This window comes from Hyperoodon ampullatus (assembly GCF_949752795.1).
Source record: "Hyperoodon ampullatus genome assembly, chromosome: 1".
In the NCBI taxonomy this organism is placed as follows: Eukaryota; Metazoa; Chordata; class Mammalia; order Artiodactyla; family Ziphiidae; genus Hyperoodon; species Hyperoodon ampullatus.
Genome location: NC_136914.1, coordinates 82,865,513 through 82,982,099, shown reverse-complemented (window position 1 = coordinate 82,982,099; position 116,587 = coordinate 82,865,513). Strand labels below are relative to the sequence as shown.

Sequence of the window (116,587 nt, the reverse complement as noted above, 5' to 3'; positions counted from 1 at the left end):
AATGCATGGGGTGCGGGTTCGATCCCTGGTTGTGGAGCTAAGGTCCTACATGCCTTGGTGGCCAAAAAATCAAAACATAAAACAGAAGCAATGTTGTAACAAATTCAATAAAGACTTTAAAAAAATGGTCCACATCAAAAAATATTTTAAAAAAAAAGAAAACAAAAAAACCATACAGAACAGATGTGAATCTTGACACCAGGACACCAGAGCCACCGTAACAAATGGATTAAGATTTCTATCCTTCCAAATGTTCTTAACCTTCATGTTTATCCAACAACCTTTTTTAAAGAGTAGATTTCACCCTGTTTTATCTCACACTGCTGCTTTGACAACATCCTCTTACCTTCCCAGAATTTCACTAACAAATGCCTGTTGAAAGTTGGCGGTGTCAGGCTTAAAACATGATTCTGCTAACCAGAACTAAATAAGAAAATAGAAGGCTTAAAGAAATCTTGAGCTAAATAAAGTAATACTGAAAATTACAGTTTCTCCAGTAAAGGATGAGTGGGGCTTATAATTTTCTCCCTCCACAACATCTAAGGAATTTTTTCATTGTGTCACAATAGTTTGAGAGCTCAGAGTCACATAGATGGACGTAAATTGGCAACAATTAAGTTTGAATAACTTGTGCTCTCTTGTATTAATAGTTTCTGATGCCAATCTCTGAAAGCATCAAAGATATTCAAAGGGTATTTCTGTTGAAGAAAGATACCTGACTTTGATCTTCTTTCTTTTTTTTTTTTAAGAATGAATTTTATTTATTTATTTATCATTGGTTGCGTTGGGTCTTCATTGCTAAGCTCAGGCTTTCTCTAGTTGCGGCGAGCGTGGGCTAAGATACTCTTCATTGCGGTGCGTGGGCTTCTCATTGCGGTGGCTTCTCTTGTTGTGGAGAACGGGCTCTAGAGCACAGGCTCAGTAGTTGTGGCGCAAGGGCTTAGTTGCTCCGCGGCATATGGGATCTTCCCCGACCAGGGATTAAACCCGCGTCCCCTGCATTGGCAGGCGGATTCTTAACCACTGTGCCACCAGGGAAGTCCTACATTGATCTTCTTTATCACATGTTTGCATCCAGTTCTCAAACTTCTATTTTCATTGTAGCCATCTTCTCATGTACAGTAAAAATATTTAGTATTGTTGATAGTGTTTAGACTTGGGGAAAAATGCTAAATAAGCTAGCTTTGTGTGAACCGGGCATGGTAAACAATTTATTCAGACTTTTAGTTTTTCTCACAACTAAAAAAAATATGCCAGAGGCCAAAGTATATAGTGATAGCTTGTAGAGATTCTCAAACTTTCTGGTTTGGGGACCCCAAAGAGGTTTTGTTTATATGGGTTATATCTATCAATACATACTACGTCTAAAATTAAAACTGAGAACACAAAAGTATTAAGTATTTTAAAACAACAATACACCCGATACATGTTAAAAATATTGTCAGTGAAAATAACCATTTTCTACAATGAAAATTTAATGAAAAGAGTGGCACTGTTTTACAATTTTGCAAATCTCTTTAATGGCTGGCTTAATAGAAAAAAGCTGGGTTATCATTTCTACTTCTGCATTCAATCTGTTGCAATAAGTTCCCTTCTTATGAAACTATAAATGTTAGCTTTCAGTAACTAAAAGACTAATGGCATTTTAAGCAGCCTATGCCTTGACTAAGGAATACAAGCTATGTGACCCTTGGTCAGCCTACTTAATTTGGAGCATCACTTTCCGTGTTTATTTATCAGATATAATACTACTTTACACCAAACTGAAGTGAGAAATGAAATGTGTGTAAAAATGCTTTGTAAAGCCTTAAATATTGTTATGTAAGGGCCTTCACCATCCCAACACACGCACATACACACAACTCTTCCTTTTCAAAACCTTTGTATGGAAACTATGGATTTCAGACACTTCCACTGAATTTCCATTGGAAGGAATTCACCCTACTAGGACTAAAAAATGGCACCTTTAGGAATAAGGAATGTGAAAAACAGTAAATATTAAATATAATATCACAGTTTCCAATCAATAGTTTAAAATCCTTGGAACATAAACTGGAAAGCAAATTTTGACTAATAAGTGAACAAATCCATTGCAAGAAATGTTAAAGAGCAAACTATTAGAGCAGTAGTTCTCAACTTTGGCTGCACGCTGCATTCACCTAGAGAGTGTTAAAAACCACTGACGCCTTGACCTCAGAGATTCTAGAATGGGGTTAATTGGTATGAAGTTTGGCCTAAGAATCTACAAGTGATTCCAATGGCAGCTAAGGGTGAGAACCACTGACCATAAAGAATGTTAAACCTTGTGCTTAGTTCTAGAGATGAAATGAAAATTAATCATTTCCTTCATTCTAATTGATTTCTATGTATGGGCAGGGAATTCACTGAAACCCTGAATTCCACTGCAGTAGAATTGTATTTTATAGTGATATTTAACAGTTTTTCCTGATGCCTAAAAATAATGCTTCTGTATTTTGTCAATATTTTTTTCATGAGGGTGAGATGTCATCCTTCACGGATGGCCATAACAGAGGCCTGTTCAGTTAATGTGAAGATTCTGTGTTTTTTGTTTTTAAAAAGCCATGAAACAAAAACACCACTGTCATAAAAAGGAGTAAAAGTAGGATTATTACTTTGTAAGGCGTTGGGTCAAAATTATGTTAATAGGGTAAATAATTCATTCTTCACATAACTAGAATTTGTGATCTTCAGAAAAAATGAATTCTCATAGTGCTAAGATCATTTGTTTTTAGTCCCTGTCATCAAGAAGTTTATACTCTATTTACAGGGGGCAGACAAATACAAAAGCTAACAATATTATTTCAAGGACTGCTAATTGCTAAAAGGAAGTTAAAATACAATCAAGGTAAAAGAGCTTTCTGAAGAGATGATATTTGAGTTGAGAACTGAATGATGCAGCTATGCGAAGATCTGGGCAGTCTTCCAAGAGAAACAACAAGTACAAAGGCCCTGAGACTGAAACAGACGTGACATTTTCAAGGGACCAGAATAAGGCCAAATGACTGGTACAGCATGAGATCAGAAGTAAGGTCTACATCTTGTAGGATCTTGGAATCCAAAACTTCGGGGAATTCCCTGACAGTCCAGTGGTTAGGACTCCATGCTTTCACTACTGGGGGCTGGGTACAGTCCCTGGGTGAGGAACTGGTATTGCACAAGCCGCGTGATGCAGCCAAAACAAACAAACAAACAAACAAAACCTCAAACTGAGGACTTTGGATTTTATTATGAGTATAAAAGCCATTAGGGCAGGGAGTGGGGGATAAATGATCTGATTTATGATTTATAATCTCACTCTGGCTGCTGTGTGGAAGATGAACTGTGCATCAAGAATGAGGCAGGAAGCCACTGGAGTCCAGGTAAGAGATGCTAGTGGCTTTGAGTAAGGTTGTGGCAGTGTGGTTATAAGAAAGGATCAGATTTGGGATATATTTTGGAGGTAGAGCCCATAGGTCACAGTGATGGCCAGCAATGAATGGGAGGGAAGTGAGAAAACAAGAATGGCATCTAGTTTGGGGGCTTGAGCAACTGGGTGATTGATGATAACAGATTGAGATGAGAAAGGTTTATGGTAAGGGAAATGAAGGGTGAGAAGGAACAGATTGGAAGCAAATATTAGTTTGGATACAGGTTAACTTGCTGGAATAAAGAGACTCCAGTGGCTTAAACCAGATAGACTTAAGTTGTCTTTCATGTAACAGCTCAAAGATATAAGCAGTCTAGGGCTAATGTATTTGCTTCAGGTATTCAGAACTCAGACTCTTTCTATCTTGTTGCTCCACTGACCTCTAGAGCAGTGGAGCTTCTCAAACTCCTGGTCTGTAGTCCACCCAATGTTGTCCTTCTCTGCATGGTCGAAGATAGTTCCAAAACAACACCCATTGGGTCAGTGCTCCAGCCAGAGGGAAGAAGGGAAAGGAAATATGGAGGGCCTGCCTATTTAAGGGTTTGTTCTGAATGTTGTACATATCCCTTCCGCTCATATCCCCTTAGCCAGAACTTCATCATATGACCATACCCAAAGCAGGCTAGACAATGTAGTCTTCATTATGGGAAATATCTGCCTAGCTAAAATTTGGGAATTCTATTACTAAATAAGAAAAGTGTGGCTCTTGGGGTCAGCTGGCAGTCACTGCCACAGAGGAAAAACAACACTTCAGTGTTGGCTATGATGATTTTGAGTGCTAGACATTCAAGTGGAGATCTTGAGTAGGTAGTTGGATAGAGATGTGTGGAGCTAAGTTTCCATGATAAAGGGAGATATATTAAAAGCCAACGAAATAGTATTTGAGTCTTTGGGACTGGATAAAATCACCTAAAGAGACAATAAAGACAAGAGATGAGAAAAATGGATCAATGGAACAGGATAGAAAGCCCAGAAGTAAACCCATGCTTATATGGTCAATTAATCTACAGCAAAGGAGGCAAGAATACACAATGGTGAAAAACCTCTTCAAAAAATGGTGTTGGGAAAACTGGATAGCTAAATGCAAAAGAATCAAACTGAATTGCTTTCTCACACCATATACAAAAATTAACTCAAAATGGATTAAAGACTTAAATGTAAGATCTGAAAATATAAAACTCCTAGAAGAAAACATAGGCAGTATGATCTTTGACATTGGTCTAAGCAAAATTTTTTTGGATCTGTTTCCTCAGGCAAGGAAAACAAAAGCAAGAATAAATTGGACTACATCAAAATTTCCAAGCTTTTGGAAAATTAGGAAACTACCAAAAGGGCAGCCTGCTGAATGGGAGAAGACATTTTCAAAATATATATATGATAAGGGATTAATATCCAAATTATACAAAACATTCATACAAGTCAATATCAGAAAAAAAACCCCAAACAACCCGATTAAAAAATGGACAGAGGACCCGAATAGATATTTTTCCAAAGACATACAGATGGCCAACAGGCACATGAAGATGCTCGGTATCACTAGACATCAGGGAAATGCAATTCAAAACCACAATGAGATACCACCTCACACCCCTCAGAATTACTATCATCAAAAGGCAAGAAATAACAACTGTTGGCAAGGATGCGGAGAAAAGGGAACCCTCATGCACTGTTGGTGGGATTGTAGATTGGTGCAGCCACTATGGAAAACAGTATGGAGGTTCCTCAAAAAAATTAGAACTGCCATATGATCCAGCAGTTTCACTTCTAGGTATTTACCTGAAGAAAATAAAACACTAATTTGAAAAGATATACACACACCAATGTTCATTGTAGCGTTATTTGCAGTAGTCAAGATATGCAAGCAACCTAAGTGTCCATTGATAGATGAATGGATAAAGAAGATGTGGTATACATACAATAGAACTTTACTAAGTCATTAAAAGAAACAAAAGGGAATCTTGCCATTTGTGACATGGATGAATCTAGAGGATATTATGCTAAGTGAAATGAATGAGTCAGAGAGACAAATACATATGATCTCATTGATATGTGAAATACAAATAACAAAACAAAACAAAATGAAAATAGAGTTACAGATACACAGAACAAATGGGTGGTTGCCAGAAAGGAGAGAGCGGGGTGGGGGCAGGGAGGGGAAGCAGGGGGAGTAAAATAGGTGAAGGAGATTAAGAGGCACAGCTCTCCAGTTATAAATAAGCCACAGGGATGTAATATACAGGTTAAGGACTATGGTCAATAATATTGTAGTAACTTTGTATGGGAACAGATGGTTACTAGACTTGTGATCATTTCATAATGTATGTAAATGTCAAATCATTATGTAGTACACCTGAAACTAACATAATGTTGTATGTCAACTATATTTCAATTAAAAAAGAAAAAAAGAAAGAGAAGAGAAGAAATACCAGGACTGGGACTTGGAGTACTGCAATATTTAGAGCTCTGGTTGAGAAAGAGGAGCTGGCAAAGTAGACTGAGAAGGAGCACCCAGTGAAAGAAGAAAACCCTGTGAGTGTAATGTCTTGGAAGCCTGAAAAGAAAGTAAATCTCTAGAGGGTGGAGGGCTCAATGGTGTCAAATTCTACTGAGAAAAAGCATGGGATGGAGAATTGAACATTTTGACAGAAAGGATTCATGGTGAACTTGATAAAAGATGTTTTGTTGGAGCGATGATGATGGAAACCCAGCCGGAGTAGTTAAGGAAAGAAATGGGAGTACAGAAGGAGAGACAAAGTATAAGCAACTCTTTGGAGGAGGTTTACAATGAATGGGAACAGAGAAATGAAGTAGTGACTTGAGTGGGATAAGGGTCTAGGGAGAGAGGGAGAGGTTTTTACTGTTGTTTTAAGGTGGAAGATAAGAGTATGAGCAGAGTTGTCAGGGGATACCCACAGAGCCCCCTCCACAGTGATATCCCCCCTTTATTGGCCTGAGCACCAATATCATGTCTGACAGGAAGACCCACTGAGATCTACATGTTTTTGCCAAGGCTCCCTCAAGCCTACCTTCCTACTCTCTCCCTGTACTCATGGCCTGGCTGTGATAATTGGCCTTAGAGACCATCTTGATTAATCCTATCATGTCCTATACCCCTGTTTGTATTGGCATCCATAAGTCCAAGACTCCCAGGCCATCACTCAGCCATTCCCCCTCAGCTGATTCAATCTCATACCCTTCCTCATGCCCCAAAACTCCTAAACTCAAGGGTCATGATCAGCAAAAGCTCCATATCTTCAACCTTTTCTCTGAACATTCCCTTCACCAAAACATGGCATCTCCTAAGGGCATTGACTCTCCTGTTGCCCTCTCAAGTGGGAGCTATTTTCTTTTCCAGACTATGTAACCAAAGAATGTACATGTAGACTGAACTTCTTCCCAGTTCCTTGTTTTGGCTGACAGGTTATCACTCTCTCCTCCCTAAAACTCACCAACTCTTTTGAAGCTCATGTTGTCAAGAGTATTCCACTTGATAACCTATCTTTCATAGTCATTTGTAGACCTCTGGATTACTCCTCATTCCTTGAAGATTTTAGCACTGGACTTTCTGCTTGTCTTTTTGACACTCTTCCTATGGTGATTCCAATATCAATATCCAAGTAAACCACCCTTCCAATACTCAGTCCCATAATGTCTCCTCTAGTAATCTTGTTTTCCACACAACTAGAGCCATCCACTCCCATTGGCAAATCCTAGACCTATAATTTCTAACTTTATTGCTTGTATATTCCTAAGAGAACTTTGAAAAATGTCATACTATCTTAAACTTTTTTTCCTTTTAGAAGTGCAATGCAAAGCAATCTTGATGCTCTCCCTTAACATAGGTTCATATGTGTCCCTCCCACTTCAATAACCATACTGTTGATGGCATTTAATTCTTTTTTCTCTATTTGGCCAAAATACACACAGAGGCAGAAGGGGGTCTAAGCCTTGATTTGTAACTTTTCACCTAAACTTACTTGGTTCCATCTGTGAGCAAACCAAACAGAATCTCTTCTCCAGATTCAAAACTGTCTTCATTTATTTTAATACAATTGTTGGGTAAAGCCACTAGTAACAGCAATATTATAATGCAAAAACTACAAGAGATTTTGTAAGACTTGCAGACAAAAATGGATAGTTTCAAAGGGTTAAGAAAACTACAATTCCAGCTGCTGTCCTTAGTGCCAGAATCAGTGTGATTAAAAAACACCTTCGAAATTATGGAGAATGGCTCTGATTTTGGTCAATGCTTAGCACATTTTAAGTTGACATTTAATATGTTTTTATATATAAGTGGGTATAATTTTGTTAATAAAAATATTAAACATTATATATGATGAAACCTACAAGTGGAAAAAATATTTTAAGATTTGATATAACTAAGTTGAAATACTTTACTGAATAAAATCCTGTCAATTTTATCCATGTCAATTTTATCCAGTATCTCTTGAAAATTTTCGTAGTCCTGCAAAACACTTAAATTGCTTTTAAAATAATCAAGGTTACAAATTTATATGGCACCTTCTGTTTGGAATTCAGAAAATGTCCAAAGTGTCCTGTTTCTAACTCTGAACTTCAGCCTTAAAATAAATATAAAATGAGGAAAAAGACTTTTTGGTTTTTTTTGGTACGCGGGCCTGGCACTGCTGTGGCCTCTCCCATTGCAGAGCACAGGCTCCGGACGCTCAGGCTCAGCGGCCATGGCTCACAGGCCTAGCCGCTCTGCAGCATGTGGGATCGTCCCTGACCGGGGCACAAACCCGTGTCCCCTGCATCGGCAGGCAGACTCTCAACCACTGCGCCACCAGGGAAGCCCAAGAAAAGAGATCTGAAGTGTCTTGATTAATCACAATAAGAGACTTCCCCCAAATCAGAATTCACTTCATCCCTTTGTTTGGCACCCAGAATTTTACCCCGGATAATGAATCATAGTACGTTTTGTTTGAGTAAAAGGTAAGTCTTTCTTTTGTAAAATGGATTGTTCTTGGGCAGATCAATTTTGGGAAAGAATACCTGTGGAAGTTGAGCTAGAAATTCATTCCCTTAAATATATCTGTGCAAGGCAAAAATAACCTTTACTGTCAAGCCAAGATAGTGTCATCCTTGGTGTGAGATGGGAGGGATGGGTGAGGGGTATAACTTTTATTCCCTGATCATCTCTTGAGTCTGTTCTTTGCTCTAAATCTCCATGACTACTACCCTGGACATGCTGCTTCTAATTCTTGATGAGTATAAGTAGCTCTGAATTGCTCTCCCTACATTCATCCTTTTTATTCCTCTAACCACCCTCTTTGTTTCCTCTAGTTAATACCTATGTTTCCTTTAGGAGCTTAATTATCAAAACTTGAAGAAGCATCCCTGACCTACTATGTTAGATACTTCTATTGTGTATTCCCACAAGACTATGTGTCTCTCCTTAATAAAGTTATAATTTTACATGTAGCTGTGTGATTGATGTTCCCCATAGAGAGTAAAATTTACGAAGGCAGGGAATGTATTGTTCTTTTTCTTTTTTTTTAAAGCTTTTCCCTTTTTAAAAAAAATTTATTTATTTATTTATTTATTTATGGCTGTGTTGGGTCTTCGTTGCTGCGCACGGGTTTTCTCTAGTTGTGGCGAGTGGGGGCTACTCTTCATTGCGGTGCGTGGGCTTCTCATTGTGGTGGCCTCTCTTGTTGTGGAGCACAGGCTCTATTCAGTAGTTGTGGCACGTGGGCTCAGTAGTTGTGGCTCACGGGCCCTAGAGGGCAGGCTCAGTAGTTGTGGCTCATAGGCTTAGTTGCTCCACGGCATGTGGCATCTTCCTGGACCAGGGCTGGAACCTGTGTCCCCTGCATTGGCAGGCGGATTCTTAACCACTGTGCCACCAGGGAAGTCCCTGTAATTCTTTTTTAAAAAATTTTTTATTGAAGTATAGTTGATTTACAATGTTGTGTTAGTTTCAGGTGTATAGCAAGGTGATTCAGTTATTCATATATATATATATATAATTTTACAGATTCTTTTCCATTATACGTTATTACAAGATCTTGAGTATAGTTCCGTGTGTTATACAGTAGGTCCTTGTCGGTTATTTACATTATATACAGTTGTGTGTATATGTTAATCCCAAACTCCTAATTTATCCCTCCCTCCCCTTTCCCCTTTGGTAACCATAAGTTTGTTTTCTATGTCTGTGAGTCTACTTCTATTTTGTCAATAAGTTCATTTGTATCATTTTTGTTTTAAACTCCACATATAAGCAATATCATATATTTGTCTGATTTACTTCACTTGGCATGATAATCTGTAGGTCCATCTAGATGATGTAATTCTTAATCCACTGAGAGGAAATAAAAAGTCATGACTGTGCTTTCTTTCTTTAAATTTGACGTTTAAGATGACCTTGGAGTGGGGAAACAGGAACAGAACTACTCTCACTAAAAGTGGGAGACTCCATACGTTAATTTCACTTCCTCTTAGGCGGCATTTACATCTTGCACGCTCTCTGCTATGTATCATGCACAGACATCTCAGATCCCGAATTTGGCAGGAGTATTTGGAAAATGTGGCAGGAGGGCTGTCCCCCTTCTCTACCCAGGGATCAGGACGGGGATCACTAACTGGTCCAGTCATGACGGGACTCAGCATCCTTCTGACGTGAGGCGCCTCCTTCCCAGAAGCGGCGGGTCGTTGGTAATCTGACTAAACCCTGGGCCGCGGGCCCGGAGGGCGCGGCGGACCCATGGGACCGGAAGGCGTGGGAGTGGAGTAAGCCGCTGGCCACGTCTAATCCACAGGGTCTAGGGGGCCGAAAGACGAGGCAGGCCCTCTAGGCTGCTGGGGAGACCGGAAAGGGGGCCCGGACCTTCCGGTCCCCCTCGGCCTCAGCTCCAGGGTATGGCTGACCTGGCGCGCACGCGGCACCACCTCAGCGCTGTGAGGCAGGATGGGGACACAGGGAGGGAAGCGGGGGCCAGACGGCAAGAACGGGTTTTGGACTACCGGGAAACTAGAACCTGACCTAGGCGTAACAGGGAGCCTAGCCCTCGGTCCTTGGCCGACCTGCGGCGCACGCAGCCCTGCCCAGCGCCGCTCGCGGCAGGGGCGGGGCCGCTGAGCTGGCCTGAGCGGATTTGCCCAGGCTCGGCGGGGGGGTTGGGGTCTGCCCCTCCCAGCGACGACTAGTCACGCCCCCGTATCCACCGCCCCTGGGGCCCGCAGGAAATAGGGGCGGGCCCCGGCCTACAGTGGCGGGAGGGGGAGCAGGGATGCAGCGGAGGGAAAAGTCCGGGAGGGCTTGGCTGCGGGGGAATGAAGCCTCCGCCTTCTCGGGTGGAGACCTTTAAATACAGGCTCAGGCCCGGGACTCGGGGTGCGGCGCTTGGCAGCCCAAGAGGGGTGTGCGGTGAGGGGAGATCAGACGGAGCAGGGCGGGAGTGCTGAAGCTGCGGCTGCGCGGCCCAGAGCGAGGAGCTGTCCGAGCGGTCGGGGTTGGAGCAGTTACCGCTTTCTGCCTGGAAGTGGGTAAGCGCCTTTCCCGGGCTGGCTCCGCCACCCCGTGGGGATGCTCCCGGGTCCCGGCGGGATGTGGAAGGAGCCTGGCGGGGTGTGCGCGCTGCTTCCAGTCGCTCCCTGCGCTCGGTCCCAGGCTCCCAGTGTCACGACCCCCCGTCTCCTCTTTTGGGCTCTGGGCGGGAATAGTCTTTTGGATCTGCTGCCCTGGAAGAGGGAGAGCTTGGGCTTTTAATTCAAGACTCGCGAGTCTTCCAACCGCTTCTCTTTCTGCTTTTCCCCACTTTCCGACTTAAATGAGATTTCCCTGGCGCCTCTGAAAGCCGAACGTCCACCAAAGGAAGTGGTCCTCTGGTCAGGAACCCCATTTTGGTCTCAGAATCATAGTCTTTTGTTTGTGTTTAGAATCTGCTCACATGGAGGGCTGCTGATTTCCTCACGTCGCTGGTCGCCCTTCTTAAGAAACTAAAGAGAAAACGAACCAGAGAGCCCCTCTGAAGGCGAAATCCTAAGACATTCATTCTGTCGTGACATCTGTATGGACTGTCCTGGAATCCATTGTTGGCCGCCACACTATATAATGGCTTTATTTCATATTAGGGAAGGCCTTTCTTGGGTGCTTCAGGAGATTGCGTTTGTGTGAGACCTTGAAAAATGATGCCTCTTTATATATAGGAAAATAATTGAGTAAGGTCGAGAATTCTGGTATATAGAAAAGAGGGATTCACTGGTAGGGAACTTTTCAGGGATATACAGAGGAGTAGCTGTTCACTGACTGCCTGCCCTCAAAGACACAGTGAGTCTTTGAGTTTCTTCAAATCCCCTATGAAATGGACAACAGTGGTCTGTTTCTTGGGGGATGCGGGGAGCGGAGGGTGGTTCTGGAAATGAAAGAGGTTACTGTCTGCTCTGATATGTGCTTGTTAGTGCCCAGCATCTAGTTTAAGGTAAGGGATAGACAACCCTGATTGAAAGGATCTCATTTCTTCGCCTATTGCTGTACGACTCCTTTCTCCAACATAAAACCTGTAACCAAGAAGCATACTCCATCTTCTCTCTTGCTGTTTCCACAGTTTGACATGATACTCTTTAGATATGAGGTTAACAGTCTTTCTCACTGATTAAATATTTTTCCCGGGTCAGGCATCTGTTAGTATTTAATTTTTGGAAATGTCTAAGATGATGTGTGAAGTTGATGTATCCAGCTATAACGTCCATTGCCTTAGATACTGGGTAGTTATACAGAGTATACTGAAGAGTGGTGGAGATTGTAATAGTTTAGATTGTAATAGGAGCTTCACTATTTGTTAGCCGCATCTTTTAGGCTGAAATATTGATCTGAATTTGTAAAATTTTAGATGAAAAGTAGTTTTGGAATGGCCTGGTTTGCTGTGACTTTCCCAAAATACGGAGGTAAAAACTCATTTCAAACTGACTCATTCAGTAAGCAAACATTCTCATTTTCCTGACAGCACAGTAGAGGATCAGAAGGTAAATAAAAGTAGAAATAGAAAATGGAATCAGAAGATATCTGTGTCAGGCAAAGTATATCACTAACACTGTATCAAGCTCCGTATTAAAGCTTATTGAAGATTTTGTTGAAACTTCCAAGGGGTAATTTATTTGGACTTGCACAGATTGTACATCTATCTTCTTCAGTAATTTTCCCATTGTCATCTGCGAGCCATACTTCATACTTCATATGAAAGAGCAACGCAGGGATACCCTAAAACACGTGCAGTTCTATAATACAGACCCACTTGCCATCAATAATTTACCCCAGCTGCTGTCTGAAAGGCAAGCTGAATATGGCGTGGCAACCAAGGTAGATAAGAAGTAGCTCTGAGAAGACATGCTGAAGTTCTACCTAAAGAAGAAAGATTGATAGGATTGTGGACAATCTGCAAAAATACTCTGATCGAGCATCTGAGATAAAGATATTCAGATACCAGTCTTCATCTCAAAAAGATAGGCCCTTATTGAATTACTCATGCAATTAATATTTATTGAGAGCCTACTGTTCTAGGTGCTGAGGTGAACAGCAGCAGAGAAGTGTTAGCCTGGGAGTACCTTATAAAACTCTTGAGCCCAAGAGTTCATCATGGGCTCAACCCATGTTCTGGTTCAACCATGTTCTGGTTGAGACTGAGGGCATAGGCTGCCCTTATAACCTCTTGGCTATGGATTAAGTGGTAATACCACAAGAACCTCTGGTCCAAAAATCCTTTGAGATTTTGCTCTTTCGGTATTCCAGATATACTGGTTTTGATTAGAGAGGCCACCTATCCAGTAAGGGGTTACTGTGAGTGGTAGTCCAGGTTCATCACAGTTCAGGACTTGATCTTCAGCCTTGCAGATCTGGAAGGTTGATTTTTTTTTCTTCCTCCCACAAACCTAAGGGTTAATGAGGCTTTAGGTAACTTATGATTACTAAGCTCATAAGAGACTGATGGATACTCTAGAATGGAAACTTGCTATTACAGTAGGGAAACTTTATTCCAGTGTCTGGAATACTTATGTCTCAAATCCAGGCCATCCCTTTCTAGTATTATGATTCCTGGCAATCTGAACTCATAAGGCCTAGTGGAATCAAAACAAAGAATTTGGGGGGAATGTGCCATCCAAGCATTCGGAAAGCTTTTTTCTTGCCCCACCTCTGTGAAACCAGAACACTTCTGACTTCCAGATTCTGTGTCACTCTTTAGAAGCACTGAAATAAACACTGTGTCATTCTTATTCATATTCTTTTTTTAAAAAATTAATTTATTTTTGGCTGCATTGGGTCTTTGTTGCTGTGCGTGGGCTTTCTCTAGTTGCGGTGAGCAGGGGCTACTCTTTCATTGTGGTGCGTGGGCTTCTCATTGCGGTGTCATCTCTTGTTGCGGAGCACGGGCTCTAGGCACGTGGGCTTCAGTAGTTGTGGCACGGGGGCTCAGTAGTTGTGGCTCACGGGCTCTAGAGCGCAGGGTCAGTAGTTGCGGCGCACGGGCTTAGTTGCTCTGTGGCATGTGGGATCTTCCTGGACTAGGGCTCAAACCCGTGTCTCCTGCGTTGGCTGGCAGATTCTTAACCACTGCACCACCAGGGAAGCCCATCATTCTTATTCTTTTTTTTTTTCTAAAGATTTTTTCCATCATTCTTATTCTTAATGCCCCTTTTCCAGGCTCCAAGCTGATCATTCCCTTTGCCCCCTCCCCCCTTTTTTCTTCAGTGGAGTTTATTAGATTTTAGCTAATATATTAATGCCTTGGTTGTTATGGTTACTTTCAGCTGTGTTACCTTAAGTTATTAAATTATAGCCTCATGGATTTTTATGGTCATGCTTTCCTGAAAGGGGCATTCAAGACCCACTTCCAGTTCATTTCCACCCTGAGACAATTTTTACCTCTCACTACTTCTTAACACCCACGTTTTTGTGCAACTAGGCAGATCTCACTTCTTTGGACTCATTTCTTTCTTTTTTTTTTAAATTTATTTATTTTATTTTTGGCTGTGTTGGGTCCTTGTTGCTCTATGTGGGCTTTTCTCTAGTTGCGGCGAGCGGGGGCTACTCTTTGTTCTGGTGTGCAGGCTTCAGTAGTTGCGGCACGTGGGCTCAGTAGTTGTGGCTCACGGGCTCTAGAGCGCAGGCTCAGTAGTTGTGGTGCACGGGCTTAGTTGCTCCGCGGCATGTGGGATCTTCCCGGACCAGGGCTTGAACCCGTGTCCCCTGCATTGGCAGGCGGATTCTTAACCACTGCACCACCAGGGAAGCCCTGGACTCATTTCTGTCTATAAGTCCTTATTTATGTCTTTCAAGTCCTTATTTATTTCCTTCCTGTCATCTGGAATGCCTTCCCCACTTATCTTTCCTTTTAAATCCTACTCATTCTTTAGGTCAAGCTTAGATTTTACATTTGCCTTGATATAGGTACTTTCTTATTTCGATTTTCCCCCCCGCTGGACTTTAACCCTCATTTTGTCATTTAATTGATTATACTGCCTTGTGTAATTTAACCATGTTACCTGGATGCAACTAACTCCATTTTATCTTTTAAGTCAGTTTATTTGTTTGTTTTTTGTTTTTTTTGCGGTACGCCGGCCTCTCACTGTTGTGGCCTCTCCCGTTGTGGAGCACAGGCTCCGGACGCGCAGGCTCAGCGGCCATGGCTCACGGGCCCAGCCGCTCCGCGGCATGTAGGATCTTCCCAGACCGGGGCACGAACCCGTGTTCCCGGCATCGGCAGGCGGACTCTCAACCACTGCGCCACCAGGGAAGCCCCTAAGTCAGTTTAAAAGTCACCTTCTCAGAGAGTCCTTCTTTAACTACCCTAACTAAAATAGTCCTTTCCCCATATACAATCTTTCTCTTTTAGCTACATGTTTATTTCCTTTATGTGGAATTTACCACAACTGCCATAATTTTGTTTGTGTGCTTTCCAACTAGAATATAACTATGTAAAGGTAGGAGCTGTATCTGTCATGTTCACTATTGTATCTATAGTACATAGAACAATAGTGGCTGTTACATAGTGGGGTCTTTAATAAACATTTTTCAATTGAATTATTTGCTGAATAAATTGTTAAGTACTGGAGTGTCAGTTATGTTATGTTATTCTATGGCCAAATTCTCTGCTGTGCCCACACAGTAAATCCTTAAATTGGGAATATTAATTTTTCATGAATGAGAAGAAGGGAATAAGCCTGAAGCCATTTGAAGCAATTTTTCTGAAACCAGATGCCAAGACTTTTCTGCTGTAGAGGTGGGGACAGCAGCAGTGAATGCTGGAGACACATCTTTGGTAAGCCTGCTCCAGGCCAGCTATCCCTCCCACAGGTGGGAGCTTTTCAGAACATCCAGCTCAGTCTTAGCCACTTAGCAATCCCAGTGCAGTCTATCTCCCCATGCATTCTCCTCATGTATAGGGCCCTTGAGGCCTGGAGAGTGTGAAGGGCAGAACTGAAAAGCAGAAGAAGGGTGAAGAAAGATATATGGTTGCTAAACGTAAATTTTTCTAGGCTCAGTGTTTTTGCTAAGGTGAATCTTGGAATGCTAATAAAGAGGTGGCTTGTAGAAGCAAAGTAGAGGGTAGCAAAGTAGATGTGGATGGAGTAGTGTGTGGCTTCTGAGTGTTTACCTTGTTATAGAGATTTAATGAATTTTTTTTTTTTTTTTTTTTTGGCCGCACGGCCTGGCTTGTGGGATCTTAGTTCCTTGACCAGGTATCGAACCCGGGCCCATGGCAGTGAAAGCGCTGAGTCTTAACCACTGGACCGCCAGGGAGTTCCCCAGATTTAATGTTTGAATCATATGAATTATTACCTATTCAAAATAAAAATACATTTAAAATATTTCTTTGTATGTATATTGCTAAGAATATTTCTTTCTTTTGGGGAATCATTAGATTCCAAATTCTGTTCATATTTACTGGTTTACTAAAATTCCATTTCTTTTAGGTTATTAAAAAGTCATTAGAAGGGGGGCTTCCCTGGTGGCGCAGTGGTTGAGAGTCCGCCTGCCGATGCAGGGGACACGGGTTCGTGCCCCAGTCTGGGAAGATCCCACATGCCGCGGAGCGGCTGGGCCCGTGAGCCATGGCCGCTGAGCCTGCGTGTCCGGAGCCTGTGCTCCGCAATGGGAGAGGCCACAACAGTGAGAGTCCCGCGTACTGCAAAAAAAAAAAAAAAAAGTCATTAGAGGGAATTCCCTGGCAGTCCAGTGATTAAGACTCCGCTATTCCACTGCCGGTGAGGTGGGGTGAGGTGGGGTGGGGTGGGGTGGGGTGGGGTGGGGTGGGGTGGGGTGGGGTGGCTATTTTTCGACTCCTGATCTCCATCCCTGGTCATGGACCTAGGATCCCACAAGCCATGCAGCCAAAAAAAAAAAAAGTCATTAGAGATCAGACTCTATGAGTTGATATCTGCTAATCATAACTACTAAAGATCAATTTATAAGCCAGATTACTTGCTTATTAACACAGACCAGGATACTTGTTTGGGTTGTCAGCTCATTCTCTTCCAGTTGGGAAGTCTACCCAGAGAACCAACGAAGATTAGAGCATTGTTTGATTAATACAGATTCAGACCAAAGGGAATTGGATCATCTTAATTATGTGCTTTGTGTATCTTTTTTCATAATAGAGATATACTTGCCAGGCATTGTAATTAGATCAGCCTTCCAGAGTACCTTCTCTGATCCATGCAGGAATATACTAACAAATGCTTAAACTCTCTAGGACAAAAATTCTAAGAATCTTATCAGTTTGACCGTTCTCGTTCTCATTACTGAATAAACTGAAATTCTTACATATAACTCAGTCCCTTGTCATTTTGATTTGAGTGAATCAATTCACTGGTTTTTGAAAAACCCATCAAAATCTGTGTAACAGCTTTGCTAACTACAGAAATTATTTTCTTTTAACCATCTCCTGGTTTCTGATTAAAGTTGAAATAGAGTTTAAGATCATTGTCTAGTACCTAAAAATGAATTGCTGAAACTAAATTGTGCAGGGAATATAATCTCAGAGGCCAATTCTGGATTTAGGAACTAATCTTAATATCTGTCATTTTAGTCTAAACCTGTTGTAAAGCTGACCTTTGTACACCAGCATTTAGTTAAGCAAGAATTGCACTGGTGTGTTCACCCTTGAATTTTCCCTCAGCAATCAAAGTTACCCTAGAGTGTTAGAAGATTAAGTATGGTTTTATTTTGCTTCTTGACTTTCTATATTAGGTCATTATAATCTTTGTGACACTTCTTTAGTAATATCAGTAACTATAATTTTTTCCCTATTTCATGCTGGTACAGCTGAGAACAGGCTAGGTCATCCAATTGGAATGTTATTTTTTTATTATCATTGTTTTCATAATTCTTAATGAGTGTGAATGTAGGAAATCTTTCCAGTATCTGTCACCTTGACAGTTTTTATAAAGGGTGATGAATGTGCAGTGTGACTTCTTTAAATTTTCTGTTCTCAATAGTTGGACGGTCTTACTGTTTCCCTTCTAGTACAATCATGTTTGAAATTAAGAAGATCTGCTGCATCGGTGCAGGCTATGTTGGAGGACCCACATGTAGTGTCATTGCTCATATGTGCCCTGAAATCAGGGTAACGGTGGTTGATGTCAATGAATCAAGAATCAATGCATGGAACTCTCCTACACTTCCTATTTATGAGGTAAACCATATTAAACAATGCTTTGTTCTTATGCTCTTTGTTTTCTTACTCTTTTTGCTAAGTAATTTACTTTTAATATAAAATTCTATGACTTCAACTGATAAGAAATTAAATGAAAAAACATAAATACACAACGTTATGGACATTACAATTATAATTATGTCAAATATGCTCAGGGAAAATGCCTAGAAAAAAGTATATTGAATATTAATAATGGTTATATTAGTGGAGTGAGATTATGGGTAATTTTCTTATCTTCTCTATTTTCTAATTTTGTTTGTTAGTATGGTTACCATATGGTAATAGTACAATTAAAAAGTGACATCTGGGGCTTCCCTGGTGGCGCAGTGGTTGAGAGTCTGCCTGCCGATGCAGGGGACACGGGTTCGTGCCCCGGTCCGGGAAGACCCCACATGCTGCGGAGCGGCTGGGCCCGTGAGCCATGGCCGTTGAGCCTGCGCGTCCGGAGCCTGTGCTCCGCAATGCAAGAGGCCACAGCAGTGAGAGGCCCACGTACCGCAAAAAAAAAAAAAAAAAAAAGTGACATCTGTAAAAATTAAAAAACTGTGGATGTTTATAATATTAATTCATGTTAAGTATTATATTTTTGGGTGATTGTATTTATATCAGGTAAACCTTGGATGAATAAATGGTATCTTTCATATTCAGTGTTTAGTACCACAAATTTGTTTAAATTGGAATTTCAAAATTTCTGTGAATTTAGAGAACTCATAGTTAGGAAAATATGCCTCTATTTTATTAAGCAGGGTTCCATTTTTTAAAATTTTCACTGTAAAATGAGTTCATGATATTATGCTTTTGACATACAGAGAAGCACTTGAAAATTTGAGGGTAGCATTTTCTCTCCAACATTAATATATTCTTTTCTTTTTTTTTTCTGAAAAGTTTTATTATTTATAAGACTCTTATCAACCATAGTCTTTAAGTGATCTTTAGAAGGGGAAGTCTCTGTAAGATAAATCTGCCTGCTATTTATAGGCCTATGAATAGAAATCCATGAAAAAGTACCTATAGAGTAGTAGCCACTTAACATCACAGATTAACAATATCTGAATCAAACTTAGAATTAAAAAAAAAAAACCCTCTGTGTGTGTGGTAGCTTCTGTTTGTACTTTACCCTTTCTTCCTCTACCAGATTAACTTCCCATAATAGTTATTTAAATATCTCAGTGTATAGCATTTCTTTTCCTGTTATATAAACATAACATTACTACTATATTAGGTCGTGGGGAATTTTTAAAAACATTTTAAAAAACATTTTGGAAAGATAACTTGATTAAGAGTTTTATAATTCTGATATCCATAAAAGGGCTGCAAGTCATCTGAAACCTTGTGAGCCATATTTATATCCAGTCATTCAGTAATTAATTATGCCAGCAGTATACTCTACTTTTCAAACACAAAATGTACCAGAATGGCTAAAATTATCACTACCGATAATACCAAGTGCTGACAAGGATTTAGGGCAACTGGAATTTTATACACTGCTGGTCAGAACGTAAACTGGTACAGCCATTTTGCAAAACTGTGCAGCAGTATTTACTAAAGCTGAAAATGTGAATATCTGACCCAGAAATTCCACCTGTAGGTGTATATCCAACAGAAAGGCATACATTTATCCACCAAGAGACAGGTATTAACAGTGTAATTCATAATGACCCCAGATGGGAAACAACCTAGATGTTAATTAGCGATAGAATTGATACATAAATTGTAGTATAATCCTGCAGTAAAATACTATACTGTATTTAAAATCCATGGAACTACTCCTGCATGCAAGCATATGTTTAAATTCTCACAAAAGTAATGTGTTGTCAGACACAAAGTAGTCCATGCTATATAATCCCATTTGTATAAAGTTCAAATATAGGCAAACTAATTTCTGGTGATAGTATTCAGCATGATGGTAGTTTGAGGGGCTGTAGAGACTAGGAGAGGGCATACTGCAGGCTCTGATGTACTGTTTATGTTGTTTTGGGGTTTTTTTGGCCGTGCTGCACAGCTTGTGGGATCTCAGTTCCCCAACCAGGGACTGAATCCAGGCCTTGGCAGTGAAAGCCCAGAATTTTAACCACTAGCCAGCAGGGAACTCCCTGCTAATGTTCTTTTAATTCTTGTATGGATAATGGTTACACAAGTGTGTTCACGTGTGAAAATTGAGCTATACACTTTTCTATACTAAAATATATGCACTTTTCTGTATTTTGGTTTTACTTCAATAAAAATTTTACATAAAAACAAAATAAAAAGGTTATCTTGAGCTAGAAAAAAGTATAAACTATCTATAATATATTGGATTTAGATGTTTTTCTTGGAGAAAACAAAAAAATTAGTTGGCCAGGCACATTCCCTGGCCAGATTCTTATTATTAGTACTATTTCTATTATTTGAAATCTGAAACTCTTTTTCCTAAGACTTCAGTGCTTTAAATTAAAAATAGTGTGTTTGGACTTCCCTGGTGGCACAGTGGTTAAGGATCTGCCTGCCACTGCAGGGGACATGGGTTCGAGCCCTGATATGGGAAGATCCCACATGCTGCGGAGCAACTAAGCCCGTGCGCCACAACTACTGAGCCTGCGCTCTAGAGCCTGCGAGCCACAACTACTGAAGCCCGCATGCCACAGCTACTGAGCCCATGTGCCACAACTACTGAAGCCCATGAGCCTAGAGCCCGTGCTCTGCAACAAGAGAAGCCACCGCAACAAGAGAAGCCACCACAATAAGAAGCCCGCGCACTGCAGCAAAGAGTAGCCCCCGCTCAAGGCAATTAGAGAAAGCCTGCACGCAGCAACAAAGACCCAACACAGCCATAAATAAATAAATAAATGGGAAAAAAAAATAGTGTGTTCTACAGATATAGAAAACAAACCTGTGGCTACTAAAGGGGAGAAGGAAGGGAGGAGGGACAAATTAGGGGTAAGGGGTTAACAGGTACAAACTACTGTATATAAAATAGATAAGCAACAAGGATATACTGTATAGCACAGGGAATTTTACCCATCATCTTGTAATAACCTATAATGGAGTACAGTCTGCAAAAATACTGAGTCACTATGCTATAGACCTGAAACTAACACAATGTTGTAAATCAACTATACTTCAATAAAAATAAATAAATAACAACCAAAAAACCCCAAATAAAAACAACAGTAAGCCACAAAAGAAGTGAGATGATCTGAATTTGCCATGTTATACTCTTGTTACTTTTTTAAAAATTAAAAGTTAAATTCCTCTAAAAAAGAAAATAATGTGTTCTACATTGATATTGAATCCAGGTGGGATATATAGTTAGATTAAAAGTTAAGATCTAAGATGATTTTTTTTCCACATCTTACTTGTTTTTCTCAATAACCTAGCTTTTATAAACAAACAAAAGTATTTCTTGTTGTTTCACAGTTTTATTTCATGAATAAATTTTTTCTTCTTTAAATCTCTTTAAATAGAATATAAAAGATTTCAAAGTCTAGCTAGCACTGTGCTCATTAGAAGCAACTTCTGAGTTCTCAGAACTCTAATGTCCCATAATTGTATTGGCTTTATTTAATGGTTGTAATTATTTGGTCTTTAAAGTCTTATTTTTATCTCATTTTTAATCTGTCTACTCCACAAAATTAGATGATGACAACCGAAGCAGCTATTTTACTTCTGCACTATTTAGTTGTATCCTGCAAAGGAAATGGAATCTTTAAAAAAAAAAAAAAAACCAGCTGACTTTGGAGGTTAAAAACATGGCACTGCTACTTTAAAATTCTAGAAGGAATCTTTTTAACAAGTAGAATGATTTTCCTCTTAGCAAGTAAATGACTTTAGTCTTATAATTTTCATGTGTCTTTCTTACACATCAATTGTTAAAAGACACCTGCTTAAGAAATTTATAAATCAGAAGAAAATAAATGATTTCTGTAGTGTGTATTTAAAAAGACAAAACAAAACAAAACTGTGTGTCCCAATTATCCATTTTCAAAGATATGTTAGGCCTTTGTTCCATTTTTTGTTTATTTTATGTTGTAAAACTGTAACTATTCCTGCACATTTCCTTGGCCGTATAGGAGATGTAAAATGTTATGTGAAATGTCGAACAGGAAGAACTATAAAAGAAGAAAAACAAATGGCAGGTTTAACCAGAATTTATGCTGCTTTCTGAATTCCTTTATTGAGTAGCTTATAGATATTGTTACTACTTGTGATTTTATACTGATCTACCTTGGACAAGGCAAAGAAATATTTTTATTTCCAGAGTAACCTTAGATACCTTTGCAGTCAACCTCCTCCTTAAATTTGTATATTCTATTATGCATTAAAAAACACACAAACAAGGGACTTCCCGGGTGGCGCAGTGGTTAAGAATCCGCCTGCCGATGCAGGGGACACGGGTTCGAGCCCTGGTCTGGGAAGATCCCACATGCCAGGGAGCAACTAAGCCCATGCGCCACAACTACTGAGCCTGTGGAGCACGTGAGCCACAACTACCGAATGCCGCGCGCCACAACTACTAAAGCCCATGCGCCTAGAGCCCGTGCTCCGCAACAAGAGAAGCCACTGCAGTGAGAAGCCCGCGCACCACAACAAAGAGTAGCCGCCGCTCGCCGCAACTAGAGAAAGCCAGCAAGCAGCAATGAAGACCCAACGCAGCCAAATACATACATACATACATAAATAAAATTAAAAAAAAAAACACAACCAAGCAGATATTTGTTTTCAATGATATTATAAAAATCTATGGCATTGATTTTTCATTGTAAATACCAATTTTTAATATCAGAGAGTCTCTTTTGGTGACTAATGTTTAACTCCTGGTCACTGATAAAGAAAAGATAACTAATATGTAATTATAATATTTAATGAACTCTTTTGAGTACACAGCCTCGTTGATAGTTGTTCCACCCTGGCTCCATTCAGTCTGAAACTCACTAGACTAATTGGAGAAATTTTTTTTTTAGCCTTACCCCGTGGCTTCTGGTATATGACCAAGGAATTCCCAAGAGAAATATTTAGAAGGAAAAATGATCAGACTTGATTGTTGATTCAAGAAGGATGAAGTAGAGGAAGGAATCTAGAATGATATTCAAGAATTCAGGGCTGGGGAATTTCCTGGCAGTCCAGTGGTTAGGACTTAGCACCTTCACTGCCATGGCCTGGGTTCAGACCCTGGTCAGGGAACTAAGATCCCACAAGCCGTGCAGCATGGCCAAAAAAAAAGAAATTCAGGGCTGAAGATGTAAACTTAAGATTATGCAGGAAGTTAAAAAAATTAATTATGCAGGCAGTAGTTAAAGTCAGAGTAGTTGAGCTCTCCCAAGAAGAGCCTTTAGAGAGAACAGAGCATGGGGTCAAAATGCTAATGTTTGATGAGGGGTGGAGGAAGAAATGCCTTAGAGAAGCACTGAAGAGTAGTTCAGAGAAGGTGAACCAAAGACCAGAAGAGTTTTAGTAGCACAAGCTCCATAAAGATGTGTATGTTTTGATTATGAGTGATGAACACAGTGACCAGTACTTAGTAAGTGCTGAACAAATATCAATATTTGCTGAATGAATGAGTAAGCTGTCAATTCTGCCAAACACAGGAGAAATAAGAACAGAGACATACTCATGAAATTCGGTATTATGGGGGCCATTGTAACTTTTACAAGAACAATTACAAAAGGTAGGAGATTGAAGAAGTGAGAGAGTGTAGAAAAGGAGTAAGACTCTTCTTTTAAAAGGTTTAACTAGAAGGAAATAAAGGGGGTGGTCACTGGAGAGGGACACAGGGTAAAAGCAGTGATTTTTTTTAAAATTTATTTTTGGTTGCATTGGGTCTTCGTTGCGATGTGCTGGCTTCTCATTGTGGTGGCTTCTCTTGTGGAGCCCAGGCTCTAGGCGCACAGGCTCAGTAGTTGTGGCTCGTGGCTCTAGAGCGCAGGCTCAGTAGTTGTGGCACATGGGCATAGTTGCTCCATGGTATGTGGGATCTTCCCGGACCAGGGCTCGAACCTGTGTCCCCTGCATTGGCAGGCGGATTCTTAACCACTGTGCCACCAGAGAAGCGCAAAAGCAGTGATTTTTTAAAATTATATTTTTTCCTATGGTTGATAAAGAATCAAGCATGTTAATAAACTAAGGTAGACAAATCACATAGAGAAGGAAAGGTCAAAAGTATAAGAAAAAAAGTACAAGAAGAAAGGGGCTAATTGATGGAATAAAGTCTAGAAAAATAACAAAGATGATGGTATCAAAAACACAAGAAGAGGAATTGGCCTTGAAAGCCTCTTTCTCAGACTGGAGGGAAGTAAACAAGGGTGGATGAAGATACTGTTTTGTTGGTGGGAACAGGAAATAAAAGTGACTGAAACGTTGGTCATCTCAATTGAAGGTGGGATGCCAGCTACTCTGAAGATGATGTAGTGGAGGTTGGAGCAGTAATCTCAGAATGAGAGGACAAGTAAAAAGATTACCAGGCTACATTGAAAAAACCCAGCTAAATGTACTTAGGGTCCATGAATTTATGTGTTCATTGTGGTTCTTTCTAGTCTTATAGGCTTATATTTTATGGGTCAAAACTATGTTAATAAAAAAGTAGTCATTTTTACCACCTGAGAAGTAAATAGTAATGACTATCAGATGAAATATGGTAATAAGATATTCAAGTTTTTACTCAGGGAACAGCATAATAGAAACTCTTAATATTTAACAATGAAGGGAATTCCCTGGTGGTCCAGTGGTTAGGACTCCGTACTTTCACTGCCAAGGGCACGGGTTTAATCCCTGGTTGGGGAACTAAGGTCCCACAAGCTGCACAGTGTGGCCAAAAAAACCCAAACAAACAAAAAAAACAATGAAAACATTCTGTTTTGTGTTGCCATATTTATTGAATAGTCATTGCTTTTTTTTTTTTTTTTTTTTTTTTTTTTTTTTGTGGTACGCGGGCCTCTCACCATTGTGGCCTCTCCCGTTGCGGAGCACAGGCTCCGGATGCGCAGGCTCAGCAGCCATGGCTCACAGGCCCAGCCGCTCCGCGGCATATGGGATCCTCCCAGACCGGGGCACGAACCCGTATCCCCTGCATCGGCAGGCGGACTCTCAACCACTGCGCCACCAGGGAGGCCCGTCATTGCTTTTTTGTTAACTTTGTTCATTAAAAAAACAATGTAATAACTACTTCTAAAAAGCCAAAATGGATAATTTGCTTTGCTTTTTCTGAGTAAAATGAAAGCTAATTTTATCCTGTGAAAGGATTTTACTTCCATAAAAAGTGCCATATAAATTCTAAATACTAGTTATGAAAATTACATAATGAATCTAATAAGAGGTAGAACATATATTATCAACTGCTTCTGCATCCATTTTGGTTATCTACAAATATCCCATTGATTTTAACGGAGTAATGTAGTTGTTCATTTTGAGGTCTTATTAAGACTTAGTATAAATTCTGTGTTGCTCTGATTTTAGGTTACTTTAATTTAAATGTTAGGAGATTATATAGGATTGAATTAAATCTTCTCTGTAAAATTCCAACTCCATAACCTTTTACTCTTATTTTCTAGAAACTAGTCAAAATAACTAAGGAACCAGTTGCCATAATTAGTGACACTATATTCATGGTGCAGTGGTTCATATATTTTGCTGGTCCTGTTATACATTTTAGCCAAACTAATAGAAATTTTGAATTTACATTTTACACTTTCTCTGATTGCTTATGTTAAAAGTTCACAGAACCATGAAGAAAAGTGAATTACCTCTGGGTATAATTCTAGACCTATGCCCCTGAATTGACTTTTTACTTTGCTATATAGTTTTCTATACATTCATAATATTTTGGATATTATTTGAACCTTCTCTCCCAGGAGAGAAGGTCTGTTTTGCTTTGGTTTTTAAGAATTCTTAAACATGTCCTTCCCCTCCATGGTTTATTTGAATCAGAATCCAAGTAAGAGCCATATATTGCAACAGATTTGTATCACTTAAGTGTCTTTTAAGATCACTATATACATATATATAATATATATATATAATATATAATATATATATATATATATATTTTTTGGCCTCACTGCACAACATGTGGGATCTTAGTTCCCTGACCATGGATCAAACCTGTGCCCCCTGCAGTGGAAGCACAGAGTCCTAACCACTGGACCGCCAGGGAATTCCCTAAGACCACAATATATATATTTTTAAAATTTATTTATTTGGTCGTGCCGGGTCTTAGTTGCAGCACGTGGGCTCCATAGTTGTGGCTCCAGGGCTCCTTAGTTGTGTCTCGCTGGCGCCTTAGTTGCGGCATGCAAACTTTTAGTTGCGGCATGCATGTGGGATCTAGTTCCCTGACCAGGGATTGAACCCAGGCCCCCTGCATTGAGAGCATGGAGTCTTAGCCACTGTGCCACCAGGGAAGTCCCAAGACCACAATATTTTAATCTCTCTTTTTCTCTCTTTGTTTTTCTCTTCAGTTTGTTTATTGAAGAAACCAGGTTGTTTATCCTGTAGATAAACAGATTTTGCTGATTGGACTGGTCTGATCAGATTTAGACCTGATTTTTTTGGGGGGTGGAGGCAAGAATACTTGTTAGGTGGTGTTGTACAGCTCAAAATTCTTAATTATATCTCCTGTTAAATTGTATGGGAAAAGTAACAAATTTTTTAATAGAAGTGTTTCTTATAATGGGACTTAGAAAAAATATATATTTATGTATGTGTAGAGTAAAGACTATTTCACAGCCACTCTGAATGGCCTGTATTCTATGGCCTGAATTCTTGGGAGTAAAAACCTGTATTCTAGTGACAATGCAAAATCAAATGTTTGCTTGAAACCACAAAGACTTGACTTTTCTGATGATTGTGTTGATACTTGGAGTTAATTGTTAACTCTTATGAAGAAGTCCGGAACATGGTAAAGAATGACATGCATTAAATTAATCTGCTGCTTTAATTGTGGCAAGTTCAGGTTTGCTTTATTTGTTACATAATGTACACCTGATGGCCTTCAGTACCAGTATAATCTTTGATTTTTCTACAGAGGTGTTATTTGAGAGCAAATCTAGACCTTTAAATTACACATGACCTTCCCCTTAATGAATGTAATTCTATACTATTGGGTTATCTCATATGACTGGTAAAATGTATGTACAACTTCTTTTCTTTTTTCTTTTTAGCCAGGACTAAAAGAAGTGGTAGAATCCTGTCGAGGAAAAAATCTATTTTTTTCTACCAATATTGATGATGCCATTAAAGAAGCTGATCTTGTATTTATTTCTGTAAGTATTTTCCTTTGCTGTGTGAGTTTTAATGTATTCTTGTCTATATAGAAGTTTCATTGTATTTTAATAGTAAAGCCATTGGTATTAAGCCACAGCATTACTTAGTATAGACTTGTCCAGTTGAATTTTGATTGTCACTAACTTTATCCAACACTTCACCAAACTCTATAATCATCTGATCATTTCAGATCATTGAACAAATAAGTTCAGAGAAAGTTTCTAATATGAGATCTAGAATTAGGAAGTGCTGGTAACATGTGAGCATGTGTGAGCACATATGGTGATAGTATATGTATTTCATCATTTCTTGTTTCCACTGCACCTAACAAACATATGCCAAGTTCTAAACAATTAATTTAAAATGACTTTTGGAACATAAACTTATCTAAATAGGAGATGCCTGTAAGTTTGCAGCAAACTTTACCTGATTCTTTTTATCTCACTTCCTGCAGCGGTGGAAGTGAGATAAAAAGAATCAGGTAAAGTTTGCTGCAAACTTACAGGCATCTCCTATTTAGATAAGTTTATGTTCCAAAAGTCATTTTAAATTAATTGTTTAGAACTTGGCACATGTTTGTTAGGTTATTAGGCTAGTCCACAGACACCTTCAGCTCATAATAGGGCTTAACTGTTGTACCTTTGTGATGAAACAAGTAGAATGAATGCTTGGGAATACACTCTGATAATTCAATATTTGAACCAAGGTAACTTTTTTCTTGCTGTCCTGGTAACCATCTACTCAAATATTTTGTGTGTAATGGTATAGTTATCACTAATTGGTGGCTGAGCTAAGGTGTTATATGACTCAAGACCTGTACAGCCTTAAGGAATAAAGGGAAAGCCAGTGGTGTGAGCTTTGACTGGGTTCCATGAGATAAACACCATGGGGCCCATAGAGCAGAGATGATCTTGAATTGATTGTGTGTTGAGACAAAAGCAGTATTGTGAAGAAATAGGAACTCCAGAAGAAAGTAGTAATGAAACCCTTGGTAAAACTGTGTTATGAATTCAGTCTCTCTTTTTTAAAATTGCTTCAGAGAAATTGGTGCCACTTCTATGACTCACCTACCCAATCTTCTACTTAAGCTTGCAGGAGGTTAGGGTAGAGGCATAGAAAAGGAGAAATTATTTTGCAGTAGCTAGATGCTTGGAGAAAATCAAGAAGTTACCTTAGTCTGACATTTGGATAACCATAGCCTGGAATAGGAATAGGGGACTTTTCTATATGAAAAAAATTTTTTTAAGTATCTATTCTTAAGGCAATAGAGTTCACCTTAGTGTGGTCTGGCACAGATAGCTGATTTTACGCTTGCTTCTCTGCCGATCTAGCCTGAGCTGCCTTAAATCTTTCCAAGCTATTACTTTGTGTGCCTGTTAGGGTAATTTATTGTAGTATAACCCCTACCTAGTTCCCATTATTCTCTGCATCCGTTTTTTTGTTTTTTTTTTTAATGTGCTTGTTGTATACTTTTCATTGTGGAAAACACCAAACTTATACAAAAAATGAAACCAACAATATAGTGAACCCCATTGTCAACAGTTTTCATGGCTGATCTTGATTTATTTACTACTTCTCTCCCTTTCCTCCCACCCCAGATTACCCAAATTATTTTTAGGCAAATTCCAGGTAGAAATAGTTTTATACTATTGAATCAGTTTTCAACTGTTATCTTCAGAGCTCCTTTCCCAGGGAAGCCATCTGATCATCCCCATCTCTGACATGTTTCACATTACCCCATTAACCATTTTTGCCCTTCTGTGTTCCACTGCACCCTTACTTCCACGTCTAGGTCTTTTCCTAAGTTGTTCCATGCGTATAAACCACTTTTTCCTCCTGCTTTTTACACCTCAACCCAATCTTCACGTTTTGATTTATTTTGGCTTGATTCCTTTATTTAGTCTCCCATTAAGTTATAAGCTTGTCAAGAGAAGACAGTTGGTGCTACTTACTGGTTCAAAAATTATTCCTACATAGAATTTTAGACTTTTCAGAGTACTTTCATTTTTACGAGAGTGTTATAAAACTTGTGTGTTAGATTTTAGAGAGTGTATTATTCTCATTTTCCAATGAGGTCATTGAGACAAAGGCAGCCACACTTCTCCAAGTTTACATGATACAGCTAAGCCAAAACTAAATGCCTGGACTCTGGACTCATGATTTATTTTTCTTTCTATATGATAGTCTTTGTCCACATAGTATTCTGTATCCTGAAGGCGCTAGATAATTTCTAGCTCTAATGAGCCAAGAAAGCATTTGTGAATGATACTGCAGACATTTAAAAAAACCTATTGATATAGGTCTATAAAAAAGGAGAATAAAAAGGAGTTTAAAGTTTAGTTTTAAAGACCAGGATAATATATTACATACCATCAAGAGAGGAAGAAAGAGAAAACTTACATTTCATTTCAGACTGTGAACTCCTTTTGGAGTCTCTTTCATCTTTATACCTGCAGGCTTAGCTTGGAACCTGCCTGCCCTGATTCTGACACATATCTAGTAGCTTCTCAACAGAAATGTACTGAATGAGTTCTCATAAAATATTATTTCCATGGAACTAATAGAGGGTGAAACCAGGGCTCCTAATGATGTTAACTGCCCAGTTGACTAGTCAGTTGATGGTCCAGGGCATATCTTGTAATCAGTGAATATCTCATACTCTCTTCTTAATCCCGTATACTTTCATCAGGTGAACACTCCAACCAAAACCTACGGAATGGGGAAAGGCCGCGCAGCAGATCTGAAGTACATTGAAGCTTGTGCTAGACGCATTGTGCAAAACTCATACGGGTACAAAATTGTGACTGAGAAAAGCACAGTCCCAGTGCGGGCAGCAGAGAGTATTCGTCGAATATTTGATGCAAACACAAAACCCAACTTGAATTTACAGGTATAAAAAAAGGAAGCATTGGAATCTGGCTCTTCTTATGTAAATATCAATGCTTTAAAGTTGTCCGTAATTAATTCTAGCTTAAAACTTTCCTTTGTGTTGGGAGTCTAGGTGCTGTCCAACCCTGAGTTCTTGGCAGAAGGAACAGCCATCAAGGACCTGAAGAACCCAGACAGAGTACTGATTGGAGGGGATGAAACCCCAGAGGGTCAGAGAGCTGTGCAGGCACTGTGTGCTGTGTATGAGCACTGGGTTCCCAGAGAAAAGATCCTCACCACTAATACTTGGTCTTCAGAACTTTCCAAACTGGTTGGTACACAGCACTCAACTCTCTATTAAATTTAAAGCCAAGGACTTATTTCTCTTAACCCTGATAAGCTACACAGGTACTTTCTTAACATTAATAAAAAGATATGCTTTTGAAGATAATATTCTTGTGTATTATGAAATAATATTCACAAGGGGATCAAATATTTGGGTATAAAATATTCTGGAATATGTAAAAGAAAATAGTAATTACATTACTATTAATGTAATTAATTAAAATAGTAATGTAAAAAATCACTCTTTCCCTTCTTTTACCCTTTCTTCATCTTCTTCTCTAATTTAAAACATTTTCCGGGCTTCCCTGGTGGCGCAGTGGTTGAGAGTCCGCCTGCCGATGCAGGGGACATGGGTTCGTGCCCTGGTCCAGGAAGATCCCACATGCCGCGGAGCGGCTGGGCCCGTGAGCCATGGCCGCTGAGCTTGCGCGTCCGGAGCCTGTGCTCCGCGATGGGAGAGGCCACAACAGTGAGAGGCCCGTGTACTGCAAAAAAAAATTTCCCTTACCAACCCACCCATTGCCTACGCAAATTGAGCCCGTCAGTAACTTTTATATCTCCCTCAGTAATTTGGATCAACTCAATGAAATATAATACAGATATATAAAATTTTTATTTTAGCTCATCGTATTCTTCCTTTTTTTTCTTTTAAGGCAGCAAATGCTTTTCTAGCACAGAGAATCAGCAGCATTAACTCTATAAGTGCCCTCTGTGAAGCAACAGGAGCTGATATAGAAGAGGTGGCAACAGCCATTGGAATGGACCAGAGAATTGGAAATAAGTTTCTGAAAGCCAGTGTTGGTAAGCTGAAATTTTTCTGTACATAAAGTACGTTCATTTAGCTAGGTCTCTAACTTTAAGGAAGCCTTTGCTTAATTTAAATGCCCTTAAAACAATGATTCCATTATACATGTAGGCTTCAGCCTATTAGGGACTTTCTAAGTGAGGCAACTGTTACTTATATTGTTTAATAATTACTGACTGATTGGTAGATAAACATAGTTCAATGTTTTAGGAGGAATATGTTAGTATTTTGTTAGAACATTTAGGTAGAATAAGTTTGGGAGACCACATAGGAAATCATGTAACACTTTATTGAAGCAAATAGGAAAAAATTCCTTATCATTTGCTTTTCCTACTAATACAATTATGGAAATGTGACCTTGGTGAACTACAGTCAATCCTTATGATTTGTGGATTCCATATTTGTGAATTAGCCTACTTGATAAAATGTATTTGTAACCCAACATCAATACTCATGTGGTCATTTGCAGACATGAACAGAGCAGCAAAAAATTTGAGTCACCCAACACATATATTCCCAGCTGAAGTTGAATAAGGCAATACTCATTTCTTCTTATTTTAGCTCTCATACTGCAAATTTGTGCTCTTTTTGTGGTCTATTTAGTGCTGCATTTTTGTGCTTTTTTTCCTGTGATTTCACTGTTTAAAATGGCCCCCAAGCATATTGCTGAAGTTTTGTCTAGTGTTCCAAAGCATCAGCAAGCTATGATGTGCCTTACAGAGAAAATACATGTGGTTTGATAAGCTTCATTCATTCAGGCATGAGTTATAGTGCTATTGGCTGTGAGTTCAATGTTAATGAATCAACAATATTTTTAAATAAGGTGTCTTTAAACAGAAATACACATAAAACAAGATTATGTTGATCAGTTGGCAAAAATGTGACCAGAAGCTCACAGGAACCTAATGCTGTATTTCGCCTAGGAGCAGTGCTTCAGTATTTGCTAGTTCAGCATTTGTGGCAAATCTGTAGAACATAATTACTGAGTTTAATAAGAACTGACGATGTTTCTTTTGCATATAAGTTAATAAGATTGATGTAAAGGTAAATAGAGTCTTTTACAGATGGGGCCATAGACAGCCTTTCCAGTATTTCTGGGGCTTTATGCCATTTCTCAGTACTGATTTCCCTGGCCTTTTGTATCTTTTTGATATTTTCTCCTAGTGGCCATTTAATAAAAATAGCTCCTATTTACTGAAGGTGTATTATGCACCAAGTTCTGAACTTTATATATCTTAATTATTGATCCTTATAACCGGGACTTCCCTGGTGGTGCAGTGGTTAAGAATCCACCTGCCTTTGTTATACAGCAGAAACTAACACAACACTGTAAAGCAATTATACTCCAATAAAGATGTTTAAAAAAAAAAAAAAAAAAGAATCCGCCTGCCAGTGCAGGGGACATAAGTTTGATCCCCGGTCCGGGAAGATCCCACATGCCATGAAGCAGCTAAGCCTGTGAGCCACAACTACTGAAGCCTACACACCCTAGTGCCTGCGTGGCAGGACTACTGAGCCTGCGCCCTCCAGGGCCTGCATGCCGCAACTACTGAGCCCGCATGCTGCAACTACTGAAGCCCGCGTGCCTAGAGCCTGTGCTCAGTGACAAGAGAAGCCACCGCAATAAGAAGCCCGCGCACCGCAATGAAGAGTAGCCCCTGCTTGCCGCAACTAGGGAAAGCCCGCGCGCAGCAACGAAGACCCAACACAGCCAAAAAAAAAAAAAAAAAAATCCTTATAACCTTTTAAAAAGGTGTTGGTATTTCTAGAGATGATTAAGGATTGGGGGAATTTTTGTAACTTGCTCAAAGTCATAAAACTAACGAGTGGCTAGATGTTTCTGACTCCAAAGCCCACGCCAGCCCTCATTGTGTACTGCATTGCATTAAAACAGGAGTGGGCAAACTACAGCCCCCAGGCCAAAATGCGGCTCACAGCTTGTTTTTGTAAATAAGTTTTATTAGAAAATAGCTATGCCCATTTGATTACATATTGTCTATGACTGCTTTTGAGCTACAAAGGCAGAGTTGAATATCTGGCCCACAAATGCTAAAATATTTTTTACCTGGCCTGTAAAAGTTTGCCAGCTCTATGTTAGAGTTAGAGATGCAGGGCAGTGATACCAGCTGAATGAGGGGAAAAAAAAGAAAATATAGCCACAATAAAACTTAAGCTAGAAAGTGATTTATAATTATTTGTAATTATTTAAGATTATTTATAATTATTAGGAAATTATTTATAGAGTTGATTAGTTGCTTGCAAATTTCATACAAGTTATAAACCCATTAATTTTCCAACATTCAAATTTTATTATTAAAAATCCAAGCATAGGCCCTCTGATTAGTATGACAAAGAAATTTGTAATATGATTTAGTTGTTTGGTTCCTAAATGAAAATATTATTATTTTTTTTTTCCTTTCTTCAGGTTTTGGTGGCAGTTGCTTTCAAAAGGATGTTCTGAATTTGGTTTATCTCTGTGAGGCTCTAAATTTGCCCGAAGTAGCTCGTTATTGGCAGCAGGTATTAATCTTTATAGTCAACAGGTTATGATTAACTTCTAATTAAAACATGTCACCTTTTTCTGTCAAATGTTTTTGATAGGATTAATTTTTTCCAGGAACTCAAAATTATTATATTCAATATATTCATTTTAGGTTTATTTGTTGGGGTTCTGTGTTTATAATTTGTCTTTTTTGGTAATCATCTATGATGGAAGTTTATGAGAAACCAGTATTCCTTCTAATTTTAATAACTAAATTTGCTCCCTGAGTAAAGCAAGAAATATTACTTTTAATTATAATTCTTCTCTATCTTAAAAGGCGTAAGATAAAAGTAAAGGCAAAAGAACCTCTATTGTCATGCTTCCAAGTGGTTTGCATATGTTGATATTTGTTTTGTCCCTTTGAGATTCACAGAGCTAAAATTAGAGACCCTTCTCAAAGTGGAAATAGAGTTAACATTTATTGCATGCTTACTCTGTGCCAGGCACTCTTTTAAGCACTTTACATGTAGTATCTTAGTCCTCATCGTTAATATTATCCCTCATATATAGATGAGGAAGCTGAGGCTTAGCAATGTTAAGTAGTTTGTTCAAGATAACAGCCAGTGTATGTAACTTTCCCAAATATTTTTTCCCCAAGTTTACAGTTTTTCAGATTTCAGCAGTGAGTAGGAATGGGAGGAAATTAACATTTTTAGGGAAATGTACACTTTTAGGTTCACTTCAGTCAATCCAGTATGATGGCTTTATATTACTGTCCATTGTGGGGGAAATGTAGATAAAGGCTTGATTTTCCAAAACTTTCGGCTCATTTCCCAAGCTCTCAGGCTCTGAGACGGCTTCTAGAAGCTTAGAGCCTTAAAAAAAAGTCTTTCCTTATATCCATCTGGTCACCAATATGATGTCTTGTTTGTAAATTCTTAGGAGAGTAACAGATTAGGTGATCAGAGACTATGTTATGTTTTACTCGTAACATTTAGTTAAAAATTTTGCCAGATGTTTGTGCTGTTATGGTTCATCCAGAGGCAGCTATAACTCTGTACATAGTTTGACTGTTCTCTGTCCACTTTCTACTCACACTCAGTTTTGGTGAGGGGTTGGGAGTAAGCATATGAAGGAATACTTTGGGGTTTAATTGCTTCCACAGGGTTTGGAGAAGTTGGCTAGCTGCCTTTTTTTAGGTGGACTCATGGCTGGACCTCAAATGGGGTTGAAATTTAGCTGTGCTCCCCACCTTAACATCCATCCCAGCCCGATGCATGGAAACTTAAGCCAAATGAAAATGAAAATTTTCAGGCTGGCTATAAGGAGTGGGGGGTGGGTAATTCTTTATTTTTTTCAGTCTGCAGATACTAAAGAGGTTGTTAATCTTCGCCTCCTGTTAATTTATAAGGCTTGTATTCATACAAGAGTACTCACCATAAAGCTGTGAGCAGTGTATGGTACAGGCTGCACCTCTTCTAACTGATCCTTGCATAATTGTCCTTGTCATTTCAGGTCATAGACATGAATGACTACCAGAGAAGGAGGTTTGCTTCCCGGATTATAGACAGTCTGTTTAATACAGTGACTGATAAGAAGATAGCTATTTTGGGGTTTGCATTCAAAAAGGACACCGGTGATACGAGGTACCAGTTCTTTGAAATATTTCAACCTTTTTGAGAATGTTAACTCCTCCTCTTATCCTGATTTTTTTTTTTTTTTTTTTTTTTTTAGGTAAGAAGTGGATTTATTTAGAGAGAAACACACTCCACAGACAGAGTGTGGGTCATCTCAGAAGGCGAGAAAGGCCTTATCCTGATTTTTTGATGGTGGTTGTATATGTGAAATACATGTATGTATATAGTATAAAGAATAAAAATAAAGTGGACATCAATATCTTCACAAGAAATAGAATCTCACCTGTATATTAAACCCCTTAGGTATTAGAATATATGCCATTTATGGGACCTCCCTGGTGGTCCAGTGGTTAAGACTCTGTGCTGCCAGTGCAGGGGCTGTGGGTTCGATCCCTGGTCGGGGAACTAGGATCCCACCTGCATGTGACATGGCCCAAAAAAAAATAATTTAAAAAAAAATTTAGAATATATGCCATTTAAAAGTACAGCAATACTGATTTTTTTTTCCTTCAGAGAGTCGTCTAGTATATATATTAGCAAATATTTGATGGATGAAGGCGCACACCTCCATATATATGATCCAAAAGTACCAAGGGAACAAATAGTTGTGGATCTTTCTCATCCAGGAGTTTCAGAGGATGACCAAGGTAAGTAGGCTTTGAGTCTCATGTATCACTTTGAGTTTGGGCCCCCAGACTTTGTCCTCTAGAAACCTTTGGTTGCTCAGTATTTATCATTTATATCATTAGTAGGCCCGTCTTTTTAACCTTATTTCTCTAAAATTAAACTCTCAGACATTGCTTCATCAACTTTGATTTGAAGTAATCAGCTATGGGTTAGTCTAGTGATTTTTCCGACATATTCTAAAAAGTCCCGGAGATTCCAAGGAGTTGCTTCTGGGGCAAAATTGGGAGTACTCCAGGCCCCCCACCGTTACCCCTACTCACACTTCAACCAGACCATTCCACTTCTGTCAGACCCTCAACTCCTCCAGCAATCTTAGTGTTAAAATGCATAATTTCAAATCACTCCTTTCTTATTCCAATTTTCTGTTGGGTTGTTATAGTGGCCCGGCTCGTGACCATTTCCAAGGACCCCTATGAAGCATGTGATGGTGCCCATGCTGTTGTGATTTGCACTGAATGGGACATGTTTAAGGTGAGGTGACAGTAGTGAGATTAAGGAAAATTTTAGAGGTGTTCTAGTACCATTTGGGGTTGAGTATGTGTTCCCATATATGCTCTACTTGTTTCTTTGGTTCTGTCTTTACAGGAACTGGACTATGAACGCATTCATAAAAAAATGCTGAAGCCAGCCTTTATCTTTGATGGACGACGTGTCCTGGATGGGCTCCACAATGAACTACAAACCATTGGCTTCCAGGTAAGCATGATCCTGGATTGGTTTTGTTTCATTTGTTTGGTCATTTCCTTTTTAAAGGCTTTGAGTTTTAGAATTAAAAAATTTTTTCATTTAGCAATAGCATAACTCTGGGCAACATGTCAGTCAATTCTCTGGGAAGTTCTGTGATATTTGTGAAGTACTCCACTCCCTCCTTAAAACTGTGATCTAAAGGTCATTCAGTGTTGGTCTTTCTTACATAATATCAGTTGCCTATCATATGGGGCCAAGATATGCCTTGCCTTACCTCATATAAACATCAAGTAAGAAAATATACACATAAAAAATTTTTTTTTTTCCTGGAGCCTCCAAAGCTACTCTGCTGCACTGTCTGCATCACACTGACCCGCTCTGAGGCCAGGTCACTTATTCCTATATGAATGTTTTGAAAACTGCAATATGCAATATAGTTGTCACATGTTGGTATAGGATCCTGTGCCTCTGGGTGCTCAGCACTGTGCTGGTGCTGTGAGAGGTCTGAATGAAAAGTATGGGAGCTGCAGTGGTGCTGGCCCTTTTAATTCAGAGTTTGTCAGTTAATTATGGAACGTTTAGAGAGCTGACACAAACCTGCACGGTACATTTTATGTTGCATCCATTTCAATTCTACCAGGGGCCCCAAAAGTATTAATAAGAGGGAGCTACTTTCCATTTCCTCAGAGCAGAAATGGGGTGGGAGGCTTGGGGGGTGGTTGGGAGGATAAAGAAATCTGCCGGGAGATTGCTGTCAGCATAGTCCCGAAGCAGAGCAGAGTGCAGCAGTGTTTAGAGCTGGCTGTGTGCGTCTGCTCGGCACCAGCTGTCTTGGAGAGGTACTGATAAGGCTTCATCCACTGTTGAAAATATCTGATCTGGTTCTCTTATCCTGTCACTGACTTGTTGAAGATCCTTCTTATTTAGAATTCAGTGCCCATGTCTCATTCATGAGAGATTAACTTGCAAGAAAAATCAGATGACATCCTTGTCTGTTCACACTCCATCAAAGACCCTGGGGACCTTTTTTTTTTTTTTTAAAAATAATTAATTAATTAATTTATGGCTGCATTGGGTCTTCGTTGCTGCATGTGGGCTTTCTCTAGTTGCGGCGAGCGGGGGCTACTCTTTGTTGCGGTGTGCAGGCTTCTCATTGCGGTGGCTTCTCTTGTTGCGGAGCACGGGCTCTAGGCATGTGGGCTTCAGTAGCTATGGCACACGGGCTCAGTAGATGTGGCACACAGGCTTAGTTGCTCCACAGCATGTGGGATCTTCCTGGACCAGGGATCGAACCCGTGTCCCCTACATCGGCAGGCGGATTCTTAACCACTCTGCCACCAGGGAAGTCCCCCTGGGGACCCTTTTATCCTACCCCTCCTTAGTGAGTAATGTGACTGTTTTTCACAGTCATGACTGAAACTCAGCAATGTTATTTTTTAAAGATTATTTGCAGGCACACACACATTTTCTCTCATTCCTGTGTTACTCATCTAAAGGAGAAGATATGTAGAGGTATATATATTTGAAATGAGTTTGAGTTCTTATAAAATTAACTTTTCCAAGTAAGGATTAAAAAAAATTAGACTGGAATTACTAAATAAAGGGAATTTATAAGCCACTAAATAAGACAATTGATGAATATAAAGCAGAAGCCCTTTGTGGTACGAGTCAGCATTAAATATTAATTTTTAATTAAAAAGACATTTATGAAGATTGTTTAGTATATTTATCTGTGCTATGTGGAGAGATGACTATTAAAGAAGCAGTGTCTTTAAAGATAAGATTGATTATTTTGGATAGAGGGGGAAAATTTTTAATGTAATATGAAAATTGACTACCGTTGATTTATTGAAGGTTGGCTCGCTTGCCAGATACTGTGCTGAGCACTTTATCTAATTGAATCCTTACCACAGCTCTTTGAGGTAGATGGGTAACACCATTTACGATGAGAAAGAAAGACCTTCGAGGGTTTAGGTAACAGCACTTATCAGTCAGGATTCCAGCTGGATCCTTTCAGACTCTGGAGCCTGAACTTCTAAAAAGCTATGCTGTTATAGCTTATGCAAGCTTTTTAGAATGAGGGAAACAGACATTAGAATAGAGTTTGAAAGAATGTGAATTAACTGGAATCTGTTCTATTTATTGCTTTCACATGTGCTACTGAAACAATCGTGGCAGGTGGTTCCCTATTCTGTTTGAGGGGGTCTGGTGTCGAGAATGACAGGAGTCAGTGTGCCCTCTTATGAATATGAAAAGGGGAGTGCAGACTGACTCTAGAAACATAAACAGTGTGGAAGGAACCAAAGATCTTTCATAGCAGCCCAGACGACTTGAGAAACTTCTTCTGCCTTTAAAAAGAAAAAAAGCATCTAGGTTTTAGTCCTTATTATACTACATTACAGAGTTTTTACATTTAAGTATTGTAATTGTTAATAATTTTCTTTCTAAAATATTTTTTTCCCCTCTAGATTGAAACAATTGGCAAAAAGGTGTCTTCAAAGAGAATTCCATATGCTCCTTCTGGTGAAATTCCAAAGTTTAGTCTTCAGGATCTACCCAACAAGAAACCCAGAGTATAGACATTGCCATTTTTATTTGTAATTTTTTTGGTACTTCAGGATAGCAAATATCTATCTGATATTAAATGGTAAATGAATCAAGTGCTTTTAAGGAAACAAAACTATTTTTTTAATAATCAAATTTATATTAGCTGTATGGGAATTAGCATATCTGGTAATTATGAAACTAGAATATTTTTTACATATTTTTATAATATTGTTACCTCAGTGATTGGATGCATAGCAAATAATTGTGTTGGTTTTAATGGTGTCAATTTTTGTAAAATTAAACTTCAAACACTTTTTACTTTATAAAATGTCTTTAGGCAGCACTTTAATATCACATTGTAATGGGAATGGCACGCTTCAGTTTTTCTGATCATTGGTTTATCTACTTGTCCTTAAGTATGTATTTTAAACCATGAAATGGCTATGCTAAATATTGGGCTAAACCTGTTAACCTTTCCAAAAGTGTCATGGAAGTTTAGAGGTTTCTGGATTAATTGGGTAGGATGTTTTCCATGCCATTTCTTGTCTCTCTGAACTGAGGAGGGTGCAATGGACAGAATGTGGCCTTTGAGCTTTTTTTTTCCCTATGCTTCCATGTTAGAAGTAACCCTACAAGTATGGTTTGGTTATTGTTCTTTTGTTTTAATGAGCTGTGTTGTTGGTTTTCTAGTCCAAAAAGATCATCACTGCCCATTTCCAATCAATCCAAATAAGACTAAAAGGCAATATTTTTTTTAACATGAAGAGAAAATCAGTGTAGTGAAATGAAAATCTATTTCACTCCACTTCTTGTTTTTCCTCACTGATCACTATGTTTTTTTAGTCCAATATTTGTTACTTTTACTTTGCATTTTCTTCCTGTAACTCATTGCAATTTCTCCCTTTTTCTTTAAGTAATAAAACCAATATAATCTCATATATAAACTTAAAGTAGTAGATTTTACAGGTTATGTATAGCATAATCCTAAAATAAGAAATTTTGTGTCTTCAACTACTTTTTTTCTTATGTCTCTTTGACTTATATTTGACTTTCTCTTGTGTTTATCATTATTGAAATATGTCAGATGTCCATTTGATGCTTGTGCTCTGCTGAGAGTATACAAATGGAGTTAAAACAGATACAAGTCTCATCCTTTAGGAATTTTGCGGTTCAATAAGGATACAGAGACAAAGATGAGGACAGAAACACCTATACAGATATCAAATACATAAATAAAATATTCTGCATAAGCCACTGTGTGGGTTATTTTTTGTCTAGTGCAAGTAACTAATAAGTCATGACAGTATGACATTAGACAGGAAAACAACACTCCTTACTTTTTTGAGAAAGGGGAATTATATTGTTCTTTCAAATGATGCAAGAAAGAGAGGGAATTTAGCAAATAGACCAGGTATCGGCAAACTAAATCCCATTGGCCAAATCTGGCCAGCCACCTGTGAGCTAAGAATGTCTTTTACATTTTTACATGATTACATTTTAAATGGTTACATAAATTGCTTTCTGGTCCTTTAAGAAAAAGTTTGCAGACCAGAGTGAAAGAAACAAAACACCAAAAAGAGATAAATGCCAGAGTATTTGAACATAGATCCCTTGCTCATAAGACTTTGAAGTGAGGATGAGCTTATTAATTAGAATTTGCTTTACATTTTTGCTTGAAAATATTTTTGTATTGTGCTTAATAATCTTATATTCTAGGAAAGGGATTATAACCCAAAGATGTCTTGCTAAAACAGATAGAATTTGGCACTGGTTTCAAGTTGCAGGATGCTTCAATGCCTAGGATTGATAAGTAAATTGATAAGTAAACATGTAAAATATAGTCACTGATTAGAAGGTAGGAGAACTGGTAAGTGGAAGAAAATACAAAAGACAGTTCATAGAGCCATGTAAACTGGCTCTTTGTAATGGGGAAAAATCCCCCAGTGACTGGGCAGGTAACTTACAGCTATTTGAGGCCTTTGTGTGAAAAGTTGGAAGAAGATGGTTAGCCTTGTTCTCCCCTATTAAGAAAATTAAAGACCATGTGTATTTTAAAAACTGATACAAGCTTTCTATTTTTAGGCGAATTCTCTGGTGGCCTAGTGGTTAGGATTCCAGGATTTCGCTGCCGTGGCCTGGGTTCAATCCCTGGTTGGGGAACTGAGAACCCACAAACTGTACAGGTGTGGTAAAAAAAGAAAAAAAAGATTTCTATTTTTATTAGCTAGTACTTTATGTGAGATTATTAACTAGTAATTAAAATTGAAAATAATACATGGACATGATTTTTAAAAATTCAAATAGAAAAGAATATATGAAAAAGTAAAATCTGTCTCCCACAATATGTTCTCCAGAAATCATGTGTTATTCCATTTAAGACTTCCAGCTTCAAATCCTGACTGCATTATTTTCCTCATCCGTAAAGTAGAGATAATTCATCTCTAACTCAGAGCTGTTATGCGGATTACATGAGATCAATGTCTACACAGAGATCTTACTGGCAGTGGCCGGCAGGTGATGGGCGCTCCTGTTAGGCCCACTGACCCAGAGCCACGTGTAGGCTCTGGAGTCACTAAGAGTACAGTAATTGACACAGCCTTACAGGGCAGGCACTACACTGAGCGCTTTAGGTGCATTTTCTCATCTATTCCTCATGTAAGGCCTTTGAGGTAAGTTCCGTCCCATTTCAGATGGAGGGCAGAAGGCTAGAAAGATTAAGTAACTTGCTCACAGTCACAACCATTTGAATAGGAGCTTTTCTTACTTGAAGTTGAAAGCATCCTAATTTCAGAGGTATTATTATTAAGAGTGGGCACTTGTGACCTTAAGCAGACTGATGGGATAGCATCCCAAGGGAAGAAACAGATGATGGGTAGGGCAAAACAGCATGAGCGGCAGCAGAGAAGGATGTAAATACTTGCCTTTCCCCCTCCCAGGGACTCCCAACTACTAGAAAAGGGTCTGAGGTTCTGCGGCGGGTAGGGATGGGGAAGAGCAGCGAGGTTCAGTAAGACAAACTACTGAAGTTAAGGACTCATTTTCTATGTAAGTTCATTTGTACTCACATTTGAGTAACCCTATTTAAACTATTTCAAATTGGGTGTCTGTGTACCCACTGTAAGGCAGATGCTGTGAGGTGCTAAGAAATGGAGGGCACAGATGAATGACAGCAATTCTGTGGAGAAACTAAGACACATGCAGAAATAACTGACCAAATATGAAAATAGCCATAAATGATAAAAACGAAATGCTATCTGGGCACTTGAAGTGGGCCTTAACAGACAAACATGATCTTGATACGGAAAGTGGGTCAAATGACCACGTCAGTGGCAAAAGCAATGGGAGCAAAAAGACGCCTGCAGGAAAATTCAGACTGGTTCTAGGGAAAGCAAGTTGCTTTTTGTTTGGGGTTGAAGGGAGCATGAAGAGGAACAGCTGGAGAAGACTGGAAGTTTAGACTAAGGACAGATTGTAGAAAGCCTTGAACTTCAGGCTGAGTTTGGGCTTCACTTAATAGTCAAAATGGAGACACCAGTGGTTACACAACATTGTGAATGTACTTAATGCCACTGAAGTGTAAACTTTAGAATTGTTAAAATGATAAATGGAGGACTTCCCTGGTGGTCCAGTGGTTAAGAATCCGCCTTCCTAATGCAGGGGACGTGGGTTCGATCCCATGTCAGGGGACTAAGATCCCACATGCCGTGGGGCAACTAAGTCTGCGCCGCAGCTACTGAGCCTGCGCCACAACTAGAGATCCCGTATGCCGCAACTACTGAGCCCGTGCGCTCTAGAGCCGGTGCGCCACAACTAGAGAGAAGCCTGCACGCCACAACGAAGATCCTATGTGCCGCAACTAAGACCCAACGCAGCCAAATAAATAAATAAATAAATTTAAAAAATGATAAATGGAATCACCGAAGGTTTTTTTTTTAATGCAGTCATTTTCTTAAAAAAAAAAAAAAGATGTTTGTTAGTCACACTAAAGGACAGACTCAAACTTGCTTTCCAGAGTTGCAGCCCCAAACTAGATGTTACCATCTAATTTATTCATACATTGACACTGTATTAAAGTTTTAGACCAAAACCCAGGCATGAATATATCATTAGTGCCAGACTTGCAAAATAATACTTACAAGGGACCTTTAAACTTCAGAGGATAAGTTGGATACAGTGACCTCTTGCTGTCTTCCTCCCTTCCTTTTCCTGAATATAGTCCAAAAGATCACTCATTGTAGATCTGCATTTTACAATATACCACTAGTAACAAGGCAGATTATTTTAGGTGAACATACATTTTTCTTAATAGGCATTTATTTTAAAGGCATTAGAATAAACATGACTTACAAATTATATTAGTTAGTACATAAACTTGACTGCTTTAACAGAGACCAAAAATGATAGTCTTTTAAACAGAAGGGAAACTTATTTCTCTCAGACATGGAAGTCCACGTCAGTGGTCCACGGCTGGCAGAGCACTTCCATAGTCATCAGAGGCTCAGACTTCTTTACCTGGGCTCTGCCACCCTTTACACAAGTCTCCTATCTCATGGATCAAGATGGCTTTTCCAGCTACAACATCATGTTCTCATTCCAGCCAGCAGGGAAGGGGAAAGAGAAGGGAAAAGTAGGACCCACCCTTTAACAGCACATTCAGAAGTAGCACAAATCATTTATGCTCACATACCATCGGTCCCAACTTAGTCACATATCCACAACTGGCTGCAAAGGACTCTGGGAAATATAATTTTTAGCAGGATAATCAACCATGCGCCAGCTAAATATTCTACATGAAGTTTCATTTTAAAGGAATTTAAGTTTAGAAATTTAGTCAATTGTAAAAAATATATATATATATGTACATAATACTATAGTTCCCATCCAGATAGGGCAAAAATTTGTGACGGTTTTACATGAATGACTGGAGTTTAGGAAACAGTGGTAGGTGATGTATTTTAATTAGTAACACTAAACATAGTGTTTGTTAGTTTTTCTAACACTAATGAGCAAGCATACATAATGGAAAACATATAGATGTAAAGTGAATATTAAATGTTACTTGTTCTCTACCAATGATTTTCAAACCATGACTGACCCAAGCATCTCTATAGAGATGCTTCAGGGATTCAGCAAATGATTGATTTAAATATAAACATAAATACATATATACACAAATAGATAATTATATATGTAAAATTATCTACAAAGCTACTATTAAAAAGACAGCAAGCAGAGTTCTTGGTCAAGATGGCAAACTGAGCACACATTTATATCCTCTCCCTTCTAAGGACACCATTAAAATTACAGTGAGAGGGGGAAAAGGCATAATCCAATAAAGCAAAGAGAATAGGAGGGGGCCATCAGTGGCCAAGAAATTTAATAATTTCTGAAAAGCCTTGAGTGGATAGATGTATACGGACTAAAGAGAAGAGTTGCTTCCTGGAATATTGATGTGAGGGCCAGAGGAGGAGGCCCTGCCCAGCAGAACAGCAGAGGCTCTACCCAAAAGGAGGTGGGAGAGAGAGGGGCACCCACCAGGGCCTTAACTGTAGGTCTTTAACTTGAACAGTCAACCTTCTCATCTCATCCACCTCTAGAGGCACAATGACAGGCAGCTTGGCATTTACACCCATGTGATTACATCTTCCAGCCCCCAGGGTCAAGGGGAAAGAAAAAAAAAGGTAGGTGGAGGCAGGGTGAAGTTTCTTCTCTAAAGAAATTGATTCGACTGCCTGGGGAGAACTATAACAATGAGTACTGTTCTCCACCAGAACAAACACTAAGTCCAATACCAGCTGTCTGCAAGTTTGCCCTAAAGCAAAGCCAGCAAGTCAAAGCACTGTCTGGACTTTTGGGTTACGTGCGTTGAATTAACCACATGCACTATGATCATTCTCTCCTGAAATCTCACTAAAACGGCAGTAAAGAAATAAGAAAGCTGTAAATAGATAAGGACAAAGAATGAGAAAGGAGGCACCAGTAGATGAGAGATGTCAAACAATTTTTAGAAGGTGGACCACGGGAGGCTAAGTAACTTACTATAAAGAGCAAGCAGAAACTTCAATGCCCACATAAGGGACTGCCTTCTAGATGTAGGTAACTGGTCCCTTAGAAGATCACAAGAATTAGAGGCACCACATTACCACAACAGGTGGGGTTTAGGTGTGGGGCTAAAAACAGGGGACTTTGATGGAAGGCTGTATAAGGAAGAGTTGACTGCACCCAAGTCTCTACCCTACCCACACCAAGAAACTCCCTTTCCCACCCCTTACTCTTATGGGATATTAGAGGTTTATTTTCAGGAGGAATAGAATTAGAAAGTTTCAGCCTTGGGGAGGGTGTTAGTAAGTTGCCAGACTGGAAACGAGGAAACTAAATAAAAGCCTGCCTATGGAACAGAGACCCACGCTCCCCTAACCAGCTTGCTTTTACTTATCTGGCTCTAAGTAAGCAGGCAGCCAAGTTTATAACCCTCAAGGCAGAAGACTTGAGGATTATAATTATTATTTTCAATCCTGACATTTGGGAGTCACTCATTGAGAAATCTAGCTCATGCCCCAAACACGCTCCAGTGGAGCTCTATCAATTAGATAGCTTCCCCACCCCAGCTTCCAAATAGCTTTAGAGTGGCTCATCACTTAGTATGTCTGTACAGCCAAGGAGATGAAGGAGAGCCTTTAACACAAAAGGCAGAGACCAAAACAAACAAAAGGCAGAGACCAAACAAAAAAAGGAAACAGAGACAATGCTCAATGCAGAGAATGACACTATCCTCAGAGAGAAAAATGGAAGAACTTGTAGCTAGGAAACAAGAACAGAATGCTATTTAAACGGGGAAAAAAAAAATCAGAGAACTGCTCTTGAAAATTAAAATGTGGTGGCCAAAATTTTAGCAAGAGAATCATCATCAAATTAAAATTTCATGGAAATCCAATACAAAATAGATTAAATGGTATTTTATTAGCACAAATGTATGTTAAAATGTATGTGTGGCTTCTGAGTAGCTGGGAGTCCCCACAAGGAGGAAGGGCATGTACGCAAATCTCTCTCAGCAGCTGCTCCTGCTGTTTTGCTCTACTCATACTCTGAATCTTTCTTTGGGGTGTTATTCCCATTTTTCTGCCTAAGTACACTGGAGCTCATGCTTCTTAATGCAGTAATACAAATAATATCTCTAAAGTGAAGATGTTTTCAGGGAATTCCCTGGCGGTCCAGTGGTTAGGACTCGGCACTTTCACTGCTGGGGCCTGGGTTCTATCCCTGGTCAGGGAACAAAGATCCCCCAAGCTGCATGGTACGGTCAAAAATAATAATAATAATAATAAAGATATCTCACTAAACAGGAATTGGGTTTCGGGGTTGGCTGATTCAGTGGCTGGAAAGGGGACAGTGACCCCTGTACTAATTGATTTCTTAAAAACCATGTGCATTTGTCACTTTCATTTTCTTAAAAATACTATTGGTGCTACAGAAAGAAAAAGATCAGACATACTGAAATGGGCACATATCAGATTTTAACACATTGGAGACCACTGATGCATTAACTTGTGCTGTGCGATCAAGAAATTTTGTATAGGCCACCTGCCATGTCTGTGCATTTAAATACACTTCTTTTTAATGCATCATTGTTTAGGAAGGTCAAAGCTCTGCCTTGGCCTTTTAAAATTCAAGCCTGTCCATTCTTGTATATTTATGCAAGGGACTACACCTCTACAGCACCCACTCTCTACACTCAAATGTCCAGCAAGATCCAGGCATTTGGTCACATATTCTAATGAGTGAATGAATAACAAATTCAGAAGATACTATTTTTGATTCCACTTTGAAACAAACATTTCCTGCTAATTATCTTTCAGGTTTTTGGATTAAATTTAACTGGAGAGTATGCTGAGATTGCAAGATGTTTTAAATTTTTAAAATAATTTATCATTATTTAGCTGTATCAGTCAGGATTTTTCTCAATACTATATAACCAAAATAAAACAAAGGAGTAAGTAGACTGTTGAGGTCTGACAAAGACTGCAAACGTCATCCATGACTCCCAATTTCACATATGTATCAAAACAGCTTCATCTTATCATTCACTATTTTTTTTTTTTTTTTTTTTTATGGTACACGGGCCTCCCACTGCCGTGGCCCCTCCCGTTGTGGAGCACAGGCTCCGGACGCGCAGGCCCAGCAGCCACGGCTCACGGGCCCAGCCGCTCCACGGCACGCGGGATCCTCCCAGACCGGGGCACGAACCCGCATCCCCTGCATCGGCAGGCGGACTCTCAACCACTGCGCCACCAGGGAAGCCCTCATTCACTATTTTTATGTGTAGTTCTTACAAATCTAAAACCTTAACATACATTTGTGCTAATAAAATGCCATTTAAATTATTTTACGTTGGGATACCAAACATTTCATTTGACAAAATGACTCTTCTGCTAAAATGTTTCATTACCAACTGCCTACACTGTGCAAAATTAGGAAACATCAGATTATGTTACAAAATCAGAGTCTGAAAAGTAATCAATTTTTCCGGTGAAATAATAGATTTTGAAGGAGGGTAGTTGCCAGAGATGTTAAAATGGAAAGTTGATGGGGTTAATTTTAAACAGCAAAATTTGTTAGGATCTATAAGGAAAGTGATTCAAAGTATATATGGCTCCCTGAGTTAAATTAAAATGTAACTAATTTTCAAAGTTATGCATTTTATAAAAAAAAATATTAGTTCACACATTTAAAACTTCAAAACAGAATCGGCTATCCAAATTACATATTTTACAATATTGCCATCTAAGTACTTCCTTTGTGAGATGTAGTAGAAAAACAGGATTCAGAGTCAAAAGATGAATTTGAGTTCTAGTACTTAGGAAAGAAATTCCTCATTCAGGTCATTACTATGATAGAACACAGCCACCTCACCAGAGTGGTGTGAGGAATGAAAGGAACAAATGGATAGTGCATGTGATGTAGCAAACTATTATAAAATGAGAGTTAATATTTTATTTTTAGGTTACATTTCCCCATCTTGGACAACATCATGGTCTTGGTTTAATAGAGGTCCTAAGTAAGCAATCAGCATAAAACTCTTCTGTAGGTCTAAAGTAGTCATATCAATGTGAAGAGTCAACACTGAAACTCTTAAGCCTTTCTACATTATTCCAACGATGTTATGCTATTATGCAAAGGACATATGCTACTTACAAGTAAATAGATACAATCTCAATCTATTTTGACTGTTTCATCACAGTATGTCATTTTTCAGAAATGAAACGTGACAATGATGTATAGAGGCTTAAAAGATTTTCTAGAAGTTTTTAATGTATTGTTTAAACTACACTATTAACAGTAAACTCTTACAAAGATGTTTCATGATTACATCATAACAAGCAATTGTTTACTGGGACAAAGAAGATATGCTAAAAGACAAATGAATTATTATAATTAAATATGCACAGCTTACTGATATTTTTCGTAAAACAAAAAGACTGGGATATATCCACTGAAGTCTAGGCATTCTGCCATCACTTCTGTTACCAACTGGAGTCAAAGTTTTAAAATTCCTGTGATCTTGAATGTCTTGTTAAGTGTTAGAGGGCTTTTGTTTTTCTTTTAGCCACTAGATTTTTCAGGAAAAATTCACCTATTTAGGAAAAATAAAAATACATTAATAGCAATTAAAGTAAATTTCAGAATAATTATACTTCAGTGCTTCCCTTTAAAGAAGACTTTTGTATTTATTGGTGTTTTTCTCTTCTCAAATCTCAATGGCAATAATTTTCTAACTTCACATATCCCCCATATCTTTGGTCCTTTCCTCAACCATAATGCTTAGTCATTAGTCTTTTTCTTTTAAAAGAGCTTTTTTTCCCATAAATTTATTTATTATTCGTTTTTGGCTGCATTGGGTCTTTGTTGCTGCACGCAGGCTTTCTCTAGTTGTGGCGACCGGGGGCTACTCTTTGTTGTGGTGCGCAGGCTTCTCATTGAGGTGGCTTCTCTTGTTGCGAAGCACGGGCTCTAGGTACGTGGGCTTCAGTAGTCGTACCATGCGGGCTCAGTAGTTGTGGCGCATGGGCTTAGTTGCTCCGTGGCGTGTGGGATCTTCCCAGACCAGGGCTCAAACCTGCATCCCCTGTATTGGCAGATGGATTCCTTTTTTTAAAATTATTTATTTATTTATTTATGGCTGTGTTGGGTCTTTGTGGCTGCACGCAGGCTTTCTCTAGTTGCAGTGAGTGGGGGGTACTCTTCGTTGCGGTGCGCCGGCTTTTCATTGCAGTGGCTTCTCTTATTGTGGAGCACGGGCTCTAGGCACCCGGGCTTCAGGAATTGTGGCTCGCGGGCTCTGGAGCGCAGGCTCAGTAGTTGTGATGCATGGGCTTAGTTGCTCTGCAGCATGTGGGATCTTCCTGGACCAGGGCTTGAAACCGTGTCCCCTGCATTGGGAGGAGGATTCTTAACCACTGCACCACCAGGGAAGTCCCTAGTCATTATTCTTAAAAAACTTTTTCTATCACTACAATTTTTACCATTACTCTTTCTAGTAAAGAAATATTATAAAGGGTGACCCTACTGTGTCTGTGGGCTGCTTCTGTGCATTTATTCCACTTCATGTGCACAATCTATTCCTCATTACCGACAAAGTATTGCTGTTGGCACAATTCATTTCAGAGAGCAATTCTGCTACATTATTAGCCTGGATCTGATGTTTATAAAACAGACCTTGCTGCAGTTGAGCGGATTCATTTGATGGCATCTCTTTAGCTTATTCCCCTCTAGGGAAGCAAGAGCTCTCATCTATAATGGGCTTGCTTTCTCTCCACCCCCTAAGATGTGCCTGTGTACTAAGTTAGCTGCTTAGAGGGGGCACTTTCACTTTTCAGGTCATTAGGTTCCACTTAGTCTATCACTGTTATAGCACGGCTCAAAGCTTATTGGCAGAGTTCAGCACTGCAGGCCCGACTTTATGAGGACTCTGATGAACTTCTCTGTAATCTTAATACATGAGTAGAATTGTGATGATTGTATCTGTACACAATCACCAAGAATCCTAAGGCTCATAACCTTGCCAAGTAATGGAGAGAATAGTCCATGCTGCCCCATGCCTCATCTAAATCTGGTAAGAGTAGAACCATATTATCAGATCCTAATCCATCATCTGAATCTAAGACTTTGACCTTTTACTGGTAATTTTAAAGGAATTAAAAAGTTTATAGTTCACTTCCTCATAATTGTTAGAAATTTTCCTTACCAAAAACAAAAACAAACAAAACAAAACAAAAAACCCCAAACCAACAAAATAAAAAGTCCTTTCAAATGACATTATTCTACTTTGACCACCCTGGAAGCTGATGTTGGTCCTATCCTTTATATATATTTTTAGCTTGCTAGTAGTGCTCCTTAAAGAATAAATCACTTATCATTATTGGTTTCCAAAATTCCCACATCCTGTCAGTCAGTGTTGAATCAAATTCTTGGATTTTATAACTAAGATAAGCTGTTGTTAGTTCATTAAAATGTCTTCAGTTTCTTTACAGGAACACAATGAATATTACTAACATCTGAACATTAATTTTTACAAATAGAATTTATGCCTACTTTTAACATATCTAGGATTTAGACTCCACTATGTAACAGTCATTTAAAAGATCATTAATAGTATAACATGGTTTGGACATACCCAAAAAATAACTAGTTGTTTATTCTTGTAATGGCCATTACCACATGACTTTATCTCTTGAAAAAGGCTTTTAGGACTTCCCTGGTGGCGCGGCGGTTAAGAATCCACCTGCCAATGCAGGGGACACGGGTTTGATCCCTGGTCCGGGAAGATCCCACATGCTGCGGAGCAACTAAGCCCATGCTCCACAGCTACTGAGCCTGTGCTCTAGGGCCCATGAGCCACAACTGCTGAGCCTGTGCTCTAGAGCCTGTGAGCCACAACTGCTGAGCCTGCGTGCCACAACTATTGAAGCCTGTGCGCCTAGAGCCTGAGCTCCGCTACAAGAGAAGCCACCGTAATGGGAAGGCCGTGTACCACAATGAAGAGTAGCCCCTGCTCGCCGCAACTAGAGAAAGCCCATGTGCAGGGATGAAGACCCAACGCGGCCAAAAATGAATAAATAAATTAAAAAAAGAAAAAAAGAAACTGGCTTTTATTTTTATAAGTCAGCTCAAGCTACTGATCAAAATAAGAGCTGAAATTACAGAGGTTAAAAAATTGCATTGTAGGACTTCCCTGGTGGCGCAGTGGTTAAGAATCCATCTGCCAATGCAGGGGACAGGGTTCAATCCCTGGTAGGGGAAGATCCCACATGCCGCGGAGCAACTAAGCCCATGCGCCACAACTACTGAGCCTGTGCTCTAGAGCCCGCGTGCCACAACTACTGAAGCCTGTGCACCTAGAGCCCGTGCTCCGCAACAAGAGAAGCCACAGCAGTAAGAAGCCCATGCACCGCAAGGAAGAGTAGCCTCCACTCGCCCCAACTAGAGAAAGCCCATGTGCAGCAACGAAGACCCAATGCAGCCAAAAATAAATAAATTAATTAATAAGTTAAAATAAATAATTGCACTGTAGATAGTAAAATTACACTAAACATTTCCATAGGGTAAATAACCTTATGGATTTTTTCCCCTATTGCTTCTGGGAGGAAAAACACAAAGATATTAATGCAAGAAGCAATGTTGTCAAATAGATACTTACCCTTATGGAGCTAAGTTCCTAAAGATATTTCAGAAAAAAAAAATTTTTTTTTCTTCCCCACAAAAGATAACCACAGTTATTATCATTTTAATGTGGAAAATTACGGACTAGATAGAACCATGCTCTGCAGTCTAACTTACCTGCTTTATATGAAGAACGCACCAGAGGGCCACTTGCAGTATAATGAAATCCAAGTTCATTTCCTACTTTTTCCCAGTATTTGAACTTTTCAGGAGTAATGTATTCTTCAACCTAGATTTAAAGAATTAATTCTAGATTATAGAATTTTCCTAAATCACTTCTGTTCTATACAAAAATCTACTTGTTGGCTACTCAGTCAGAACGTAATTATAGTAAAATTAGAGAGGAGGAGAAACATATCAAGTTGGAATTATATTAGCTATTCCAAAAGGGAAAAAAAATGAGATTATTTGTAGAGATTATGTATCTGTATCATTCCTTTATTGACCAACAAGTACAATCAAAAATTAATCACACCTATTTCTATAAGACTCCTGACAGAAAAAAAAAAAAGATTCCTAAGGACAAGACTGTGTTACTCATCTTGTATCTTCTGCTCGGCACTGTGTCTGGTACATGGTCACTACTCAAGAAATGTTTTTTAAATGAATGAATAAATGTCCAATATAGAAATAGGGAGACCTACTTTTCTTTCTTACTTCACCTCTGGCTCTCATATAATTCTAAAACAAATCACAAGATCACCAAGTGTGAACGAACACAACTTCCCAACTTAAAAATTTTTTTCCTGTAGGTCACTAAAGTTATACAATTTGGGGGGCAGCAAATAAGTGCCAGTGTAGCTGCTTTATGCAGATTATAAAATGGAACCTAGAAATATACATAGAACACTACACTAAAAAGCCAGTAGCTTCTTAATTTTACCTAAAGAAAATAAAGATTTAATTCAAATTACCATTAAACATTTGGCAATTTATGGTAGCTGTACCTTAAGGTGGCGCTTTGTTGGCTGCATATATTGTCCTAAAGTCAAACAGTCCACATCTGCTTCACGAAGTACTACAGGAAAAAAAGCACACAGTACATTAGCAGATGTTTTTACAATGCTAACTGCATGCATTGTTGTAAAGAGCAGCTTTTAATTATTATTTGAACTTATTACTCTTTGAACCAATAAATAACTGTAAGTTAGCCAAGGATCTTCAGGTAAAATAAAAGCTTTTATATTTTAAAATTTAAGAATCACAAAGCAAATGGATTTAATGGACTAAGGTTCAGTGAAATCCAAAGCACACCATATTATGTAACAATTCTATAAGTAAGCACTTCCTCAAAGGCCTGAATTCATCCTAGTCATCTTTGGATTGTCAGTGCTTGACAGAGCTCCTGGTACCTGGCTGGACTCAAAGACTGTCTAATGAGTGAATTAGAAAAATGGACAAAATCATGTTTTTAGCTGATGAAAGGGTAAGAAATAAAATGGGATGCAAATTTCATATCCTGAGCATCCTGTACATCATTCCACAAAGTTTTAAGAAAACATACTTCCTTTCCTTTCTATGCTGCTGTTTACAACATATACTATATGTTTGTTCTCACTGGCACTTTCACTGAGACTATGGAGAAAACATAACAGGTCCTTCAAAGTGGGATTCCTGCTATTACTCAAATTAAATGGAAAAGAGTTTTCATTTTCAATTTCTTTACCTTTCATCATTGCATATACTTGCTCGTCACTCTCACCTAAACCCAACATTATAGATGTTTTAGAAATAACATCAGGTCGAACTTCCTTGGCATGTTTCAGTACGCGTAGAGACTGGTCAAAATTGGCCCGGGGATCACGAACCTTCCTTGAAAACAGCAAAGCTGTTGTCAGCAAGAATAACCACAAGCTCAACTAAGTACATAATTATGCAAGCAACCTGAAAGACCAGAAAAGTACATTCTGGACATCATGCTATATCATATGGTTCAATGGTAGCATTTTTGCACAAATGTCTAAGTGCTACTTTAGGAAAGAAAATCAAGCTTCACTAGGCCCCCAACTCTGTTGACTTTTCAGGCCTTTCAAGCCTGAGGCAGAGAAAATGAGAATGGAAGTAATGAATTAAGTAATTCATTTTATGAATTACTCATTGAGAAACCAGGATTCCGAAGCTGAGAATAAGTGATTAGAAGAGTAGTCAAGAGAGAAGGGGAAAAAAGTGGAAGAAAATCTCGATACTGAACAAAGAAAAAACTATTTAACCTGAACCATTTCAGAGGAATGAAACTTTTATGTTCATTTCTAAAGACTAAGCTGCCCTCTGCTGGTAAGTATATAGCTTGACATCTCTTAGGTAAAAAAATACATCCAAATACATTCTGGAAATTTCACTGCAAAGGATAATGTTATTTATTTATTATTTTTTAAAATTAATTAATTAATTAAATTTTTGGCTGTGTTGGGTCTTCGTTGCTGTGCATGGGCTTTTTCTAGTTGTGGGGAGTGGGGGCTACTCTTTGTTGCGGTGCATGGGCTTCTCATTGCAGTGGCTTCTCTTGTTGCGGAGCATGGGCTCTAGAGCACAGGTTCAGTAGTTGTGGCGCACGGGCTTAGCTGCTCCGCAGCCATGTCGTATCTTCTGGGACCAGGGCTTGAACACGTGTCCCCTGCATTGGTAAGTGGATTCTTAACCACTGTACCACCAGGAAGTCCCGGATAATGTTTTTTAAATGAAAACAGAGAAACTGGCACCCACTGGTGGTGGTATCATGAGATATGACAGGGTTGGAACAGGCTGTGTGCTAGACTTCAACAGGGGCCAAACCACCATGGCTTAAATGGATAAGGCCCAAAGGACACAAAGTTGGTGATGTTAAATCAGCCTTCATTTGAATTCTAATGTACCTTAATTTTGTGTAATTGATTTGTTGTTATGGTTGTTATTTTTAATCAGAGACCAGTTCACAGGGAAGAGAGGAAACAAATTAATGAATTTAAAAATAATCATTGAGACTTCTCTGGTGGTCCAGTGGGTAGGACTCCATACTCCCCATGCAGGGGGCCCAAGTTTGATCCCCGGTCGGGGAACTAGATCCCACATGCATGCCGCAATGAAGACCCCTCCTGCAGCAACTAAGACCAGGCACAGCCAAGATAAATAAGTAAATAAATATTAAAACACACACACACACACACACACACACACACACACACACACACACTTGATAATAAGGGAATTACTTTTTGGAAGTTATTTCTCCACTGAATTCAAGTCATGCTCCCTAATATATTTATGATTTAGTGGAAATCCTGGTTATTGTTTATCCTACTTCTTTCTTTAACACAGAATAATGTGTAGAACCTAATAAAATCACTATCAAATGCTTTACTAAAATAATGAAAATGAATTATTAATCTTGCCCAAAATTTTTCATTTTTCTGAAATATGAATGTACTTATTGATGCAGAATAACAATCTGTAATTATTCCTAACTACTAAAATTATTAGGAAAAGTAAGACAGCACAGTATCTACTTTTTAAAAGAGATTTGAACTACATCTGAGTGTACTAGGTTTTTCTTCAGCATCATTTACTGCATATATTATTGCCAAGTAGATGGTTAAAAGTCTTTTTTTAGAACTACAATCAAAGCAATTGCTCTTGAGTAAGTTTTTTTTTGAAAACTGTTCTTTGAAAAAAACAGCTCATTGGCACCTGCAATGATGCTTTACAAAAAAAAAAAAAGAAAGAAAAAAAAGATGCTGATTATGTGTGTGTGTACCAAGACATATATACACATATATAAATATATAAGTATATATATTACACTTAGATGTTAGTAATTGATACTACTAGGTGGAAATATTATGGGTGATGTTTACACTCTTTTTGTTGGCTACATTTTTTTATTTTTCTGCAATAGACATATGTTGTTTTTGTTTAAGAAGAGTTCACTTTATAAAAGCAAATTACAAAGTTCTCCCCTGAAACAAGTGAGAAAATATAGCAGATTCTGACCCTCCAAACTTCCCAACATTACTCTGTATATGAAATCACCTCTGTAATTCTGGAACTGTTTCTACATTATGTGCATACACATCTAATCCTGACAGAGCAACTTTTTCTATTGCTTTAAGATCTCCTCGGAAATCAGGGGTGAGACATTCCACAAGGATTTTTGGATTCCTAGGGTGAAAAAGAGATAAGTATCAAACTGAGGAAAAGAATTGACATAACTGTTGCTCAAAATAGAAGTCACCAGTACTCATTCAGTATCAGTTTCAACACGGTAAGCTTTAGAACCGTGCCAAGAATAGCATGAACACACAAATGTTTATATATGAACTGTTAAATGAAAAACAAACAAACCCCCCCCAAAAAAACAAACAAACCTATAACATCAAATAATATGCACACTGTGGTTTAAACACATCTGCATGTAAATAATGATCAGAATAAATTTTGGGATTATACAGAATTTTAATTGAGTAGGTATTAAAAATTGTTTAAAGGAATTAAAATACAAATATAAAACATTAAATATAAAATAACCTTTGTATTTTTTTAGAAAATAAATTGGGATATCTCTTATGTGAATGCAAATATTAATTCCTTTAATTTTGCATTCTTTTAAAATTCATGAATTCTCCTCCCATCCTCTAGACAAATATTTCACAAGTGCTCTGACCTTTAAAAACTATCTTCTGAGTTGCTGAGTCATGAGCTTTGCTTAAATGAAATACAAGCTAAACATTAATCTTCCTATTTATATTCTGGCTATATTTATGCATTCAAGCATTAAAATATAAACTAGGTCATAAAGCTGTTCCCTTTGACAAGTAGTAGAAATGACTGGGAAACTAAAACTTTTTCACAAACCCAACTGCAAAGTTTTTTTTGGAGCTGTTTCATGCGAGAACAGATGTAGAAAGGACCACATACACACCCTCCCATGGATACAAGAGATGTTCAAAGAACACATCTTATAACTCACTGTTTTTTTAACTGCAAGTTGAGATTCATTAGTAGTTTGTGAGATCAATTTTGTGGGTGGCAAACAAAACTTTTTTTAAATGAACTATAAAAAAATAAAATAGAAAATATTGGGGGAATCACTGAAAAAACATTTACTGAGGGCGCTAGACTAGTACTGAGCTGTAGAAAATAAGCATAGGGCTTCCCTGGTGGCGCAGTGGTTAAGAATCCGCCTGCCAATGCAGGGGACATGGGTTCGAGCCCTGGTCCAGGAAGATTCCACATGCCGTGGAGCAACTAAGCCCGTGCGCCACAACTACTGAGCCTGCGCTCTAGAGCCCGTGAGCCACAACTACTGAGGCTGTGTGCCACAACTACTGAAGCCCGCGCACCTAGAGCCCGTGCTCCGCAACAAGAGGAGCCACCGCAATGAGAAGCCCGCGCACCGCAATGAAGAGAAGCCCCCGCTCGCCACAACTAGCCCGCGCAGCAATGAAGACCCAATGCAGCCAAAAATAAATAAATTTAAAAAAAAACCTCCTTTTTAAATGCTTTTTAAATACATAGAATTTACATGTTAATAAAATGTGAGTTATGGGTAAAATTCCCAGGGCATATCAATAGTGATAAAATTTATATCAAGATTACATATTTTAACAATGTGGGAGTTTATCTCATCCTAACTTCTTCTAGATGATGGTTTATTTAAATCAGTGCTAGGAAGACTAGTTTTATACTTCTCATAAAATTACTCAAAGTTTAGACTGATACTCAAACATGAAGGAGGGGTTCTATGGACTAAAGGTCCATGAATAAGTTTGTGTCCCTACATCCCTAAAATTTCTGCGAACATGTATCTGTTTGAATACGACTTTTCCAGAGAAAAGACCACATAATTTCCAGCAGATTATGAGACAGGTTTATAATCCCCACAAAAGGTTAATAACCACTGCTTTAAGGTAAAGACCTAAAATAAACTGAATTTACATGGATCAACAAAAGTCCTTAAATTACACAAGCAAATGCAAACACAAGTAAGTACCTTTCCTTTAAGTAAGACACAGTCTTTGCAAAGTGCTCAGCTCCTCCATCAGGCATATCTAAAAACAAGAGTCCACTGCTTAAGATGATGTCATAACTTAATAAGAGCCAATTTCTGGAAGAGGTAATGATGATGCACTAACCATCTCGATCCACAGACGTCAGGACCACATAATCCAGACCCCACTCGGCAATTGCCTTTGCAGTATTGTAGGGCTCATTGGCATCCAGTGGAGGTGGATTTCTTGCAGTCTTAACAGAACAAAATCTACAACCTCTTGTACATGTGTCACCCATCAACTAGAATAGAGATGTTACAATTTAAATCAAATAAACAGATGACTTAGAGAATGTAATGTTAAGGGAATAAAACTGCAATGAATGTATAAACTTCGATTCTGTTTTTAAGAAATTTAAAACATTCAAAGCTAAACAATACAGTTAAGGAATACAAACATATATGGTAAAACTAAAGAAAAGGAAAGGCAAGGGATAAAACCAGAGAGTTCCGTCATGGAGTATTCAGAATCACTCCTTCCTTCAAGAGTTGACATTGCATAACTTAGATAAGCTCTCTGGTTGGCTCTGTATTATTCCAGAAGGAGCTCTATCTCATAAGAATCCCCAGCTCCTCGTCTAAATAGTCTCTTGCTGATATAACTCAACAGTTTATCAGACATTCCCCAGAAAAGTATGAACTTTCAGTTTCACATAATTTATATTTAACCCAATACTTCAATCTCCAAACTCCTCTGTATAAATAATATGGTAGATTGCATTGTTAATCCCATTTCTTACTCTATCATATTAAGATTATACATCTCAGCCACTGCCACGTAACTTGCAGGGCCTGCCTACTTGGGGAGGAAGTTATGTCTCTACTCCCACTCATGCTTGGCTTGGCCACGTGGCTTATTTTGGCCAATAGAATGATAGCAGTCATGACGAAGCAGAAGCCTCAAATGTGCATGGATGGTTGGCTTGCCCTCTTGTGCTCCTTCCATCCTCCATGATAAGAATATGCCTTGGAGAGCCACCGGTCCATGAATGAAGCTCTCTAGAGTAGAACTGAACCCAACCTACTTCCTGGAGTCCAGCTTAGCCCAGTCAAGAACAGATGAACATGGGCCAACTGAAAGTCCCATGAGGGAGAAAAATAAACGCTTATTATTTAAGGGGCAAAATGAATAACAAGTTAAGCCAACATGAAGAACATTTCCAAAAATTAATAGAAGAGATATCTCAAGGCAGCACATGATTAACCATCAGGTAGATGGAAGAATCAATAATAGACTTATTCAGAGAAGGGTGAGATCATAACAGGCTGGATTATTTGTTGGGTTTTTTCCCACATTTCTCATAAACTCATATGTAACAAGAAATCTGATCAGAGATTCATAATGTACATTTGTAGGAGAAAGACACAAAACGTTTCCTTTCAGTCTCTAGACTTTAGAATTTGAGGCTGGGCTTACCATGATTGTGGCAGTGGCAGTGGCATGTTCTCCGCCCCCCCAACACTCTCCAATATTGGGACATCGAGCTTCCTCACACACCTGTGGGTAAAAGGGAGCTGAATACAGTCAGGTTGAAAATACTTACCAGTTGAGCAAATTAGTCATCAGGCATGTTTACACTATCCATTCTTCACAGCATATTTATGAAGAAATTCACTATTCAAAAATGCTGTTAAAACTGTCAAAGTATATAGATATTAGGATTCCATTTTTAAATTAAAAACTATATGAAGGGGGCTTCCCTGGTGGCGCAGTGGTTGAGAGTCCGCCTACCGATGCAGGGGACACGGGTTCGTGCCCTGGTCCGGGAAGATCCCACATGCCGCGGAGCGGCTGGGCCCATGAGCCATGGCTGCTGAGCCTGCGCGTCCAGAGCCTGTGCTCCGCAACGGGAGAGGCCACAACAGTGAGAGGCCCGTGTACCGCAAAACAAAAACAAAAACAAAAAACAACTATATGAAGGGACTTCCCTGGTGGCGCAGTGGTTAAGAATCCGCCTGCCAAGGCAGGGGACATGGGTTCGAGCCCTGGTCCGGGAAGATCCCACATGCCGCGGAGCAACTAAGCCCGTGCGCAACAACTACTGAGCCCGGGCGCCTAGAGCCCCTAACCCCGCCACTGCAATGAGAAGCCCGTGCATCACAACGAAGAGTAGCCCCTGCTCGCCACAAGTAGAGAAAGCCCACACGTAGAAGCGGAGACCCAACGCAGTCAAAAATAAATAAATAAATAAATAAGTAAATTAAAAAAAAACAAAAAAAAACACAAACCTATATGAATGTATATATTTTACATGTGCAAATAAAAAGGTCTGCAAGGGTATATGTTGAACAGTTAAAGTGGTATAACAGTTAAACATTTGAGATTGCATATAGGATGCTTCACATTTAATATACCCTTTCCAACAAGCATGTACTTAATTTGTAATATAAAACACACAAAAACCCTCATTCCCGAAATAGCAGAAAAAAATTTTTTTGTTTGCACTATTAAATGAAAGTTTAAAAAATACAATTACTTTTTGTTTCTTTTGCAGGGAAAATAATCTTTAAATGTATTTCCATTATTGAGAGTAATGTATCACTAAACATCTTTATTTACTTTCCTTGCTATTTTTGATATGTATTTTATTAATTTTTAAGTTACATATATATGGAAAAATTACGGCTTCTGATAAAGAGGGATATTTAACCCTCTGATAACTTACTGTGTGAAGATTTAAATTCCGCAATGTATTTTTCAGTTTATTGTAATTTTTCCCCATGGGAATCTCTGTCTTTAGCCATGGAGGTAGTCTTAACCTGAGGAAAGCCAAATATAACTATACATTAACAAGTATGTTCCCAAATAATCACACAGCTTTGAAGTTACTCTGCTCTATTACAATTCCTAGTTAGGAATTTTCCCCCCATAATCCTGGATTAACTCTTTTAATTTCTGCCATAGGAGTAATAACAGAGAATGAAATTTAGATTTGCTCAAACCACTTTAGAAAACACCTATAACTGTGTCTAGCAGGGCACTGTGCTCATGTCTACTTTTTCAAAGGCACAGAGTAACACCATCCCAATAAAAAAATGAAGAAGCTTTTGAACATCTCATTCCCTAAAAAATAATACTGACAAAAAGTTCTATATTTGTTCAGATTAAGGAGAGACCCCACAAGTGAACTTTCTGCTCTACATTCTAGATTTTGATAGTTATTAAGTGGAAACAAATCTAAAATTTGGAGTGAAGACTACATTTCCTCAGGTTCCCTTTGACTTCCACCCACTTGTGATCTAGAAGTTGCTAGGTAAAGTATCTCCCAATACAATTTGCTCTCTGCACTAAATTCCCTTACAATTCTTTTAAACTAAGGCATGCTATCCATAGATCGTATGTACATTGACTAGGCGAAGCAACAAGTTAGATCACTGACACCCAGTAACAATGAAAAACTTTAAAGTGTAATAGACTAGTAACAAGGTGATAATCTTTGCTCTCTGAAGAAATTTATTGCTGGATGGAAAATGGGAGATGGTGGTGTAGGATGGCTAAGTCCTAGGAAGGTTGAAGAAAAACTGTCAGAGGGCAGAGAGAAAAGAAATAGATTCCAACAATCTCACCTATTCACCTATTCTATGTTTGTTATCACTTCTTTCTAATGATTTTTAGCTAAATTTAACAAGCTGATTTAAAAATATATCCTAGGGCTTGGTTATATCGAAAATGATGCACTATGAAGAAATGGGACATTAAAATTACCTCAAAATTTCAATTACCTTTCTCCTTTCTGGCGTTTTAAGTCTCCTTTATATTCATCCCAGGTGCTCTTGTCTGCTAGATCACCAGATACAAAATCTTGAAGGTCTGGTCCATTCTGTAAAAATTTCTTTTTTTTATCTGGCAAGGAACTTACTTCTCTGACTGGACTGCATAAATATCTTCCAAATACCTAAACAAAGGGTTCATTATGACATTTATTTAGTGGGGTTTGGAATAACTTAGTTTTAACCTATTTTAATACCTAAAAGGGTAAAACCCAGAGAACTGAATCAGAAATTATGTCAAACTATTTACAAGCTCTGTGTAGGAGCTGAGAATCTAAGATTAAGGAGGACCCAAGGGGAACAAACCAAACCTAAAGCAGAATGGGAGCTGACCATATCCTGCTGGATTTAGAATAGATTTGGAAACCATTGGAACTGGCTAACATGCCACACTTTTCATGTAACCCATTTAGGTACTAAAAGTCTGTTTTTCAGGTTTAAATTGCAGTAAGGGAGAAGACGCTACAGCTTTGAATTTTCTATTCCTGACTTGAGTCAAGGACGTTTAAATGAAATTTGAAGTAAATCTCTCTGCTTTGGACTTTGGATAAGCATTACGTGTTAAAACGTAGAGGTAAGTGCTCAACTAGTTTCACAGAACTTGAAGAAGGGAAACCAAACCTAATGCTTTAATTTTCTAGGTTACATTCTGTGTTTAAAGAAGGAAGTCACTCAATATGTATTTGACCATAAGAAGCTATTGGCTTCTAGATCTGAACACACACGGACAAGACAGCCAAAACACTATAAAATTCAAGAGTCAGTACTTATAAAGCAAAAGAACCTTCAAGAATTAAAAATATATATATACAGTGCCTATTAATGCTGCACGATTGCTATTGTACTTGCCCAGGTCTCCCGCTCGAGTCTAGAGCATAGATTTGGGTTCTAATTGCCCAAACTGGTGTCTAGTACACAAGAGCTCAACACAAAGTAGTAATCTGGAGTGCTCACCGCAGTGCTCCTATAACGCTCCAATAAATACAAAGTACAAATCACTGATACGCAGAAAAAAAGCTCTCAGTGCCAGCCAGAGAGACCTACAAACAAACCAGTACCGGAGACCTAACCTCGTGGGGGTGTCGGAAGAATTAAATGAGATACCACAAGAAAAATGTTTAGAACAGTACCTGGCTCGAATTAAACACTCAGTAAGTGCTGGCATTATTGGGCCCTCTAAAGGGATGGGAGCCCCCTCCACCCCACGCCCGCACCCTGCTCGCCCCGCAGCTCACCCGGGGGCCCACGGTGCGGACCACGCCCCCGCAGCGTAGAGACATCCCTCTCTTTTTTTTCTAGCAGGGCCGAGCGATCACTAATTCCCGGGAAAAGAAAGATGGAAAAACCGTCACTCGATTTACGACCGACAACCTGAGCCACACCTGACCTTGCGGAACCTGCGCTGCTCCGCGATTGGCTGCTTTAGCCTAGTAGCGTCGCGCGCTTATGACGCCATACGCAGTACCCTTACGGCCTATAAGAACGTGATGACGAAAGACGCCCTCTCTTTGCCGCATCTACTGCGAGGTGAGTTTGGTTACTGTAGTCGGTGGGCCTTGGGAATCTGAAGCCATCAGCTCAGGGAAAGCCAGCGGCGCGAGTCTGGCCCTCGGAAACCCTATTTTGGTTGTCTCCCCACGCGGCGAACGCCGTATGAATTTGGTGGCGATGGGATTCGAGCCTTGTGCTGGGCTTTTAGGCCTACTCCCGCTCCTCAGCTTTGCCGGGATGGCGCCGGCTTGATGGGAGTCCCAGGGTTGCGCTGAGCGGGAGTTGGCCCGTTGGGCTTATAACATCCGCCGAGGAGCTGCTCCTTCCAGGCCAGGGCGTAGTGGGGGCCGTTCTCCGTGCTGGTCCTCCCGTATCCTTCCCGGGACTTTTGCCTGCGGTCTCCGGTAGGAGTGGAGCTCCGTGCATCGTAGTTTGGTCGAAAACAGGTCCTCTGCGGCCTTCTTACCCCAAGTGTTTGTGTTTCAGAATGAAGACCATTCTCAGCAATCAGACTGTCGACATTCCAGAAAATGGTACGAGACTTGGTGCTTGCATTTTTCTTACATCTTTACTACATGCTCTATACCTTGTTCCGAGGCCTCACGAATATGTTCTCTCCTAGTCGACATTACTCTGAAGGGACGCACAGTTATTGTGAAGGGCCCCAGAGGCACCCTGCGGAGGGACTTCAATCACATCAATGTAGAACTCAGTCTCCTTGGGAAGAAAAAGAAGAGGGTGAGTTTTTGTTTTTGTTTTTTGACACTTCAGTTACTTGTTTGGAAGGTTGTGATTTAAGAGCATCAAATTGGGTTGCTTTTAAAATTATGGAATTTTTAAGTGTTTTAACTTAAAATTTGGTGTCCAGAAGCGTAACTAGTTTCGGTGTTGTTGCTTCAGTGAAATTGGAAAACGAGATTCTGAACAGAGTGGGTTATAAAAGATCAGTACTAGTAGTTGTCATTCGTATCAGGTGTTAATGCTGTTACAAGTTAAGTTTATTTTTCTTCTGATTGTTTTTTAAGAATCTTAGGAACGCAGCAGTAGGTCTTTTAAACCTGGTATTTTAGTTTTCCAGGAGTGAAGTTTGATGTAGCTTGTACAAAACGTGTGTTCTGGGTTGTCATTCCTTTGTGAAGTGGTAGTGTACCTGTAATGTACAGTAACGAAAATGTTAATTGAGGGCTTTGTGGTTTAATTTTTCCTTGAAAATCGTGTGTTTTAATTTGGGCAAATACTAGAATCTAGAGTACTTACTGTGAATAAATGGACTTTTTTCCAAGCCTACTTACTACTGGAAAGAATTTTCTAAAGTTTTTGTTCTGTTACAGCTCCGGGTTGACAAATGGTGGGGGAATAGGAAGGAACTGGCCACTGTTCGCACTATCTGTAGTCATGTACAGAACATGATCAAGGGTGTTACACTGGTAAGCAGGTTAACCAGACTACTTTGTTTTGGAAGGGGAGGTTTCTCAGCTGTGACTTATGTATGCAACATAAATGTCTGCCGCAGAGAATAGATTATGCATGTAACTTAGTGAGTTACGTGTACTTATTAAGTACTTGGGAAAAAGTGATCTTGGCACATGTGTTTAATAGGCATTCCTGGGTCTTAGGATTAAGTGATGTGAGTAAAGATTGAGTGATAGATAAGAGTAAAGACCAGATGGTCTTCATAGTATGCTGACGGTGTTTTTTCCACACAAAATAGGACTCACCTTTGGGGTGCATTTTTTTTTACATAAAAAATGTAACATACAGGGTAGGCTTTGGTTTCTTATTTTATGCCTGTCACCACCAGGACCTCTTGTAGGGATAGAAAAAGGTGGGTCTAATTTCTGAGCTCCCTATCCATTTCCTTAAAAACATACCAGGTTAGGTTCCTTGAGGGCGGGAGGCCTGTCTTGGTGTCATCAGTTCTTGCGATCTGGCGTACCTTAGTAACTCAGTATGTTAGCTTGATGTCCAAGATGAAGGGCTTTGGGGTTCTCCTTTACTGGGAAACTAGCATTGTTTACTGTGGGCATAGCAGGTGGTAAAATACATGCTTCCTTAAGGAGCTTCACAGTCCAGTGAGGAGACACAGAAACACATGTTTGTATGTAAAATTGTTGTAAGGCTTGGTATAGGTGATACATTTTACAAAACCTTGACAATGAGTGCTGCGTGAGAACTGTTTCAGTTTCCTTTGTCAAGAAGGAGGAAATTTTCCTCTAAAGTCTCCATTGATAATTTCTAGAGATTTAGCCATCTTTTTCTAGGTGCAGGGAGGGAGACAGCCTTGAGAAATACGTAAATGTTCCCTATAAAAGGGCAACTCTTACTTGGTTTTCAGAGAAAAACTGGAAATCCTATCTTTCAAATTTCTCAGCATTGCTAATAGTTTGTTTATTTAACCTAGGGCTTCCGTTACAAGATGAGGTCTGTGTATGCTCACTTCCCCATCAACGTTGTTATTCAGGAGAATGGTTCTCTTGTTGAAATCCGAAATTTTTTGGGTGAAAAATACATCCGCAGGGTTCGGATGAGGCCAGGTATGGTTTAGAAATTTTCTTTCAACTTGTGAAGGCTGGTATTTTGGGTTAACTGTAAGACCAGATTTATTTCAGAATTATCCAGTTTGATTATGGCTTTGTATCATATTTATACCAGTTGTGGTTCCTGAAGACTTGCATTTGGGGTAGTTTGCAGGCCATGGGAGCTTTGATTGGTTTTGCAAACTGAAATCCAAAAAAAGACCATTTGAATAGAGGTTAATACCTAGATTTCCTAGTTTCAAGTCTTCAGCTCTCACTGGCAACCTTGGGCAGATTACCTCTATGTAGCTCATTTTACTCATCTGTAAAATTGGGAACATCTCATGATTAAATGACTTCAAATTGAAATGCGTTTTAAAAATAGTTCTTGTCTGATGCATAGTTAACACCGAAGCATTAGAAAGTTTTAAAACTTAGTGCTCTCGATGCTTTTTGATGCCGTTGAATTGGGGGTGTGGGAAGAAGGGATTGTACCAATTAATGGCTCTACAATAATATTACATGATAGTTGCTATGGTCAGCAATACTTAATGAGAACCCTTAGGTGAAAAATGAGCTTTGAGGGATACCAAATATACAATAGAAGTAAGACTGGATACAAATCTTTGTACAGCTAAATCCTAGCTGAATACCTTTTTCTTGTACTCCTTAATTGAATCGTAGTCTGTAATCAGTCTGGGACAGATTCATTCAAGCAGGAATACAAGATTGGCCCAGATAATACAGATTCTTTTACAAAACAATTTCTTTTGGTGTGTGGAATTTTAAATGGAATAAATTGCTACTTAATTTAAATATTTTAAATATGCTACAAATCTTATGTTGACACTATGCACATGCTCTCTTACCTTTTTAGGTGTTGCTTGTTCAGTATCTCAAGCCCAGAAAGATGAGTTGATTCTTGAAGGAAATGACATCGAACTTGTGTCAAATTCAGGTTTGTATGTTTACTGTGCCTGATTACACCCATAAAATCTTACCTAAATCTTGTAGTTGAATACATGGTATATGTTCTTTTAGTGAGCTTTTTTCTTTTTTTTTCATCCGTTTATTTTACTTACAGTGTTCCATGGGGAGTTTGTAAAGACACTGGTCAGTCAATTAAAAACAGACCTAGGAACTCTGTACAGAAAAACAATTAGACATGTGAAGGCACAAAAGAAAAGACTCTTAAGTACATTGGATATTAATAGGGACAAAAAGACTCAAGTTTAATTTGTTATACCTCTAATAGAGCAATCAAACATAAGTAACTGTAAATAAAAAAAATTACGGGGAAGGAGAGAGAAAGCAGAACAATGAGATAGACAAAAAGATTGGTGAGTTTTTTTTAATTGTGGGACTCTAATAAACTATCCCAAGGATACTTGGGTTTTAAGTATATAGCATATAATAAAATACTTGCTTATGATTTGGGTTTGGCTGATAAAATAATTGCCTTATCTTTGTCACTCTTACAGCTGCTTTGATTCAGCAAGCCACAACAGTTAAAAATAAGGATATCAGAAAATTTTTGGATGGTATCTATGTTTCTGAAAAAGGAACAGTTCAGCAGGCTGATGAATAAGATCTGAGGTAGGTTCTTGTAATGTCCATATAAATTTTATTAACTGCTTTAGTTGGGGGTCTTAATTGATTAAGAGACTTAAACTGGAGGTGTAGCAAAGGTAGAAAATGGAGAGCTGCATTCTGGAATAGTAAATTTGGCAGAATAAGAGATAGAATTGACACATTTTTACTATGAACCAGTAAGTCATAATCTTAAAGTATGTTTGAGATGATTCAGAGTAGAACTTTTCTGGGCAAGGATATTGATGGAGATTTACTGACATTTTCATTTCTTTTTACAGTGATCCAGTTACAGAAACTGCAAGAGGCCAGGCTCATGTAATATTTTAAAAATGAATAAAAGCTCTTTTGACTTGGGACTTTTTCTTAAATTGATTATCCTTTCCAACTATTTGGCCAGTAAGCAGCTAGGTAAATTCTAGTGTGCTAAGGACAATAACAGAAGGGATAGGAGGGTTTTTTTTAGTAAGACTTAATGGGAGAAGTGGTTTGAAGGAATAGCAAGGGTATTTCAGGCAAGAGGAATATGGGTACCAGTGACTGGCGACACTGTGGTTGTTCATTATTGGATGAAGAACTTTGGGAGATGCCCTGAAGGTATGTGTAATTTCGCAGAGGCACGAATTTGAATATTTGTGAGGGCAAGTGCCTGAGTCACTAACTTTGTGTGAAAAAGCAGCTGAGAAGTAATACAGTCTTAGTAAGAATTAGAAGATAGAGTTAATTTATATTCATGATAAACATGGTTGCTGTGGCCCAAGGTTCTCTGTTTTAGCATAATTTCAGCCATTACTCCTATGTCCTAGTCCTTGATATCTAAAAAAAAACTTAGAACCCTTCCATAGTCTCTTCATTCCATGTGTCATGCTTTAGATACACGACCATACTAGACTATCTTAACTCAATAGGATTGCCTCTAAATCTCTTCCTTGATAGAAACTCCAACTTTATGATTTCTCAGGCAAAACTTAACATTCAAGTTTGATTTCTCTAACATCCTGTGTGTCTAGTCTGTTAGAAAAATCTGTGGGCTGTGCCTTCAAAGTAAGGTATGTTGAGGGACTAAGCAAGGAAAAATCCATTTGGAACATAAGGATCTTAGAAGATCTTCATTTAAATAAATGAAATTAATTTTTATATTGAGTTAATCTTTGGTTTGATAACAATGGTTAAGTATTTAAGAAATGGATGAAATTGTAAATGCAAGTTTTGCTTTGAAATATTTTAGATGAAGTTTGGGGTAGGCATTGGGGTTCTAGGTCTAGGGTTTCAATACATTGATATTTGTTGAAGCTGAATGATGGGGATTCATTATACTATTCCTATTTGCATAAAGTTGAAATTTTTCACTATTAGAAGATGAAGCCAAAACCTTTAAACTGATCCACCCTTGCTCCTCCCTCCCCCATCTGTTCTCAGCAGTAGCCAGAATGCATTTTTCAAACTCCCTCGTAACCTTTCTGACCACACTGACTGAGCTGACCTTCCTGCTCCTCAATACCACTGCCTTAAAGCCTTCAAGTTGTCTTTCCCTTTGGAGTGACAGGTTATCTTCAAGTCTATAGTCCAGTGTTTTCAGTGAAGCCTACGTTGACCATCCTATTAATTGTGCTCATTCCTCACGTCCATCCTAGCATACCCTTACCCTGCTTCACTTGTTCTTGTCCATAGTTTACTTTGTTGTGTATTGATTGTATGCTTTTTTCCTGCTAGAGTCTGACCTTCATGAGGATGTGGTCTTTTCTACACTGGGATATTCCAAGTAAAGAACCTGGAAAAATGTCTGGCATTTAGTTGTTTGCTGAGTGAATGGTTCCCAGATTGCCAGGGAGATTCAAGTTGTGCAGATTCAGTAATAGTAATGGGACTAGAAAGATGTTTTGGAAGGTGTTGACAGAATTTGAGGGTTGAGGAAAGTAATTTCCAAGTGGCAATATTGCAGAGGGATAGAGAGGTGTTACTGTTGAAGGGTGTCAGCATATATAGGCAGTAGTAGCAGCTGTGGGAGTAAGTGTGATGCTCTCCAAGAGTGAAGTGGGTGGTGTGAGACCTTCACAGCATAACTATTGCAGTCTGGTTGTAGCTAAGGAGTTATTTCCATTCAGTAACTTGGGTGTGGTAAATGAAAGTCTAGTTCTCCCCAGGGAAGACCTCCACGTTTTCTGTTTACTATGGATAAGCACGTGTGTGTGTTTTCAATTTTGAGGTGTAGGAGTCCATGTTGTATAATCAGAAAACATACTCAGGAGTAAGTTACCCAGTTGGCACACAGTTTGGGAGGATGGGGGAGGCATTGTTGGGGCAGAACCCAGTTACAACACCAAACCCATTCACATTCCACAGTTCTTAAAACTGACCAGATTGTTAGTTGAATATAAATAATCAGCATAAACCAGTTTATTTGGAGTAAATTACATCGAGGATTAAACACCTAGTCACAATGTACTGACCTCATTTTCCAGAGGCTCTTTAAACACCAGAGTTGTGATATTTCCATATATATCAGACTTTTTAGTGAAAGGTTTGTTACATTGAATACAACAGTAATGTAACAATATACAAAGTAACACAAGCTACATTTTAAGATGATTTTCTTCCAAGTCTCAGAAAAGCTTAAATTTAAAGATCTTACCCTGTCAAAAGCTATCAACAGTTCCTAATTGACCCTTTATGATTTTAAAATGAGTTTAAGAAAAACCTGAATAGTAAATATAATTGATCATGAGCCAGATTTAAATGTTTACCTAGGGACTCTCGTAGGATGGTGGCTTAAACCAGTGGTTAAGACTGCACTTCCACTTCAGGGGGTGGTGGGTTTGATCCCTGGTTGGGGAACTAATTCCCATATGGTGTGGCCAAAAGTAAAATAATTCCCAAGTGGCAAAAAGGAAGAAGGTAAGCATTGGGTTAGGGACTTTACTATTTGCAATAATCTATGGCAAGGCAACAAGTTTAAAAAAGGGGGTCATAAGTCTTAAGCACTAAATGTAAAGACAAAATAATGCTGTTTAGTGGAGTTACAAACAATATAAGATACTCTAGTCAAAACACTAAGTAGAGACCATAAAAGCAAAATCTTAATTCTAAAGCTTTGTTATTCCTATGACTGGATATGCATTTCTTTTTCAAAACCTTGGACGTTAGAAGTTAAAGAGTTGATGAATTGCTCAACTGATAATCCGTAAAATTAAAATAATTGACTAGTTATTGTAATTGTGTATAGCCTCAAGCCCAATAACTAAGTGGTTCTCAAAAAGAAAATACAAAAAATTCCTTGGAAAGCATAACCTAAAATCTGCTAAGTTTGAAGGAGGGGTGCAGTTGGAGCAAGGAGAATAGAACACACCTGCCAAATTTTACTATTTGAGTTTGGCCAACCAGAGATAGCAAATTGATGTCTCATCACTTTTGCATTTGTTTGAATTGACCAGTTGTTATTTGTATCTTTGAAACGTAATGCTGTTATCAATTAGTATCTCAGTTATGTAGGAAGTAAGAGCTTTCCTTTGACTTTTTTTTTAGATTTATTTATTTATATTTACTTATTTTGGGCTGCGTTTGGTCTTCGTTTTTTTTTTTTAATGAGTGTTTGCTCCTTTTTTTAAAATTAATTTATTTTTTGGCTGTGTTGGGTCTTTGTTGTGCAGGGGCTTTCTCTAGTTGTGGCAAGCAGGGGCTTCTCATTGCAGTGGCTTCTCTTGTTGCGGAGCACAGGCTCTAGGCGCGCGGGCTTTAGAAGGCAGGCTCAGTAGTTGTGGCACACGGGCTTAGTTGCTCTGCATCATGTGGGATCTTCCCAGACCAGGGCTTGAGCCTGTGTCCCCTGCATTGGCAGGTGGATTCTTCACCACTGCACCACCAGGGAGGTCCCTCCTTTGACTCTTAAAGTCAAAATTCCAGGAGAGTAGACAATGGTTAGTTATTTAAATACTGACTCACCTAAAGAAAGAATGTGTATAAAAATGGGTTTAGATTCAGGTTTTTTTCCAACATTGAGAATACAGTGAATGAATATTAAGCATAGAGTTCAAGAAAGTCAAACTGCAAATTCAGGTCTAAGAATTTACTTAATCCTAGTTTCAAAAGTTGCAGTGTAGGGCTTCCCTGGTGGCACAGTGGTTGGGAGTCTGCCTGCCGATGCAGGGGACGCGGGTTCGTGCCCCGATCCGGGAAGATCCCACATGCCGCGGAGCGGCTGGGCCCGTGAGCCATGGCCGCTGAGCCTGCGCGTCCGGAGCCTGTGCTCCGCAACGGGAGAGGCCACAACAGTGAGAGGCCCGCGTACTGCCAAAAAAAAAAAAAGTTGCAGTGTAAGAATAGTGTCAACTCATGCAGACCACCAACATTCTGAATTGTGTCCAAAGAGACAGTTGAGAGGTCCAGATATGGCTGCAGTCTACACCTTGAGAGGTCTCTGTGTGCATGTGTCAGAACAGTGAAGCACTTCAGGGGAGAGAGCAAGTCTTACGGGATAAATGGTCCCTTGGTAACTTGATAATTAAAAACTTTTCGTCTTTTTAGAATGTTTTAATTTTCCTAAGTATGCTACATCTTGTCACCTCAGAAAATTCAAGTGAAGAATAATGTCAGTTTGTCTAAAGAAGTTGCTGTATGTGTACGGTGAGTTTGAGTGACTTCCCTGTCATCACAGGCAGTTGAGTCTAGCTCTCTTTAATATTAGTCATCTGATCTTTAACATGAGATGAGTTTTGGAAATTAAATGTTATTTTTTAAAAATCATCTGGAAAAGACCTCACAAAATTAGATGTTTTGTGAGTGCTTAATTTAATTTTTATTGAGAAAAACTAAGGGATTGATGTGCTAGTCTATACTGTAACTGGCTATAGACAAGCACTATTTACCCTATTTTTTCTTTCCATTTGAGAAACACCCTGACCAAAGGGGAAAGCACCTTGTTAGAAGTGACAGAATTTATCACTGACTATCCCGTGTTGAGTTAAATCTCTGGTATGGAGTCTTAACAAAGTTGCACTATTTTCAAAACAATTTCTTTTATCATAAGAAGCTATTGGGGGCTTCCCTGGTGGCGCAGTGGTTGAGAGTCCGCCTGCCGATGCAGGGGACACGGGTTCGTGTCCCGGTCTGGGAAGATCCCACATGCCGCGGAGTGGCTGGGTCCGTGAGCCATGGCCGCTGAGCCTTGCGCATCCGGAGCCTGTGCTCCGCAACGGGAGAGGCCACAACAGTGAGAGGCCCGCGTACCACAAAAAAAAAAAAAAAAAAAAAAAAAAAAAAGAAGCTATTGGTATTAGTAGAAAAAAACTAGAATAATGATAGGAAACAGCTCATCTAACTCCATGAAACAATGTATCAGATAATCCTCATACCTTACCTTCTAGGGAAGCCTTTACCTTAGATCCAAGAACTAAATTCATTGAAGTTAACACATAAGGGAAAATTTGAACCACACAGCGGAGACATCTATTGTCATTACCTTGGCTATCACTAATATCTCAAAACTGTCGTTTTTCTACAATATAGGTGTATCTTCTATAAGTTACCAGTATATGGAACTGGAGTGAATTTTTAAACTTTTACATCATGCAGACAGAAATATTGTAGGATCAGCTTAGCTAAGAACTCTCATGGCCTTTTTTTAATGGTATGTGTTGTAAGTTCTTTGCTTTCCAAAATTTTCTTCTCTTTCGCTTATGAAGAACGGTAATTGATAAAAGTAGAACCAGGGTGGAGAAGAAACAACATCCAAAGAATATCAGCGGTTTCTTCTGCACAAGAAGTAAGCAGACAATACACTCTGTGTTTCTTTGAGTCTGACTGCATCTAGGACTACTGTTCTCAGAAGGGAAGCCATTGTTGCTGATCAGTTCGTTGTAAAACTGGATTGAGGATTTAGCTTTGAAATCAGATGTGAAGAATCCAAATCTGGGTCTAGATTTTTCTTCAGTCAGTTTGAATACATAATAGCCTTTGATTTTGATTTTATCAATCAAGTATGCTGAAAAATATCAGAAATGAACATTATTAATCACAAGTGGACTATAAAATATCTCTGAATAAGAATTTAGTTTTCATTGAAACAGTCTGAAACTCGTGCCCATAAAATGTGATTTTCATTAAAGGTTTTTTTGACTTTTTTTTTTTTTTTTTTTGCGGTACGTGGGCCTCTCACTGTTGTGGCCTTTCCCATTGCGGAGCACAGGCTCCGGACGCGCAGGCTCAGCAACCATGGCTCACGGGCCCAGCCGCTCCGCGGCGTGTGGGATCTTCCCGGACCGGGACACGAATCCGTGTCCCCTGCATCGGCAGGCGGACTCTCAACCACTGCGCCACCAGGGAAGCCCGACATTCTTCTATGATTGATCTTAAGAAGATGAAAATATGTGTAATGCTATAACTTTTAAAAAAATTTGAAGTAAAACTTTGATCTATAATACAAAAACACCTGGAGGAAAAGCAGATTTAAGAATTGGAGCCATGAAGCTCAAAGGACTTACTGTCACTTTTGTTCCTAGTGTCAAAAGCAGAAAAATCTTGCCTATTTGGCCTGATTTTAAATCTCAGATGTGCCCTTCGTGCTGCCTAATAACTACACTTGGTTTCCCCAGCCACTCTAGCTCTCCTCAACTTTTTTAAAATAAATTTATTTTTTTTTTTGGCTGTGTTGGGTCTTCTTTGCTGCGTGTGGGCTTTCTCTAGTTGCGGTGAGCGGGGGCTACTCTTCATTGTGGTGCCTGTGCAGTGCCTGTGCTCGCTGCGGTGACTTTTCTTGTGGAGCACGAGCTCTAGGCATGCGGGCTCTAGAGCACAGGCGCAGTAGTTGTGCACGGGCTTAGTTGGTCCGCGGCATGTGGGATCTTCCCGGACCAGGGCTTGTACCCGTCTCTCCTGCATTGGCAGGTGGATTCTTAACCACTGCGCCACCAGGGAAGCCCTCTCCTCAACTTTTCCACACCTTATTTCTGTCCTCAAACTGATAGACCCTACTCTGTCATCCTTGCTTTGAAGTGATGACCTTTCTCCCTACTTACGCTGAACTAAAGCTCTCAGAGGAGAACTTCAGTCTCCTATAATCACACCTACCCACCTACTGGCATCTGCACTGGTATTCTGCTTTCTCTCCTGTTACTGTGGATGACATATTCATGCTCCTGGAGGAAGCTGACTTCTCCACTTACACATTCACTAAGTTTATTCTCTCTTGTCTACTCAAGAACATTGCTCCATTGTTCTTTCTCTTTTCTCATGTATTTTCCCTCACTACTGGATCATTTCCATATAAATATGCTATAACTTTGGTATCTTAATAAGCAAAAACAACAACCTCCCTTGATTGCACATCCTCCTCTAGTTATCTTTTACAGCATTGGTTCCTGTTCAGTCTTTTTTTTTTTAACTGGTTTCTCAGGGTTCAGCCCTCTTCTCTATGCTTGCTATCTTAATGATCTCTATCAGCTTTATTGTTTTAAATACATCCATTTGCTCTTGATTCCCAAATTTGTGCCTCAGCCCCAGACCTCTCTGAACTTGAGGTTCATATCTGTTAGCCTACTTGACATCTCTAATTGGACGTCTAAGAGACATCTCAAACTTAACCTGTGCACAACAAACAACTCATTTCCAAAAACCTGTTCCCCATCCTGATAAATGGCCACTCATCCTTTTAGTTACTCAAGCCAAAATGTTGGAATCTTTCTTCTCATACCCACATCCAATCCTGTTTGACTACCTTCAAAATACATCCAGAACCTGGCCACTTCTCACCATTTCCACTCTTAATAGCCTGATCAATCCACTGTTATCCTTACCCAGACCAGTGCAATTCTCCCTGTTTCAATTCTTGCTCCTTTACGGTGTATTCACAAAGAGTAACCAGAGTAATTCTTTTAAAGTGTGAGTTGAAGCATGTCACCCTTCTGTTTAAAACCTCCTAGAATCTTCCTATTTCACTCAAAGAGCCACAGTTCTTACAATGGCCTACTAAGCCCTTTCTGATTTGCCTCTTCCCTTACCTCCTTGACCTCATCTTCAATTACTTTCCCCCTTGCTCATTATTTTCTAACTATCCTGACCTCTTTCCTGATCCTCACATAGGCCAGGCATGCTCCAACATCAGGGCTTTTGCATTTGCTCTTACCTGGAACATTTTAAGTAACCATCGATTTGCTGCCTCACTTGTCTTTGAGGATCTTTGAGGTTCCCTAGCCACTCTATTTAGAATTGTAACCACTCCTGTCTCCTACCCAGAGGCACCCTCTTCTCTGCTGTTTTTTCTCCACAGACCTTTTCACCCCTGACATGCTATATCTTATACTTGTTTGTTGACTTATTCCAGAAAAATATAGGCTCCATAAAGGACGGTAATCTTTATTTTTGTTCAGTGGTGGCATAGTGCCCAGAACAGTTTTTGCCCATACTAGGTACTCAATAAATATTTGTCAAATAAATGAATAAATTTCTAGGAACTTTTTGCAGCTTTAACAAATTGATCATGAACATTTAAAAATAATATTTTTAAAAAATGTGATATTAACCAATGCTGGGAGGAGTATGTGAGATAAGCACTCTCAAACACTGCTGTTTATAATGATCCAATAATTCCATGTTGGAGAATCCATCCCAAGGAGATCATTAGAAATGAAGACAAAAATTTATACAAAGATACCTATTTTTTAGTAGTTAAAAAAACACCTAAGTATCAAACAGAGGGGTGGCTAAGTACACAGGTATGTCCCTATAATGAGATATTAAGCAGCCATTAAAATGTTAACAAGGAACTTTTAATGACAGAACACATTTATAATGGGATATTAAGAAGAAGGTTGGCTACAAGACTATATTATAGTATGAGCTCAATTGTATTAATATCTAGTCAGCACGAATCTAGGCACTTTTTGGGGGGTGTAAGATTTCAGGTTTTTAAAAATATTTTTCTCTGCCAAATTTCCCATAATGAGCTGACACTGTCTGTCATTAATGAGCCTGTTCCCCTCATTCTTCTGTTCATATTATCTGGGAATGTCATACTTCACTGTATGAAATAGCCCCCGAACCTCACCTTTCAAAGCCTCCTGAATGTATTTCTCTAAGTAGTATTTTCGGAGTTCATCATTTTCCAGAGACTGGTCGTCGATGCCACTGGCCGTGATGTAAACATCCACGTCTCCGTAGTTCCTCCGGATCCACTTCAGCACCTTGCGCTCTCCCCAGGGTATCACGGCCAGGCGGGTGGGGGAGCTCAGGCAGGTGATGTCCTGCAGAAACTGGATGTCCCTGTCCGCGTCGTAGTTGCTGCCGTTCTGCCGCTCGTGCATCACGAACCTGGTGGTGAAGTGGTTCAGGGCGTAGAAGTCTGCAGTGCCCTTGACCAGCCTCCTTTCCTCCTCGGTGAACTGAGGCAGTGCAGACCGCGTGAGCCCTTGCCTGTTCTTGGAGGTGATGTACTCCCTCATGGCCAACGGGTAGTCCCCGGTCTTGAAGAGGGGTTCTGCGAACCAGGCGATTTCGAACTGGAGGAAGCGCTCGGCTGCCTTCCAGTGCGAGTCCGCATAGGGATTGGCAGGTTCGGCCCAGTCCGAGTGCAGAGACAGCGACACAACCCCACGCTGCGCAGGCCTGTACTGCTGGTCGTAGAGGTGCCAGGCCAGGGCGTGGGCGATCATCAGGTGGTGGGCTGCCCAGTAGGTGTCGTTACTAGAGCGGTCGTAGATGTCACTCAGCCGGTTAGGCTCGTTAATGGTGATCCAGAGCTTCACGAGGTCCCCCAGCTCCTGGAAGCACAGGTCGGCATAGTCCTGGAAGGCCTTGGTCGTTGACCGGTTCAGCCACCCTCCGCTGTGCAGCAGAGGTGCGGGGAGGCCTAGGTGGGCGTGGGTTGGATAGTACAACGTGACCATTGAGGAGATGTTGAGCTTTAGTCCCTCACTGACCACACACCTGTAGTACCTCAGAGCCTGTCGGTTAACCGTGGACAGGTTGCCAGTGGGAAGGATTGAGGGCCAGTCCAGGGCAAACCTGTAGTGGGTGACTTTCATTCTTGCCAACATCTCAAGCTGTCTTTTGACACTGACAAAATCCGTGCATTGAGCTGGTCGTGTTTTCAGCCTCACTCCTTCCACTTGATGCAACAGTCTGTTGCCCGTCACATTCCACACATACAGGTGAGGATCGCTGAACTGTGGGGAGGAAGCCACCGACTCTGGCTGTGAAAAACAAGCACATTCAGGTAAAGCACACCCTGGCAGACAGACTCGGCATACATCCTCTGAGAAGAGCCTGATCTTATTTTGCCTCTCACTGACAACAGAGAAAATAAATGATGCACATGTCCTTCATAACAACATATGTCTTCCTGCTATTCTGGTGATGTCAGAAAAAAGGCCTGATGAGTTATCCTCCCTCTCAGCCCTTGAAATTTACTGGGGAGACCAGAAAATGTAGAGAAGGAACTACACCCAGGGCTTGCCTTGGAAAACAAGTTGTCTTTCAGAGAACACTGAGAAGGGACTTTGCTGGTGGCACAGAGGTTAAGAATCTGTCTGCCAAGGCAGGGGACATGGGTTCGAGCCCTTGTCTGGGAAGATCCCACATGCCGCAGAGCAACTTAGCCTGTGCGCCACAACTACTGAGCCTGCTCACCTAGAGCCCGTGCTCTGCAATAAGAGAAGCCACCACAATGAGAAGCCCGCACACTGACTGCAACAAAGAGTAGCCCCCGCTCGCCGCAACTAGAGAAAGCCCGTGTGCAGCAACAAAGACCCAACACAGCCATAATTAATTAATTAATTAAAAAAAAAAAAGAAAATACTGAGAAGCTGTTTTCCAGTTTGTCGGTCCTAAAAACCCAGTAATGTAGTGGGGGTTTCTCATGTGATTCTGTTCAAATGCATCAGGAAATTGGCTTAGTCCTCTCAGTTAAAAGGAGTCACAAAAGATGGACCTTCCAAACCCTGCCATAAATTGAAGGTGAAGTTAACATTCCAGTTGTCGAGGATTTCACTGAGATAGGCACTTGGGGTTAGAGGGGGCTGGTTGACCCCAGCCACGGTTCCTAAAAGAGGACAGTGGGACAGGGTGGGGAATGACCCCTTGCATTTGCTGAAGGCATCTCTCTAACGCACCTTATTTGAAAAGTCCAAGTGATATCGCATGTGCATCATTCTGTTTCTCCCCCACCCATGTGCCTGTGAGAACAAAGCACTTATTCATCTAAAGGGAGAATACTCAACACCCTCCTTACATAAGGTACTTGAACCATGAAAAGAGAGGACCCTAAAATAACCATCAGAAACTCCCAAGTTGACTCTTCGATCTGATGGCATCCCATTCCCTGCCCCTCCACCAGGGAGAGAGCCCTGGATTCCTGTTCTAATTCTGTCCCTTTAAAACTCAAGGCTTGGCAACTCTGTATAGTGACAGAGCAATCTCACGCACCTCACAGGTGTGATCTGGGCAACTGCTCTGTCAACTCTAAAGCACTCTACAAACATAAGGTACTTATAACTTGGTTTAGTTTTCCTTGCAATAATTGCCTGCTAGCCCCTTGAGTCTAAATTAAAACAGAAAAGGGCTTAAGAAAAACATATCCAAATTCAAGCTTAATTAAAAGAAAGTAAAAGTTCTGAACTTGTTTTAAAGTGCTTTTTCTTCCCATGATTGAATTTAAATACACCTGGAATAAATGGGTAATTAACCTTTGGTAAATATTTTCCCTCTAATTGTTTTCTCGTGTGTCATCATTCATAGTCTAATTACAAAATCATATCATTCCCACTTGCCATCTGCCAGCCAGTTATCTAGAACATTAAACTGAGAGAACATTGATCATGTGAGCATTAAGGTAAATCTGTATATAATTATTTGAGTAAAACCCTCCTAGCCTAGATGGTCAGTTTCAGTGTTTTGAAATCGTAGAGCATCATGATATTGAAAGGGTATTTACAAAGGGAAATCTTGCCATAAGGTAAGGCAAGATCAAATGAAAAATCTCGTTCTTTTTTTTTTTGGCGGAGGAGCGGTTTGCAGGATCTTAGTTCCCTGACGTGGGATTGAACCGGGCCACAGCAGTGAAAGCACTGACTCCTAACCACTGGACTGCCAGGGAATTCCCCAAATCTGTCTTACTTTAAAAAATCTCCAGAAAGCATTAGTCTTAGCCAGTGTGTGATTAATCTGCCAATAGGTATAGTTAAAGTATTGCACCCTGATCTCAACCCTGGCTCCCAGAGCTTGGTTCTAAAGTTCTATTTTCCACTAAAAGGATCCTGGGATTTTTGGAGTAATGGCTTTTTCCAGGTCTGGGGCAGGAAAAGAATGAAGTGATGGTGGTACATCTTGTGCCAGAAAAATAAGGAAGTGCTTAAAACCTAAAAGGGAAATGTCAAAAAGACACAGGAGCAGCTTGAAAGAGTCCCATTGGCCAAATTTGAGAAAATTTGAGTATCAAAAGGCCCAATGAAACAATGACAACAATGAATTATAACACATTGAATTTAAAGAATTCACCTAATAAATATAGAAGGAATAATCTAATTAGAAATTCACCATTTTGCAATCTACAAAGTAATCATTAATTCAGGCAAGGTTATTGTATCAATGTTAAGACCATTGGTTAAATGTTGTTGGGGAACAGGATATTTATATGGTCTCAAAGTATCACCATCAGATTAATTCTTAATTACAAATGGAAAAGGTACTTTTCAGTTAAGAGATCTGGCAAATGCCACCTGAACCAAGAAATCTGGTGACTATTACTTCAACTAATGTCTTCAGTAATGAAACAAACTGATTTTATGTGCCTCCTAATTTGATGTATTGGAAATACACAACATCATCTATGTAGTATTATTTCCAGAAATGATTAATCTAATAAAGAAACAGAGAAATCCATGAAACACTCTACAAGCATCTGGCCTGAACTCTTCAAAAATGTCAATACCAAGAGATTAGGGGGATTGCTCTGAATTAAAAGGCTAAAGATACACAACAACAAATATGTGTTCCTTGTTCATGATTTAAAAAAATTTTTTTTTAATTTATAAAGGACATTTTGGGGACATTTAGGAAAATTTGAATATGGATTGTATGTTGGATGATATTGAATAAATATTAAATTTCCTGAGTATGATAATAGTATGAGATAGGAGAATGTCACTGTTCTTAGAAGACACATGCTGAAATACTTTGGGGTAAAGTATAGTGACGTCTGCAACATTTTAATGGTTCTAAAAGAGAGAGAGATAAACCAAACATGGCAACATGTTAACAATCAGCCAATCTTGATCAAGGGAATATGGGTGTTTATTGTACTAGTTTGAAATTTTTCAAAACAAAATGTTGGAGAAGAATATTGAAGGATGGGCTTCCCTGGTGGCGCAGTGGTTGAGAGTCCGCCTGCCGATGCAGGGGACACGGGTTTGTGCCCCGGTCCAGGAAGATCCCATATGCCACAGAGCGGCTGGTCCCATGAGCCGTGGCCGCTGAGCCTGCGCGTTCGGAGCCTGTGCTCCGCAATGGGAGAGGCCACAACAGTGAGAGGTCCGCGTACCGCCAAAGAAAAAAAAAATATTGAAGGAAAAAAAGGTTGGAGGAAAATAAGATGTGTGCGGGTAGGCATAGCAATATTTTTAAAATGTTACTTTCACTTTATAAATCTTCCTATAGAGAACATCTACTCTTTTGCCTACCCATCATCTATTCATACATCATCTGGCTGAGTTTTCAAAATGCACCCTAATTTTTCTTGGCAAACCACTCATCCTCACTCCTGGTTTAAGTTCAAGGGACGCTGACTCCTTGATGGGCTCCAGGTGTGAGCAAGAAACCCAGGCCTGATTGATCACAGAATTACTTTCCCCTGACCCAAGTGATCAGCTCTTGCTCTGAGTAATAGGAGTAGGGTCCTCAGAGGGGGCAGACATTCACAGTGTCAAACACTGGGGAACAGATGGGTCTTCAGAGGAAGCAGGAACTTACAGGTTGGGTCATGTATAGGCTGGAACTCTTGTCTCCCCTGAGGCCTCTCTTTGCTGGGTCTGGAATTTTGGAAAATATAAAGCTACTTGAAGTGGTATGGAAAAGATGGCGTGCCTGTGCCATGTGGAGGAGGAGATAGACACTGGGTAAGTAGGTGGCTCTCCAGGGGACACAAACTGAAGGTGAGTCACTGTGTTTATATTACTCTCTGTATCTTTCCCCCTTTTATCACCTCTGAGCCTTTACTAAAGTCTTATTTAAATATCGATAGGGGTTGAGATTCATAACTTTGCCCACTCATGGTTTGGGCCCTTTTGTCTGGTTCTATCACTTGCACATCTTGTTTTTCCATATGCTTCTAGAATACAGGTAATAGTGTGGTATTGTGGGGTCTTATAGCATAATGGTCAGGGGACAGACAAATCTGGGTAACCCAGACAAGTTATGTAACCTCTCTAAACTTCAGTTTCCTTGCCTATAAAATGAGGTTTGGGGCTTCCCTGGTGGAGCAGTGGTTGAGAGTCCGCCTGCCGATGCAGGGGACACGGGTTCGTGCCCCGGTGCGGGAAGATCCCACATGCCGCGGAGCGGCTGGGCCCGTGAGCCATGGCCGCTGGGCCTGCGCGTCCGGAGCCTGTGCTCCACAATGGGAGAGGCCACAACAGTGAGAGGCCCGCGTACAGCAAAAAAAAAAAGAGGTTTGTTTTTTTTTTGAATTTTATTTATTTTTTATACAGCAGGTTCTTATTAGTTATCTATTTTATACATATTAGTGTATACATGTCAACCCCAATCTCCCAATTCATCCCATCACCACCAACCCCCCTGCCACTTTCCTCCGTTGGTGTCCATACATTTGTTCTCTACATCTGTGTCCCTTAAAATGAGGGTTTTAAGATTAAGTAGACAGGGACTTCCCTGGTGGTGCAGTGGTTAAGAATCTGCCTGCCAAGGTAGGGGACCTGGGTTCGAGCCCTGGTCCAGGAAGATCCCACATGCCGCGGAGCAACTAAGCCCCTGCGCCACAACTACTGAGCCTGCACGCCTAGAGCCTGTGCTTTGCAACAAAGAGAAGCCACAGCAGTGAGAAGCCCGCACACCACAACGAAGAGTAGCCCCCGCTCGCCACAACTAGAGAAAGCCTGCACGCAGCAACGAAGACACAACACAACCAAAAATAAATAAATTAAAAAAAAAAGATTAAGTAGACAGAATGCACATACATACAGTGGTTAAGTGCTTGGTACATAGTAGGAGCTTCAAAAAATAGTTATTATTATTTTGGAAAGAGCATTGTGCATCTGGGGGCTTGAAGTTTGCCTGCTACAGTTCTGCCGCTATTTGTGTTACCTTGGGCAAGTCACTTAGGGCTGAATTATGATTTTTTTTTTTTTTCTTTTTGCGGTACGCGGGCCTCTCACTGCCTTGGCCTCTCCCACTGCGGAGCACAGGCTCTGGACGCGCGCAGGCTCAGCGGCCATGGCTCACGGGCCCAGCCACTCTGTGGCACGTGGGATCCTCCCGGACCGGGGCACGAACCCGTGCTCCCTGCATCGGCAGGTGGACTCTCAACCACTGCACCACCAGGGAAGCCCAGGGCTCAATTATTAATTGATGGGTCTTACTTTCCTCAGCTGTAAGATGAAGGATTTGGAGTAAGAGGTTTCGAAGGGCTCACCTGGCTCTAAAAGTTGACCTTATTCATGCACTATGCATTGAGCACCTGCCATGTGCCTGACATTGCTCTAGTAAGGCATACAGCAGGCAACAAAGCCTTAAACCTCTCCACCCTCTTGAGGAGAAAGTTTGCATTCTAGTAGGGGAAGACAGGTGATCAGTAAGAAAAATGTGTAAAATGGTTATCAGGGGCTGGGGGTGGGGGAAATGGGGAGATGCCGGTTGAAGGGCACAAACTTCCAGTTATAAGATTAACATGTTCGGGGCTTCCCTGGTGGCGCAGTGGTTGAGAATCTGCCTGCCAATGCAGGGGACACGGGTTCGAGCCCTGGTCTGGGAGGTTCCCACATGCCACGGAGCAACTAAGCCCGTGAGCCACAACTACTGAGCCTGCGTGTCTGGAGCTTGTGCTCTGCAACAAGAGAGGCCACGACAGTGAGAGGCCCGTGCACCGCGATGAAGAGTGGCTCCCACTTGCCACACCTAGAGATAGCCCTCGCACAGAAACGAAGACCCAACACAGCAAAAATAAATAAATTAATTAATAAAAGAAAGCTGTTGTATGTAGAAAACATTTTTTAAAAAAAGGTTAACATGTTCTGGGGGTCTGTTGTACAGTATGGTTACTATAGTTAATAATATTGTATTATATACTTGAAAGTTGCTAAGAGAGTAGATCTTAAATTTTCTTACCACAAAAAAAGAAATGGGAATTGCGTGTGATGGTATGGAAGTGATAGCTAATGCCACAGTGGTAACAATTTTGTAACATATAAACGTGTCAAATCAACACATCATACTCCTCAAATTTACACAATATTGTATGTCAATTGTATCTCAGTACAGCTGGAGAAAAAAGGGAAATGTGTAATGTACATAGTATGCTAGAGAGTGATGAATGCTATATAGGAAAATAGAGCAGGAAGGGGGAATGTGCACTGATAGTGATGGAGTTATGCTTTTTGGAGTGGAGGGAAGCCTTATTGAGAAAGTGACATCTGATTAAACATCTGAAGAAGGTGAGGAATGAGACAAGCCAGGAGGCCCCACTGGGGTATAAAGACTTCATAAGGCAAATAACCCAAATTTATCAAATAAGAGGAATCACTGAAATAAAAGGCCACTAACAATTTGCTTTTGACAAAACAAAAATCTAGGGAATTCTTGGCATTCCAGTGGTTAGGACTCCGTGCTTTCACTGCTGAGGGTTCATTCCCTGGACTAAAATCCTGCAAGCCATGCAGCCCAGCCAAAAAAATTTTTTTTAAAATCTATAAAATTATTTTCCTTTAATTTTGACAGTACTAACAAATGCCTCTCACAAAAATGACTGTAAGTTCACTCTAGACTGTATACAACTTGAGGGCAGTATGAAAAGCTCTCAGTAAGCATGAATTCTTCCTCTTCCTTCCTCTTTCCCCAACTTCCCCTCATAACCTCCAGGTGATCATGGTATTTGATATTGTCTGACAGTTATCTCCTAGATGTCACTGAGTAAAGTGAAAGAAAATATTGTGTACTATTTGCACCACTTTATAGTTAAGTTGTAAGTAGCCACTTACCTTAAGGACAGATTCAGTAATGCCCCAGGAGAAATCACAGGGAAACTGACCCTGCACATCTGGTGTGGACTCTTTCAAAGTGAAACCATTGTCTTGTATGATCTCTTTATAGTAACGTGCTGAAGACTTGGGCTTTCTTTCTTTTTGTTTACTATTAAAATCCACATAAAATAATCCTCGGCGAGTGGTGTAAGCATCCTGCCATTCGAAGCCATCCAGGAGGGACCAGGCAGTGTAACCAAACACTCGTATTTCATCAAACTTGATAGCTGCACAGAAGGAAAAAAGCAGAGATGTTCAGAGGACTACACACTCTGGTTCATGTTTACGACTTCACTAATGACATGCCGGGGGCAGCATATTGTGAAACCAACCTTTTTCCTAATTCGCAGGCCCAATATATCAAATAGAAAATTTATTTTTATATTTGAAAAGGGGCAATTATTTTCATCTAGAGTGGTCTTCCCAAGTGAATGACACAGTTAAAGGATAAAATTTAAAACATTCCTGAGGCTTAGTGTGCAAATCTGTGTCAGAGGACTTCCCTGGTGGCACAGTGGTTAAGAATCTGCCTGCCAATGCAGGGGACGTGGGTTCGATCCCTGGTCCAGGAAGATCCCACATGCTGTGGAGGAACTAAGCCCGTGCACCACAACTACTGAGCCTGTGCTCTAGAGCCCGCAAGCCACAACTGCTGAAGCCCGTGTGCCTAGAGCCCGTGCTCTGCAACAAGAGAAGCCACTGCAGTGAGAAGCCTGTGCACCACAAAGAAGAGTAGCTCCCGCTCGCAGCAACTAGAAAAAGCCCGCGTGCAGCAACAAAGGCCCAACGCAGCCAAAAATAAACAAATAAATAAATAAATAGCAGTTGAGGATTTATAAGAAGAAAAAAAAAAGTAAAATACTGAATTGAAATAGTTAAAAAAAAAATCTGTGTCAGAGGGCATGATAATTTCCAGAGCCCTTTGGGACCAATGTAGATGTCTGCTCATGACCAAGAGTTTCTCATTTCAACCTTGGGTTGGTTCCCATTTGTGGACAAACTATCTTCTGTGAAACAATCCTCAGGGACTGAAATATCAGCTTTGAGAATGAGCATATGTGAATGTAGATTTAAGGAGGAGAAAGAAGCACAGTGATGTAAGAGAACAAGAACTGACTGGGCCGAGGGGCAGGAGGGGAGAGGGCTTGCTCTCCTGTGCTCCTGGGACGGGGCTATTGGGCAAGTTTCTTGATCTCTGTTTCCTCATTTGTAAATATAGAAGTTTGGAAAAGATGATCTCTCAGGAACTTTCTAGCTTTAAATTCAATAACTTTTAGGAACTAGATAAAAATGAAATATGCAATTAAAACCACAAATACCCCAATCAGTCACAAACCATTTTTCTTAAAAACTTTCATTTTCTCATGGTAATGTCTCATTTCTGCACTTTGGGGGTTTTATCACTGATATTCTTTTCCTAAAAGGTGGAGTCAATGTCAAGGGAATTGATGTCAAGAGATTCTGATGTGGGACTTCCCTGGTGGTCCAGTGGTTGGGACTCTGTGCTTCCATTGCAGGGGGCGTGGGTTCCATCCCTGGTCGGGGAATTGGGGTCCTGTACGCCGCATGGCACAGCCTAAAAAAAGGGGTTCCGATGAAATAAGTATGTTTCAGCAGGCCCTGGTTCTAGTCTCTCTGCTGTCGTAGGGTCCTGAGGAGTGGTGGAATGGTAACGCCTGGGGAATGACACCACTTTTGCCAAAGTGCTTGGCATTTGGCCCAGGCCCTGTGGGCAGAGTTCTCTGCTCTGGAGGCCCCCATGTGCATGTGCCCCGTGGCTGGGCAAGGCTCTGTTCCATGTGCTCCTCCTGCAAGTTGGGACAGTACGTCTTGCTCTCCTTGAGGACCCTCCCTGAACACTCTCTTCTGCAGAACCAGGAATTTTTCTCCAGGCTTGTGACATTTTTTTTTCTTTTGGCCATGCTGTACCACTTTTGGGATCTTAGTTCCCTGACCAGGGATAGAACCCGGGCCCTCAGCAGTGAAAGCCACGAGTCCTAACCACTGGACCTCCAGGGAATTCCCTCCAAGCTTGTGACTTCTAAAGAGAGCTACAGAGTTGTAGAAAGATCCACTGAGAATTCCTTTACATAGGAGAGAAATGGAGCCCAACTGTGTAGGGGACAGAACATCATAACTCGAGCTTGTCCTCTGCTCCATCGTTTCAGTCAGCGCCCTGCAGATGTCACTACCTGAGTAAAGGAAAAGGAATGAGGGGATGGGCAGGGCTTAGAGAAATATCCAAGAACAATAGAAGTTGCTCACCTTAGCCATTCATGGCTCATTCTTTGTCTTCAGACTTTTTGTCATTGAGTCATGTAGTAGAGTAAAAGGAGCACAATCAAAAAAAGCTTTCAGCATCTTAGACTAAAGTACTACTGTTAGAAAACTTTTGACATGTCTCCTTTAGCATTATGTCCTTTTAAAGGAATGAAACAGCATCTTGTTGCCAATTAAGGATGTATCTACAGTCTAAAATTATTGTTTTCAGACCTTTATTTAAAAGGACACGAGAGTGGGACTTCTCTGGGAGCGCAGTGGTTAAGAGTCCGTCTGCCAATGCAGGGGATGTGGGTTTGATCCCTGGTCCGGGAGGATCCCACATGCCACAGAGCAACTAAGCCCGTGCGCCACAACTACTGAGCCTGCGCTCTAGAGCCCGTGAGCCACAACTACTGAGCCCACGTGCCACCGTGCCACAACTACTGAAGCCGGCGCGCCTAGGGCCTGTGCTCTGCAGCAAGAGAAGCCACCGCAATGAGAAGCCCGCGCGCCGCAACGAGGAGTAGCCCCCGCTCACTGCAGCTAGGGAAAAGCCCATGCACAGCAATGAAGACCCGACGCAGCCAGAAATAAATAAATAAATACATTTATAAAGAAAAAAGGACAAGAGTAACGTTAAAAAATTCTGTCAACATTGGAAAATAGAGAAGTCCAGCAATGACCGTAACAACAATAATCATATATTCAAAGGTGACTTTAAATACCCTATAGCATAAGTATTCAAGACAGTTGTTTTGAGCTAATGTGCAACCAACCTTGGAGAACCTGGTTGAGGAAGTTCTTCATCATGTAGATGGCTGTGGTATCCTCTGTTTTCACATGACTGTCTGTGAACCAGCCATTCTCAGTGATCAGGATTCGGGGATTGCCATATTCCAGTTTAATCCAGTTCAGCACATCTCTTAAACTGAGGGACACATTTTGTCCCATTTTAGCCATGGTGTTGTAGGGCTTGAAATTGTTGGGTCCAAAGGAAAAGGCAAAGAAGTCAGCTGTGCCCCTCATCTCATTCTTCTCTGCTTCAGAGAAAAGGGGTAGAATGGAGAACAACTTCTTTTTCATCACCTCTGGATAGTTACCATCCCCGTGGATAGGGTTGGCAAACCACCCAAGCACAGAAACCATGGATTGTTGGCACTTGAGTATATCCATTGTGTTTTCTGATCTGTTTGGTTCAATCCAGTGGGATCCCAGCGTGATTGATAACTGACCCTTCTGATGTGGGCGGAAATTTCTATTGTAGTTATGCCAAACTTTTGAATGAGCCTAAGAACAAGAAAATATTGTTAATCTTTACTGTCTTTACTCAGGGGGTTGTGACTTGGCTGATAGAAGGTCTTCTCATGGACAAATTAGTGAAGCGTCGGGTGCTGCAGGGGAAAGCTGCCAGGGAACCCTGATGACCGCAAAGTCTGCTCTCTGTTCACTTCCCCTGTGCTTCCATCCTAAAGCCTCCCTTATAGGATTACCAAGAGGCAGGCAGAGAGCTCTTGTCCCAGCTCCATCTTACTTCTCCTCTCCCTGGCTCCCTTCCAGGCTCTCTTGGGGCTGGGTACAGGTGAGACACTATGTGGATTATAGGGTTTCTTCCTCTACATAGAAAGACTCAGAGCAGTGCGCTTTCATTGTTCTACAGAGTCTTCTTTTGGCCCTAACTTAGAAGTCCAGGATAATACAATTTCTATATTCTGTAAATGGATAATAATAGAGCTCACCTCCTAGGCTTGTTGTAAGGACTGAATGAATTAATGCACTCTAGAATAGTGGCTGGCACACAGTATAGCTCTATATAAGCCTTAGCTATTATTACTATTATTATAAAAGGGTGGCAGGCATGGCACAACTCAGAAAACCAGTGGAAATGGTGTAGGATTTGGCGTCAGCACAGTTGGGCTTGAAGTTCAGGTACTAACTATAGTAGCCTTAGATAAGGCACTTAGCCTGTGTGAAATCTCTTCATATCCTCAGCTGTAAAATGAAGTTAAAAATAATAATACCCTTTGTAAAGTTGTTGTTAGATGTAGAGCATTATGTACATATTAAATATGTAGCATAGAATAGAGCACCTAGGAGCTACTGCCTAAAGATGGATGTTTTTATTGTTGGTCCCCCTGGAATTTACATTTCCTGTTGCATTCACTTAAAACAGAGCCTCGTGATCAGTTTCCAGTCTATTTAATAGGTACTTACTGAGCACTGACTCATTGCCTGTCTTGCCCTGCCCTGAGAGGCTGAAATAAATGGTGCAGGGATTTGCTCTCAGGAGCCAATAATCTTAATGGGAAAATAAGACTAAAATGTATGAAAGAGAAACATATAAAACTGAATAAAATAAGACACTAAATTAAGGCAGAGGCATGGTTCAATAAAGAACCATGAGCTAGCTGTATGGTTCTTAACTTGAGGACTCCAGTTAAGGACTAAAGGCCAGTTAAATGTGCAAGGTCTCCTTCCTGCCTGGCCAGCCAGAGCTTGCTCCTTTACGTATCCGCTTCTCCTCCTCTCAGCACCTGACTTGCTTGTCTCTTAATGGCTCTTCCCAGGTGTGCCAATTTCTCCTCTAATTGGGTGTTTCTAAAACAAGGGCACAAACCCTTACTGTTTGTAACCCACAAAGTCTGCTTTCAGTCTTGTTCTTTAGCTTTCCTTTTGCTCATTGGAGATGTTTTATATTGCGCTGAATTATCTAAAAGTGCCTTTTTGAAGGTCAAAAACAAAAAAATACGAGCAATGGCTCAAACCTAATAGATCCTGTGGACATTAAAAATGTTCCATAAACTCTGTTAAGTGGGGAAAGATAGACATTAATGTAAGGGCTGAGGATTTCAAAACTGGTGTCTCCTTGCTTTATGCAAGAATAGCTAATTTAAATAATTCCATGAAAGATTTTCTGAAGAAGTACATGACTCAAGGTATTACCTCTATCTACCTGTTCTTACTCCATTTTCATCGGAAGATCCTGGAACCACTCAGCACCCAAACGTTCCCAAAGATCCTTAAGAATGTCCTTCTCAGAAAAGTGTTCAGGCTGTAGCCTTCTCCCCTGCCTCCACCCCTAGGTTCCAGCTTCTGAAAGGAATCTCAGGGCAGCCCAGGGCAGATTCCACCTTAAGTGGTCTCAGCAGCTCTTTCTGGACTTTTCTGGGGCTGGAATCACAGCAGAAAGTCTTTTTTTTTTTTTTTTTTTAAACACATTTATTAGAGTATAATTGCTTTACAATGGTGTGTTAGTTTCTGCTGTATAACAAAGTGAATCAGCTATACATATACATACATCCCCATATCCCCTCCCTCTTGCGTCTCCCTCCCACCCTCCCTCTCCCACCCCTCTAGGTGGTCACAAAGCACTGAGCTGATCTCCCTGTGCTATGCGGCTGCTTCCCACTAGCTATCTATTTTACATTTGGTAGTGTATACACAGCAGAAACTCTTAACTGCATTTTTCCTGATTTGAAACAAAAGCAATCATGCATTACTAGAATTCACAGGGAGGCATTCTTTGCTTTATTCTAAGCAGTCACTTAATCCCTTGGTAGCCTCAGCGCTTTCAACCATAAAAGCCGCAGTGAGTGATCAGTACACCTCTTTAGGGTGGGTGTGCACCTCTTATGTGTAAACTGTGAAGCACTAAACACACGTAAGATTCTGAGCCATAAACTAGCTGCCTTGTGAATATGATGCCATCAGACACTAAAGGGAGAGTGAGATGAAATTAGTATAAATGTATTAAACCAGCCCTAATAGCAGTTAACCGGTTCTAATAGGGAAAAAAAGCAGGGGGGCTTTTCTTTGAAATAGATATTCTATTGCATATTTCTGTAACTATATGAAAGATGACCTAAGCTGTGATGACAGACATGTACCTTTGCAATAGCTTTCCAACCGAGTTTTCTGGAGATATATATCTCTCCATATATCTATATATACATGTGTTGTTATGCCCCAAGTTGACCTTGGTGTTTCACAGTGTCTCTTTCACCTTTGCTGCTATTTGCATAGGCTATCAAGGTATCTAGGGTTATCTTTGCTCTGGGCTGAAGACAGCCTCTCCATCCTCATGTGGAGAATGTGGGGGAGGTTCTTTGTGCAGCACTTGTAGTTATAACCTGATCTGTTCGCCAGGTAACAAGGTAAAAACTATGGCTCTGAGGCAGTGAGTTTGACATAACTCCTGATGAAACTGGGGTATCTATGTGTGTGCTTTGGTCCAACGCTCATAAAGGAGGTCTGTTGGGGAAACTGAACTGGGGTTGGCGGGGGAGTGCAACCTGGGCCCTGCAACCTTACACAACAGTCATTCTGTGATTTTCCAAGGTTACCCTCTATCTTGTACAAGGCCGTCTACCTTTGGAATGATTGATTTAAGGGAGCTTCAACCTTTGTTCTTTAGATTCAGTAGCTTAAAGGGGAAGTCAGCTTTTTCTTTTTGAGGCAGATAGCAGGACCTAATGTCACTGAGAGACAGCCAGGGGCCTAATATCTCATTCTGTTCCCTCCTCTAATCTAACGTAGCAGTTCTTTGATGCCCCTGGAAGTCCAGGCTCAGATAAGTTCTGTGGATGATAGGAGGCAAATAAGATAGCTGGACAACTTTAGAAACAAAGATGAAGAAGGGGTCAGAGGTCAGGGAGACGTGGTGGAAGGGACACGGGTGGAAGGCAGTGCTTTGGAAGGCGTACGTTGAAGAAACCTAGCGCATTACACGTGTCTGTATTTAAGGAACACCCAATCATTTGTCAAAAATTAAATTTTTGTTAAATTTTCAAATCTGTGCATGAATTTAGCCACATTTTGGCTGAAATATTTTCATGTGAACTATAAACTTGTTTATTGCTAAAGCTATTTAATAAAGTATTAAATGAAAATCATTAAAGAAAATATACTTTAAAACTCCACAGAGCAAACTGTTTTCATATTTCTGTGTTCCCCCCAACTTTTCCAAATATATTTCCCAGCTAAAGTCACTCTAACATTTTCCATGTTATTTTTAGTTTTCATAATAATCTTGGTATAACAATTCATCAATCTGATGAAATATGATTTACTTAGTCATCTCCCTCTTTTGATAAAAATTAGCTTGTTTTTCTTTTCGTGCCATCTTCCCTTCCTTCTTCCCTCCCTTTACTTACCCTCCCTCCCTCCCTCCTTCCTCCCTCTCTCTTTCTCTCTCCTCATGCCTTCCTTCTTTCCTGTCATAAATAATGTAGTAACTAACTTTGGTCTTATAGCCTTTAATTTGTTTAAATCCTTTCCTTTTTTTAATCCCAGGAATGAGCTACCTATTTTTTGAATTGTTTTGCATGTTTCCAAATTGATTTCCATACATTTTGTCCTTCACTGAGAGTGTTTTCTGACCACCTGCTTGGAATCATTGATTGCTCTTTTGGGGGATAACTGGCCATCAGGAATGATATAAAAGTGATACTCACCTACTTGGTACCACAGGGGACAGGACCCGGGTCTTGAAAGCAGGACACCCAGGCTCTAGTACTGGCCCTCCTACTAATTAGCTTTACGGTCTTGGACCAGTCATTTCCCTCTTAGCAGCCTCAGTTCCCTCCTTCATTATACTGAGCTAAAAATAAACATTCTATAGAGAATCGTTGTGAAGATGGAATGAGGTAATACATGTAAAGACCCTATGAAAACCACATGAACCTAAATTTTAAGGACTTTGAAAGAGCGAGCTGAAAATTATTTAACTTACTGTGCAGAATGGTGGGGAGTTGTGTAGGCATGAGGGGTGTTCACAGATGGTGCTCCCTGACCTCTCAAGGCTCGCAGCTGTCCGCTTTGTCCTCATTTATTTTTTTGCTGCTGATCAAAATTATTCATTGTTCATTTGGGCTAGGATTCATTTCAGTTTGATTTATTATTTAATTTACTCAGCACTTCTTTATATTAAGTATCAAGTTTTCTACTAGTTACAATTGCTGCTCTTCCAGATTATTTAACATTCATTCATTCCACAAATATTTATTGGGTGCTTAAGATATGTGAACTTTATTGTTCATTGCTAAAAAAAAATTATGTGATTGTCATTTTCTTATTATTTTTTTGACAATCTTGAAACTCTTGGAAACAATATTTTACCCTCGTTATTCTTAGGAGAGAATTTAAATATTAACAAAAGTTACCACCTTTCATAAAGAAAATATTTACCCATTCTATTTTTAATGGTTCGAATTCATATTTTCTATGGTTGGACTAACTCAGTAATGATCATATTAAAATTCGTTTTCCTCCTATTTTCTTTTCAATCATTATATTTTCAACTTATTCTAACAAATCATCGATTATTATCAATTTGCGTAGCGTCAGGATTTCCACATAGAAATCATGTAAAAACTAAACCCTAATATATTTGTTCCTTAAAAGAAGTCCTATTATTGTTATAGAATTCTAATTTCAAGTATAATATTACTAAACTAAACCAATGCCTGAGCCAGAATCTAAACCTGGCAACACAATGGGAAAAAGGTCTAGAATAAAGTTCATAATTTATTAAAAGAAGCATCTGTGGGTTTCCCCAGATATTAGAAGGGCACTTAGAAGAAATCAATATCAGTAAATTGGTACCTTACTGAAGTTCAGGTTCCTTACCCAAGGAGAACATTTGCAAGCCAACTTTGCAGAAGGTGAAATGACATTTTAAGCTTTCTGTTAGTACTAAATTAACAATAGTGATCCTATTAGTAATTTTTTTAATGCAAAAAGACTGTATCTCCAAGTATAATTGAAGCTAAAATGGCCTGGGTTGGAGACTTAAAGCCTTTCCTCAGGATTTAGGAATAAAAAGTTAAAGATAGTCAATATAGAAACCACTTTGAAAATTACAGACAATATAATTTGTACAGAAACAAAAATAAGACCTACCATTTTGGGGCCTGCAACAAAGGCAGACTGACCATGAACCTAAGGAAGCTGAAACTTCAGTACTCCTCACTCGCCTGAGTCCCCATGAAATGTGCTGGGAGGGTGGGGAGCCAGGTAGTGATTGGAAACATTTCTAAGTAAGTATCGATATTTCTGATAAATTCCTTGAAGAGACCTCAGAAAATAAGGAATCTGAATCTCCAAGACCACAGTAATTTGTTGTAATATTTTTCTCATTCTAAATAGATGTTTACTTTTTTTTTTTTTTATAAATTTATTTATTTATTTTTGGCTGTGTTGGGTCTTCGTTTCTGTGCGAGGGCTTTCTCCAGTTGCAGCGAGCGGAGGCCACTCTTCATCGCGGTGCGCGGACCTCTCACTGTCACGGCCTCTCCCGTTGTGGAGCACTGGCTCCAGACGCGCAGGCTCAGTAGTTGTGGCTCACGGGCTTAGTTGCTCCGCGGCATGTGGGATCTTCCCAGACCAGGGCTCGAACCTGTGTCCCCTGCATTGGCAGGCAGATTCTTAACCACTGCGCCACCAGGGAAGCCCTAGATGTTTACTTTTGTACCAACTTTTGTGTCCATAATTTTGAATTTTTTCCTTATGTAAGTCTCAGGCCCATGCAACATAGATCCACTCCTGGCCTAGGAGCTTCTTGAATGCAGGGACTGTATCTCTTTTGTTCACAGTTATACATACAGATGTCCAGGGAAGAGCCTGGCATAGAATACTTGTTGAATAAATGCCCACTATGGATCAGCTAGATTGTTGGTGACCTGACATACGTTGTTGATAATACAGCCTCTGCAAAGCAGGTTTTATTTTTCCCATTTTAGAGAAGAAACTGAAGTTCACAGAGGCTAGGTAGTCGTGGAGACAGGATGTGAATCCAGGCCTCTCTGATCACTATACTAAACCATCGTGCTTTCTGTATGTCCCACCAGTTCTAAATTTTGAATGTTGGGGAAAGGCCATTTGACTTGAACCACAGCATACTGTTTTAAAATTATATTTTCTTTAGGCTGTACTTGGTTCTTAAAAGAACTAAACAGTCCTAGATTGAGGGTCCCACTCTCACCTGTTGAGAATAAAATATCTATACGTGTCTGGAATTTAGGATCACCTAGAAAGTTCATGGAGGACCTGCCAGCAAATTTGAGGTATTCAGAAAACCATGTAGTTGTCTAAGTGTCTAGTACAGCATGTAACATTTATGTGTAATTCCCTGTACCTCTTTCCTAGAACCAGCGATGTTGACATTGGATATTGTCCTTACTGGTGTCAGAGGCTAAATGAGTCCCTTAGGAACCATTTCTACACTTGACTGTCTTGACCAAGGATGGTGATGTTTACACCATTGTCAATATTAGACTGAAAGGGCAGGGACGCTGTGGTTGCATAGCAGTTAGCTCAGCATCACCTTTGAACAAATCATAATTAAATGGTCCTTAAAGATGAGTGACTTTCATGATCAAATAAAACAGAATAGTGGTTAAATTACAGAACCATAGAAAATTTACAATATAAACAGTAATAAGAATGAACATATATTTAGTGCTAAATGTGCTGAGCACTATTCTAAGCACTTTCCATGTACCATCTCATTTAATCCTCATTTAAATCTTGAGAGGTAGGTACTATTATTATTCCCGTTTTATAGGAGAGGGAAGAGAGGTTAGGTAGCTTGTTCATAAGCTAAGTCAAGCCCAGGCTGTATTGCTCCAAGTTCTGTGTCCTTGCTTGCTAATTAGAGGTAGAAGATGGACTTTAGAGATCATTTGGTCCAATTCTTAAAAACTCTCTATTATAGATAAGATGCTGAAGCAAAAGAAATAAGTGACTTGGGAATTCCCTGGCAGTCCAGTGGTTGGGACTCTGCGCTTCCACTGCAGGGTCCCAGGGTTCAATCCCTGGTCAGGGAACTAAGATCCCACAAGCCGCATGGCACGGCCAAAAAAAAAAAAAAAAGAAAAAAGAAAAAGAAGTGACTTGCCCAAGGTCTCAGTTAGTGCAAAGCCAGAATTAGAACTAAATCCTTCAGCTTCTAGATCACTGTGATTTCTGGACATGATGCAAATTAAATTATGAGCTTTTGAAACAGACTTTTACATCTTAGACTCAAAGGTGATTGAACAGGCTGTGCAAATGCAAGGGTATGTAACAGACATGGCACAAAAACAAGGGCCAGTACATTGAGAAAGCCATCTGACAGTGTTTGGGTGCCAGGAACACTCTAAGAGACAATCTAAGAGTCATGGTTTTGATTACGCCTTTATCCAACCCCCTCAGTCTCCAGTCAAACAGTTCATCAGCATTACCTTCTGTTCTGCTTAATTATTTTTCCCCTTCAAGAAATTATACACATCAGCAAAATCAAGTTTAGAGAAATCATTCTTACTTATCTCTTTCCTTCAACCCATGGCTATTTTTTAAAAATAAATCTATTTATTTATTTATTTTGTCTGCGTTGTGTCTTCTTTGCTGCACATGGGCTTTCTCTAGTTGTGGCGAGTGGGGGCTACTGTTTGTTGCTGTGTGCGGGCTTCTCATTGCGCTGACTTCTCTTGCTGCAGAGGACAGGCTCTAGGTGCACGGGCTTCAGTAGTTGTGGCACGCAGGCTCAGTAGTTGTGGCACACGGGCTCAGTAGTTGGGGCTCGCGGGCTCTAGAGCTCAGGTTCAGTATTTGTGGCGCACAGGCTTAGTTGCTCTGGGGCATGTGGGATCTTCCTGGACCTGGGCTTGAACCCACGCCCCCTGCATTGGCAGGCGTTTCTTTTTTTGTTGGAGGTAGGAGTTTTTATTAATTAATTAATTTATTTTTGCTGTGTTGAGTCTTTGTTTCTGTGCGAGGGCTTTCTCTAGTTGTGGCAAGCGGGGGCCACTCTTCATCGCGGTGCACGGGCCTCTCACTATCCCAGCCTCTTTTGTCGCGGAGCACAGGCTCTAGACGCACAGGCTCAGTAGTTGTGGCTCATGGGCCCAGTTGCTTCGCGGCATGTGGGATCCTCCCAGACCAGGGCTCGAACCCGTGTCCCCTGCATTAGAAGGCAGATTCTCAACCACTGCGCCACCAGGGAAGCCCCAGCAGGCGGATTCTTAACCACTGTGCCACCAGGGAAGGCCTCAACCCATGGCTATTATTTTATCCTTTTCTTCACTCTTCATTCATTTATGTTGATTGATTGCTTAAATTCAAGTCTATAAACACTTATTTAGCAAATACAAGGCAGCTTTGTGCAGTGGCAGTATCATAGCCAATGAGGTTTATCCGAGGCATGATTATTGCTAATTGAAAAATTTCCTAATACCCTGCCATGAAGACTTGAAATATAGTTGGCGTTGGCAATTTTTGAGAGTCTCTATGGAGACTGCTTAAAAAAAAAAAAGCAAGTCACCTTAGTAGGCATTTAGAAAAAATATTAACAAGACACCTCCTGCCTTCAGATGAACTCTGACCTCTAGTAGGAGAGAGAAGTATAGAAATAAGTAGAAGAAAAACAGTATACGTCTACATTTCAATTAATTAGAAATGATAACAAAAGCTTAAGGTAGTAATATGATTCAAATTTGTAAAAAAATGACTGTATATGCTTATATATACATAGAAAAATATTTGGACATTGAACGAGCTGCTAGCAGTTGTTACTTCTGGGGTATGGGATTAGGGAGTAAGAAAAGAGGAGAGCTTTCCTTTTTAACTTTATGTCTTTCTGTGTTGTTTGAATGTTTTGCAGTAAAAATGCATTATCTTTGAAATTTAAAAAAGTCACGAGAATTGGTTGAAACAGATGGTTTCTGTCAGTGAATTTAATTGCTCTATGCTATCACTCTTCACTTTCTCTGAAGTTCCAAAAATCTCAAAGGAAAAAAAAGAAACTTAATTTAAAAGTTCTGTTATTCTGGGGGCTTCCCTGGTGGCGCAGTGGTTGAGAGTCCGCCTGCCCATGCAGGGAACGCGGGTTCATGCCCCGGTCCGGGAAGATCCCACATGCCGCGGAGTGGCTGGGCCCGTGAGCCATGGCATCTGGGCCTGTGCGTCCGGAGCCTGTGCTCCGCAATGGGAGAGGCCACAGCAGTGAGAGGCCCGTGTACCGCAAAAAAAATAAAAGTTCTGTTATTCTGGATTTCATTATATATTTTTACTCCGGAATAATACGTTGATATTCAAAGGTAAAAGGGGGAGGCGTACAATACACACGTGATTAACACGGAAGAAGAACTGATAACAGTAAACCCAGCTCTTTATTTAAGATTCAGTCACATAATCTCTGGTCAAGATATGATGCTATAAAGAACCAATGAATGGAATCCTCCAAATACTAAAAGATCCTGGTTTTCATCAGCCTTAAGGCTCCCCCAAACAAGTAGCACTATTAGATCATCCAGGAAATCACTTTAATTACTTCTGTGATTCACTGTTTATTGGTTAGTAAGTTAGAAGGTTGTGATCTATTCTCAGCATCCCTCTACTTTTCAGCAACAGAATTGCTGTTAATGTTCAATAATTTTAATTACTCCTTTTTAACATAGACTATTTTCTAATATTGAGTTTTCTCAGTAAGATGTTTTACATGCAATTAAATGATACATGTATTATATTATAAACGAGTGTGAAGTTTCCCTCAGTTCATAATTTCGTCATATCTAGCACTGTTTCCACTACTTACAATATTTTCTGTTCTCCAGTTGGGCCTAATTTTCCATGTATGAGAGTGTTCATATCAAATTAAGCTGTTTAAATACGATCATAATGTTATTCTCTGAACATTTATAATTACATTTATTTAAACCTGTTAATCATTCACTGAAGTATAACTTTTTCTACTTAATGATTAGAAAAGGTAAATACTGCTCTCTTGAAGGTTATAAAATACCAATTGCCATCTACAAATAGTTTTTTTTTACATGACTCTTCTATCTAACAATGGTATTCTGGTTATTGAAACTTTTTAGCAATTCTTATCCAAAAGCTGTTTTTACCTTTTATTCAAATTTGATTAGGAACATCTATAAGAATACTAGTGTTAACTTGTTTGATCATTATTTTCTATATTTCGTTAGAGGTGTCTTAGGTCCTAATGAAGATGAGTTGGGATAATAATATAGGTACTACGGGGAGTTCCCTGGTGGCCTAGTGGTTAGGATTCTGGGCTTTCACTGCTGTGGCCTGGGTTCAATCCCTGGTCAGGGAACTGAGATTCCATAAGCTGTGTGGCGTGGCAAAAAAAAAAATAAATAAAATAAATATATATATATATATGTATTTATATATATATATATATGTACTATGCATTAGCTAATTAAATGAATGATTGTTTTAACATTTTTAAACTTTAGATGGTATTGCCAAGGGCACACGTATGTGATTTAACAGCACTTTAATGGGATGCTAAAGTTTTGAGCAAATAAAAAGTAAAATCATGGGGACAAAGGAAAAAACTAATGGTTAATGTATGGGTCAGTGATAAATTGTTCACAGGTTTTGTGGACAAATAAAACATGTAGATAGATTTTTTAAAATAGATCTTTATTGGAGTATAATTACTTCACAGTACTGTGTTAGTTTCTGCTGTATAACAAAGCGAGTCAGCTATGTGCATACATATGTCTCCATATACCCTCCCTCTTGCGTCTCCCTCCCACCCGCCTTATCCCACCCCCTAGGTCATCTCAAGGCACCGAGATGATCTCCCTGTGCTATGCAGCTGCTTCCCACTAGCTAGCTATTTGACATTTGGTAGTGTATATATGTCGATGCTACTCTCGCTTCGCCCCAGCTTCCCCCTCTCTCCCCATGTCCTCAAGTCCATTCTCTATGTCTATGTCTTTATTCCTGCCCTGCCACTAGGTTCATCAGTACCATTTTTTTTTTTAGATTCCATATATATGCATTAGCATATGGTATTTGTCTTTCTCTTTCTGACTTACTTCACTTTCTATGACAGACTCCAGGTCCATCCACCTCACTACAAATAACTCAATTTCGTTTCTTTTTATGGCTGAGTAATATTCCATCATATATATGTGCTACAACTACCATGTGACCCAGCAGTCCCACTACTGGACATATACCCTGAGAAAACCATAATTCAAAAAGAGATGTACCACACTGTTCATTGCAGCACTATTTACAATAGCCAGGACATGGAAGCAACCTAAATGTCCATTGACAGATGAATGGATATACATAGATTGTTTTGGTCTTTAAATAGGGAATATGAGTCAAATATCTATTGAGTCTGCATCAACACAAGTGGCTGCAATGGAGTTGTAGGCTGTAAATTGTTTTTCACTGAGGCTAGGTAGCTGATTCACGTCATTAAACCTTGCTAGCTTGGATTCAGACAGATGAAATTTAAATTTTGGATCTGACACTTATTATGAGTAAAAAACCCACACTTGTACAGCTTTGTAACCTCAGGCAAATTTCTGTGGGCTTCAGTTTCATCAACTATAAAATGCCTATAAGAATATCTACCTGGCAGGGTTGATGTGAGAATTGAATGAGCTAACATATGAAAAGTACCTAGTACACTTTCTGACAATACATTAGGTTTGTGAAAAAAAAATCTGCTTATAATAATAGTTATTAAGAATAGTATGATAGAATGTCAAAAAGTTACCTGTAATAATTGTCTCAAGTCTCCATTTTAAGACTTAAGACCAATCTCTGTCCTTTATGCTCCCCATTTCTGTGTTCGTTTTCATTTTTTGCTTGTTTTTGGTGTTAGCGGGGACATGGTGGAAGGTAGCAAGTAAGTTTTTTTTTTTTTTTTTTGTGGTACGCGGGCCTCTCACTGCTGTGGCCTCTCCCGTTGCAGAGCACAGGCTCTGGACGCGCATGCTCAGCGGCCATGGCTCACGGGCCCAGCCGCTCCGCGGCATGTGGGATCTTCCTGGACCGGGGCACGAACCCACGTCCCCTGCATCAGCAGGCGGACTCTCAACCGCTGCGCCACCAGGGAAGCCCATAAGTTTTTTTTAACTTTCTCACTGACAGAAAAGCTTGGGCTAGTTTTTTAGCTACAAGATTTAGCAAAAATTAATTTTAATATGTTATTGTCTTGCAACCCAACTTTAATAAGGGAGTTTTAAAAAATTCCTTTTTTTTTCATGGAAAAAAAAAAACGTTTCAGACGATCCTTGAAGATTTTGCTTCTGTCTAACCAAGGCAAGCTAAAAATGCTCCAGCTAGAAACTCCATTTCAAAATATTACACTTAGTCTTCAAGATATTGGTAGGGGGGTTGGGTCAAAGAGGTTTAAAAATGACATTTAATCTATTTAAATGTGCCTGTGAAACACTGCAGCCTTCTTGTTCAAGAAAGCAGGGACTTCCCTGGTGGTGCAGTGGTTAAGAATCCGCCTGCCAATGCAGGGGACAAGGGTTCGAGCCCTGGTCTGGGAAGATTCCACATGACGTGGAGCGACTCTAAGCCCGTGAGCCACAACTACTGAGCCCACGTGCCACAACTACTGAAGCCCGAGCGCCTAGAGCCCATGCTCCACAAAAAGAGAAGCCACCGCAATGAGAAGCCCCTGCATCGCAATGAAGAGTAACCCTCCCTGGCTGCAGCTAGAGAAAGCCCACGTGCAGCAATGGAGACCCAATGCGGCCAAAAAATAAGTAAATAAAAAATAAATAAATTTATAAAAAAGAAAAAAGAAAGCAGTTGCAGCTGTCTGTTGCCAAAGAAGGCTTAGCTATAAATCATTTGAATGGTGGCTTTTTCACAGTTGTTTTTGCAGTTTTAGCACTAAATTTTGGTTAAGAATTTCGACAAGTCTTTAAGAAGCGTACTATATAAAGATGATTGTTTTCTTTTCTTTTAAAAATACAAAATATTCTCATTACTTTCTTATCTTATTTTTTTTTTGCTTTTGTCACAACATGTAAAAATAGAAAGAATAGTATGATGACCTCTCAAAACACATCTCTCAGCTTTTTTTTTTTTTTTTTTTGCGGTACGCGGGCCTCTCACTGTTGTGGCCTCTCCCGTTGCGGAGCACAGGCTCCGGACACGCAGGCCCAGCGGCCATGGCTCACAGCCCAGCCACTCCGCGGCATGTGGGATCCCCCCGGACCCGGGGCGCGAACCTGCGTCCCCTGCATCGGCAGGCGGACTCTCAACCACTGCGCCACCAGGGAAGCCCCACATCTCTCAGCTTTAAGGATGATCAACATTCTGCACCTTGTTTCGAGATGGGCTTTCAATGTAAACTTTTTAATAGAAGCTGGTATACACAGAAATTGATTTGCATGTTCTGAAAAGACTATATATTTATGCCAGTATCTGGGTTGGTGTGTGTGTGTGTGTGTGTGTGTGTGTGTGTGTGTGTGTGTGTGTGTGTGTGTGTCTGAAGTCCACTTTTATTCAATTACAATTTTAAATACTTTCTGGGGCAAGGCAGATCTCCCTTAAATAGAAAATAATTAATATTATTTATTGAACGCCTAATACATATGCAGACTCGTGTGACCTTCTCTGAGAGAATGACGCCAGTAAATACTAAGACAGAGTTCCTCAAAGAGGTGGAAAAATAGGGAATAAATCAAGTCTTATTCTAGGCTCAGGAACAAATGGGTGAGGCCTTGACCTAGAGTAGAGTTTCCCAACATTTCTTGTCCTGAAACCCTCTTTCACAGTATTAAGCAATCTCTTGAGCCCCTGAGGAATTTAAAAAATCATTGCATTATTTGTGTGTGGTATACAAACAAGTGTTGACATATATTTTGTTTTATATAAGTCTATTTCTTTAAAGATTGTACTGAAAAGTTTATTTCAAAGAAGTTTAAAATATTCAGAAAATAAAATACTCATATATAAAATACTCATATACATAAACATAAGTATTGGCATTTTCCCATTTAATAAATATTTTTACATTTTAAAAATTATTTTAATTACATAAGAAAAAGTATTTTATGACACATTTTTAAATGACACAATGTGTTTGGTTTTAAGACTGAATATATACTAAAATGCAGAATAAAATTTACATATTCAGTGGTCTTTTCCAAGGCTGGTACACCTACCTCTTTTTGTATGGGATATGACATTGGGCAGAACAAAGTTGAACATTTTTTTATTTTAAATATTTATTTTAAGGATATTAGAAAATACTGGTATTTCGTGTATAATAGGATATAAAAATTCCTTTCAAAATAAATTTTTTTTTTTTTTGGCCACACGGTTTGTGGGTTCCCTGACCAGGGATTGAACCCCGGGCCACAGAAGTGAAAGCACTGAATCCTAACTACTAGACCACCAGGGAACTCCCCTCAAAATAAACTTTTTTTTTTTTTTTTTTTTTTGCGGTACGCAGGCCTCTCACTGTTGTGGCCTCTCCTGTTGCGGAGCCCAGGCTCTGGACGCGCAGGCTCAGCGGCCATGGCTCACGGGCCCAGCCGCTCCGCGGCATGTGGGATCTTCCCGGACCAGGGCACGAACCCGTGTCCCCTGCATCGGCAGGCAGACTCCCAACCACTGTGCCACCAGGGAAGCCCAAAATAAACATTTTTAAAGAAAAATGTTTTAATAAATAATAGTGCATGTGGTACTTGGATATACAAACAAACAAAAAAGCCAGCAAAAAAGCCAGCATGAAGTGATGCACAAAATATCCAAACGTTGTGAAACACAGTGTTATGGCATCAAAAATGGATAAATATTTATATATTTATAATATTGCTTCTATAACATTCTGTTTGAATTCTTGAATTTTGCTCTAAAAAAAGTACAAGCTTTCAAAAAGTAAGTTTACTGTTTTGTTCATAAATAACTATATAAGAGAAATAGTTTGCGGCAACTCTTTCAAGTATTTTACAAATAACACAAAGTTAGTAGGAACAGTCTTTATTCCCAAAGTGTGAAAAGCCAAATTAGATACAATCATCAACATTATTTCCTCATTTAACATTTTTTAAAGAATTGTTTGTTCTCTAAAAACATCCTGATATGGCATAAATTAGAGTCTATGTATGTGACTTACAGGTCTGGTGAAAATCTCCTTGAGGCAATTTTGTAAAACTGAGACAATTTTATGTCCCTCATACTGATTCTATTTCAAACATCTTATTTTTTATGCTTCATGTCTTTAACCAGTTGCCAATTTATAGGTTTAAGTCAGTGGTTTTCATAGGAGGGAAGGGGGAGAAATTTTGTCCCGCCCCCTGCCTCCAACTCCAGGGGACATTTGGCAAAGTCTGGAGACAATTTTGGTTGTTGTAACCCTGTGGAGGAGGGTGCCACTGTCATCTAGGGAGCAGAGGCCAGGAATGCTGCAAAACGTCGTGTAATGCACAGGACAACTCACGACAAGAAAGAATTATTTGGCCCAATATGTCAATAGTGCCTGGGTTGAGAAATCCTGGTACTATGTAAACAGTTCACATCTATGAAAGATAATAATTTAAAGCCATGAAGTGGTCAGAACTATCATGGAAGCTGGCAGTATTTAGTGGAGTAATAAACTGAATGAGTTACCATCTTATGAGCAATCTCATATCCTCCAACCTCCCTGCATGTTTACTCAGAGGCTCTCAGATATTTCATTTTAAGGAGGAGGGGATGGAATCTATAAATTTCAGTTATTATGCATATTTACTACTTTAAAAATAGAATGAAAACTGACACCATTACTGCCTTTACTAATGTGAAAACTTGTGGCTCTGCTGCTCTGAGGCATGAGTGCATAGGCCAAACAGGCTAGGATCTGTCTCTGGGGTTTTAAAAACTGAACTTGGGAGAGAGAACTCTCCTCTACAAAGGAAAGAATGAGGAGAACCCACAAGAAAGAATGGACGTGAGAGACTGAGATAAAGGGCTTCTGAGAGTGTCCTGGTTACTGGGTCCATTCATCCCTGTGATCTGGTTACAGGAAAATGCTCATTTTTGCTTAAGCCAACTTGAATTAGGTTTGTGTCTCTTGCAACCAAGAGTCCTAACTTATAAACACACCACTGGATTAATATAAGCAATATTTCAAGAATTAGCAAGAATGCAATGAAATATGAATTTTGAACTTGAGATTGGTTCTTTCATTACAAGGTTTAAGATAGAAATCCTAAACCACTCATTCCACAAATCTTAATACCTATCATGTACCTAATATTCTCTGCTAGGTGCTGGAAACATAAAACACATGAAAAATAGTCTCCCCTTGCAAAGAACTCTCAGGCTAGTTGGGGGAGATGGAAAAGTACCATATGAAAAGACTGCTATGATAAAAGCAAGCACATTTTATTATGGGAGCCCTCAGGAGGGACACTAACCCTAATGAGTCAAGGAGAACTTAGAGCTGGTGACCGCCTAAATTGAGTATTGAAGGACAGTAGATGGATAAAGCAGGGAGTAAGGAGGGTGTTCTAGCTGGATAGAGAGTTAGTAGAGGCTGAGTGGAGAGGAATAGTAAGGTAAAATTAAGGCACTCCTAGTCATGCATTATTGTGGAGTGTAGGGTACAAGGGGTCAGCATTAGTGATGGGGATTGGAGAGGGATGGGGATGGTCAGGAAGGAGGGAATGGAGGCCGGGGTTGTGTCTTGAAGATCTTGATGAAAACTTGGGACTTTATCCCTAAAACTTTGGGAAGCCACTAATGGATTTTATGCAAGGGAGTGACATGATGCTTGGTAGAAACGTCACTCTGTAAATGGAGATAATAATAGGTACCTGGCAAGGTTGTTGTAAAGATTATAGATAGGGCTTCCCTGGTGGTGCAGTGGTTGAGAGTCCGCCTGCCGATGCAGGGGACATGGGTTCGTGCCCCAGTCCGGGAAGATCCCACATGCCGTGGAGCGGCTGGGCCCGTGAGCCATGGCCGCTAAGCCTGCGCGTCCAGAGCCTGTGCTCCGCAATGGGAGAGGCCACAACAGTGAGAGGCCCGCGTACCGCAAAAAAAAAAAAAAAAAAATTATAGATAGTATATAAAGCTATGATTGCAGTGCTTAGAGATGGTTAAGGCCAAAAAAGTCACCCTCTTTCTGTTCCAAATATTGTAAAAAACTCAGAGTGGAGCATCTATTAGTAGGGGTGATTAAGGTAAATTTCTACCTGAGAGACTTGCTCTAGGTGCCACCAAGTCCGCATAAAGTGGAGTCTAGATTCCAGGTCAGTCTCAGGACTGCCTAGACCATTTAGGTTTCCTGCAAACCAGGACATTTCAGACTGAGATGGCGTTTTCAGCATCATCCTGGAACTAGAAACATTGCAATAGCTGCTGTGAAATCTTTTCAATATCTGAGGATTGGGGAATAAAGTGGTCTATAAACCACCCATGAATTTAGTTTCATATTAGTTTTTTTAACTCAATAAATATTCTTGGACAAAAAACTAGTCCTAAAGAATGCTTCTTCTGGGTCACAAGGTGGCATAATAAGGAAGAAATACTTCATTGCAACATAAAATATCAAATTAATCTTTTCTATGTCAGAAGGAGGACAGAGAGGGAGCAAGTGAGAAAATCTAGTTCACCTCAGGCAGCCAGACTATTGCAAGATTTCTCTCTGGTGCTGTAAGCCACTGGGTTATGCAGCAGAGTTCACTTTCTGACTAATTACAAGGGACCCCTCATGCTCCTTATGTAGGTTTGTGATTTAGAAACTTTAAAGGGATGAAAGAAATTATTTGGAAAACATAATAATTTTAAAATGTAATCCATCAATTTAAAACTATAAAATTTATCTTACTATCAGAGAGTGTTAATCTTGTGTTAGAGGCAGAGTTTATCTTAAGTTAGAGGAAAATGAAAAACATCTGAAAATATAGCTTTGATAGGATAGGTTCGGAAGCAGTATCTATTTGTTAGTTATAACTTTTTCTTGTGTATTTTTATCAGTCAGTTTATAAGGCTTTAAATGAATCACTGAAACATATTCTTCATGATAATTCTAACTGTGAACATTTTTCCAGGTAACCAAAAACTTTTTAACAATTTAGAATATTTTTCTTTACACAAAAGTTGAATAATCATATATGTGCATGTATTTGCATAGACAACTTTAAAAAGACTATATAAAATACTACTAATACTAGTTTTCTTGAAGTTGGGATTATCAGGTGGAGAGGGAGGGAGAAATTAAACCTTTTCATTGTGTACCCTTTGGTACAATCTGATGTTTCTCAGTTTACACAAGCATGTATTGTTTTAATAATCGAAAGAACTAACTAAAAGGGATATTTTTTCTAAAATATATACCATAACCTTCATAGTTAATAGCTATAATTTTTCTCCCCTTGAGGCCTATTTGCCAAATCACAGTATACACACATATTAATAATATGTTCTATATACAGCTATATTCAAAGCTATGTAAATGACCTTGAGATTGTAATGCAATCTGTTAACTGCAAGGGCAGATGTGACTGAACCACACGTATAATAATCCAGAAAGTTCAAAAAGAAAAGAAGGATTAACGTATTTTGTATGTGCAAATTTAGACATGGGGTAATTTTATGTTCCTATACATTTTTCTGTTTCTATATATTTAACATTTGATTATTAAAAAATCAAATTACGTCTTGTAGCACATTATGAAACCCTACTAGGAAAGCTTTTTTCATTTTCAAAAGGTAGCAGGTGTCCAGGGTAATTTATTTTTCCCAGGCAAACTATTTAGCTCAAAAAGTGAAGTCTGATTCTAGATATTAGCCTCAATGTGAGATGAAATCTCTTGAAAATTCCTGAAAGATTGCTCTTTTAAAAATATTCTTAATAGAGGCATCCAATGTTTACTAATGCTGTAATTTATAAATTCCATGTTGACAACAGCTCATTTTACTCTGTAAACTTGGGCAAGTTATTTAATCTCACTAAGCTTCAGTTTGCTCATCTTTAAAATGGGGATAATAATAGGACCCAGTTCATAAGGTTATCATGAGGATTAAATGTGATAATGCATGTAATATGCTTAATGTCGTCTGTGGTAAATAGTAAGCACTCAATAAATATTAGCTATCATTTTACTTACATTTTCACTATTGTTTTAATCATTTTAGTATTTCCCAGCATAAACTCTAGCTTTTGAAATATGCTCCTTTAGAACACTTAAAGCATATTCTTCCCAGTTTTTATGCTACTAGTTTAATTTTAGCTCCTAGAACAAATAATCTCATCTTTCCTGCTATGTAATACAAATAAAACCAACTGTGAAATACATTTTTTCAATTCCTGCATTTAATGTGTATCATCAGTTAGCTAACATTTATTTAGCTCACTATTTCTAAATATCACTAAGAATAGCAAGACTAACAACAAATACATATTTGAAATGGTCATGCCTTAACATAAAATTTTGAAATTGTTGCATGTGGTCAGAAAAGGGTTTCAACAATTAAATTTATAAAGGACTGGTTTTCCACAGAATGAAAGGAAACTCACATTCTCATGCTCTGATGTATAACAGTAGATTTAAAAATAGTTAATTTAAAAAGTGCAATATTTAAGGAAAATAATTGGATTAACACATTAATTATAGCTTAGATAGATAAAACATACACTAAGAATGAAATTTGAGGATAGAACTTGTGAATTAGACTAAAATTGATTGAGTTGATTTCAATAAAAAGAGTTATTTAAATGGAAGATACACTTCTTAGAGTTTCTTTTAAACTCCTGCTCTTTATCCTCTGAAGCTATAATAAGAAGTCATCTGTACAGTACCTTGATCAGGTTGTGTCCCACGGTGTAGACAGCTGCTAAATTTCCCTTCTCTCCAGGAGCATGGATACCTGTCCCATACCCATGCCAAGCGACTAGATATGGGTTGTGAATTGTAATCCAATATTTGACTCGGTCCCCAAACGTCTGGAAGCAGTATGTGGCATAGTCATTGAAGATATCTATTATGGTTTCATTTTTCCACCCCCCATATTTTTCTTGCAGTGCCAAAGGCAAATCCCAATGGTATAAAGTAACTATAGGTTCAACGTTTCTAAGTACCAGAGCGTTGAGAAGAGTATTATAGTACTGGAGACCTTTTGCGTTAGCAGCTGATACTGTTCCATCGGGGAAAAGCCTTGGCCAGGAAATTGAAAATTGATAAAAAGAAACGCCTAAAAAATCCAGGGCTGATAAGTCTTTTTCCAGAAAAATGTAACTGTCACTGGAACTATTTGTGCCGTTGACATTTTTAAGGTGTGTATGGATGAAATGATCCCATATAGAGGGTCCTTTTCCGTCTGTCTTCCAATTCCCTTCCACTTGAAATGCTCCAGTCCCAACACCCCAGAAAAAGTTTTTAGGAAAAGTGTCATAGAGAAACAGCTGACTTTCATTTACCGGACTAAAATTAGGATTTTTAGACCATATAGCTCTTCCGTCTCCAGAGAATCCAGTAACAGCTCGAAGGAGAATAAATGCTGACAGGATGACAGATCTTTGCAGTCCCCCGCTGGACATTGTTTTCCTTTAGCGTATGTTTCTTTCATCGGTGCTGAAGAAAATCCATTCATTCCCTGGAGATCATGCCTCACAGCCTGGCTTCATTTGCCACTAGCGGCTCGACTGTCTTATCAACGCTTCAGTAAAAAAGCTTGTGATTGTAAAGCTCTGTCAATGATTAGCTTGAACTGTGAGACTTAGGATGGGTCATGGAGAGCAACGTAATTTGTGGGAGGGGGCTCTATTACACTCACCAACACGTCACCTTCTCTCTTATTATTGGAAAAATTAGATGGAAATGCATATGACAATAGTTCCAATGTGTAACAAACACACATCAACAGTGAATAAAATGCCATAGTTTCTTTGTAGCCTTTCATATGGATCCAAATTTCTTCTGAATGTTTTGGACATTATTGAGCAAAATGTATACCTTTTCTATTTTTATAGTTTTTGAGTGGTAATTTTATTTTTCACATTTCAGGAAAAACAATCTTATGGACAAATAAATAGTATTCCTATATGTCCAAAATAAAGAATTAAAAAACATAAGATATTACACTTCCACGAAAATTACAACACATCTAAGAATAATCTTATTAAATGCTATCTATTTTAAGAAAATTATAAAAATGTCTTTATAAATTAAAAAAATGAACGAAGAAATATATAACACTGAAACATTGAATAATTGTTTGGGTCGAAACATTGAGTCATTTCCAATTTAATTTATACATTTAATGCACTTTTAACCAAAGTCCTCTAATCCCAAATTTTAGTTCAACAAAATTATTGTGGAAGCTCACTTAAAGAATAAATAGGCAATCACTAAAAAAAAAAAAACTGAAAAAGAAAATAGTGAAGCTGTTTACTACCTTCAGATATAAAAACAAAAGAATAAATAAAAAGAAATATTGCAGAATCTATAGCCTCCAAATAACCTTGAAAAAAGTTAAAGTTTTAAATATTTGAAGCATCACATACTAATGAGAGGCAGAGTGGTTAATAGTTTGGCCCCTGGAATTAGACTGCCAGTCATACAGCTGTGTGACTGGGGACAAGTTCTTTCACCTTTCTGCTCCTCAGTTTCCTCTCATGTAAGATAAGGCATAATAATAGTATCTACTGCCTGAATTATTGTGAGGGTTAAATGAGTTAATACATGTAAAGCACGTCGAGCAGATACTGACACATACATAGTAAGTGCTCAGTGAACATTACTTATTTTTATGTGAAAGGTAAGGATTATTCAGGAAGTGACGCTAGGATTTAGCATAAGAGACACTAAGTTCTGGCTCCTGCCTACATTTTTAGCTTCATTTCTCATCCATTAACCACAAGTAACCTCCTTCCCTGCAGCCATAACAAATAACTTCTAAATAGCTGTGCACACATTGATCAGTCCCATCCCTGTGCCTTGGTACGTGTGCTCTCTGCTCTCTGCATAGGATGTGTTCTCCCCCGCTTCAACTAGCTCATGTCTACCTGTTTTTCAAAACTTCAGTACCTCCTCTGGAAGGCCTTTTTGACTCCCCAGTTTGATTTTATTTATTTTTAAATTTAGATTAAAAAAAATTTTAGTTTATCAATCCTCTTGTGAAAAATCTTCACAATCGCTGCAGATAAAGTCACTGCAGAATCTACTCCACCTGTGTCCGATCTCCAGCTCACATTATACCAGCGTTAACATTGACCTTACAGTCTCCTGACTTTTCTTCATTCTGTTCTTGCATTCCTTTTGCTGTTTGCTTGAGGTATACTTCTTCTCATACAGGCCACGTCTTGCAAGTCTATGTCTGCGTTCATTTTTTGGGGAGTAATCTAAGGAACTGTAAATCAGCTGTCTTGTTACCACCAAAATAGGTTCTGAATCCAAATACAAAGATGACATCTGGTGTGGTCTTGTACATTTTAGCTAGTTTTTCTCGAATTTCTGTCTTAGGTACTGTTGTGTTCCCAGGAAGAAGGACGTCAGTGACCAGTTGTTTCTGCTAAAGTAGTCATTTGGTTATGAACTTCCTGGTTCAGATAGTTACAGTGTCATTCATGATGGCAGTTGATCCTCAGGCAGCCAGGGAGTGAAAAAAGCCAGTTTGATATGATTTAGATGGATATTCTCTGTGTCCCCATGGCAGCCCATGCTTTTGCTGTTTTGACACTTAACATATAATACATTTATTTGTATCCTCTGTTTGACTGTCATCTCTCTCTCTTTTAAAAATAAGGACCATTACTGTTTGGTTCCCTGTTGAATAACTGGGGCCTAAAGTATATGCTGAATGAAGGAATGTACCTATGGTATACTATGTATACCTCTATCATTGTATTTATCACATAATCTGGGAATTGTTTGTCCCCCTTACTAGACTGTAAGAATATCTCTTATCTAAATTTTTATCATCGCTTATCAGAGTAAATGCTTAATCACTGTCTGTTAAGTGAATGGAGTTGATGCAGTTAATTCCCTATTTTAAAATAAAAATTTTCCAGGTTTGGGACTTCCCTGGTGGTCCAGTGGCTAAGACTCCACGCATCCACTGCAGGGGGTGCAGATTTGATCCCTGGTCGGGGACTAAGATCCCGCATGCTGTGTGGTGTGCCAAAAAAAAAAATTTCTAGGTTTATTGAGATTTAATTGACGTATAACATCGTTTTAGTTTAAGGTATACAACATAATGATTTGATATATATGTATATATTATGAAATGATTATTAAAAATAAAAAATTTAATGTAATAATTTGCACCCTCACAAATATATTTATTTCAAAAATATATAGCCACAGACATTTAAGTTGGTAAATTTTATGCAATGTGTATCTTACCACAATTAAAAAAATGTATATATATAGGGAATTCCTTGGCAGTCCAGTGGTTAGGACTCTGTACTTTCACTGTTGAGGGCTCAGTTTCAATCTCTGGATGGGGAAATAAGATCCCACAAGCCACGTGGCACAGCCAAGGGAAAAAAAAAAAACATATATATATATATATAGAGAGAGAGAGAGAGAGAGAAAGAGAGAGCCACAGAACTCTAAAAGAAAACAGAAATAAATATGAAATTATATAAATATATATTTTGTATGATCTTATGTATATATGATCACATATAATTTATAATTAAAATATTTGTAAAAGTAAAAATTGGAAGACTAATAACAAACTTGAAAAATGAGCAGATATAGAAAGAAAATGGCCAACTTTTTGTTATATAAGTATTTCATTGCAAATCAATAAGAAAAATACTCTAAATCAAATAAATGGACAAACAACATGAATGAAAAATATAAAAAGAGGACTGTGTAGCTAATGAAAAAAAATTAAATGACCAGTAATTAAAAACACATACAGGGGCTTCCCTGGTGGCACAGTGGTTGAGAATCCATCTGCCAATGCAGGGGACACGGGTTTGATCCCTGGCCCAGGAAGATCCCACATGCCGCGGAGCAACTAAGCTCGTATGCCACAACTACTGAGCCTGTGCTCTAGAGCCCGTGAGCCACAACTACTGAGCCTGCGTGCCGCAACTACTGAAGCCCGCGTGCCTAGAGCCTGTGCTCCACAATGAGAGAAGCCACTGCTATGAGAAACCCGCGCACCGCAATGAATAGTAGCCCCCGCTCGCCGCAACTAGAGAATGCCCTCGTGCAGCAATGAAGACCCAACACAGCCAAAAATAAAAACAAAACAAAAAAAAAACACATACAAAAATAACTATATAATATTTTCTTTTATAAAATTAGCAAAAATAAATATAAGTAATGAAAATCAGTGTTGATGAGATTGTAGGACATTGCTGATTAGAATATAAATTTGTACAATACTCATGGAAAGCAATTTTTCAATATATCATGAACCTTAGATTTTTGTCATATATTTTAATCTAATAACTTCAGAAATGTATCATAATAAGTTATTACAAATATATAAAATGCTATATGTGCAAATATTTTTATAGCAGCATTGTTTATGACAGAAGGAAATTAAAAATAATTTAAGGATTCATTCATAAGAGAATAATTACCTAAAGCATGAAATATTCATTTGGTGAAATGTTGTAGAGTCATTAACATTTTCGAAGAATATATAGTAACGTTAAAATGATGAAGATAAAAAACTGAAAAAATCCAGACAATAAATTGAATAATAGTATGATCATAATGATGTAATTAAAGCTATAACCAATAGCTTTTAATGGGACTAAGACCCTGGGACTTCCCTGGTGGCACAATGGTTAAGAATCACCTGCCAATGCAGGGGACATGGGTTCGAGCCCTGGTTCAGGAAGATCCCTCATGCCATGGAGCAACTAAGCCCATGTGCCACAACTACTGAGCCTGCGCTCTAGAGTCCGTGAGCCACAACTACTGAGCCTGTGTGCCACAACTAAGCCCATGTGCCTAGAGCCCGTGCTCCACAACAAGAGAAGCCACCATAATGAGAAGACCATGCACTGCAAGGAAGAGTAACCCCACTCGATACAACTAGAGATAACTCATGTGCAGCAACAAACACCCAATGCAGCCAAAATAAATTAATTAATAAATTAATTGAAAAAAAAGAGTGAACCCTAATGTAAACTATGAACTTTAGTTAGTAATGTATCAATATTGGCTTACCAATTATAACAAATATACCACACTAATGCAAGATGTTAAAAATAGGGGAAATGTGGGGGGAGGGAGTGATGGAGTGTGTGGAAGCTATAATTGCTCAATAAAAGTATTTTAATTAAAAAAAGTTAATTGACAAAGGCAAGTTTTGAAATGTGTACTGAGTATTTTTTAAAATTTATTTTTATTTAACTATAGTTGATTTACAATATTGTGTTAGTTTCAGGTGTACAGCTTCAAATTCTTTTCCATTATAGATTATTACAAGATATTGAATATAGTTTCCTGTGCTAAAAAGTAAATCTTTGTTGTTTATCTATTTTATATATAGTGGTATGTATCTGTTAATCCCTTACTCCTAATTTATCCCACCCCTTCCCCTTTCCCTCTGGTAACCATAGGTTTGTTTTCTATGTCTGTGAGTCTGTTTCTGTTTTGTAAATAAGTTCATCTGTGTCATATTTTAGACTCCAGAAATAAGTGATGTCATATGGTATTGTTTTTCTCTTTCTGACTTACTTTACTTAGCATGATAATCTCTAGGTCCATCTATGTTTCTGCAAATGGTAGGGTTTCATTCTTTTTTTTATGGCTGAGTAATATTCCATTATACATATACTATAGTATATATTACTATATATACTATACATACTATATACCTAGTATGTAATATATACATTATATATATAATGGAATATATATATCACATCTTCTTTATCCATTCATCTGTTGATGGGGCACTTAGGTTGCTTCAATGTCTTGGCTTTTTTTCTTTTTCTTTTTATAAAGAATGAAAGAGAGGGCACTGGCCATGGCTGCAGCGTCCCTCGTGTCCACTTTGGCCACCCTGCTGCCCCAGAGCAGCTCAGAGCTGTTGCCTCCACCATCGCCCCTTCCAGCAATCAGCAGTCTGAAATGAAGCTGTTGTCAATGCTGGAAGGAAACTTGCCAAGCAGATCAAGCAGGAAGTGCAGCAGGAGGTGGAAGCGTGGGTGGCGTCAGGCAACAAACGACCGCACCTGAGCGTGGTTTTGGTTGGCGAGAGTCCCCCAAGTCACTCCTCTGTCCTCCACAAAACCAGAGTAGCTGCCGATGTGGGAATCAACTGAGACAATTGTGAAACCAGCTTCAATTTCAGAGGAAGAACTGTTGAATTTAATCAATAAACTAAATAATGATGATAATGTAGATGGCCTCCTCGTTCAGCTGCCTCTTCCAGAGCACATTGATGAGAGAAAGATCTGCAATGCTGTTTTCCAGACAAAGATGGTGATGGCTTTCATGTAATTAACGTAGGGCGAATGTGTTTGGACCAGAATTCCATGTTACCAGCTACTCCATGGGGTGTGTAGGAAATAATTAAGCAAATTGGCGTTCCAACCCTAGGGAAGAATGTGGGTGTGGGTGGAAGGTTAAAAAGTGTTGGAGTGCCCATTTCAGTGTTACTACACACCAGAGGGGCGCACGAACATCCTGGAGGTGATGCCGCTGTCACAATTTCTCATCCATAAACTCCCAAGGAGCAGCTGAAGAAACATACAGCTCTTGCAGATATTGTGCTCTCTGCTGCAGGCATTCCAAATCTGATCACAGCCAATATGATTAAGGAAGGAGCAGCTGTCATTGATGTGGGAATAAATAGAATTCAAGATCCCATAACTGCTAAACCCAAGTTGGTTGGAGATTTGGATTTTGAAGGAGTCAGGAAGAAAGCCGGTTACATCACTCCAGTCCCTGGAGGGTGTTGGTCCCATGACAGTGGCAATGCTAATGAAGAATACCATTACTGCTGCAAAAAAAGTGCTGAGGCTTGAAGAGCGGGAAGTACTGAAGTCTAAGGAGCTTGGAGTAGCAAGTAATTAACTATTGTGTCTTCTGTGTCATGCACAGCACTCCAAGCTAGTTCACGAGGAAAACCAGGCCGATAGAAATGCAATATTTATTCTACTTAAATGGTTTAAAACAATGCTTTGTATTTATTTGTAAGCTTAAATGGGTGGGTATTTGCACACATAGGTCTGCAGTTACCCGCCAGGGAGCACGCCGCTATCGTGCAGGATCATGCGATCCAGCCAAGAGAAGCCATTAACCTACTGATTAACAGGGGGACACTGTCACATTGAGAATGGCTGCCTAACTTTATCAAGCCACTTCAGTTAAAATTTGTCTTTTTTAGGAGGACAGCTATGCTCACCACTATACCACCAACGCTGCACAAATTTGTCTTTTCTACAATTGCATTTCCCAAGTGCTATTCCAATAATGAGTTGATGCTCACTTTAGGTTCCAAACCTCTTGAGTTCAACTGGTCAAGCCAAAGGAAAAATGTTGCAAGAGAAAATTAGGGAAAAGGTAAAAAGAAAGAAATGATGGTAATTGAGTGGAAAAAAAATTACCCTAATTTAATATATGTATTGATTGATAGCCAGAAGAAAAACTACATGTTAATAGTCTCCTAAGCTGTCATTTTGTAGCTTAGTCATTGGGAAAATGTTTGGGGTTGTTTCATTTGCTATTAGCCCTCGTTTTATGTTCGTTACTGTTCCTGAGGACTCCCCATTTTAGTTTTCTAGGATTGACAGTCTTATTTTATAAATTAGTCATGTGTGTTGTCATACTCGACTTTCCTACATACTTCAACTTCATTGTCAAATTTTTATACTGATGGGGGTGTCTGCATGGTTTCTTTAGTGTAT

At 39.5% G+C, this 116,587-nt stretch overlaps 4 protein-coding genes and 1 pseudogene across 9 annotated transcripts; 3 read left to right on the top strand and 2 right to left on the bottom strand.

Moving 5' to 3' along the window:
* Positions 1-15,682: 15,682 nt before the first annotated feature.
* On the top strand, positions 15,683-39,423 carry UGDH (UDP-glucose 6-dehydrogenase; the record flags this gene model as incomplete). The annotated part of the gene is made up of 12 exons (XM_079696403.1): positions 15,683-15,702; positions 17,910-18,078; positions 27,231-27,332; positions 30,023-30,223; positions 30,335-30,536; positions 31,204-31,347; positions 33,777-33,871; positions 35,349-35,479; positions 35,984-36,117; positions 36,537-36,628; positions 36,743-36,853; positions 39,313-39,423. 12 exons carry the CDS (start codon positions 15,683-15,685, stop codon positions 39,421-39,423), a joined length of 1,512 nt encoding a protein of 503 aa, XP_079552529.1.
* LIAS (lipoic acid synthetase) lies at positions 39,101-63,181 on the bottom strand (the record flags this gene model as incomplete). 4 transcript variants are annotated; one of them, XM_079696415.1, is made up of 12 exons in its annotated part: positions 39,101-39,192; positions 43,528-43,597; positions 52,226-52,337; positions 53,056-53,126; positions 53,775-53,920; positions 56,114-56,242; positions 58,074-58,131; positions 58,216-58,372; positions 59,548-59,628; positions 60,797-60,890; positions 61,854-62,026; positions 63,137-63,181. In XM_079696415.1, the coding sequence occupies 12 exons, from the start codon at positions 63,179-63,181 to the stop codon at positions 39,156-39,158; spliced, it is 1,173 nt and encodes a 390-aa protein (XP_079552541.1). In that variant the 3' UTR covers positions 39,101-39,155. The 4 variants fall into 4 exon arrangements, with proteins under 4 accessions (XP_079552541.1, XP_079552542.1, XP_079552543.1 ...); XM_079696416.1 differs by lacking the exons at positions 39,101-39,192; positions 43,528-43,597 and adding an exon at positions 48,838-49,022; XM_079696417.1 differs by lacking the exons at positions 39,101-39,192; positions 43,528-43,597; positions 56,114-56,242 and adding an exon at positions 48,838-49,022.
* A 697-nt stretch (positions 63,182-63,878) lies between these two features.
* On the top strand, positions 63,879-67,857 carry RPL9 (ribosomal protein L9). 2 transcript variants are annotated; one of them, XM_079705080.1, is made up of 7 exons: positions 63,879-63,925; positions 64,015-64,130; positions 64,724-64,819; positions 65,794-65,926; positions 66,786-66,866; positions 67,390-67,504; positions 67,780-67,857. In XM_079705080.1, the coding sequence occupies exons 1-6, from the start codon at positions 63,880-63,882 to the stop codon at positions 67,494-67,496; spliced, it is 579 nt and encodes a 192-aa protein (XP_079561206.1). In that variant the 5' UTR covers position 63,879; the 3' UTR covers positions 67,497-67,504; positions 67,780-67,857. The 2 variants fall into 2 exon arrangements, with proteins under 2 accessions (XP_079561206.1, XP_079561207.1); XM_079705081.1 differs by lacking the exon at positions 64,724-64,819.
* Positions 67,858-73,092: 5,235 nt separating this feature from the next.
* KLB (klotho beta) lies at positions 73,093-109,384 on the bottom strand (the record flags this gene model as incomplete). Its single annotated transcript, XM_079710891.1, is given in 7 exon segments — positions 73,093-73,475; positions 76,536-77,679; positions 84,691-84,959; positions 87,771-88,281; positions 108,560-109,306; positions 109,310-109,360; positions 109,364-109,384. Coding segments are annotated over 7 exon segments (3,126 nt in total).
* A 5,318-nt stretch (positions 109,385-114,702) lies between these two features.
* On the top strand, positions 114,703-115,805 carry LOC307062463 (bifunctional methylenetetrahydrofolate dehydrogenase/cyclohydrolase, mitochondrial-like; annotated as a pseudogene). The gene has a single exon. The product of its transcript is annotated as a bifunctional methylenetetrahydrofolate dehydrogenase/cyclohydrolase, mitochondrial-like (transcript).
* Positions 115,806-116,587: the final 782 nt, after the last annotated feature.

Bases quoted from the DNA above. Each gene is read 5' to 3' on its own strand.
- RPL9 (XM_079705080.1), top strand. From the start codon at position 63,880: ATGAAGACCATTCTCAGCAATCAGACTGTCGACATTCCAGAAAATG. The intron at 63,926-64,014 runs GTACGAGACTTG...GTTCTCTCCTAG, and splicing joins TGTCGACATTCCAGAAAATG to TCGACATTACTCTGAAGGGA. The intron at 64,131-64,723 runs GTGAGTTTTTGT...GTTCTGTTACAG, and splicing joins TTGGGAAGAAAAAGAAGAGG to CTCCGGGTTGACAAATGGTG.